Source organism: Notolepis coatsorum, assembly GCF_963971535.1.
Source record: "Notolepis coatsorum genome assembly, chromosome: 14".
NCBI classification, from domain to species: Eukaryota; Metazoa; Chordata; class Actinopteri; order Aulopiformes; family Paralepididae; genus Notolepis; species Notolepis coatsorum.
The window spans coordinates 78,195,738-78,339,916 of NC_140178.1; the positions used below are offsets into that span (position 1 = coordinate 78,195,738).

The following is a 144,179-nucleotide window of genomic DNA, read 5'->3' on the forward strand; positions in this document are numbered from 1 at the left end:
CGGTCAAGAACAAGAACCCTCTACCGTTGATTAACTCTGCTTTTGAACCCCTGCAAGGTGCCACCATTTTTACAAAGCTGGACCTCAGGAATGCCTATCACCTCGTCCATATCCGGGAGGGGGACGAATGGAAGACGGCCTTTAAAACGCCGCTTGGTCACTTCGAGTACAAGGTAATGCCCTTTGGGTTGACCAACGCCCCTGCTGTCTTCCAGGCCCTTGTCAATGACGTTCTCCGTGATGTCCTGAACCGCTCTTTTTTTGTGTATTTGGATGACATTCTGATTTTTTCCCCGCTCTATGGAAGAGCACGTCCAGCATGTCCGCTGGGTCCTCCAACGCCTGCTGGAGAACAAGTTGTTCGTCAAGGCGGAGAAGTGCGAGTTCCACGTCTCCTCCATCGGGTTCCTCGGCTACATAATCGAGGGCGGCCAGATCCGGGCGGACCCAGAGAAGATCAAGGGGGTGCTGGACTGGCCCAGGCCCACCAACGACTGGCGGTCAAGCTGGCCTTGGAAGAATGGAGACACTGGCTGGAGGGTTCCGAGATCCCCTTCCTTGTCTGGACGGACCATAAGAACCTCACCTACATCCAGACGGCCAAGCGCCTGAACTCCCGCCAGGCCCGTTGGGCGCTGTTCTTCGGTCGGTTCAACTTCACCTTGACCTACAGGCCCAGTTCCAAGAACGCTAAGCCAGACGCCCGAAGGGGTTCTCTCTCAACCAGACACCATCCTCCCCTCCTCCTGTTTGGTGGCTTCCGCCACCTGGGAGATCCAGTCCATCGTCAGGGAGGCCCAGCTCACCCAGCTTGATCCAGGTAACGGCCCACCTAACCGGCTTTTTGTCCCAGACCTTGTCCGCTCCCAGGTGCTCCAGTGAATCCACACCTCCCGGTTCGCCTGTCATCCTGGGGTCGACCGTACCCTGTCCCTGCTGAAGCGGCACTTCTGGTGGCCCTCCATGAGGGAAGACACCCGCGCCTTCGTCCTTGCCTGCTCCATCTGTGCTCGTGGGAAGGCCTCCCACCGACCGCCTGCCGGGCTCCTCCGTCCACTGCCTGTTCCTGGCCGGCCCTGGTCACACATCACCCTGGACTTCGTCACCGGTCTGCCTCCTTCACATGGTAACACTGTCATTCTAACCATTGTCGATCGGTTCTCGAAGGCTGTTCACTTTGTCGCTCTCCCCAAACTCCCCTCTGCTTCAGAGACTGCGGACCTGATGGTGCTTCACGTCTTCCGCTTCCACGGGATCCCGGTGGACATCATCTCCGACAGAGGGCCTCAGTTTATCTCCCAGGTCTGGAAGGCCTTCTGCTGAGCCCTGGGGGCCACGGTCAGCCTCTCCTCCGGGTACCACCCACAGACCAACGGTCAGTCGGAGCAGGCCAACCAAGACCTGGGGTCTGCCCTCCGCTGCGTCACGACCCGGGACCCCTCTGGCTAGAGCGCCTTCCTACCGTGGATCGAATACGCTCACAACTCCCTGTCCTCCGCTGCCACAGGTCAGTCCCCTTTCGAGTCCTCTCTGGGCTACCAGCCTCCACTGTTTCCTATTCAGGAAGAAGAGATCTCAGTCCCCTCGGTGCAGGCGCACCTTCGCCGCTGCAGGAGGATATGGAAGGACACCAGGGCCGCACTGCTCTGCTCCGCTGACCAGAATCGCCGCTTCGCCGACCGCCGCCGGACCCCGGCTCCTGACTATCAACCAGGTCAGATGGTTTGGCTCTCGTCCCGAGACCTTCCTCTAAAGTCAGTTTCCCGGAAGCTCACTTCCCGTTTCGTTGGTCCCTATGAGATTCTGTCTATTATCAACCCCTCAGTCGTCAGGCTCAAGCTTCCTTCCCATGTGCGCGTTCACCCCTCTTTTCATGTCTCACAGTTGAAGCCGGTGGCCTCCAGTCCTCTGTCCCCTCCAGCTCCGGAACCTCCTCCTCCGCTGATCATTGATGACCACCCCGCCTACACCGTCCGGCGGCCGCTGGACGTGCGCGGCCGCGGTTTCCAATACTTAGTGGACTGGGAGGGCTATGGTCCGGAGGAGCGCAGTTGGATCTCCCGCCAGCTGATCCTGGATCCTGCCCTCATCCGGGACTTCCATCGGGCCAACCCAGACAAGCCTGGAGGGTCGCCAGGAGGCGCCCGTAGAGGGGGGGGTCCTGTCACAATCACGGCGAGAGCCTCCATCTCTCCGCCTGCTTCCACACCCTTATATGGGCAGCTTCCGACTCCATCATCCCCACGCTATCATCTGGCAACAATCAGCCCAGCTGAGAGTCGTCAGCTCATCACCAGCCCGGATATCAACCCTACGGATCCTGCTCCTGATCGTTTCAGTGTTATCCTATCAAACCTAGGTACGAGGACGTACCCAACCTTGCTGCTCTGTCTGTATTGCCTGCCATGTCCTAAACTCTGTTCTCCCTGTGCCCAGGACCACCACTCTCGGCCGACGCTGTCTCCTGACGTAACACCCGCCTGGACGTTCCTGAGAACCTCAAGCAAGAGTCACTACTCGTCCAAAGTCGCACATTCTTGTATATTCTCTATTGCCTTGTCTGCTTGGTACCCAAAGGAATTAAAACCTACCTAAAACGCTCCATTCTCTCTCTCCCTGTGTTCTGCTATTGGGCTCTGCCACCACTGCCCTAACATGGTGGACTTCATAACTAAAGGTACCAGCATGTCAAAGGGGCGAACAACCTCACAAGATTACAGACTTGTAGCTTGTACCATTGATTTTCTAATAACTTTTCTACGATTTGACATTTCAGCCATTGATATAGTGCCACCATCAGGCCTATTAACCCCATATTACAGTGGACATAGTTTTGCATAGGAAGGCAGTTTGAAGAAGAAGAAGAAGAAAAAAATCTAATCTATGAATTCCAATCTGGCTTCAGAACATCCCACTCCACTAACACATGACGTCTCTATTTGAACGACCACATCAAACAAGAGGTGGACGCAGGCAAATACTGCGGCATGGTCATGCTGGACCTACAAAAGGCTTTCGACACTGTCAATCACTCCATTCTGATTGACAAGCTAAAAGCAATTGGTTTTGATAGTCTATCAGTGAGCTGGATGCAATCCTACCTGGAGGGGAGAGAACAGATGGTGGAGGTAAACGGTACCCTACCCCCCCCCCCCCTCCCAGTGAGCTGTGGTGTTCCACAAGAAAGCATACTAGGACCGCTACTGTTCCTAAGTTATGCAAATGAAATGTCGTCAGCTTGTGACTGCAACTTGTTCCTGTTCGCGGACGACTACAGGATCTCCTCTCTGGTAAACCAGAATACCCTGAAGACTCTGGCAGGAGCACTCATTCAAGGGTACTACGACTATGCTTGCACCTCATGGTACCAAAGCACCTCAAAGGCGCTAAAAACAAAATTACAAACATCACAAAACAAACTGGTCAGACCTTTGTTGTATATGGCTTGACCTTACTCCTAGAACCCACCTCACCCCTGCCAACTTTGACAACCTAGGATGGCTTAGAGTAGACGACAGAGTACAGCAACTTGCAATGGGCCTGGTCTACAAGATACACTACACGACTAAGGTACCCATGTACATGTCAAAATACTTCCCAAAGGTCAGTGAATACCACGACCACAACACCAGAGGGAGCTCCACAAATCATGTTAAACCCAGATTCGGCTCAAACAAGGGACTAAACACGTTTCGCAATTATGCCACATCAATGTGGAACGCCCTACCCACAGCTGTAAAGGAATGTGAATCACTACCCACTTTCAAAAAACTCTCAAAGAGCACCTATGGGAGACTGCAATTCGAAACTGGCCCCCTGTAAATGTCCTAACCCAACCCCTTCCAATGTACAGTCAATCAATCAATCAATCAATCAAACAGATTTGACCGTGGCAGCACAATAGCTGCATTGTGCCACTAGGGGGCTCCAGGGGGAAGAAAGTATTATGAGCCCAAAACATAACTAGGGGGAGGCAGGGGGCCTGTATCAGTTCCGCAACCGTTCCTATTTCCGGGGTAGGCCTGATTGGCCGCGACAGGCACGTGACCCGCCGCAACCACCCCCCGCGGCAGCCCCAGGACGCGGCAACGAGGCTGCTGTGTTTCACCGCCGCTTTCCGCCTTCAACGCCGCCCGCAGCAGCAAATTTGCGCGAGCGCAGGATTATTTCAGTGTGTATCATGCAATCATTTATCATTTGAAAGGTATACATTGTTGTATGAAATAATGTACTAATATACAATACGGCTCACTTTTCCCACTTCAATGACAGAGCCGCTATTTAATAATATTGTCGCGGCGGAGCTCCGTCGCGGCAGCATTATGTAGCAGTAATCTCCCCTTTTTTTACTATCGACAACTAGCTCAACTGGCAGCACTGCATTGCTGTGGATCCTCCGGTCTGTTGGTCACAAGTTCGATTCCCTTAAACTTTTTTTTTTTTTTTTTTTTTTTTTTAACGTGCATTCTTTCGCCGGTTAAGTTTAGGCATGTTAACTTTAAGCATTGTTTTGGAGTTGCAGTGCAAATGCTTCTTACTGTTGCGCTCCAGAGACTGTTACTGTACCATACAATATACAATGCAATGTACCAATATACAATACGCTATAGTGCAAAGCAGAAATGGGATGAGGTACAATTTACAGTAAGGTGTATGCGTTGAAGTGCAAATGCTTCTTACTGTTGCGCTCCAGAGACTGTTACTGTACCATACAATATACTATGCTTAAAGTTAACATGCCTAAACTTAACCGGCGAAAGAATGCATGTTAAAAAAAAAAAAAAATTTAAGGGAATCGAACTTGTGACCAACGGACCGGAGGATCCACAGCAAGGCAGCGCTGCCAGTTGAGCTAGTTGTCGATAGTAAAAAAGGGGGGATTACTGCTACATAATGCTGCCGCGACGGAGCTCCGCCGCGACAATATTATTAAACAGCGGCTCTGTCATTGAAGTGGGAAAAGTGAGCTATATTAGTACATTGCATAGTATCACCTTACTGTAAATTGTACCTCATCCCATTTCTGCTTTGCACTATAGCGTATTGTATATTGTATGGTAACTCAGTTACTTCTATTCTGCATCGAACGCTGTACATATGTCTCTATACTATTTTATTTCATACAACAATGTATGCCTTTCAAATGTTAAATGATAAATGATTGCATGATACACACTGAAAGGCATCCAGCCTCATGCTCCCCCATGAAGAAATGTAAAAATATTAATAAAAACAGTTCTGTAATACTAATTTCTATAGCCTTTTAAGGATATCTGACACAATTGGTGCCATTTAACCTTTAACACTGTACTTCAAATACAACCTGTACTTCAAATAAATGCTTGCTAATTGAAATTAGTGAGAGGGAGCAATTAATCTACACACAAAGTCTCTGGGACTTTGATGGTCATCAGGAAATTGGTACAGTGTTACCTTAAATTATGCCCATGCATCTTTTCTCTCTCTCTCTTTCAGCCTGCCCTGATCTCACCTGGTCGGGGATAGACCCTTAGTTTAATCTGGTTAGTTCAGTTAGGATGTCTGTTTATTTTATTTGTCTGTTTATTTTATTTGTCTGTTTATTTTATTTGAGATTCTCTAACCCCTGTCCCTGTCTCTCCACAATGGTGGAATGAACTACCCAACCCAGTTAGAACAGCCGAATCCCGTCCAATCTTTCGCCGTCGACTAAAGACGCACTTCTTCAACCATTATCTGAAATAATGAAAAAAATTAAAAATAAATAACCCTAACTAACCTTACTGTCATGCACTTGTCCTAATAAACTAACCTACACTGTAACACGCAACACTTTGATGAACATTGTTACTCAGCTGATAGAGTTGTACCCTTCCTGATGACTTGTCATACAGAACTTGTAAGTCGCTTTGGATAAAAGCGTCAGCTAAATGACTAAATGTAAATGTAAAATGTAAATGTATCAAGTGATACTTCAACTGGATCCGAGCAGTTCTCCTGCCCCCCTGGGGAATACGACTCTGATACTTTGAGCTCCGAGCCTTGACTTTTAGCCTTTATCTTGTTTTCATACCAGCGCTAATTTTCCTATGCTTTCTTGTTTTTAGCTCTATTTATTCAAATGTTCTTAAATACCTTAGTTACTATTGCTACCATGTATTATGTATGTATATGTGCTTAATTTCATGTGCTAGCTAGGTTTTAGTGAGTCGTTCCATATCTTCATTGGGGAAAGTCTGGGAGTGTTGCATATCTGGATTTTATGGTGGTTTTGTTTTTGTTCTTGGTCCGTTGATGTTTCTTCTTGACTGTGGAGCCCATGGGGGCAATGCCTTGTGATCTCGGGTTATATAATTACATTTTATTTTATTTTATTTTATCATGTGACTGAAATATCTTACTACAAGATCATAATTGTGCTTTGATTAATTATTATTACTGTAGTGATGAGTTGTCTCCAACAACCCATTAGTCAAGAAATTATTATAATGATACATTTCCGTTGCATACCTATACTATTACCTTGACGTATGCGATTGGAACAAGCTGCAACCTTTTTGCGATAGGTCACTCACCCATTGCCCCCCCCCCCCCCCCCCCCCCCCCCCATTTTTGCAAATTTGCATGAGCACACACACACACACTTGACCTCCATACCAAATGTTAGCCTCCTAGGGAGAAACCTGTGACCTCTAGAGTGGAGACAGTTTTGTGGACCGACCGACCAACCGACCAACCGACCAACCGACCAACCGACCCGACAGACTGCCAGTGACCTGCTGGTTGCAGCTAATAAACAAAAAATATATATAGCTGCTGGTACTTACAGGGTGATATTGTGTTTTGGTAGACGGCCTCCTCACTATTCAAGTCTTCAGGGAAGGAGAGAGAAGAGACAGTGTTTTCACAATGGTCCCGGACTGGGGTGTCAGGGCGGACTGGGGTGTCGGGAGCTGAGAGGGGGCGACCTCCCAGCGACCCTGTCACACTGTCGCCCTCTGAGATGCTGTATGTGCTTGAGTGTCCCCTCTCTCGCTGCTCACACACCTCCGGCTCCAACCTAAAAAGGAAAAAATAATATTAATAATAGAGGTTACCCAAACCATTGGTGAGAGTAGGAAGTGTGTTTAGTGTCCATGTGTATTCATTCTGCAAGCTTTGTGGGTGTTTGGTTATTTTCTTAACTGTGAAAAGGGGACCTTTAAGTAGTTGAGTAAAAGTACTTAAGTTACTTTCCACCCCTGGTTACTTCAAATGGAATAGTTAAATCCAGTCCTGATGAAGTACAACTGAGCTGTTGACTCACCATGTGTTGCTCAGGTTTGAGTCCACGTGGGTAGAGAGATGCATGGCCCTCCACAGATGAGCTATCCACTCTTTCCTCAGAGCAGCCGTAGCTGCAGCCTACACACACACACACACACACACACACGCACACGCACACGCACACACACACGCACACACACACACACATTATTTGTCATAATCTTACACCTTTTACTGAAAAATGCAATGGTAATTTTCTGCCGATTCACCACTGCTCTACCGGTAGGTGTTTAGTGTATCTGAACACCACATAAACCCATGAACGTCACCACATTTGACTAAAATGTCGCACTGACGTCTGACGTTATTTTCCTGAAAGGTTGCTGCATTATGCCTTAAGGCCTTAAAGAGGAGCCATTTCTCCTTAGATACTGTATCATATCATAATCGCAAAACATTTCATAAAACAAGTGGCACATAAGAGATTAGCATGGCATTTTAGTCAAATGTGGTTCAATGGGTTTGTTTAAGACACATTTTCAGATACATTCGAAGCCTGTGGCAGTGTTGAATCATTAATTTTTGTATCAAGGCAAGAAAGACTGGTCTTTTAAATGTAGGCACACGGCTCAGCAGTGCCTTTTGGGTTAGGGTTGACTATTAATACAGCTTTACAGGTGACAACACACACACACACACACACACACACACATGACTCACCAGCACTTTCCTCTTGCCATTGGTCATGATGATCTCAAACACAAAGTGTTTTACCTCGTCACTCGGGACCTCTCTCACTGACTGCACCTGGTAAAAGAAAAAGTCGTACTTGACATCAGTCTCCTGCGCAGTCTGTAGTGCCTGAAGTCATCATGTCCAGTGACGGCAGTAGAACCTCATCATGTCTGTCCAGTGCAGTGATACTCACTGTGTAGATGTAGTACAGGCTTCTCAGGTCCGGCTGTGGGCGGAGAGACATGTCTCTTAGACAACCTTCCATGCACAGGGTACTTTTTCAAAGTAGTGTATATTTGATTCTACTCTAGTAACTTATTGACTTACTTACGTTTTTACTTGAGTACATTTGAAGCATTCTTAGCCATAAGAGTAGTGAATACCATGAAATCCATTATTTTGGACGTTACCTTCAATAATTTGACACTTGCTTTACTGATATGTCCAGAAAGGGACCATCCTCAAACCCTGGACTGATAATGATCCATCGAAATATTTGCAAAGACCACACAAAATATTAATCATACATACATACAGATAGATAGATAGATAGATAGATAGATAGATAGATAGATAGATAGATAGATAGATAGATAGATAGATAGATAGATAGATAGATAGATAGATAGATAGATAGATAGATAGATAGATAGATAGATAGATAGATAGATAGATAGATATATTTATGTATATAGGTATGTGTGTATACATGATCCTGTATGGATGTCTTTCATGTAGATAATATGTTGTGGATGTATACTATTTATGTGTGGCAACAAATTTCTCTTGAAGGACAATAAAGAATATCTATCCATCATGTTAATATTATAGGGGGAGGGTTTTGGAGCAATGTGTTCTATGTACTTGAGTATTCTTTATATAGAGTTGTCCTTTTGCTTGAGTCGTTTTTCAGACAGGTAGCCAACTCTCCAGCTTAAGTTTCCCTGAAGTGAAGGTACCTCTACTCTAATATTTCCACCAGTAATATATTTCAGTGTCCGTTCCACCTGGGACGGCCCTGTATCGCTCCCCATAAGTCATCTGTCAAAATCACTGTGATCTTCCCTGCGTTGATATTGCTGATCCATGTACATAAAAACCAGCATCTTGACAGTACAGTAACCAATACAAATATGATTCAGAGCCCATTAGGTTCAATGTGAGAACAGGTGACCAGTGTCCAACACAGTCTACTCACAGCACTGCCATCTTTCTTAGTGTAGAAGAACAAGGTTGTGTTTTGGAGCCTGAACCAATATGTTGCCCACTTCATCTTCTGAAAAATAAATGATATAGTGAGAACCTGAAGAAGGTGCTAACAAGTTCAAGTTTCTTTAATAGTTGTCATACAGAAGTACAGAATACTTTTATACAAAATGCTTCTTACTGTTACGCTCCAGAGACTGTGCAAGACAAGATAAGTATGAAATAAAATAACATAGTATAGCATGTAAATTAGAAGTAAAAAAAAAAATGAGGTCACAGTGTTCAGTATAGACATATGTACAATGTTCGATGCAGAATAGACGTAACTGAGTTACCATATAATATACAATACTGTGCAGTGTACTAATATACAATACTATATAGTGCAAGGCAGAAATGGGATGAGGTGCAATTTAGGTACAATTTACAGTAGGTGTACGAGTTGTAGTGCAAATCCTTTATCAATAAATATAAAGTGTGTTTGTGTGATCTAAAGTGTGGAGAGTGGGTGCTGCAGTGTGTTGTTTGTTTAAGTGAGTGTGTGCGTGTGGGTGCTGTGTGCATTTGATGGTTGTTGCATAGTGTTTATTGTTCGTTTAGCAGCCTGATGGCCTGGGGATAGAAGCTTCTTCTGAGTCTTTCTGTGCTCGCCTTAAGACTCCGGCATCGCTTGCCTGACCGCAGCAGTTCAAAGAGGCAGTTGTTCGGGTGGCTCGAGTCCTTAATAATTCTCTTAGCCTTCCCCTTGCACCGCTTGTTGTAAATGTTCTGGAGGGTGGGAAGCCCCCCTCCAATTGTGCGTTCGGCTGAACGTGTCACTCTTTGTAGTCTGCTACGGTCTTGTGCAGTGCTATTCCCAAACCAGGAGGTGATGTTGCCAGTCAGGATGCTCTCTATTGTACATGAGTAGAAGTTCCTAAGGATCTTCTGACTGACTTGGAACTTCCTTAGGCGCCTGAGGAAGTAGAGGCGTTGTCGTGCCTTCTTCACAACACTGTCAATGTGTGTGGTCCATGTCAAATCCTCGGATATGTGGGCTCCGAGGTACTTGAAACTGTTCACTCTCTCAACCGGTGCCCCGTCGATGCTGAGGGGGCTGTAGTCCTTGACCCCCGACCTCCTGAAGTCCACAATCATCTCTTTTGTTTTGTTGACGTTCAGGGAGAGGCAGTTCTCCTGACACCACTGTGACAGGTTCTCTACCTCTTCCAGGTAGGCCCTTTCGTCGTTGGCAGAGATCAGGCCCACCACTACTGTGTCATCAGCAAATTTGATGATGGTGTTGTTGTTCCGCTGTGCTACGCAGTCATGTGTGTACAGGGAGTAGAGGAGGGGGCTCAGAACACAGCCCTGGGGGGCCCCTATGTTGAGCGTGATGGATGAGGAGGTGCAGTTGCCTGCTCTTACCACCTGGGGTCTGCCCGTCAGGAAGTCCAAGACCCACTGGCAGAGGTCATAGTTCAAGCCCAGGTCCCTGAGCTTGGCTATGAGTTTGGAGGGGACTATGGTATTGAATGCTGAGCTGTAGTCGATGAACAGCATTCTCACATAGTTCCCCTGCCTCTTGTCCAGGTGTGATGCTGCTGTGTGCAGCACATGGGCTATGGCGTCCTCCGTGGACCTGTTGGGGCGATATGCAAATTGCAGAGGGTCCAGGTTGATGGGGAGGGAGGAACAGATGTAGCCCTTCACTAGCTTCTCAAAGCACTTTATGGCTATGGAGGTGAGGGCTACAGGGCGGTAGTCGTTGAGGCAAGCGCGCGTAGATTTTTTGGGTACAGGGAAGATGGTGGACTTCTTCAGACAGGTGGGGATGACAGCCTGTTCCAAGGACAGGTTGAAGATGTCAGTGAATACCGGGGCCAGTTGGTCGGCACAGACTTTTAGGACGCGGCCGGGGATGCCGTCCGGTCCTGCTGCCTTCCTGATATTCACTTTTTTAAAGATCCGTCTCACCTCATGCTCTGTTACCCTGAACACTGAGTCTCCATCAGCAGACCCCCCCCCCCCCCCCCCCCCATTGCCGTGGTTTGTAGGCTGGTGTTTTTATTCACAGCCTCAAACCTCGCATAGAAGGAATTGAGATAATTTGCTAAGGAGATGTCACTGTTCAGTTTGAGGGAGGTGCCTTTGTAATCTGTCATTGTTCTGAGGCCCTGCCACATGCCTCTAGAGTCAGCCTGTTCAAACTGAAGTTCAACTTTATCCCTGTAACGCCGTTTTGCCTCTATTACTGCTCTCCTGACGTATCTTGCCATCTTGTGTTCTTCCATGTTGCCTGTCACCAGGCTGCAGAAACAAATTAGTGGGGGGGCATAAAATGTTCTCGGGGGGGCACAATGGTTTTTCAACACAGGTTCCCTTTTATACGTTTCAGCTGGGACAGCGGCGCTGTGGCTTGCTTGGCACTGCCCACGGTGCTGAACTAAACAGCAGAGAGGCAATTGAAAAATAAAATGTCTCTCTATTTTAAGAACATTCACTTATACAAAAACAGACTGAACGGATATATATAACAGACCTGCTGGGGCAGCGGACTGAGAGCAGGGGACACAAACAGGCTGGATAAGATGGTCAGGAAGGCCAGTAGCGTGGCTGGGGTGGAGCTGGACTCTAGCGAGGGTGGCGGAGAGGAGGAACCTTGCTAAGCAACCCCTCCCACCCACTATACACAGACTTGGCTGACAGGAGGAGCATGTTATAGGCTCACACTACTGTACCTAAATGCAGCACTGAACGGCACAGGAAGTCCTTCATTCCGACAGCCATCAGACTTTACAATGCATCACTGTGCCACACTGCATCACTGAGCACAGAGTGACAGTTACCATCTTCCTGGACTCTTACTTTTTAAACAGCACTGTGCAATATTACACCTACTGTAGACTTCAGTATATTTTTACTTCATTTATTTACTGTATCTTTTATTCTATTTTTATTCTATTTCATTTTATTCTATTCTTAGGCCATTTGTTTTGTTATTCTTATTCGTGACTTGTTCTGTCTAAATGTGTTGAGTGATTTGCAGTGTCAAATTTCCCTAAGGATAATACATTTCTATTCTATATCTTTGAAAAGTCTCCATTTATTCAACACTTCTGAATTCACTGAAAACTGAACTGAACTGACAAAAATAAGGTGCATAAAAAAGCAAACAAAATTCCTCCACAGGCTACTCACCATCATTAGTAGAGCGGCAAGCGGCGTTTGGGGACAGAGTGAAATCTTCTTAAAACACTGCCCCTCCACTCATTCCTGAACTTTTTTGTTAAGTCCTTCTCAAATGCCAACTGAATTAAATTGGCCTTGCGTCGATGAAGCATACTAAGGCGATGTTCTGTAAAGATGTTCTTGAGGGTAGAAAACTAATTCTCACAGAGTGCCGTGCTAGCTTCAGTAGTGTTGTTGTTGTGTTGACATCAGTGCCCACTAGGGCTGTCCCCGACTAAGGATTTGGATAGTTGACTTTGATTGATTGAAAAAAAAATTAAATAAAAATGTTACCAGGGTGGGCACAGCTGACTCTGTGGGCGGGCCCGGCCCCCTAATGCCCGCTCATGGCGCCGGGTCTGGTGCTTGGAATAGGCCACAATACAACTTGTTTATACATTTGTTTAAACCACTTCTAGAGGGCCGGACGCGTATATACTTTCGACAACAAATGTTTGTTGTCAACATGTACAGCAATCGTGGGACGGCAAGTTCGGCGCCTATTTCCGGGTCTAACAGCCTGCAAACTACCTAACGCCTAGTTTATCACTGGTTAAGCTTACATTTAGTCATTTAGCTGCTTAGGCGACTCTTTCGCAGTTGGTTAAGGTTAGAGTTTGGAATCAGGGCAGGCGTTCTATCGCCATGCTCTAACTCTAACCTTAACCAACTTCGAACGAACGCCTAAGCTTAACCAGTGTAGAAACTTGCGGTCCCACGATTGGCATACATGTCACATGACCTGGCCAATCAGAGACGCGAAAACAAACATTTGTTGTCTAAAGTATTCAGGCGTACCGCGTAAGTGCCACCACACACTACACCCTGGTACGTTTTCATTTACAAGTAAGTTGCAGATAATTTCTACACAGGTTTGAGAATCAAGACACATTGGAATTTTCATCAAACATTTTCTTACCATGGTATCTTTCCTCTTCTTCAGGAAGCCCTCGAACAGGAGTTGAGTTGCGCCTGTCGACATGCTGTTCGTGATGTGCTGCTTCAGTCCTGTGGCTATTTCTATCTACCTGCGTCTCTGCAGTGTGACTTCCTCCGTGACAGAGCTTGACAGAAAGAAATAGCAGCCCAACCACCTTCTCACTTCTCCATTCTGTTCCACAAAAGGCCCCACTTGTACTGAATGTCAACACGCATTACAGGATTTTGATGACCTACACTGTATGTAGTACACCCACACAAACTAGGTAGACCTATGCATCTACTGAGAAAGTTGTTTTTGTAGGATTACACTGCCTATCTTTACTTTTCTACTGTACTATAATTGTATTGCTTGTATTTATGTCTTCTACTATTATCCTGTTCCCATACCTGTACCTCCCCTCTCCCCTCCCACATGCTGCTATGGTGCCTCCAAGGTGATCAATAAAGGAATATTGATTCAAGTTACAGTGTTCTGGCTACTGAGTAGAATGTCTGCCAATACCCTGGTGCGTGCTTTTGTGGGGTGAATGCTCATCGGACCAAACGCAAGACCAAATATAGGACGTGAAAACTGACCCAATCAACTGTGCATCTTGAGTAGAAGGAAACAAAACAAACACTGCGGCGCGCACTGCAAAACAAGCACGCGTGGAACCTGTCTCGTGGACAGACGTGGGCGAATGAGGAGGTAAAAGCCCTGATAGAAATATGGTCAGACGAGCTAATTACACAGCTGCTTGTGGCCACTGTCGAGTTTGTAAACTTTGAAACCCCGATCGGTAATAAGATTTTAAAAAGAAGTAAAGAATGAAACACTTTTGAGGTAGTTTATTATAAAGAGTAAATGAACAAGGTATAAAAGTGAATAAGCAAAGTACTAGTTCTCGAACACAGAGTGGTTTGACCGGCCGGCCAAGTGGTCAAAAAAAAGTGAGGAGATCCTCCTCGTGTGTCTAAAAGTCCTTCTCCTGACATCCTCTTTTTATGGCACATCATTACTTGGTGTGCGTGTGTGTGTGTGGACTCAGGGTGGCGGCTTGGTGTGTGTGTGTGTGTTAAAGGGAGGGAGAGAGAGGGAGGGAGATTTATGTGTCTTATCGTTGGTACTTAACCTCTATCTGGCCCTGTTTTATAATCCAGGGATAATCCTAGGTGGTCATTATTTAGTCACTTGTGGCATTTCGTGTCAAATTAGTTGAGTTAAGGCTGTGTTCCGGAGCTGTTTAAATGTGTCTTGGGGGCAAATTAGGATATTACAGCGTGTGTGTGAGTTTTTATGGAGTAAAGAGAATGCACTGATAAGAATCTGTGAGTGGCCATCTGGCTAGCTAGATGTCCGTAGAGAGAGAGAGAATTTAAGGCAACTGGGGTTTGTGTAAGGGAGTGATGGGAGAATGTCTCTGCTATACATTTACGTGATATACGTGTCATATTTCAACACCACTCACAAAAAAAACGAGGTGTACAAGTTGTTTAGCGAGATAATGATGGCAATGAGCTTCAATCGACCAATGTCACATCAAAGTTAAAAAACTGCGTCAGCATTTCAGCAATATATGAGAATAATGTGTGTGCGCGCTGGGCTGTTCCGGGGAATAATGTGGTGTGTGTGTGCGCTGGGCTGCTTCGCAGAATAATGTGGTGTGTGTGTGCGCTGGGCTGCTTCGCAGAATAATGTGGTGTGTGTGTGCGCTGGGCTGCTTCGCAGAATAATGTGGTGTATGTGTGTGCGCTGGGTTGCTTCGCAGAATAATGTGGTGTATGTGTGTGCGCTGGGCTGCTTCGCAGAATAATGTGGTGTGTGTGCGCTGGGCTGCTTCGCAGAATAATGTGGTGTGTGTGTGCGCTGGGCTGCTTCGCAGAATAATGTGGTGTATGTGTGTGCGCTGGGCTGCTTCGCAGAATAATGTGGTGTATGTGTGTGCGCTGGGTTGCTTCGCAGAATAATGTGGTGTATGTGTGTGCGCTGGGTTGCTTCACAGAATAACGTGGTGTATGTGTGTGCGCTGGGCTGGGCTGCTTCGCAGAATAACGTGGTGTATGTGTGCGCTGGGCTGCTTCGCAGAATAATGTTGTGTGTGTATGTGCGCTGTAGAGCTGTCCCCGAAGCCTGTTTTGGGGATTCTATATATCCAATAGACGAGCACCCTTTTCCATCGTGTGACATTGTTTGGTGCACTTGACAAATTGCAGTGTGAAAGCAAACCGAACCAAATGAAGAATGCAACAATGTTGCAACTTCACCCACCCGAATCGCAGAGTCCACCAAACTATATGTGAAAGCGACCAGTCTGATAATGATAGTATGTGTATACTCATTCATGATGTGTGGATGTGTGTGTGTCTTATGACTTGTGTAATGGATGGGTGTTTATGGGATGCATTCAAGTGTGTTGAATGTTAAACTAAGTTTTGTGTATTCTACATTGCTGTAATGTGCTACCTGGAGAACAACCCTTCTCAAGCCCCTGGAGGGTTTCTAGGTTATTCTCCTTCACGTTCCCTTGCAAATAATATATTGTATCTTTTTAAAAACAAAAATGTATGTGTAAATAAAGAATGTCCTGAATTCATTTAATTGAAAAGGGAATTGGTCCCCACCAGCCCTGCTCTATAGAAGTGGATATGAAGGTAACACGCAACAAGCCCTGCTCTATAGAAGTGGATATGAAGGTAAAATAACACCCAACAAGCCCTGCTCTATAGAAGTGGATATGAAGGTAACACCCAACCAGCCCTGCTCTATAGAAGTGGATATGAAGGTAAAATAACACCCAACCAGCCCTGCTCTATAGAAGTGGATATGAAGGTAAAATAACACCCAACCAGCCCTGCTCTATAGAAGTGGATATGAAGGTAAAATAACACCCAACCAGCCCTGCTCTATAGAAGTGGATATGAAGGTAAAATAACACCCAACCAGCCCTGCTCTATAGAAGTGGATATGAAGGTAAAATAACACCCAACCAGCCCTGCTCTATAGAAGTGGATATGAAGGTAAAATAAGTTAATAACACAAGAGGCCATGCTGGATCACACAGTTCTTTATTGTAAATGCTGGAAAAGTCAATGAGCAGAAAACCTTTCCATGGTTTTTAAGGTGGGAGAGGTGCATTCGAATGGCTGTTGTTAATGGTAGCATAATCTCTAGCTCTGTAGTGTCTTTAACGTCATAAAAATAGAATATGAAGACAAAAGGCTCTATTGGGGGAGACCAGAAAAAGAATGTCCAACAGAAACGGAGTAATGATAAAACACGCGGTGATGACAGCTTTGATAACAGCTTTGATAATAACACTAAATACAAAAATACAAGACAAATATCAAGTCCCTTCGTCCATTTTGTGCGATGCTGAGCAAACCACTCAAAAACAGACCAAAAAACAAAAAAAATTAACAAGTTAATAAATTAATATGAAAAAGAAAGAAACAATACGTGCACAAAACCCTATGACCTTTCCGACATTAGAAATGGCTTTTGTTTTTTATTCCATGTAATACCTTTGATAGGCATAATGTGAAGAGCTGCACTCTAGTCGCTGTGGCAAAAGCTTTTGTTCTGGTTCTGTAATCTCACTGGGAAGTCAATCCTAAAATAGCAGAGGAAATATCTATATATACTGTATATACACATATCTATAAACAAAACGGATCCGTTTCAATCCCTTCTCTGTGTGTGTGTGCACGTTTGTCTTTGTGTGTATGTGTGTGTAAATGGTAAATGGACTGCATTTATTTAGCTTTTATCCAACGCGCTTTACAATTTGTTCCTCACATTTTACCCATTCACTCACACACCGACGGCAGAGGCGACCGTGCAAGGTGCCGACCTGCTCATCCGGAGCGGTTAGGAGTTAAGTGTCTTGCTCAAGGACACTTCGATGCCCTGCTAGAAGGAGCTGGAATCAAACCACGAACCTTTCAATTACCAGACGACCGCACAACCTCCTGAGCCACTGTCGCCCCAATGTGTGTGTGTGTGTGTGTGTGTTTGTGTGTGTGGTCACACTCTCCTTTCTAATAATACTGACCTGAGGGAAAGAGAAGGCCGGGTTACAACAATGTGTTAAAAAAAGAAAACACAACCAGCGACTACTACGGTCTGGCCGGGACACAGAGAGACCAATCGATCCCAGAATGCTTGCAGTTATAAAGATATGATTAATGGACACTTTGATATTTAAAAAAGAAAAGAAAAATGACACTCTTCTGTTTCAAATATATATATAAAATGCATCCAGGACTTTTCTCTCGTTCGTCCTTGTCCTCTTTGTGTGGGGAGGTTAGAGGGGGTTGGATCAGGGCAGGGTGTTGGACTGAGGCGATGGGCTTGGTTGGTTGGTGGTCTGTTTAGTCTTTCATGTGGGATGAACAGAGGAACTGGGAAGAGTTGAGGGGGGGGTCTCATGCTTTTGATCGGCCGATTTCATCGTTGTTTGAGAAGTGCTCTATACATGGCGAAGCCCAGCACAGCAAATACTGTGGCGCCAACACCCGCCCTCAGCCAGAATGTTGAGTTCTTCATGTCCGCCTGAGCCATGTGCCTGAGAAAGAGACGGAAAGACAGAGACAGACAGAGAGATAGACGGAGAGAAAGAGAGAGAGACACACACACACACGGAGAGAGACAGAGAGGGATGTGTTAAGATAAACCATGAGACAGATAGGCTTCGCAAATGACAAAACAAAGGGGAGTTCCCTCTCTCTCACACAGGTGGAAACTTCCTTAAACTGGCTTCACAGAAACAATGAGACACTCATAGCCGATGCCATTTCCTCAAAACCAAGAGCCTGGCAGGATAGCTGTCCCTGTGGCACTAGTGTGGGGTAAACCTCCTTCCTATAATGTTGTGGAAAAAAGTCTGCACACCGTCTATAGTGTTCCCAAGTTTTAATGTACTTGAACACAACGTTTCGGCCTGTGGCCTTTTTCAAGTGTCCAACAAGTGTGGACACTTGAAAAAGGCCACAGGCCGAAACGTTGTGTTCAAGTACAATAAAACTTGGGAACACTATAGACGGTGTGCAGACTTTTTTCCACAACATTACAGATCTATTTCGAGTCTAGCACCCGTGACTACACTTGGGATGTGCGTGAGTCTTTTCTACTACGTAAACCTCCTTCCTACCAGGTTCAACCACTAAAACATGAAAAACTAATATATGAAGTCCATATATTTGCAAAAATCATAAACGTCAATCCGTCGTCCACTGTATTTAGAAATACAAAACGGACCGTCTTGATACGAGAGGCTAACGTTTGCTAACTAGTAGGGCTCTCCCGACTAAGGATTTGGATGGTCGACTATGATTGGCCAAAATTTGCCGCAAGTCGACTATTGGTTGACAAAAAAATAATAATAAAAAAAATTAGTATAATATATTTTAAAGAAATTTTACATTTTAATTTTTTTTAATTTGTATCATTCCATTTGGGCTGTGGGGGGTGCTTAATGTCTGAAGGAGTCGACTGAAGGTTTCTTGTCCTCTGCAAAAGCATGCAATTGGTCCACTGATGGATACATCTTTATATTTGTCTAGTCTAGTGTGTTCATTAGATGGGTGAAATCCTCTTTCAGTGCCTCTGTGCCTGTTTTCGTAGGCAGTTAGCCTCTGGTATGCGTGCCATTAGCGTTAGCCACACTTCTAGGCCTCTTTTCTTTTGGAAAGAATGAATAAAAAATAAGAATAAATAAAAATTATAATTCTTTTTTATTCGACTAAGAGGTTGGCTAGTCCAGGGGTTCCCAAACTTTTCAGGCCGCGACCCAAAAATAACGGGGTCAGAGAGCCGCGACCCCCACTATTATAGGAGGTAAACATTTTATTTATTTATTTTTTGATAAATGGAAATGTATGGTTGAAACATGCACACGTTCAAACGCACACACACTAATAAGCATTGGAGGCTTTTAACCAGGGCCAGACTGGGGAAATCATTCAGGCCAGGAAATATAGTGCAAAATATAGCCCCAGTCAGGCCACTTTTTAAGCAGGGGGTCCCCCACCAGGAAATGTCTTGTTACAAAGACTTCATTTCCTGCATTCTGGTGCAGGCATTTTTTTTTATTTGTACCCTTTAAATGCCAGTGTTTGTGATGGCATCACAAATTATTGTTAAAAAACAGGCTAGCATATGTATGATTAGCAACAACTATGTGGGGCGGCTATGGCTCAGCGGTAGAGCGGAGCGTCCAATGATCGAAGGGTTGGTGGTTCGAATCCCGCTCAAGCCCATGTCCATCCCATTGCCGTTGTGTCCTTGGGCAAGACACTTAACCTACTTGCCTCGTATGAATGTGTATGCATGTGAATGAATGTTGGTGGTGGTCGGCGGGGCCGTAGGCGATGATTATTTGCCACGCTTCCGTGAGTCTGCCTCAGGGCAGCTCTGGCTGCAATTGTAGCTTACCACCACCGGTATGACTGTGTATGAACGAATAATGGACTCTGTGAAGCGCTCTGAGTCAGAGAAGAGCGCTATATAAATCCAATCTATTATTATTATTATTATTAACAACACTGATTTTGATTAATTCAGTTTTTTTGTAATGTCAGATTGAAAATACAATATTTTATTCAACTTCAGCCCTGATCATAACACCACATATTAATTTTATAATTCTAACCCTTTAAATGCCAGTGTGTGTGATGGCATATATTTGCAATATATCAAATGCAAAGTAGATTTTTCTGGGGGGGATTATTACAGGCTAGCATGTGTCAATGATTAGCAACAACAGTTTTTTGTAAGGGTCCCGCCTCCACCAATCACATGCGGCTCCTTTTGTGCGTGTGTGAGAGCAAGAGAGCGAGAGCGAGAGAGAGAGATAGTTCTCCAACTTCAGTGGCCTGACTGCAATTTTTATTTTTATTTTTTTAATCATCTGGCGAACCCCCAGATGAAATTGCCTCTACGAATGGAATGTAACACATTTCATTCACAAGTTTTGTGTGAATGTATCTGAGAACGTATTTGGACACACTTGACGACCTGAGCTATTGTAATGCAAAGTAGCCATGTGGGTACTTAGCGAGTTGGCGCATCAGTCGAGTGCAGCGCATTCCTCAGGTTTGGTGTGAACGATGGTCTGACTCAGGCAGAGCACCGTTCACACCAAACCTGTGAATGTGATTGCCATGAATTGTTACGCGTATGCGAGGTAGCCAGGTACACGTGACGAGTCGAGTGCACGCACACATCCGTGCATGTGCGTGCACGCGCTTCTGCTCACAAAAGCTGGTTGCCCGGCGTGCAACCCCGTCCCATGAGCAACGCACCTCTGCATACAACAGATTGACGTTACTGTGTTCAAATGCAAATATTAACTCTTTAACCCTTTCCCTACCACACTACAGATGGTTAACCTTCTGTAGTGTGGTAGTGAAAGGGTTAACCTTCTAGTGTGTGTTGTGAAAGGATTAACCCTTTGTTGTGCAGCAGTGAAAGGGTTAACCTTCTGTATTGTCGCAGTGAAAGGGTTATCCCTTTGGTAGTGTGGTAGTGAAAGGGTTAATATATTGTTAGCTCATCGCGTTAGTTTCTAAAAGGTAGGATGTGATCCACGTCGGCTTGGAGCTGGAACTGGTGGTTTCTTTCGTCATTTGGGGATTACACCACTAAACAATACATGAATCATGAAAACTAGGCTTTGCAGATGGCTGTGAAGTGATGGATGTGACAAGGGCTGAGGCAGGGGATGGAGGAGAGACCGTGAGAGGGAAAGACAGAGGGGGGAGAGGGAGAGACCGTGAGAGGGAAAGACACAGGGGGGAGAGAGAGCCTGTGAGAGGGAAAGACACATGGAGGAGAGAGAGACCGTGAGAGGGAAAGACAGAGGGGGGAGAGACCGTGAGAGGGAAAGACACAGGGGGGAGAGAGAGACTGTGAGAGGGAAAGACAGAGGGGGGAGAGGGAGAGAGAGACCATGAGAGGGAGAGACAGAGGGGGGAGAGGGAGAGACCGTGAGAGGGAAAGACAGAGGGGGGAGAGGGAGAGACCGTGAGAGGGAAAGACAGAGGGGGGAGAGGGAGAGACCGTGAGAGGGAAAGACAGAGGGGGGAGAGGGAGAGAGACCATGAGAGGGAAAGACAGAGGGAGGAGAAGGAGAGAGACCGTGAGAGGGAAAGACAGAGGGGGGAGAGGGAGAGAGACCGTGAGAGGGAAAGATACAGGGGGAGAGAGAGACCATGAGAGGGAAAGACAGAGGGGGGAGAGGGAGAGAGACCATGAGAGGGAGAGACAGAGGGGGGAGAGGGAGAGACCGTGAGAGGGAAAGACAGAGGAGGGAGGAGAGAGACCGTGAGAGGGAAAGAGAGAGGGGGGAAGAGAGACCATGAGAGGGAAAGACAAAGGAGGGAGAAGGAGAGACCGTGAGAGGGAAAGAGAGAGAGGGGAGAAGGAGAGATGGAAAGAGAGGGGGGAGAGAGACCATGAGAGGGAAAGACAGAGGGGCGAGAGGGAAAGACACCATGAGAAGGAGAGACAGAGGGGGGAGAGGGAGAGACCGTGAGAGGGAAAGACAGAGGAGGGAGAAGGAGAGAGACCGTGAGAGGGAAAGAGAGAGGGGGGAGAAGGAGAGAGAGATGGAAAGAGAGAGGGGGGAGAGAGAGAGAGGGAAAGACAGAGGGGGGAGAGGGAGAGAGAGAGGGGGGAGAGAGAGAGAGAAGGAAAGACAGAGGGGGGAGAAGGAGAGACTGTGAGAGGGAAAGAGAGAGGGGGAGAAGGAGAGAGAATGAGAGAGGGGGGAGAAAGAGAGAGAGGGAAAGACAGAGGGGGGAGAGGGAGAGAGACTGTGAGAGGGAACGAGACCGTGAGAGGGAGAGACAGAGGGGGGAGAGAGAGACCGTGAGAAGGAAAGAGAGAGGGGGGAGAGGGAGAGAGAGACCGTGAGAGGGAAAGAGAGGGGGGAGAGGGAGACAGAGGCCGTGAGAGGGAAAGAGAGAGGGGGGAGAGGGAGAGAGAGACCGTGAGAGGGAAAGAGAGAGGGGGGAGAGGGAGAGAGACCATGAGAGGGAAAGAGAGGGGGGAGAGAGAGAGAGAGAGAAGGACAACATTAATGTATTCTACTTTATACAGAGAGAACTTGGGCTTGGAAAACGTCCAACCCCTGCAGCTACAGTCACACAGCGTACACACTACACAGACAGACGAGGAGCCACAGCCCACTGCAGCTGAGCCCGAGACCTACAACACACACTCCTTGATGAGAGGAACAGTGAAAACAGAACCTCCACCTCCATCTGCCCAATTCCTTCTGATGCCTGGAGCGGAGAGAGATGGAGCTATAGACCTACTACCTCCAACAGGAGTCAGGACCCTACCCACCAACAGTAACTCCCTCCAGCCGCAGAGGCCACAATACACATTTTAAAAGACCAAGTTAATCGCAGGATTGTGAGCTAATGGATGTTAGTGGCACTTTTTTTCTGCAATAGAAATTAATAAGACTATGTTGCGCCACAATGAGGCACGCAAACCAATCCGCCCATATCAAAACCCACATGCACACAAAAACACGTGCACACTCATGCCCAAACAGGGTGGAACGGTTAAAAAAAACTCACTGTTCGGTTCATATCACGGTATAGTATTTGTTTTTTTAATACATACTTAGATATTATATACACATTATTATCAATAATTAGTTCATTGTGCTTTGCTTTTTCTCCCACACGGGTTCAGCAGGCAGTTACAGGTGAGCAGCTCTCCTCTGGACATCTGCCTCGTGTCTGCTTAAAGGAAAACTCCAACATTTTGGGAAATTAGCTTATTTAACATCTTCCCTGGAGTTAGACAAGAAGATACATACCTTTTTTGTCTCTGTGCGTGCATTTAGCTTTGGGAACAGTCGCTCCGTTAGCGTAGCTTAGCTTCATCACTGGAAGTGGGGGAGGACAGGAGCCTGACATTCCCTACAGCAGGGCTATTCAACTGGCGGCCCGCGGCATGATTCTGACCGGCCCGCCAAAGATTACATGATAATAAAATTAAAGTAAAAAAAATAAAAATATATTTTTTTTTAATTTTTTTTTTTAATTTTTTCTTTTCGTGTCAACGTTAACACGCACAATTGAGCCAAAAGTCACTCAATTAATGACAGATTTCATTGATAAATTGAGGGAAAACTTTGCAAGTCGATTTGATGAATTTGACATGTCCAGAGAATTGATGCATTTTGTGAGCAACCCATTTGCCAATGTAGCTGCTATTTCCACAAAAGGACAAGAGTTCCTTGCATCACTTCACATTGATGAAGGTCTCCTGCAACTTGAAATAATTGACATGCAAGCATCATCTGCTCTGAAGCAGGCACTTGAGAATGAATCCACCACAACATTTTGGATAAAGTGTATTCATGTCAAGACATTCCCCAAAATAAAAACGCTGGCAATATCTGTGCTAACAATGTTTGGCTCAACGTACACCTGTGAATCCAGTTTCTCTCACATGAATGCCATTAAAACAAGCAACCATGCCTCCTTGACAAATGAGCATTTGCATCACTGTTTGCGGGTAGCCCTCACTTCCTATGAACCCTCTTTCTCTGCCATTGCCCAGTCAAAGAAGTGCAATCACTCTCATTAGATGTGTGTATGTAGGCTAGGCCTGTCTGCCCCCCACCCCCCTGATGTTTGAGAGTTAAGAGTCGACAATAAGTGCTAATAAGATGCTGTGATTTGCTGTTGTTGCACAGACATGAAGCACTTTTTCATAAGCTCAGCTGCACTATAAATGTGTTTTTTTGTTCAAGTGTTGATGTTAGAATGTTCAGATGCACGACGGGGCGGAGCTGAGCGATCATGGAGTAGACGTGTTTCACGTGAGCTCCCTTCTACCGTGCTGAATATACGTTTCTCCCCATTAGTCTTTATTTTATTTTTATTTGTTTTTTATCTGTTTGCTAGGTCGTCGTGTTTAGTATACATTCATCAACTTTTTTCGACTTTCTACGATGGCGGGGGTGGAAACCAGAGCCATGAAAGAATTAGGCACGACACCGGCACCGCCGAGCATGGCCGCACCGTCTCCCGCTGTCGGGGAGTTAAGCGAAGCTGTGCTCTTGGTCATGACCAAGCTACACGCAGACTCTGAGACACGCATCGCTGAAGCACAGAAGAAAGTACACGCAGACTCTGAGGCACGCATCGCTGAAGCACAGAAGAAAGTGTTGGCGGATTTCTGTATCAGCCTCCGTCGTGAGATATCAGAAGAAATACGGCTGGCGGTAGTCCCGCTGACAGACAAGATGGAGACGATTCACGCTGCCTCATCGGCTAATGCTAACGAACTAGCCATGCTAACGACGGAGGTATCATCACAGTGTGAGAAGATGGCGGGTCTTGAATCCGCCCTGCTGGCTAGGCAGGCTGAAGTCAACAAACTACAGTCGGCGATGGAGGAGATGCAGTCCCGGGATAGACGCCACAACGTCAGGATTGTTGGAGTACCGGAGACCAGCGGTGAAGGCCGTCTCTCTGAGACCGTGCCCGAACTGCTGCAGAAGATACTAGGGACAGACGTCCTCCCTATGCCTCCTATCTGTGAGTCGGCCTACAGAGCGGGCAGGTTTTCTCCCGGCGTGAACAAAGAACCGAGGCCCATCATAGTCAAGCTGAACAGACTCCAACAGAGAGAAATCATCATGCGGTCGGCTCGTACCAGAAGGGGTACTCTGAGGCTTGGCGATCACAAAGTGGCCATTTTCGAGGACTTTACACCGGAGGTTCAAGCTCAGAGAGCCGAGTACAAGGTGGTCCTGACTAAGCTATGGAAACTAGGCCTGAGGCCTAGTCTGTGTTGGAGAAGGTCGGTGGTCAGCGTTTGTTTTGGTCATTGGCTAGAGCGAAGGAGTATCTCGCGGAGACACCCGAGTCTGTTGCTTGATATCTATGGAGGGTGAGTGACTTGGCGGTTTGGGCCTATATACATTGATTAGGTCGACTATTCACAAACACTTGCTGTCATGCCCAGACATGCTAACTGTCCTCTGCCCATCCAACTAGCGTGGGCTTCCCAATGACTTCTGTTACTTGCTAAAGCTGACCTCATGGTCGTACTTGTGTATCGCCTCTTTGGAAGCTAACGAGCTAGCTGAACAATGTACATAGTAGGCTAACGTGCTATCCGGATTCGTCACTAGCTTACGCGCTAGCCTCGGGCTAGCCAGCGGGCTTCGACTATGGTCTGCGCTGAGACATTCGAGACCCGTTAATGGTTACGTATTTTGGTTGCTGTTGCTGTTCAAAGGGACATTGGTTTGCACAGTTCAAGAGTGACCGAGTCCCTAACTAACTTCTGGTATGCTTTTTATTTTTATATCCAGGTTGTTTTGAGCTTTGGTGATCCAAAGTAGATGCCAAGGTCGGTTGAATATGCATATACAATATTTGATAACAGGTTGGGTCGGGTATGGCTTGCACTTCATGGCTATATGGTTATATGGCTTGCACTCTAGCCATTACCCACTTTTCCTTTATTTTTTCTTTCCTATTGTCGCTGTTTTTATGTCATCTATATGCGCGATTTAAATGTGATCCGGTTCTACCTTGGACTAACTGCTGACTCGCCTTAATTTTGTTTTGAATTTTCCGTGAGCCACTTATGCTATAACGTTGATACATTAATATGCAGACTCCAAGGTAGATGGTTACAGGTTGATGCTGAGTAATTATATAATAATTATTGTCGCTGTTTTAATGGCATTTGAATGAGCAATTTAACTGTGATCCGATCCTACCTTGGACTAACTGCTCCGACCGATATCTTTATTGAAACAATGTATTATATGGCTTGCACTATAGCCATTACCCTCTTTTCCTTCCCTTTTTTCTTTCTTACTGTCGCTGTTTTTATGTCATCCGTATACACGATTTAAATGTGATCCGATTCTACCTTGGACTAACTGCTAATCTGCCTTAAATGTGTTTTGAATTTTCCGTGATCCACTTATGCTATAACGTTGCGACATTAATATGCAGACTCCAAGCTAGTTGGTTACAGGGTTGATGCTGAATAATTATATAATAATTAGTGTCGCTGTTTTAATGGCATTTGAATGAGCAATTTAACTGTGATTCGATCCTACCTTGGACTAACTGCTCCGACCGATATCTTTATTGAAACAATGTATGATGACAGGTGGTGTCAGGTGTTGCCTATTACCATCCCCGGATTGATTAATGAATGATTGTGTTTAATTCTATTCTTACATAGGTTATGTCATTTCAGCCGTTGTGCCTGATCAGAGGGACGGCTAAAGGGGTGCACTTTGACCATAACCTTTTTTTTTCCCTTCCTCCTTTTTTTGTCATTGTTTAATTGACACTGTTCACACAATTTTGCACAATTAACCTGTGACCCGAACCTGCCTTAGACTATCGGCTGGGATGCTTTAATTTAATTTTGTTTTGAATTTCCCTATACCCTTTTGGGCTATAACAATGTGATGTTGAAGCGCAGATTCGGAAATAGAGGGCTGCAGGTTGATGCGGAGTTATTATTTAATAATGGCTATTTTTACCATTATGGTTGTCTCATGTTGGGGCCAGGGCTCAGGTGGGTTTCGACCGATATCTTTATTGAATTTAATTTTATTATTATTTGTGTTTATTGGACTAGTGGGGGTTTACTCAGGGGTTTATCTAGAGGGGGGTGGGAGTGGGGAGCGTCTTATTGATCCATGTCTCTAGTGGGAAGTGATAGGAAGATGACCATCCTCAGTGGATGGGGCATAGGGTGGGGATTGGAGAGTGGGTATAGGGGAACTTATAGTAGGACGGGTGGGTTAGGGTTTAGAGTAGAAGGAGGGGGGGTTGTAGCTGGGGTGGTATTTTTATGTGTTCTATGTACTGTTGTCTTATATATGTGTAAGTGTTCCTCCTCTGAACTCCTGGGATTGACCGTCCGGGCCCGCCGGGATCGGCACCTCTGTACTCAGCCTGGCTGCACGGGTATGTTCTCTACGCACTTATACAAGCTCGACCATGGCTAAATTGAATATTTTAATTTGGAACGCAGGAGGGCTTAACGCCCCACACAAGCGTGCCAGTGTCCTTTGGCTATTGAAGGAGAAATATTGACCTTGCTCTCCTTAGTGAGACGCATTTAATGGTAGGTGACGTGTCAAGACTGGCAAATCGGCAATATCACGTTATCTCCTCATCCTCAGCCGATGATAAGACGAAAGGAGTAGTCATAGTTACAAGACGTAACCTTGATATCAAAATCTTGGATGTATGGTCGGACACGGGGGGAAGGATTACTATAGCAAAAGTTGAATTCTTGCATAGGAAGATGGCTATAATAGCATTGTATGCTCCTAACACATTTGATTCAGCGTTCTATAATACAATCACGAAGAATATGTTGGAGCTTAATGGATACGCTCTCATTGTGGGTGGCGATTTTAATGCGTGCTGGGATGCGGAGATGGATAGGTCCGGGCCCTCTGAAACGAGCGACCAGAAACGGGCCTCTAAGGCCCTCAGGATGTGGGCCAAAGACACGGGGCTCACAGACCTCTGGCGCTTATGCAACCCCACCCTCAGAGATTACTCTCACCTGTCAGCCAGACACAAAAGCTTCTCTCGAATTGACTATGCATTCGCGTCCCCTAATATGTTTGATAGTTTCGATGTCTCATTGGTTCCCTTGGCTCTCTCAGACCACAAGGGGATTTTCCTTACGGCAACCTTTGGCAGGCTCTCCGCAAGAGCTCCCAGATGGCGTTTTAATTCGACCTTGCTAAAGAACGATGACTTCTGTTCTGAGTTCAGGAGTAAACTAGCTGAATTTTTGCAGATCAACGTTGGCACAGTAGAAGACCCTAGGGTCCTGTGGAACGCATTGAAAGGATTCATCAGGGGTCATGTCACACTATTTGCCTCCAATTTGCGAAAATCCCGGTCAAAAAAGCTAGAAGGACTGGAATCATTATATGCGGACCTATACGCATCCTTGCAAACTGACTATAATGAACGACTAAACACACAACGTAAGATAGTCAAAAAAGAAATAAACTCCATACTTAAACAACAGTCTGAGTTCTTGATACATAGGACAAGACAAAATTACTATTTTCACGGCTCCAGACCTAGCCATCTATTGGCAATGAAAATACGCTCAAATGATCATTTCTCGGATATCCCCTCGATTAGGACGAGCCAGGGTGCAGTCACTACTGATTCGAAAAAGATCAATGACACTTTTAAAGAGTTTTACTCACAGTTATATAGCTCAGAGGGTAATCTGGATGACTCTAGATTTGAATCGTTCATTGGCGGGCTTGAGATACCCCACATTTCTGAGGAAGAGGCCAAGGAACTGGGGAGACCGATTACTCTCGTAGAATTGAGGGAGACTATTGTTGAAATGCAGAGGGGTAAGGCGCCAGGCTGGGATGGTATTCCACCCGAAGTGTATTTAGCTTTCTGGGACCAACTGGGTCCATTGATGCTCGATATGATCAATTACGCTATCGAACAAGGGGAGTTCTCAAGAGATGTCAATATGGCGTTGATTTCTTTACTTCTCAAAAAGGACAAAGATCCCAATGATTGTGGTAGCTATAGACCCTTGAGTCTTCTCGGGGCCGATTTAAAGGTGTTTGCCAAGGTGCTGGCCCGTCGCCTGCAGAGATTTATGTCTGTATTGGTACACTGCGATCAAACTGGTTTTATCCCGGGGCGTCTGGCTGCAGATAATCTTAGGAGGCTGTTGCATGTAATCGATAACAGTAAAGACAATACAACTCCATCCACAGTTCTGTCTTTGGATGCCATGAAGGCGTTTGACAGACTTGAGTGGTCATACCTGTGGAAGGTACTTGAGGTCATGGGTCTTGGAAAGAGTTTTATTCATATGATTAAAGTCCTGTATGCCTCGCCGTCTGCGATGATACTGACAGGCAAAAACTGTTCCACACTCTTTCCAGTCTCCAGATCTTCTAGACAGGGTTGCCCTCTGAGCCCGGGACTGTTCGCGCTTTCCCTCGAACCTTTGGCCCAATTTATTAGGCAATCGGAGGACATCGTCCCCATAATGGTCAACAATACTCCACACAAAATTGCTCTCTATGCGGATGACCTGCTGATTTTCATGGACGACCCCTCCCGGTCGGCCACAAAATTATTGAGGATAATCGACGACTTTGGTAAATTGTCAGGTTTTAAGATTAACTGGAACAAATCAGCCTGCCTACCTCTTAATGAACTGGCCAAGGCGGTACGACTACCAGCTGATATCCCCATAGTAGAACATTTTAAATACTTGGGCATAGAGATATTCCCCACGCTGAACCAAACTACTAAGTACAACTTCACGGGTACTTATGATAAAATACGCCAGGATCTAGACAGGTGGTCGTCCCTTCCTAACTCCTTACAAGCCCGGGCTTCCATAATCAAAATGAACATCCTGCCTAGGATAAATTGTATTAGCTCAATGCTCCCCCTGCCCCCTCCAATAGACCACTGGCGCAAGGTACAATCGATGGTATCTAAGTTTGTCTGGAATAACAAACGCCCGAGAATCAAAAGGGCTACTACTCAACGTAGGAAACAAGATGGGGGCCTCGCAATCCCTGATTTTAAACTTTATTTCTGGTCCTTTTCACTGAGACCTCTGATGTGCTGGCTAGACCCTGTAGAGGCTGTATCGTGGCGCTCCTTAGAAGCGGCGGCGGTGTCTCCGCTAAGATTGCATGATGTAGTGTACTCCACTGTCTCTATTGCGAAATGCCGGCTGAGGTATGGACCGATCATAACTCACGTGATCCAAACGTGGCGTAATGTACAGAGGTCGTGTGGGGTTAAATGCCCTTGGCACCTGGACTCTCCAATTTTTAATAACCAGCAATTACTTGTTGGACACAAGCCGGTTAATATTCCTCAATGGCAAAGGAGGGGGAGTGCATACTCTGGAGGATATTTATGATAAGAACGGCCTCCGTGCGTTTCAGGACTTAAGAGAATTTTATGATCTTCCCGGCGAGTCCTTCTTTCTTTACCTTCAACTAAGGTCAGCACTGAGGGCGCATGGCGTACCGTGGGCTCAAGCCTTGCACCCACACCCCTTCCTCAGGCTCATAGTGGACAGGACGACATCCAGAGGGTTTGTCTCCGACTTTTATACGCTCTTAATTCAATCCACGTATAAAAATTTATCATTGGATACAATCTGGCGTGTGGATATCCCGGAGATGGACCCCGAGTTTGACTGGGATGATGTTTGGGCAAATGTGGCATTATCTTCCCGCAACCCCAATCACCAGCAAATTAATTTTAATTATATTCATAGGACCTATCTTACACCTAGGAAGCTATTTGCTATGGGACTGATAACCGACTCTCGGTGCACTTTGTGCTCTCAAAAGGCCACTGGCACTTATATGCATATGTATTGGGATTGCCCACCAGTGGCCCGCTTCTGGAGGTCAATAACGGACAAACTTTCAGATCTGTGTGGCTTAACTATCCCATTCACAGCTGTTACGCTACTCCTGAACGATATAACGACACTACCCGCGTCCGTACAACTGAAAAGGGTTGTCCTAGCGGGCGTCACAGCAGCGAAGAAGCTAATAGCAATGAGATGGAAGGAGCCTGAGAAGCTTACAATGATTAACTGGTCCCTAACTCTATTGGATGTGATTTATCTTGAGATATCCACAGCCCGGGTGATTGGGGTGGGGCAGGCTGGAATTGACCTGTGGTTCGCAGCAGCTGAGAAGGTAAAGACCGCAGTGTGCGGCTGAGCGGGGTTGGGGTGCGTGTTCGGGTGAGTCCGGCGGTCTCTTGGGAGGGGGAGGAGGAAATGTTTTTGTCTGTCTTGTCCCTTGTCTTGTCATCTTGAGTTTAGCTGGGGATATTATGGGGGGGCAGCTATTTAACTATTTCTTCACTGTTTGGCCACTTTTACACGGTCTCTGTGAGTCTATGGAACACCTCTACAGGTTTTTGTTTTTTCATGAAGGTTCATTGCTCTGTTTTCAGGTCGTGTTCCCCCAAAAAATGGTCCTTGTGGTGGGTTGGAGATGTACGTTTTATTAATATGGGGTCACACGGCCGGGAATCGGGGCTGAACACTGGGAAAGACCATTTATTAGATAGTACCCCGTGGAATTAATTTAGTAGGTTGAACTCTGGTTTCTTTTCTCTTGTCTGTATAATTGTTAGTCTGTATTATTATTATTGTTTTTGTTATTTTCTTGTGAAGTTCTATGTATTGTGATTGTGGTTAATGTGTTGTCTTGTTTCGTGAGAATGTCAATAAAAAAATTTGATCAAAAAAAAAAGAATGTTCAGATGCACATCATGCACTTGTTTGTTTTTTATTTTATTTTTATATTGAAATGTTGAAGAGGAGATGTTGCAGTTGTTGCACAGTCATAAATTAAGCACTTTTTGCAGGAGATGTTGCAGATGTGGCACATAAATTAAGCACTTTTTTTTAAAAGTATACTACTTTTGCAATGTAGTTAAAGGGGAACTATCTTATAAATGGCCTTTTTCAGTGTTTAGCATTGTTTCCTAGCTATGTGGACTTATATTAATATGATCTATGTCTCTAATTCTCATATTGGCGCATTCTTCCAATTCTCCTCTCACAATATTCACCCTCACTGAACTGAGGCCCCGTTTAGACGGAAACGCTAGCAGGTGAATCCGCAAAAATATTTTTTCGGATGTGCCTTTCGTTTATACGGAAACAGCGTTTTTACGGGGTGAAACCGCAAAAAAGTGAGACTACCTTCCAGGGTGGAATTCCTAGAAACGCTAAACCTTTGCGCTCTCATCTAAAGTGTCAAACCGCATAAAACGATGACGAAAGGGTTGTCACGGCTCTGGTCGCGCGTACTGCTTACATCACAGGCATGCGCCAGCGCCGCCAGTAGCCTAGAAGCGTAAACAAAGCATGTCTGATTCTATCCATGGCGATCACCTGAAGGCTACATTGGCAGTACTTTTAACCCTTTCACTGCCACACGACAGAAGGTTAACCCTTTACTATCACACAACCGGCTGTCGTGTGGCAGTGAAAGGGTTAAATACACAAGAATCTGTCCCGCGGCGTGACTGGACCCAATGTCTGTGAGTGACTCTGCTTTGGTCCAATCACATTCCCCATCCACAGTATGCGAATCAGAGGCAGAGTAGGGCGGGTCTTCACAGCACGTCATGTGACATATGCGCCAATCGTGTGACAGCGGGGCTCCGTCGTTACAGCCTCGTCTGCACGGAGAATTCCACCCCAAAACGCTCGTCTAAACGCAAAATTAAAAGTGAAACCGCAAGACGACTTTTGCGGTTTCTGTTCAGACTTCCATCCCAAAACGCTCGTCTAAACGTAGCCTGAGGCCCCGTTTAGACGGAAACGCTAGCAGGTGAATCCGCAAAAATATTTTTTCGGATGTGCCTTTCGTTTATACGGAAACAGCGTTTTTACGGGGTGAAACCGCAAAAAAGTGAGACTACCTTCCAGGGTGGAATTCCTAGAAACGCTAAACCTTTGCGCTCTCGTCTAAACTGTCAAAACCGCATAAAACGATGACTAAAGGGTTGTCACGGCTCTGGTCGCACGTACTGCTTACATCACAGGCATGCGCCAGCGCCGCCAGTAGCCTAGAAGCGTAAACAAAGCATGTCTGATTCTATCCATGGCGATCACCTGGAGGCTACATTGGTAGTACTTTTAACCCTTTCACTGCCACACGACAGAAGGTTAACCCTTTACTATCACACAACCGGCTGTCGTGTGGCAGTGAAAGGGTTAAATACACAAGAATCTGTCCCGCGGCGTGAGTGGACCCACTGTCTGTGAGTGACTCTGCTTTGGTCCAATCACATTCCCCATCCACAGTCTGCGAATCAGAGGCAGAGTAGGGCGGGTCTTCACAGCACGTCATGTGACATATGCGCCAATCGTGTGACAGCGGGGCTCCGTCGTTACAGCGTCGTCTGCACGCAGAATTCCACCCCAAAACGCTCGTCTAAACGCAAAATTAAAAGTGCAACCGCAAGACGACTTTTGCGGTTTCTGTTCAGACTTCCATCCCAAAACGCTTGTCTAAACGTAGCCTGAGTCATCTGAAAATGTGCTGATTTGTGATGTCAGAGAGACACCGCTGCATGATAATCAGCTGAGTTTCCACACAGTTCCCACTGTGGTTGGAGCCCAGGCTCAAAACGGCTTAAGATCTTAAGGTAGAAAAATGCTGTTTTTGAGTACTTGATTAGAAATACAAAACAATGAATTAAAAAAAAAAAAAAATTACAGAGGTGTTCCATAAACCCACAGGAATTGTGTAAAAGTGCCCAAATAGTGAAAGAAATAGTAAAATAGTTCCCCTTTAAATAAAAGTTGTGAAAATGTGGTTGCGTGTTGTGTCAAGTGTACATATATTCATAGCACGGGGAGGCGCCGTGGCAGTCCGGCCCCTGGCCCCTTGGGTTTCTGACAATGTGGCCCCCTGAACAATTTAGTTGAATAGCCCTGCCCTACAGGGTCTTACAGTCACCAAATACACTCCAAATACAACTCAAACGTTCCTTTCTCCACGTGGTGAATACACAGGTCACAACATGTTTACAGGAACGTTTGAGTTGTATTTGGAGTGTATTTGGTGACTGTAAGACCCTGTAGGGAACGTCAGGCTCCTGTCCTCCCCCACTTCCAGTGATGAAGCTAAGCTACGCTAACGGAGCGACTGTTCCCAAAGCTAAATGCACACACAGAGACAAAAAAGGTATGCATCTTCTTGTCTAACTCCAGGGAAGATGTTAAATAAGCAAATTTCCCAAAATGTTGGAGTTTTCCTTTAAGATTTGGAATGACCTTGTTGCAGAGGCGACAACGGCAGGAAACTTAACATTGTGACTCGACGTTATGCACCTAAATAACAAACCAAGCGAGATGGCGTTGGGCTGCATATAGTTCCAACTCTGTGATGGCTGTGTAGTTGCCTGTAATTAAACTACATGTTGCAGTAGCCTGCTAGTAGTTCAACTGAATTCAAATTGACAGTGATTTTAGTCGTTAAGTGTCAAAAGTAATTAAGTTTAAGTAATCTTTTTAATATTTTTTTCCAGGGACAGTGCACATTAACTCATTCATGGCCAGCCGTTTTATCCATCCTTGTACTCAATGGGCCACGGCTTTAAAATATAGGGATTTTCACTGTGCGTCACGGTGCTTGCAGGGCTATATCTATATGATTGATTGATAGATAGATAGATAGATAGATAGATAGATAGATAGATAGATAGATAGATAGATAGATAGATAGATAGATAGATAGATAGATAGATAGATAGATAGATAGATAGATAGATAGATAGATAGATAAGATACTTTATTAATCCCCTTGGGGAAATTCTTTATTATAGCCATGGAGACAATACTAACGCTTAGGGGTGGAACGGTTCGCATTCGAACCGTGCACCGTTCGATACGACCTCCACGGTTTGGGCCATGTGTGTATTGTTTGGTTTTAACGTTAGCCGCAAGCTAACCGCGGAAATGCTCACAGCGAAGTGACTCCACGACACAAGATCCATTAGTGGGGAAGGGGGGGTATATTGACAAGGCTTGACAACAGAGGTTTAAAGATAACTTCACGTTTATTAGCTGTTCGTTTATATTATATCATCAGGGCTTCTCCAGGTTTGATAGATTAGTTCATTGATGCCTGGTAATATCTTATATCTGCTTGTGTAGGCTGGACCCTGCTCTCTCTGTGTCTCCCTTTGTGCATGTGGCGTGACCTGATGACCTCTGGCTAGAGGCTCCTTCTACACAGGGCCCCCTGTACATCACACGCACACACATGCACGCGCACACACATGCACGTGCACACGCACACACACTCAAGTACACACGCGCACATCCAGCTGTCGCCCATGAGGAGTTATGGAGATGTTGTTCAAGAATAGGAGTCTTCTACATCTGGAACCAATTAGCCCCCCTTCTTCTGACCAAGTACACACACACACACACACACCCATACATACACACACAAACATATACACACATACACTCCTCCCCTCCTCTCTGTATAAAATGACATGTAATAAGGACATTCTGCCTTCTGCCTCCTTTTTCTACTGGTGATGTGCCCGCGCGGGGTAACTGTCTTCTTCTCTGATGAATAAAAGCTCCGTTTGAGAAATACTCTGTCTCCGCTTCGTCTTTCGGCCGACTGGTCCACTGGCAAATCAATTAAGAATTCACGAGGGATAGGAAATCCCTAACAGGTTCCAATGCTGTGTGTTACTGTTGCAAATGGAGGTTCCTAAGTGAGAATTGATGTGGGCCAGCCCCGAGGACGGAGGAATGGAGACGCGGAGGAGGAGAAGACGATGCAGAAGATCCAGACGTTCACTACCAGCTGTCTGCAGCGCGTCTGAACCAGGGGTGAGATACCAGCGGCCCCTCAGACGTCCGTGACCAGACCACCAGACGACCGGATGACAGGCAGGAGGAGACGAAGGACAGACGGGCCAGGATGAGAGGCGACCGGAGGAGATGGCAGCTGTGCGAGAGGCCGGAGAGGAACACCGCAGCCAGGCACCGCAGGCACCGCAGATCAATCACCGCTGATCGTCGTCTACGACACGCAGTTCATCCACGACGAGAACGGGGGAAGCGGCCGCAGGGGAGACACTGAGCTGAGTTGGAGTGATGGTGGGCCGGCCGGCGAGAGGTGGAGAGGACAGTCTGAGACACTGGGAAGGCGGCGGACCAGGGGAGACACGTTTGTCTAGGGCAGGGGTTCTCAACCTTTCTGCTGCCAAGGCACCCCTGTGTCCAAAAAAATATTCCAGGGCACCCCTACATACGGTAAAGACTTTTCCGGTGATGATGACAAAAGTGCTTGCTTTCAAAATAACGTTTATTTAACCCATTGAAACCGGGAAACACATTTGTGTGTATATGCAGGCTATATAATGCATTATTAGCAGGCGTTTCAGGTCTAAATGTATAAATAAATATAGCAATAGTGTGACCATTTCTCAAACATAAAATCATGTATTTTTTTTTAAATACAGAAAAGGATCACTAACGTGCTATCTGTTGCAGCTGCACTGTTTTCCATAAAAATAACATAGTGTGACCATTTCTCAAACAGAAAATCATGTATTTTTTTTTTAAATACAGAAAAATATCAATAAAGTGCTCTGTTGCAGCTGCACTGTTTTCCAAAAATAGTCTGACCATTTCTCAAAATGTCTCAAATTATAAATAAATACAGAAAATAAGCACTTGTGGACATTTCTAGCTCAGTGTGAGGTCTGCTGTAGCCCCTTCCGTGACTGTGATGCACCGAGTGAATCCACAGTCACTTGCTCCTCAATAGGAAACCAATGTATGTTGATCATGAAGGACTAGTTCTGGTCGAACCGCTCGTTATACATGTATCACAGAGACATGGCAAGGGTGCTCACAGTTGCACGAGGGGTTCGGACAGAGATACGGGGTGGTTTGAAAGTTTGGTGTTGCTAATAAACATTTTAAATAATTTTTATCAACTGCTCAAAACGGCATTATTTCCGGCGTTGGCTGCCTGGTTGTGATCACAGCGCATGCGCATCATGCACCCAACGCCGGAAATAATGCAGTGCTGACCAGCTTATAACAATTATTTACAATGTTTATTAGCAACGCAGAGCTTTCAAACCATCCCTTATCTCTGTCCGAAACCCTCTGTGAGTACCTTTGAAATGTCTCTGTGATTCTTGTATAACGAACGGTTCGGTTAGAACCAGTCCTTCAGGGTGAATCTAGGTTGGTTTCCTATTTAGGAGCAAGTGACTGTGGATTCACTCCGTGCATCACAGTCACGAAAGGGGCTAGGTCTGCTGCTGCTTCTGGCTAATGATACGGTCAATACGTGGGGAGATCGATGACAAGGCAACACGCATGTCATCCTCAAGGCTCAACTTGGCCCTATATTTGGTTTTCAGAGCTGTCATGGATGAAAATCCAGCTTCACACAAATATGTGGTGCTGAATGGTATCAACACCTTAAAGGGGAACTCCAACATTTTGGGAAATTAGCTTATTTAACATCTTCCCTGGAGTTAGACAAGAAGATACATACCTTTTTTGTCTCTGTGCGTGCATTTTAGCTTTGGGAATAGACGCTCCGTTAGCATAGCTTAGCTTCATCACTGGAAGTGAGGCAGGACAGTAGCCTTACAGTGCCTTACAGTGTATTGCAAGGTCTGACATTGACCAAATTTGATATGCATGACCTTGGTGGGCTCTAGGTCAACTCCTGAAAAGGGGGTCAATGTCAGACCTTGCAATCAAAAGTTAGGGGGCGCACTGAAATTATGGCAAGGGTTATTAGCCCCCTAACTTTTGATAATTCCCTGAGTCTAAGCACAATTTGATTATTTGAATTGTATTAAAATAGGCTAAAATTAAATAGCCTATGCGATGAACGAAACGATCATTACATTTGTTTCCTCGTTGCTTCTAATAATGACAACGACGTTGTCGGCGAGAGCTTAGTGCTGGGTGTGCGAACTTTTGTGAAGCTGCAGAGCCAGAGAGGCAACAGCACAATGCAGTATTCCAGCAGTACTCCAATTCAGCCATTTTCAGCCAATGTTGGGTGGGGGGCGCTGCTGTGCGGTTCCCAGAAAAGAGCCAATAACAGCTAAATCAGCTTCTCTGCAGCGCCATACTCTTTGCAAATAAGTCGTTGCGAGGTGGAGAGTCGTCACGCAAACCACGATAATGTTGCCGTCTCTCTGCTTTCTCAGTTCTTCGCTTGATATAATTAATACAAATGTCCAATATAACGGAATTCGTTAGCTCATAAAAATGTGATTATAACAGACTGCTGTTTAGTGTCGGACCGACTGCCCACATACGCAGTCTATTTTATTTCAAGTCAGCAGCAGCACGGAGTATCGAGGGACTTATTTTATTTGGAATATATTAATTAATGACTGTATACGCAAAAGTAGCCTAGTTTTAAGTAATAATATTATAAATCTACATGCCTTGAGGATGACATTCTTTATATAGCCTGCCTATCAATTGTTTTAAAGCTCAATAAACTATGACCGGAATTAATCTCATTTGTCCGGTAGATTGAAATCTTGCAGGTCACGGAGACCGGCAACAATTTTTTCTAACGGAAACCCTGGTAGGTGTGTGTGTGTGTGCGTGTGTGCGTGCGTGCCCGTACCAACTCTGGTCTTTGGAAAGTTTGATAGTATTTACTGATGGCCAGATAATGTTTATATTTAAACGTAAAAAATTATTATACAGAAAGAAGCTTCAGCAAGTACAAAACGCTGCTGACCAACAAAAGAGAATCCCTCACTGAGGAAAACACAAAGGCCTATCCATCATGTATCACAATGGTGATTTCAGCCAGATATGGGGAGAAGCATGAACCTTTAAAGGACATCTCTTTGAAATAAATGACATTTTACAGTTTTTTTCTGATTTCTTTTAAACAAATTATTATTTTGTATTATTTAATTATTTAATTAGTATTTAGTTATTGCACTGTTGAACAGTTGAACAGTGCAGTTGGCAGTTGAACTGCATTGAACTGAACTTAATTGAAAAAAAGAAACCTCATAACCTAACTGGCACTGAACATTGAACTACACTGGCACTGTTTGCAGATGTACTATTATTAAAGTTAGTTTAAAAACATAATTTTTTTTTTTTTGTTAAATCCAAAAGGAAAAAATATTAAATCAGATAAATCCAAAAACGGGAAAATTAAAAACAGAGAAATCCGAAAACAGGAAAATTCATATCCGAAAACAGGAAAAGATAAAAACGGATTTCATAGGACCCTAGTTAAGGTGAGTTAATAAATTCACTCTGAAAATCTAGTGAATCTAGTAGATTTTGTGTTTTGAGCACAAAGTTCATCATAGATCTGGCCTCTTTATTTTGCTCTCAAAGTGCACCAGATTGATGCATTTAACTTTAAAATATACAAAAAGAAAAAGAATTCCAGGGGAGCATGCCCCTGGACCCCCCTACAGGGTCAGAGGTTCACCCACCACAGTCTCATAAAATCCTGTGGGAAACACTGTCCCTGTATTGTAAATAGTTCATATGTGTGTTACTGTATGTAAAATTGTAAATAAGTTAATTTATGTGTTGTAAATAAATATTGTTAATATTTATTTACCTAATTTATGTGCAATCGTTTAATTTCAGCTCAGTGTAGAGAAATGCACTGATACTAACAACCACCTTACTGCGCGCGTCTATGACGACACTGTTGACCACGTATCCGTGACACGCGCGCCCCGCAACAACACTAGTAGTTTTGGGGGGCCTACCACCCCCCCTGAAAAAGATCCTAGGCGAAACACTGCTCGGGTATGGCGCTGAATGAGTTAATCAACATCTTCAGTTTCCACATCAATGTAAATCAATGCCAGAATTAGTTAATGAGCTAGTTTTCATCTGTCGTCCCTGCCTACCATGCATGTCTTTATGGTGTGGGAGCAAACCCACACGAACACGGGGAGAACATGTAAACTCCACACAGAAAGGCCCCCTGCTGGGGTTCGAACCCAGGACCTTCTTGCCGTGCCGCCCTTTGGAGGTGGAGTTAATTCTGGCAGGAGGCTAAAAGAAAGGACTTTTATTTTATTCACCACTGCTTCTCGTGTGTTGAGTGAAGCCCCTTTGGCCAGCCCTCCCCTCTCCCCTCTGTAGTACAAGATATTCTGCTCCCACAACTAAGCTGACAGGTGACCATTGTGATGGCAAAGCTGGCAAATGGTCTAAAAAGCAGCCAGTTGAAGATAAAGTTTTAAGTTACAATTTGACCATGACCTAGAAGACCATGCACTTACAGTAGGTTTCACTTTCAACTGAGACATATTTTTTGCAATATCTCTGCATTTTATGTTAGCCTGTATAATTTTGTATTGCACTGCAGATGTTATTACAAATAAGTATGAAGTAGTTTGAACTACTTTTTACAAGTAACTTTAGTTAATCAAACTATATATTTCTCTTGAGGGAAAGTTTGCTGTAGTAACTTTAGTTAATCAAACTATATTTCTCTTGAGGGTAGCTATGCTGTAGTAACTTTAGTTAATCAAACTATATTTCTCTTGAGGGTAGCTATGCTGTAGTAACTTTAGTTAATCAAACTATATTTGATTGAGATTACGGTTTGGGCTTGGGGGGAGTGGGGTGGAGCACACACCGCTGTGAAGGAAGGGTGCACTGCATTTACTACACAAGACAAAAACAAGAGCAACATGGCATGCGGTACGATAATAGTTTTATCTCGATTATCATTAGGGGTGGGACGATACATCGATCCAGATCGATACATCGATGTAATTATCAACGATCGAATCGGATCGATGCGATGTAATAAGATCGATTCATATCGATACTCTTATTTTGAAAATCCTGTGGCGAGTCTCATAACTGATTGTGTTAAATGGGCATATGATATCATCTCATATCGATCGCAGGCACCTGAATCTAATCGTATCGTATTGTATCGTGAGAGACTTTGTGATATCGGCAAATATCGTATCGTTGTCCAAAGAATCGATATCGTATTGTATCATGATGAAACTGGTGATTCCCACCCCTAATTATCATGATCGTGGGAAGCCAAGATAGTAATTGAAATTGAAACAGGATTAATCACCTAACACACACACACAAACACACACACACCTTTGTCTCTTTGGATGCAGGTTCTACCTTTACCTGTCCGGGGGCACTAGTGGTTGTTCAGAGGCCTCCATGTAGATGGACTCCTCTACGTTGGAGATGGATGAGACCTGCTGCATTAGGCTGTACTCCTCCTCAGCCAGCAGGTAAACCCCCACACCCTCCACCCAGCCCAGCAGCCTTATACACACACACACACACATACACACCATCCATGAGCACACATACAGTACATTACATCAACACACTTCAACCACCACCCCAAACCCAAAATACACAAACTCAAACCGTGACTGAACCCAACCTGGTAAAATAGCACTGCACACACAGCCAGGCAGCACACACAGCCAGGCAACACACACACACACAGCCAGGCAACACACACACAGCCAGGCAACACACACACACAGCCAGGCAACACACACAGCAGCCTGATCTGATGGCAAAGTTGCAATCATGTGTAAATCAAATAAAGATCAAATGTGAAGACTTTGTTGAGTAGCTTGAATATTGGTACAGAATAGGCTTTTGAATTATAAAGGCATGGCCTATCTATTGTAAAATATATAGGCACTAGGCAGGCATATGAAGCTTTTAGAAAACCTATACTTCCATTTGGGTCTAGTGTGCAGGGATGCACATCAATCTAGATTTTTTGCATACATGCCAAACAGTAGAGAGTTAGCAAGGAGGGCTTTTAAATCCATAGATCGACGACAGTGTTCGACGTCAAAAGTTAACAAATTCTTAATTTTGTTAAGTGATTTGGCATCAGTCGCAACAAACCCACTTTGTGGAAAGAGCCTCTGCACTCGGTGTGCGAGCCACTCCATTTAGCACGGCCGACGGTTTAAAAAGCACGAGCAAACGTGTTAGTTCACAACCCCATGCCTGGGTCCTTGAATGCCCACCCCAACGCCTTTTGTATTCCAACTATTGTCTGTCTAATCACTTGGCAGTACAGTAGGCCAATAGCAACAAACATACGGCACAAACACGCTGTTGTCAAAAGCACAATATAACATCATTCACAATTAGCTGCATAAACAGTGAGCCATTCAAACCCTGCGCTGATGTACAATAACCCCCCCGGCCTCCTAAAGCAGTACGTCTCAAACTCTTTTCATGTCTCATCCTAAATTGATGTGCATGAGGGCAACGGACCAACAGAATACATTTTTGGTCTTAATTGTGATTTAGTCCAGAATTCCGTAACCGAGAGACGAGATAACAAGCAGGAGAGAGAAACCTATGATCACAACAGTCATTCTTACACATCCTCTCCTTGTGCTTACTCCTAGCGACTGAGGCCATGTCCACACAAATACACTTTCCTTCTAAAACGCATAACCTACGTCCGCACTACCATGGCGTTTTCGAGCCCCTGAAATGGAAATTTTTGAAAACGCTGCCGACCCCGTTTTTTCGTTTTAGTGTGGACCGGCGGAAACGGAGACTTTTGAAAACGATGACGAGAACCTACTTTGCAGTAGGTGGCTGTAGTAGCAGTTATGCACTTTTGTTTACAATCCGCTAGTAACTTGAGAGAAGAAGAAGCAGCAGCAGCCTCGGCCATAGATATATATAAAAGACTAGATGGCGCAAGGCGGAGTCTCCCCCGTAGTTCACCGGTGGCCATCTTGTTATGGTCAACTATTGCTTCAAGGTGAGTGATCTGCACAAACAAAAATACTCTTAACTCGCTGAAATCTTGATGGATTTACAAGCGGTTTGGTTTATTACAAACGTTATTAACGTGGCTATGATTGGAAGCTTGGAAAAAAGTCATATGAAAGTCCATTATAAGTATGTATGCAGTATTATAACTACATCTGACGTTTTTAACAAACCAAACGGTTGAAAATTTTGCAAGCTAATAATACCTGCTCAGAGGTCATCAATCGGCAAAGCTATGGTTATTTCAATTAGTACATGCACTATAGACATTCATGTCGTGAGTGGGCGTGCTGCCTGTGGCAAGATGGCCGCCATGTGGCAACGGCAGTCTCCGTTGGCCAGCAGCGTGAGTGAGTCATCTAGTCTTTATATACATCTATGGCCCCGGCTACCAAGTCATCCATGTTAATTCAACAACAGCAACTTGACTGAACACACATGGAAGTAAAACAACCCCGAGCTGAATCCAGTTTGAATGTACAAGCGGTGTGTGTGACTACAAGTACCGTCTCACGGACGTTGTTGTCAAGCGGCCGGGTAGTGTGCACAACGCGCAGATTTGTCAACTGGAGATTGAGCAGTGACCTAAAAGATGGGACAATTCCCTCTTGCCCTAGAGAGTTGGTGTCTCTTCTGGGTGATCCAGCGTATCCGTACCTCATGAAGAAATACCCCAATGGCGGAATTACCCCACAGGAGCGGTATTATCACGGTCACTTTGCAAGGCACGTGCTGGTCTAATGTGTGTTGGGATGTCTGAAGGCGTGGTTTGCGGCCTCGAGGAGGGCGATGGACATCAGCACGGAGGACCTTCCTTTTGTTACCTATGCTGGTTTTTTTCTGCACGGATATTGGTGAAGTTCACAAAGAAAGTGTACAGGAACAAAGTATAAATGCTGCTCTCCAGCACGACCTCCAGCCGGCCAGCAGAGCTAACAATGTGAGAACAGAGTGAGCGAGACAGAGCTATAGTAACCCAGTAGCACCCTAGTGGTATTTGAGTATCTTTGTTGGTGGCTACTGTAAATAAAACCCCTTTTTTGTAACTACGTTAAAACTTTTTTTATTTGTGTGTGAGAAAGAAAGAAAGGTAGATCTTAGGTTGAATATCAAACAAGACCTTTTATTATAAAAAGTATGATAGGAGGCAAAAATAACCATATACTAGCAAACTTCTAAACATTGATGCATCAAAACAAATCCATTATTCAATTCACACACACACCATTTACTTTCTTACATTCACACAAAACTGATTTGGGCATAATTTTATTTCTCTAGAATGATGCACAAATCAGTGTGTGAATGTAAGAAAGTAAGCAATGTGTGTGTGCGTGCGTGTGAATAATGATTTGTTTTGATGCATCAGTGTTTAGTAGTGTGCTAGACTGCTAGTACATGACAGCTGTGGGGTGCCCAACAAAATGGAAGTAGTTCCACTTCACAGATGTTTTAGCGACTAGACGTCCGCAGCACCATGACAGAATGTATAAGAATGACTTGTGTTCTCTCCCCACGCACAGCACTGACAGCTATGGAATCCTGGACTAAATCACATCTAACAACGAATATCTTCTCCGATGCTCATTGGAACAAAATCGTATCAATCGCAGGTCCGTGGCCTATTATGTATCAATTTGGGGTCCTTGACACTAAAACCTTTTAGAACCACTGCCACGATGCTATTTGAGTGCTGATTGGGAATAGCCCCTCTGCCCCATAGGTGGTAATGTTGCACTAAGGACCAAGGCAAGCCTTTGGTTACCAAATATATGAGAGAGAGAGCGAGAGTGAGAGAGATAACGAGAGAGAGAGAGAGCGAGAGAGAGCGAGAGAGAGAGAGAGAGAGAGAGAGAGAGAGAAGGCATGCATGAGAGCAGATTAGCTGAAAGTAAACACGTGCAAGAGGAAGAGAAATAGAGGCAGCCAAACACGGGTATGTGAACACCTATAGGGTGGAAGGAAAAAACACAAGAACAGGAAACAACAGGGAAAGCAGGATGAAATTAAAGGGTGATTGACAGAAAAATCACTTTAAACATGAACGAACAACATTTCAGACATGGAACCATGAGCATTCAGTTAGGCTAGAGGATAATAGCATGCCCTCGGTTTGATGCCATTCAATCCAGGTGTAACTGGTGCTCAGTTAGCTACTAGGCTAGACCAAGGACATAAATAAAAATAGATAGTCAGCACAAAAAAGTACCAATATTTATATAAATTATTCATATATATATATTAATATAATATATTAATTATTAATATAATATCAGCAAACAAAATATTGCGATATATTGCTTTGTAGATTCCCCCCCCTACCCCAAGTATAATGTACACCCAATTCTACATTACAGCCACATTTAATTTTCAAACTAATTTGATTGTGATCGTCCCAATTTGGTAAAAACAAATACGTTTACTTTAAACGCAGAGCTGTTTAGCAGGCTGTGACGTACAGGTGTAGAGACAGCTCTACGTAGGAGAGATCAAGTGGATGTGGGGTTGAGCCATATATATATGTCACACATACATAAACAGTATGTACATATCCCTTAGCTCCTCTACTAGTTATGCTGCTGGCCAGTATGACTGTCTACGACCATACCGTCTTTATACCTGTATATATTATATACCAACTCTGTACATACCAGGGTTTTACTGTTTTTTTTTAAATATAAAGTTTGCCAATAGGGATCTATCAGTAGTATTGGCAGTGGTAGTAGTCGTAATAGTAATCCACTATATTTTTTTCTTTTCTAAAAAAAAAAAAAAACAGTTCAACACAGGTAACCACTTTTGCTTAATTTCTTTGATGGCTCAAATGTATGCTCTAGTCCAGTGGTTCCCACACCTCTCCTCGAGACACCCCAGCCGTTCCATGTATTTGTTAAATTCCACCACCAGCACACCTTGATTCAACTAATAAAGGGATAGTTAAGTTGAATCAGGTGTGCTGGTGGTGGAATTTAACAAATACATTGAACGGCTGGGGTGCTTCGAGGAGACGATTGGGAAGCACTAGTCTAGTCGATTTTGTGTTTTGAGCACAAAGTTCATCATAGATCTAGCCTCTTTATTTTGCTCTCAAAGTGCACCAGATTGATGCATTTAACTTTAAAATGTACAAAAAATTAAGTTTCGGGGGGCCGGAGGTTCACCCCCCATAGTCTCTGAAAATCCTGTGGGAAACACTGACATACATCCGATTAGCACTACACTCAGTAGTACTCATTTATATATTTTATACCCTGTTTAATCTCCTGTACATTGTATATTACTATTGCACTTTACTGTTACATTTGCACTCTGGTTGGATGTTGTACTGTACTTGCGCTGTATAATGACAATACATTTTAATCTAATCTAATCAGTGGGTTGACCAGGAGCACCAAACGACATCAAACACAGGGAGGACATCTTTAATACAGTTGTCCAGCACATCACATCTAAAGTCACAAGAGAACCAGTGAATTAATGTTGGCATCATTATAAACACTAAGGAAACAACGCAATGCTTCCTGAAAATTGAGATAAATGATTATGAGCAACGATGGCAAATATGTTTTAGAGAGAGCCATTATGACCATCAGAAACACTAAGATTCTCTTGCAACAATAGACTTGTGGTGTGAGAAATTGAATCACTTCAACATCAAAACAGACTGAAAACTTCAAAGAAATCATGCACTCATAGATGAACAAGTAATTAAAAGACAATGCGACGGAAAAGGAAACGCCAACAGCCAAACAAACACGAGGACTTCAATGAGGTTTTCAGTTTGAATGTGTTGAAACACAAACCAAGCTACCGCTATATGTTGCGTTTCTAATGTACTATGCAAACATTATGTTTATTAGTACACGTTTACAACTGGCATATCCACGTGACAGGAAGGAGCAAGCACCATTCTCGACAGGGCCAAGGTGACCTACATGCAGGCACTGGTACCATAGGCTATATTTAGCTTTTGAAAATGACACTTCGGAAATCCATACATTGGTTACTTGGATCACCCGTTATTTCTATAATGCGGTTCACATTATCTTACAACAAAAGAGGGAATATTAGCCTTCACAGATCAATTTAAAATGTAATGCTTTGATGGCATGCCTTTGTTAGTATATATTTGAAACAATACGGACCAAGCAATTCATAGAGACAAACATCTACCCACCCAACCCTTCGACCAACATTAATTGGACTGTCTTCTCCAAAGTCAGACAAGAAGATAGATACCAATTTCCTCTCTGTGCGTTCAGTAGAAATCCGTCTGCAAGCTAGCCTAGCACAGCACAAATGAATGGAAGCGGATAGAGACCAGCTAGCCCAGCTGCTGGTCTCTCCCGGAGTTTTAAGCTAGGCTAGCTGGTCCGTATCTGCTTTCATTCATTTGTGCCAAGCTAGGTTAGCTTGCGGCCGGGATAGCTTTCTACTGAACGCACACAGAGAGGAAATTGGTATCTTTTCAATCGACAAACATCTACCCCACCAACATTAACTGTTAAGACATGGTGCGTTGTTGTGGCTTAAGGCTGGTACCTCCCTGGGTGCTAGGAGGTGCAGCGTGGCAGAGACCGTGGTCAGGCTGCGTTGCATCAGGCTGGACAGAGCAGAGGAGGGCTTGGTGGAGCTGGAGTAGAGACCAAAGAGATTAAAGCTAGAGTGTGCAGACACCGTGCACTTCCTATCCACGCAATACAACCAGAGCACTCCCACAGCTACCGCACCGTTAACCGTGTGATAGTAAAGGGTTAACCTTCTGTAGTGTGGTAGTGAAAGGGCTAACCCTTTGTCGTATGGCAGTGAAATGGTTAACCTTCTGTATTGTCGCAGTGAAAGGGTTAACCGTTTCGTAGTGCGGCAGTGAAAGGGTTAAGACTTAAGCGGTTGAAAAGAGTGATGGGTTCTGTAACCTCATTATTACGGAATAAATTGGAAGCCTCTAGGTGGCGGTATCCATGTGAGAAGAGTAAATCACCCCTACACGTGTTGTAGAAGCAGATCCTCGGACTCTTGTGGCGTCGGGAAGCGGATGTTTCAGAAGAGCGCACTCTATGCATCTCTATGGTAGAGACCAAGACACATTGTCACAACCTAACCTAGCTGCTAGCTTATTTTAGGCTATCAGGAGAGGAAGTGGGCGGAGCCTCAGCCTGCATGTTTTGGCTGTGTCCGTCTCTGAAAAGATGTATAGTTAGTTACCGCAGCCCAACCAAGCAACCAAGTCCAGTTCAGTACTTCCTCCTCAGAGTCAATTTCAATAATTCCAATGCAGTAGAATTCAACGGGGGGGACACGCCGGCTTGGCCGACACAAGGCGTAAATTTCAAGCACATTGTGTCGTCGGATATTCCATTTCTGTGCGGTGGATATGCAATGTAAACCTGACTGACGGCTAGCGATGTGGGACGACAGAGCCTTTCCCACCACCAGGGTTAGAGGAGAGGCCGTCTCTCTGGAGCCCACACAGCGAAGGGATGTCCGGAGACAGGGACACAGGGACACAGAGAGACAGAGAGACAGGGAGACAGAGAGACAGAGAGACAGGAGGGCTATATTAAAACCACTACAGTGATCTACATTATTTGAGATCATAGACCTGTTGAAAAGTGCCCTGTGGACTTGGGCCTTAACACGGCGCAGTAGCTCCAACTTGAGGAGGTTGTGATACAGGCAATAGGTGCAGCTGTTGCAGGCACACATGCAGCGGAGGCGGGCGTGGCTGCAGAGAGAGAGACACACACACATGAGAATGCATGTACAGACACACGCGTGCACACACACACACACGCACACACACACACACACACACACTCTGACATGGAAGAGGTCAAAGCTACACCTGTTGGATGCCAGGTGAACTTCACCACAACTAAACTAGATCAAATTAATCTACTTCAAATCACCACTACTAAACTAGATCAAATTAATTTACTTCACCACAACTAAACCAGATCAAATGAATCTACTTCAAATCACCACAACTAAACTAGATCAAATTAATCTACTTCACCACAACTAAACTAGATCAAATTAATCTTTCAAGAAAAAGTCTCTGCTTTTCAGAGAAAGACTGTTGCCATTTGCCCCCTCCTCATCTCCAAACATAACTTTGATCAGATTAATATAAGGAGAGAGAAAAATGCACATATTCTGCTGACAGTCGAGCATAAGGAGAATAATAGGGAGGCTCGGATCGATCGGCTGCGTGAAACTTCCTGAGAACATCTATTCCTCACGACTCCACTCTCTCGCTCCAAGTGTGATTGACATTGTGGTCAACCTTGTGAGATGCCACTAGGGGGCAGATCGACTTCAGTGCGAGTAACAGAATCAGCGACTGAATGAGTGAGTGAGTGAGTGAGTGAGTGAGTGAGTGAGTGAGTGAGTGAGTGAGTGAGTGAGTGACATTGCCGGTCACAGAGATGCTTTGCATCTAAAAAGATACATTTGCAAGGTGTGTTCCAATTAAATCCCTCATGAACGAAACCAAATAACGTGATCAGTATCTGCTAATAGCTAATACTGCTTCCAGTGCTCTGTGATCAGCCCCAAACACCCAGAAGGGAGCATCCTTAGAGAATAACGAGTGGAAAGCCACAAGGAACAAGAGGCTAATAGAAAAGGCAAAAGCTGTGGGTAGCGCTCATTTAACTAGAAATCGCTTTAATTTCATAAAAGAAAATAGAATACCACTTAATTCATTACTTCATACGTGTTTTCCTGTCATCTACTTCTGTCCAATCAATACTGATGAACATAAACACATTTCCTAAATGATCAGTGAGATTTAAGAATATAGTTAAATAAATGAACCTGTAAGATTAATTATGATCTCTGTGGTAGAGTTAATAACATTGTGATGTGATAGTTAATAACATTTGGATGTGGTAGAGTTAATAACATTCTGGTGTGGTAGAGTTAATAACATTTTGATTTGGTAGAGTTAACATTTTGATGTGGTAGAGTTAATAACATTCTGATGTGGTAGAGTTAATAACATTCTGATGTGATAGTTAATAACATTCTGGTGTGATGGAGTTAATAACATTCTGATGTGGTAGAGTTAATAACATTCTGGTGTGGTAGAGTTAATAACATTTTGATGTGGTAGAGTTAATAACATTTAGATTTGGTAGAGTTAACATTTTGATGTGGTAGAGTTAATAACATTCTGATGTGGTAGAGTTAATAACATTCTGATGTGATAGAGTTAATAACATTCTGGTGTGATGGAGTTAATAACATTCTGATGTGGTAGAGTTAATAACATTCTGGTGTGATGGAGTTAATAACATTCTGATGTGGTAGAGTTAATAACATTCTGATGTGGTAGAGTTAACAACATTCTGATGTGGTAGAGTTAATAACATTCTGGTGTGTGTGTGGTAGAGTTAATAACATTCTGATGTGGTAGTTAATAACATTCTGGTGTGATGTAGTTAATAACATTCTGATGTGGTAGAGTTAATAACATTCTGGTGTGATGGAGTTAATAACATTCTGGTGTGGTAGAGTTAATAACATTCTGGTGTGGTAGAGTTAATAACATTCTGATGTGGTAGAGTTAATAACATTATGGTGTGGTAGAGTTAATAACATTCTGGTGTGGTAGCGTTAATAACATTCTGATGTGGTAGAGTTAATAACATTCTGATGTGGTAGTTAATAACATTCTGGTGTGATGGAGTTAATAACATTCTGGTGTGGTAGAGTTAATAACATTCTGGTGTGATGGAGTTAATAACATTCTGGTGTGGTAGAGTTAATAACATTCTGGTGTGGTAGAGTTAATAACATTCTGATGTGGTAGAGTTAATAACATTATGGTGTGGTAGAGTTAATAACATTCTGGTGTGGTAGCGTTAATAACATTCTGATGTGGTAGAGTTAATAACATTCTGATGTGGTAGAGTTAATAACATTCTGGTGTGATGGAGTTAATAACATTCTGATGTGGTAGAGTTAATAACATTCTGATGTGGTAGAGTTAACAACATTCTGATGTGGTAGAGTTAATAACATTCTGGTGTGTGTGTGGTAGAGTTAATAACATTCTGATGTGGTAGTTAATAACATTCTGGTGTGATGTAGTTAATAACATTCTGATGTGATGGAGTTAATAACATTCTGATGTGGTAGAGTTAATAACATTCTGATGTGGTAGAGTTAATAACATTCTGATGTGGTAGAGTTAATAACATTCTGGTGTGATGGAGTTAATAACATTCTGATGTGGTAGAGTTAATAACATTCTGATGTGGTAGAGTTAACAACATTCTGATGTGGTAGAGTTAATAACATTCTGGTGTGTGTGTGGTAGAGTTAATAACATTCTGATGTGGTAGTTAATAACATTCTGGTGTGATGTAGTTAATAACATTCTGATGTGGTAGAGTTAATAACATTCTGGTGTGATGGAGTTAATAACATTCTGGTGTGGTAGAGTTAATAACATTCTGGTGTGGTAGAGTTAATAACATTCTGATGTGGTAGAGTTAATAACATTATGGTGTGGTAGAGTTAATAACATTCTGGTGTGGTAGCGTTAATAACATTCTGATGTGGTAGAGTTAATAACATTCTGATGTGGTAGTTAATAACATTCTGGTGTGATGGAGTTAATAACATTCTGGTGTGGTAGAGTTAATAACATTATGATGTGGTAGAGTTAATAACATTCTGATGTGGTAGAGTTAATAACATTCTGGTGTGGTAGAGTTAATAACATTCTGATGTGGTAGTTAATAACATTCTGACGTGGTAGAGTTAATAACATTCTGGTGTGATAGAGTTAATAACATTAATTATTCTCTATGTTGTATATTCTCTTGCTGAGTTAATACCACTTTGATAACTATACTATTCACTGTGCAAACCCCTGGAAGTGTGCATTTGACACATTCTCACAAGGTTACAAAACACAAATGTGTATGAGGATTAAGACTCAAAAGTCGTTTTTCTACAGCAGAGAAATGTTGTGTAAACAATCTTTCCTATGCTGTCAAGTTGCCAACTCAAAAGAATATACAACTAAAATATTCAGATGGTATCTCAGGCAGTGGGAGGCCTGGTGTGGAATCAGTGATCAGATCACTCGCACAACTGAATCCTTCAGATGTGTTAATGCAAAACTGGCCCTGGATCAGCACTTCTGGACTGATCAGTCTCATTAGAAAGTAGCCCGAGGCAGCAGCATCTGTACAGAATTTACTGGGCACTTTTCTCCAGAATCACTGCTTAACATAAAGACCTCCAACTCCTCCTCCAAATCACAGCTGATCCACATGGATCAGGCTTCAGACGAGGGGATTTCTGGCTCTTTAAGCTGAGGTTTAACCAGCACGCTCAATTAGGCATCTACTCTGAAACCTAATCTGATTAGAAAGCCTCAAGGAGTAAAGAAACTCCACCTCCCTGTGCAGTCAATAACTGGCCTGGCATAAAGTCAATAGCTAGTGTATGTGTATATATACACACACACACACACACACACACACACACACACACACACACACACACACACACACACACACACACACACACACACACACACACACACACACACACACACACACACACACACACACACACACACACACACACACACACACACACACACACACACACACACACACACACACACACACACACACACACACACACACACACACACACACACACACACACACACACACACACACACACACACACCTGACATGGGGGCTTGTACCTTGAGGTTGAGAGACTCATGCTGCCGTGTAGATTTTTTTTAATCGCGGCTCGGAATATCGACGGATTTGAACTCAGAGCTTTAAGTGCCACAAAACGCCAGCTGCGATCTCTAACCTGAGAGGCCAAAAGCTCTCCAATCGAGCTGAAACATCAACATCTGAGGGCGAAAGGTGTCACTGCCGGATAGACCGAACGTTTGGAGGAGAGGAGCGATGGCTAGGAGGAGAAGAGAGCGGCGTGGAGAAAGTGGGATGTGGTGGAAACACCGTACAGGGAGGCGTCAAGACAGGGTGTATATACTCACGGGTACATGGCCATGGTGGTGAGTTTGGTGTAGATGTCTTTGCCGGGTGCGTCGGCCGTGTTGCAGGTGAACGGCTGCGGCGGGTGGAGCTTGTGCTTGCGGCAGAACTCCAGCGGCGTGAGGCTGTGGTGCTGACGCGCCTCGTGCAAGTCCGACTTGCCAGCTATCAACATGCAGGGCGTCTTGCTGTCCAGGAAGTATTGCTGTCACACACACACAGTCCACATAAATACAATGTCTAAAGGACACAAATATTATCAGTGCAATTGGACATTGTGGGTTATTCGGTTACATTCGTGCCCAAATTGGCAATGGCAACCAAAGTTACACACACACATAGGATGATGAGCCAGACAAGTAGAGAGAACCACTGGAATGTTGGCTACAGTAGAAACAGAATAAAACAAGATCTGAGAATAGTAGTGTAGTCCGACACCAACGGCCATGTATTAGATGTCATAAATCAAAGCAAAGTGACACGTCTGCCTTTTCCACACAGAATGATGTTTGGTCTCCATGCCATCGAGTGCCATTCTTCTGAGGCAAAGCATCAAGCATGCACGCACGCGCACACACACACCTTGTAGACCTTGGCGCAGTATTCAAAGGAGCGAGGGTTGTTGACATCATACACTAGGCAGACTACGTCGCACGCTAGGTCGGTGTCCGACAGGAAGTCAAAGTCTGGCATCACCTCGTGGAGCTGGGAGGGGGAGAGAGTCACATACAAAGACAGAGGGACATAGAGAAGAGCAGAGAGAGAGAGATACAAAGACAGGAATAGCAAAAGACAGAGACAGAGACAGAGACAGAGAGAGAGAGAGAGAGAGAGAGAGAGAGAGAGAGAGAGAGAAAGAGTTTTGAAAGACAGGAGACACACAAAGGTGTTGAACACAGGGCAGGATATGAAGAGGGAGAGAGAAAGAGACAGAGACAGAAGAAACAGATAGAGAGATTAACATTAGGGATACCGATATCAACCGATACCGATATACCGGTTTCCCCAGCAAAAAACACAACATTATGCATACTTTTCACAATAAATAAAATAAGAATTTGTTCTTACTTGCCTGGCAGGGGAGGAAACTAACTTTTTGGCTTACCAGCCAACTGGCGAGTAGCTGATTTTTTTTACCAGCCAAACAGATTTTTTACTAGCCAATTGTGATAATTACTTCTTTGTATGTCTTCGTCTAAATTGATTTTCAATCATAGTAATAATCACACCGTGTCTCTACTCTTTAAAATATTTATTAGCATAAAACATTAGTAACAGTGTCTCTACTCTTCACAATATTAGCATAAAACATATTAACATGAAAGAGGGATCTATTCTGGACTGGGTTGGGCTGAACTGGGCAGTGAAAGATGCTGGGTTGGACTGGGTTGGGCAGTGAAAAAAAAAAACCGAAGTATGTTGTGAAGTGTATAGATAGATGTGAAATGTATAGATGTAGCAGTACTGTCTATCTGTATGTCATGTATGTCATATGTTATGATGAATTGAAAATGGGGGACCCTGATGTAAACAAGACGAAAGTCTTTCTCTGGTCTGCATCCACATAACAATTGTGTGTATTGAGCCGTACTGTATTATACCCATTCTGCAATCTGTTAATAAAGTTTTCAATCAATCAATCAAGTTAACTTTGAACCTCGGTTGTCAATGTTGTGTATGCATCTGGGTAGGCATCACAACGGTGTTCACTGTGCCTTTAAGACAGCACCGTGGGCTGGACGACAGGGCTGTGAAATACCGTCAGTGTTGTGGTATCGTCAGTTCGGTTGGTGTGTTGTTGTGCACTGGTTGAGCATGCAATAAAACATATAACCTTACATCGTAGTCCGGTGCGTTTTTGGAAACATTATAGTCATAAGTAACAGATACACCTAGCTAACATGGGGCTGGCTGCTTTGAGCACACACACACACAGGGCTAACGTTAGCTAGCAAGCAGCTATATAGCTAAAACGCTAACTAGAAGCTAACTACTGTAGATGATAGATAGATACTTTATTAATCCCCTTAGGGAAATTCAGGGTATCTCGCAGCTCACACAGTATACAGACATTGACAGTTCTCATTCAGTTATTTCACGTTATGTCTGCATCATGAATTAAAAATAAGCACATGATCAAATTCAATTAAATCATATATACAGTTCCAATAGACTAACATACACCTCTGTGATTTAAATGTGTCCTTGCCTTAGACTCGAGGGTTGTACTAGGGTTGGATGCAGTTCCCCGTTGGTCAGTCTGTCTGTTTTCCATCTTCTGCTGTGTTTAACGTTATCCGTTTGCGAGTGCTCCCTTGACTGATGGCTAGTACCGCAGGACTTTTATTCAACATTATATATGTCCGCCGCGGGTTGGCCAGTACCGCGGGAACTTTTATTAAACATTATATATGTCTGCGGGTTGGCCAGTACTGCGGGAACTTTTATTAAACATTCTATATGTCCGCGGGTCTTGTGCAGTGCTCTCGTGGCACTGTCAACTAAAGCGAGCACTCAGAAGACGGGCACCGTTTGCCAGTGACCGTGTTTGCAGAATGTTTTTTTTGTTTTGTTTACTAGTCGCCAGACTGGCGAGTGGTCTTCATGAATCACTCGCCAAACCTAAAAAATACTCGCATTTGGCGAGTAAAGTGGCCTAATTTCCTCCCCTGTTGCCTGGGTAAATAAAGGTAAAATAAATGTAATGTACATTTTTATTATATATTTGAAAACCGATACCGATAATTTCCGATATTACATTTTAATGCCAATATCGGCCGATAATATCGGACATCCCTAATTAACATGCTATACTGATGCTACTACTAGACAAACACAATACCGTGCCACTGTGGACTTATGCAACTAGTGTTTTCTGATCCCCAGCCCTTACCAGCAGGTACTTCTCCTGGCCGTAGACGTAGGTGGTGCTGATGGCGTACATGGACTTGTGGTCTTCCCTGACCTTCCTCTGTCGCTGTGGAGGACGACAGAAGTTCAGCAACACACGCTACATAGAGACTAGCAATTAACCCTTCAGGTGTACAATCTCACATGAAATAGAATTTTGAGAACTGGGCATTGTAATGGTACGTTCAAATTGATTGATTGATTTTATTGTGGATTAGAGACATCATCACAGATCAACATAAAACAACATCATAAAACATTAAGATACAATATGCATATACAGTTGAGATAAAAGATAAAAGAATAATAAATAAATATGCTACCCTCTCTTTCCTATGCCGATAGCCATGATCATACATGCTTTTTGAAGCCAGTTAACCCGGGGGCCTGTTTAATGCTGCTGGGCAGGCTGTTCCACAGTACTGCAGCTGAGTAAAGAAAGGTCTGCTGGCCGTACAAAATGAGTTTGAATCTAACCGGAACTATGTGGAGCCACTGCTCCACACTGCGTGGAGCCACTGCTGATGACATTACAAAAAACAGGCCATTTCTCAATCTATCCTATTTAATATCTATAGGCTATAGACTGAGCATTCATACTGTAGCAACCATTTCATATTCATTGTTACGATATACCTATATATCTCGCCTGGTAAATTCCTCGCTCAAGTTTAGGTCTCTGCAATAGTTTCAGAGGTCTCTGCTATAGTTTCAGAGGTCTCTGCTATAGTTTCAGAGGTCTATGCTATAGTTTCAGAGGTCTATGCTATAGTTTCAGAGGTCTCTGCTATAGTTTCAGAGGTCTATGCTATAGTTTCAGAGGTCTCTGCTATAGTTTCAGAGGTCTCTGCTATAGTTTCAGAGGTCTATGCTATAGTTTCAGAGGTGTATGCTATAGTTTCAGAGGTCTCTGCTATAGTTTCAGAGGTCTCTGCTATAGTTTCAGATGTGTATGCTATAGTTTCAGAGGTCTCTGCTATAGTTTCAGAGGTCTCTGCTATAGTTTCAGAGGTCTATGCTATAGTTTCAGAGGTCTCTGCTATAGTTTCAGAGGTGTATGCTATAGTTTCAGAGGTCTCTGCTATAGTTTCAGAGGTGTATGCTATAGTTTCAGAGGTCTCTGCTATAGTTTCAGAGGTCTCTGCTATAGTTTCAGAGGTGTATGCTATAGTTTCAGAGGTCTCTGCTATAGTTTCAGAGGTCTATGCTATAGCTTCAGAGGTCTCTGCTATAGTTTCAGAGGTCTCTGCTATAGCTTCAGAGGTCTATGCTATAGTTTCAGAGGTCTCTGCTATAGTTTCAGAGGTCTCTGCTATAGTTTCAGAGGTCTCTGCTATAGTTTCAGAGGTCTCTGCTATAGTTTCAGAGGTCTCTGCTATAGCTTCAGAGGTCTCTGCTATAGTTTCAGAGGTCTCTGCTATAGTTTCAGAGGTCTATGCTATAGTTTCAGAGGTCTCTGCTATAGTTTCAGAGGTGTATGCTATAGTTTCAGAGGTGTATGCTATAGTTTCAGAGGTGTATGCTATAGTTTCAGAGGTCTCTGCTATAGTTTCAGAGGTCTCTGCTATAGTTTCAGATGTGTATGCTATAGTTTCAGAGGTCTCTGCTATAGTTTCAGAGGTCTCTGCTATAGTTTCAGAGGTGTATGCTATAGTTTCAGAGGTCTCTGCTATAGTTTCAGAGGTCTCTGCTATAGTTTCAGATGTGTATGCTATAGTTTCAGAGGTCTCTGCTATAGTTTCAGAGGTCTCTGCTATAGTTTCAGAGGTCTCTGCTATAGTTTCAGAGGTCTCTGCTATAGTTTCAGAGGTGTATGCTATAGTTTCAGAGGTCTCTGCTATAGTTTCAGAGGTCTCTGCTATAGTTTCAGAGGTCTCTGCTATAGTTTCAGAGGTGTATGCTATAGTTTCAGAGGTCTCTGCTATAGTTTCAGAGGTCTCTGCTATAGTTTCAGAGGTCTATGCTATAGCTTCAGAGGTCTCTGCTATAGTTTCAGAGGTCTATGCTATAGCTTCAGAGGTCTCTGCTGACCTCCAGGTTTCTGCCCAGGAAGGCTTGGAGGAAGGCGCTCTTGCCGCTGCCGCGCGCTCCCATGATGTTACAGCGGAAAACACTGCGCTGGGTCTGTTTCTTCTGCAGGTCGATGCGCTTGTTACGAGTCACTGAGGAGGAACGGGACACAGAAGACACGTTACAGATTGTTACGTATAGACCCTCCACAATGAAGATGCATTACTATGGGTGTAACGATGCGACCTCACAACGATTAATTTCGATTACGATTATTCAGGCAACGATTCAATGCATCATGAAATCTGAACAAAACAGAGAATATGGAGAGGGCTTCAGCGTTCTTATTTTGTTTCAGGTAGGTGCTCTTTGGATTAAATCCGGGGTAGGATTCGCTTATAAAAGAAAGGTTGAGATCCAAGGCAGCTCTACAATTTTTTTCGAGTGTAACACCCTGAAGAAGGCCATGTAGGCCGAAACATGTCGGATTTAAAAAAAAGATTTTTCTAAATAATGTAAGCCACTAAATAAAGGCTTTTTAAAAAATTGTAGAGCTGCCTTGGATCTCAACCTTTCTTTTACATCATGAAATCTCTTCATTTGACCACGATTCGATTCTATTAGATACATTTTCGATAAATTATCAGTTAATTCCCCAAACATTTTTGAATACACAAATGTGGCTGGGGGAACTGATTCACTCAGCATGAATGGACTATAGATCAATAAAAACAATACACAAAAAAAAAAAAAAAAAAAAAAAAAAAAAACATTTTTTTTTATTAATTTCGATTATAATCTATTCTAAGTTTCTAACATATTCAAATCGCATCGTTACACCCCTACGTGTTACATATAGAACCTCCACAATAAAGACATGTTACAGAGTTACATATAGACCCCCCACAATAAAGACACATTACAGAGCGTTACACTCTTCTAATACACTCCGCTGTACTGTAGCACTATTTTACTACGGGTGGGGGGGATCGATACGTAGTAGTAGTTCTGCAATAAAAATTATTGAAGTGAGATGTGAGACTGAACTTTATTTTATTAGATAAAACATGTTGACAAAGTTTTACTTTGCAGTTGAAAAAAGGTAATAAATTAAATGTGATCACAAAAGAAAAAAAGAAAAAAATCCGCAATACTCAGCGTATCGCGATATATTTAGTATCGCGATACTATCGTATCATGACGCAAGTATCGCGATAGTATCGTATCGTGAGGTCCCTGGCGATTCCCACCCCTATATTTTACTCTGTCCATTCTATTGCATAACTATTTATTCTATTCTACTATTCTATTATTGCACTGTTGTAGTGGCTACTGGGACATAATTCACGGCATCCTAGCCTTAGGTGGTGTTTACTACATCTCCCGTGATCCTTAGCGGGGGATGACGTAGTTAAAGTGAGACGAGTGAAAGAGGAATGGCAGTGTTGTTGTGCGACAGTAGAGTGCGTATTAAAATAGTACTTTTTGCATCGGAACACGACTCCGTTTTCACTATTATTACCTGCATTCCTACATTGGTGACCCTGACGTTTCTCTTGGACGTATTTCGGAGATTACATTGAACATGCCTGATGAACAACAGAACGCAGATCGCAGCACTTTGAACGCTGTTTCACTCAAGCTGCCGGAGTTTTGGGAGCGGAGCGCCAACGCTTGGTTTGCACAGGCTGAAGCCCAATTCGCTCTCAGGGACATTACCGCGGACGCCACAAAGTACTACTATGTGGTAGCAGCCCTGACGAACTCAACTGCGGCGAGAGTGGTGAGTTTGCTGGAAAACCCACCTACACATGACAAATATGTGGCTATAAAAACACACCTGAAGGAGGCTTTCGGTCTGTCTGAATCTGACCGTGCTCGCCAGCTTCTCTCTCTACCTGGATTGGGTGACTCAAAGCCCTCTGAACTGATGGATCACATGTTAGCTCTGCTGGGTGACCATGGGCCATGTTTTCTATTTAAGGAGCTTTTCTTGCAACAGCTGCCAGACTATGTGCGTTTACCTATGGCTAATTCCATCAAAACTGACTTTCGCCAGCTAGCTAGGGAAGCAGATGTATTTTTCTCAGCTGGGAAGAGGTGTGTGGCAGCATCAGCCTACACCGTTGATGAGCAGGGGTTCCAGCCACTCTCTATCTCTGCCGCGGCTATGCCCCGCCGGGTGAGGCCATCGGGGTTGTGTTTTTACCACACAAAGTTTGGGAACAAAGCTAAAAAGTGTTTGCCACCTTGTAACTACGGGGGGTCGGGAAACGCACTGGCTGCCACTCATTAGCAGCCGTGAGTGTTGGCCATCCTGTAGGCTTGCTGTACGTCACCGACTCACTCTCCGGCCGCCGTTTTTTATGTGACACAAGTGCCCAGGTGAGCGTGTTGCCGGCGTCCACTCAGGATTTTCACTCAGCGAGACGGGGCCCTGCCCTTGAAGCTGCCAATGGCAGTGCGATCCCTACATTTGGCAAACGCACCGTGGCATTGTGTTTTGCTGACCAGCGTTTCAGCTGGGATTTTGTGTTGGCCAAGGTGTCTACTCCCCTCCTAGGCGCTGACTTTCTCTGCGCCAACAGTCTCTTGGTAGACGTGGGGAATCGCCGGCTCGTCAATGCTGAGACTTTTGGCTCCTTAGCATGTGAGCGCAGTGACACGGCCACAATGACACTGTCCAGCGCCGTCGCGCCCACTGATGATTTCTCCCGCCTCCTGTTGGAGTTCTCGGACATCACAACACCCACCTTCTCGTCCGCGGCCACTAAGCATGGAGTCGTGCATTACATCTCCACGGAGGGCCCGCCAGTACATGCTAGGGCTCGTCGTCTCAACCCACACAAGCTCACCATCGCTAGGAATGAGTTTGCCTCCATGGAGGCACTGGGCATCGTTCGTCGGTCCGACAGTCCTTGGGCCTCGCCTCTCCATCTCGTTCCAAAGGCCAACGGCGGCTGGCGTCCGTGTGGCGACTACCGGCGCCTTATTGACGCCACTACACCTGATCGTTACCCGGTTCCACACATACAAGATTTTTCAGCCCACCTGGCTGGAGCGTCTGTTTTTTCAAAGGTGGATCTGGTGAGAGGATACCACCAGGTGCCGGTTAGCCCTCAGGACATCCCCAAGACGGCAGTTATAACCCCATTCGGGCACTTTGAATTTTTGAGGATGCCTTTTGGCCTCAAAAATGCGGCTCAGACCTTTCAGAGGTTAATGGACGCCATGCTGCGCAACCTGTCTTTCGTGTTCGTCTACCTAGACGATATCCTGGTAGCCAGCACGTCCAAGGCGGAACACCTAACACACCTCCGACTCCTCTTCAGTCGCCTCAGAGAGCATGGATTAATCATCAACCCAGCAAAGTGTCAGTTTGGTCTGCCTGCCATGGACTTCCTTGGCCACCACATCACTACTGCTGGAGCGGTCCCATTACCAGTAAAGGTGGAAGCGGTGCTGCGGCTCCCACGCCCTACCACGGTTAGGGCCTTGCAGGAGTTCCTGGGGATGGTGAATTTCTATCATCGGTTCATCCCTCAGGCTGCCCACCTAATGCACCCCCTGTATGGGGCTCTCAAGGGCAAGACTCCCAAGCATGCCATCGCCTGGTCCGACGACATGTCAAAGGCGTTCTCGGATACCAAGGAGGCCCTTGCGAGTGCAACCATGCTGACGCACCCCGTGCCTGAGGCTCCCGTGGCATTGACAACTGATGCCTCGGATTATGCCGTTGGAGGCGTATATAAATAGTTGGTCGAGGGCATTTGGCAACCCCTGGCGTTCTTCAGCCGACAACTCCGTTCCAGCGAACAGAAGTACAGCACCTTTGACCGTGAGCCCCTCGCCCTGTACTTGGCGGTCAGACATTTCCGTTTCCTGCTGGAGGCTCGCCCTTTCACTGTTTTTGTAGACCACAAACCATTAATTTTTGCTATGGCGAAGGTGTCCGAACCATGGTCTGCCAGGCAACAGCGCCATCTGGCTTTCATCTCCGAGTTCACCACTGACATCCAGCATGTGGCGGGGAAGGACAACCCCGTGGCTGACTGCCTCTCGCGGGCCGCCATTGGTGCTGTCCACCTGGGAATTGATTACGCCCGTATGGCTGCGGATCAGGTTTCAGACATCCAGGCATGCAGGACGGCGGTTACTGGCCTCCAGTTGGCGGACGTCCCCTTCTTTGATGATGGCACGACGCTGCTATGTGATATATCTATGGCGCAGCCAAGGCCAGTTGTTCCACGGGCATGGAGACGACAAGTTTTCGACGCTATCCATGGCCTCTCGCACCCGGGCAGGAAACCATCACAGCGCCTAATGGCAGCAAAATTCGTCTGGCCCAGGATGAAGGTTGACATTGGAGGTTGGGTCAAGACCTGCATGGCATGCCAACGCGCGAAGGTCCATCGACATGTTAAAGCCCCGTTGGAGCGGTTTGATGTGCCTGAGAGGCGTTTTGACCACATCAACGTGGATCTGGTGGGACCCCTTCCTCCCTCCAGGGGGTACACTCACCTTCTGACGATGGTGGACAGGACCACCCGTTGGCCGGAGGCTGTCCCACTCACTGCGACTACTACAGCTGACGTGGCTCGTGCGTTCATCGGTACCTGGGTCGCCCGGTTCGGTGTTCCCTCTGATCTGTCCTCTGACCGAGGGGCCCAATTCACTTCCGCGTTATGGACTTCCATTACCCAGCAGTTGGGTGTCTCCCTCCACCGCACTACGGCTTACCATCCACAGGCCAATGGCCTGTGTGAACGTTTTCACCGGTCGATGAAAGCTGCTCTCAAGGCCGATCTCCGAGGCGACACCTGGGTCGACAGACTTCCTTGGGTGATGCTGGGGCTCCGTACTGCACCTAAGGAGGACCTTCTTTCATCTTCAGCTGAGCTGGTATACGGCCAACCCCTCCGTGTCCCAGGGGATTTTCTTCCCTGTGTTACGGCCTCCTGGTCAGCACTGGAACAGCGGGATGCTCTGCTGGACAAGGCCAAGGCTTTCTTGCCCATCCCCACCTCGTGCCACGGCGTTCCAAGGGTGCGTGTCCCGCCTGATCTGCAAGCAGCGGAGTACGTGTTTATCCGCTACGACGCCCATCGAGGCCCCCTACAGCCACCCTACGATGGTCCTTACCGGGTTGTGAAGGCAGGCGATAAGACCTTCGTCGTTGACATGGGGGGGAGGGAAGAACGGATCTCGGTGGATCGCCTGAAGCCTGCTCACCTGGATTTGGACCGCCCCATTGAGTTGGCCCAACCGCCCCGCCGCGGTCGGCCCCCTGGTAGGGCAGTCCCGACGCCTACTCTAGCTACGGCGGACCCCCGGACCTGCCGTCCGAGGCCTGTTCAGGGCCAGCCTACTGCTTTACCACTGCCTCGGTTTCCTGTGCCTGCCCAGGGGTACCGGAGTCGTTTTGGGCGGGTCGTCAGAGCCCCTGGACGTTTTTTGGGGCCAGTTCTTGTGAATTCTGGGGGGACGTGTGTAGTGGCTACTGGGACATAATTCACGGCATCCTAGCCTTAGGTGGTGTTTACTACATCTCCCGTGATCCTTAGCGGGGGATGACGTAGTTAAAGTGAGACGAGTGAAAGAGGAATGGCAGTGTTGTTGTGCGACAGTAGAGTGCGTATTAAAATAGTATTTTTGCATCGGAACACGACTCCGTTTTCACTATTATTACCTGCATTCCTACACTGTATTATTTTACTCTGTCTATTGCTTTTTATTACAGGTTCAAAACTGTCGGGTATTGAACTGTGTGTGTATCGAGCAGAAGAGACTGTCATGAGCAGGAGACTACTGTCTGATACGGCTTGCCTTAAAATGTGCATTTGTGGTGTCAGGCAACAGGAGACTGTCATGAGCAGGGGAGACTGTCAGCTTTAATACTGTCTGATATGGCTTGCCTTAAAATGTGCATTGTGGTGTCAGGCAGAAGAGAAGACTGTCATGTTTTGAACTATGGATACCGAACAAATGTTTGGGACAGCTTTGAACTGTTGAAACAGTAATTCAGAACAGTTTTACCATTGTACGACTTTGAACGGTTGAACAGTAATCCAGAACTATTTTATTGCACTGTAAAATATATATATATTTTTTTATCTATTCTATTCTACAATTTTATTGCACTGCACTATTGCACTATTTTACTCTGTCTATTTTATCTTGCTCCTTTTATTATTGTCTATTTAAAACTGAATCAAACCATAAACTAGGTGGCCTGTTGGGATGTTAGATCCTAATGTGAAAAACTGATTTTATATGACTGCACTTTATGTGCTCATTTTATGCCTGTCTTTTTTCTGTTGTGAAGCACTTTGAGCTGCAGTTTCTGTATGAAAGGTGCTATACAAATAAAGTGTATTATTATATAGACCTTCCACAATGAAGACGCGTTACATATAGACCCTCCACAATGAAGACACGTTACAGAGCGTTACATATAGACCCTCCACAATAAAGACACGTTACAGTGCTCCATATAGACCCTCCACAATAAAGACACGTTACAGTGCTCCATATAGACCCTCCACAATAAAGACACGTTACAGTGCTCCATATAGACCCTCCACAATAAAGACACGTTACAGTGCTCCATATAGACCCTCCACAATAAAGACACGTTACAGTGCTCCATATAGACCCTCCACAATAAAGACACGTTACAGAGCTCCATATAGACCCTCCACAATAAAGACATGTTACAGAGCTCCATATAGACCCTCCACAATAAAGACACGTTACAGAGCTCCATAGACCCTCCACAATAAAGACACGTTACAGTGCTCCATATAGACCCTCCACAATGAAGACACGTTACAGAGCGTTACATATAGACCCTCCACAATAAAGACACGTTACAGTGCTCCATATAGACCCTCCACAATGAAGACACGTTACAGAGCTCCATATAGACCCTCCACAATAAAGACACGTTACAGAGCTCCATATAGACCCTCCACAATAAAGACATGTTACAGTGCTCCATATAGACCCTCCACAATAAAGACACGTTACAGTGCTCCATATAGACCCTCCACAATAAAGACACGTTACAGAGCGTTACATATAGACCCTCCACAATAAAGACACGTTACAGAGCTCCATATAGACCCTCCACAATAAAGACACGTTACAGAGCTCCATATAGACCCTCCACAATAAAGACACGTTACAGAGCTCCATATAGACCCTCCACAATAAAGACACGTTACAGAGCTCCATATAGACCCTCCACAATAAAGACACGTTACAGAGCTCCATATAGACCCTCCACAATAAAGACACGTTACAGAGCTCCATATAGACCCTCCACAATGAAGACACGTTACAGAGCTCCATATAGACCCTCCACAATAAAGACACGTTACAGAGCTCCATATAGACCCTCCACAATAAAGACACGTTACAGTGCTCCCAGGGGAGGAAACTAACTTTTTGGCTTACCAGCCAACTGGCGAGTATCTGATTTTTTTTACCAGACAAACTGATTTTTTACCAGCCCAAAAAAATCGCTAATTGTGATAATTACTTCTTTGTATGTCTTTGTCTAAATTGATTTTCAATCATAGTAAAAATCACACCGTGTCTCTACTCTTTAAAATATTTATTAGCATAAAACATTAATAACAGTCTCTACTCTTCACAATATTAGCATACAACATGTATTAATCACACTGTCTCTACTCTTCAAAATATTAGGATATCACATATTAACATGAAAGAGGGAACTATTCTGGACTGGGTTGGGCTGAACTAGGCAGTGAAAGATGCTGGGCTGGACTGGACTAGGTTGGACTGGTCTAGGTTGGACTGAGTTGGGCAGTGAAAGAACCAAGCATTTCACTGTAATGTAATAGCTAAATAAAACAACTTGACTTGTTACATTTGCACTCTGGTTGTATGCCAAATGTATTCTGGTTGTACTGTACTTGTGCTGTAAGATGACAATACATTGGAACCGAATCGACAACGCTAGGGGTTCAGCAGGTGTATTCTGAATGCCAAGTATGACAACATCACCGTTGTGAAGGGCATATGGGCGAGTGGTGATATGGGGGGAAACCCGGTAATAATAAAATGTCACTCGGCTGCATTTAAGCAAAGCCGCTCAGTATAGTCCACTATGTTGAACGCGCGTTATGGTAGCTTGTTACATGCTAGGTAGCTAGCCGGCTAATGCTGGTGCCTGGTTGACTTGTCATTCTCATCCGACTCGAAGGAGACGCGTCGCATGCTATTGTTCGCCCCCATGTCAGACCGCACTGATATCCGAAAGCGACGACACTACATGCAATTATTTTCATCCACTGATGTGTTTTTGTCTAAGTTTGTCTACGTTGTCAAGCCGGTGGCAGGAGTCTGTAGGTCCGCGCGCAGTGATCTGTCCACTTCCCCTAGATGGGTGGCATCTTCTAGAAAATGAGTGTTCATTGGAGGAGCTTAGAGCGCATCTGTACAACGATGATGTTCATTGGTTATGGTTGGATTGAGGCGCAAATGGGAGGAATCAAGGGGGGAGTCAGAGTTCGGCTTGTGCCAGTGAGCGAATCAGCAGATTGCAGAATGATTTTTTTGTTTGTTTTGTAATTACAAGTACTCGCCAGACTGGCGAGTGCTCTTCATGAATTACTCGCCAAACGTAAAAAATACTCGCATTTGGCGAGTAAAGTGGCCTAATTTCCTCCCCTGAGTGCTCCATATAGACCCTCCACAATAAAGACGCGTTACAGTGCTCCATATAGACCCTCCACAATAAAGACACGTTACAGTGCTCCATATAGACCCTCCACAATAAAGACACGTTACAGTGCTCCATATAGACCCTCCACAATGAAGACACGTTACAGAGCTCCATATAGACCCTCCACAATGAAGACACGTTACAGAGCTCCATATAGACCCTCCACAATAAAGACACGTTACAGAGCTCCATATAGACCCTCCACAATAAAGACACGTTACAGTGCTCCATATAGACCCTCCACAATAAAGACACGTTACAGAGCTCCATATAGACCCTCCACAATAAAGACACGTTACAGAGCTCGATATAGACCCTCCACAATAAAGACACGTTACAGAGCTCCATATAGACCCTCCACAATAAAGACACGTTACAGAGCTCCATATAGACCCTCCACAATGAAGACACGTTACAGTGCTCCATATAGACCCTCCACAATAAAGACACGTTACAGAGCTCCATATAGACCCTCCACAATAAAGACACGTTACAGAGCTCCATATAGACCCTCCACAATGAAGACACGTTACAGTGCTCCATATAGACCCTCCACAATGAAGACACGTTACAGAGCTCCATATAGACCCTCCACAATGAAGACACGTTACAGAGCTCCATATAGACCCTCCACAATAAAGACACGTTACAGAGCTCCATATAGACCCTCCACAATGAAGACACGTTACAGTGCTCCATATAGACCCTCCACAATAAAGACACGTTACAGTGCTCCATATAGACCCTCCACAATAAAGACACGTTACAGTGCTCCATATAGACCCTCCACAATGAAGACACGTTACAAAGCTCCATATAGACCCTCCACAATAAAGACACGTTACAGAGCTCCATATAGACCCTCCACAATAAAGACACGTTACAGAGCTCCATATAGACCCTCCACAATGAAGACACGTTACAGAGCTCCATATAGACCCTCCACAATGAAGACACGTTACAGAGCTCCATATAGACCCTCCACAATGAAGACACGTTACAGAGCTCCATATAGACCCTCCACAATAAAGACACGTTACAGAGCTCCATATAGACCCTCCACAATAAAGACACGTTACAGAGCTCCATATAGACCCTCCACAATGAAGACACGTTACAGAGCTCCATATAGACCCTCCACAATAAAGACGCGTTACAGAGCTCCATATAGACCCTCCACAATAAAGACACGTTACAGAGCTCCATATAGACCCTCCACAATAAAGACACGTTACAGAGCTCCATATAGACCCTCCACAATAAAGACACGTTACAGAGCTCCATATAGACCCTCCACAATAAAGACACGTTACAGAGCTCCATATAGACCCTCCACAATGAAGACACGTTACAGAGCTCCATATAGAACCTCCACAATAAAGACACGTTACAGAGCTCCATATAGACCCTCCACAATAAAGACATGTTACAGTGCTCCATATAGACCCTCCACAATAAAGACACGTTACAGTGCTCCATATAGACCCTCCACAATAAAGACACGTTACAGAGCGTTACATATAGACCCTCCACAATAAAGACACGTTACAGAGCTCCATATAGACCCTCCACAATAAAGACACGTTACAGAGCTCCATATAGACCCTCCACAATAAAGACACGTTACAGAGCTCCATATAGACCCTCCACAATAAAGACACGTTACAGAGCTCCATATAGACCCTCCACAATAAAGACACGTTACAGAGCTCCATATAGACCCTCCACAATAAAGACACGTTACAGTGCTCCATATAGACCCTCCACAATGAAGACACGTTACAGAGCTCCATATAGACCCTCCACAATAAAGACACGTTACAGAGCTCCATATAGACCCTCCACAATAAAGACACGTTACAGTGCTCCATATAGACCCTCCACAATAAAGACACGTTACAGTGCTCCATATAGACCCTCCACAATAAAGACACGTTACAGAGCTCCATATAGACCCTCCACAATAAAGACGCGTTACAGTGCTCCATATAGACCCTCCACAATAAAGACACGTTACAGAGCTCCATATAGACCCTCCACAATAAAGACACGTTACAGAGCTCCATATAGACCCTCCACAATAAAGACACGTTACAGTGCTCCATATAGACCCTCCACAATGAAGACACGTTACAGAGCTCCATATAGACCCTCCACAATAAAGACACGTTACAGAGCTCCATATAGACCCTCCACAATAAAGACACGTTACAGTGCTCCATATAGACCCTCCACAATAAAGACACGTTACAGTGCTCCATATAGACCCTCCACAATAAAGACACGTTACAGAGCTCCATATAGACCCTCCACAATAAAGACGCGTTACAGTGCTCCATATAGACCCTCCACAATAAAGACACGTTACAGAGCTCCATATAGACCCTCCACAATAAAGACACGTTACAGAGCTCCATATAGACCCTCCACAATAAAGACACGTTACAGTGCTCCATATAGACCCTCCACAATAAAGACACGTTACAGAGCTCCATATAGACCCTCCACAATAAAGACACGTTACAGAGCTCCATATAGACCCTCCACAATAAAGACACGTTACAGAGCTCCATATAGACCCTCCACAATAAAGACACGTTACAGTGCTCCATATAGACCCTCCACAATAAAGACACGTTACAGTGCTCCATATAGACCCTCCACAATAAAGACATGTTACAGAGCTCCATATAGACCCTCCACAATAAAGACACGTTACAGTGCTCCATATAGACCCTCCACAATGAAGACACGTTACAGAGCTCCATATAGACCCTCCACAATGAAGACACGTTACAGAGCTCCATATAGACCCTCCACAATAAAGACACGTTACAGAGCTCCATATAGACCCTCCACAATAAAGACACGTTACAGAGCTCCATATAGACCCTCCACAATAAAGACACGTTACAGAGCTCCATATAGACCCTCCACAATGAAGACACGTTACAGAGCTCCATATAGACCCTCCACAATAAAGACACGTTACAGAGCTCCATATAGACCCTCCACAATGAAGACACGTTACAGAGCTCCATATAGACCCTCCACAATAAAGACACGTTACAGAGCTCCATATAGACCCTCCACAATAAAGACACGTTACAGTGCTCCATATAGACCCTCCACAATAAAGACACGTTACAGAGCTCCATATAGACCCTCCACAATAAAGACACGTTACAGAGCTCCATATAGACCCTCCACAATAAAGACACGTTACAGAGCTCCATATAGACCCTCCACAATAAAGACACGTTACAGAGCTCCATATAGACCCTCCACAATGAAGACACGTTACAGTGCTCCATATAGACCCTCCACAATGAAGACACGTTACAGAGCTCCATATAGACCCTCCACAATGAAGACACGTTACAGAGCTCCATATAGACCCTCCACAATAAAGACACGTTACAGTGCTCCATATAGACCCTCCACAATGAAGACACGTTACAGAGCTCCATATAGACCCTCCACAATATCAGACTGCAAATAAATTCACTAGACTGATAGAGATACACATTTACAGCATGTCTTCTCTCAAACACACAGAGTCACTCGAAATAACTTGGGAACCTGTGTGAGACTTGTCTCGTCTAAATACTAGAAGTTTGTATGAATGATTAATAGGTTCTAGGTTATTAAGGTAGCAGCAATGCGTGCGAGGCAGCCTGGGTTCTTAATGGTTAAGCTAAGTGGGAACAACACAGACCACTAACAGCACCAGCTCAGCCTCCGGTCATATCATGACTCAGCTCTCCATCTTATTTCTGAGAAATCATTTGAAAGGAAAGTAAGCAGGACAGTGCCCACCCCATTTGAAGAAAGCAGTGAATAATAACATGCCTACACTTACCCGTTATGGCTGCTGCTTGGGACTCCTGTTCGTAGATGATGGAGTAGCCCAGGTAGCCTAGGTACTCCAAACTACGCTGTACGTCCAGGTATGTTGTTAACCTGAGACAGGAGAGACGGAACGAGCCATGGTTCTGTAAATTGTGCATGTACGTGTGTGTGTGTGTGTGTGTGTATGGGGGTGGGGGTGTACATGTAAAGCAGCAGCACAGGCCACACAGTATATCTGGTTGTGTGTGTGTGTGTGTGTGTGTGTGTGGGTAGAATCAGTACTGGTCCCAGTAACTCACGTCCACTGGGAGAGGTATCCCTGGTAGGTGATCCAGCCCTGCTCGTTGGTTCCCACAGTGTTGTTGACATCTGGACCCCAGGGCATGTAGGGAAACACCTTGAACAGGTCCTTCACCTCCTCAGGAGACAGTGCACAGTCTCTGTCCTGGAGCGCACACACACACACACATCAATAAAACTATGATTAGGGTGGCTGGGTAGCGCAGCGGACTAAGCGTCTGTCTACCACCGCAGATCGAATCCAGCTGCCGCGGTACCTCCGGCTTGGTCGGCCATCCATACTGACACAATTGGCAGTATCAGCGGGTGGGAAAGCCGGTGGGGTGTGTAAGATCCTGATCATAATCAGCCACTTATCACCTCTTCATCGGTTGGCTCGTGTAGTTTCTGCGTTGTGTTTATTTCTCTCTCCAACGTCTTCTCACACTGGCTGTACAATCTTTTGTGTAGCCTGTAACTTGGAATACCTTTTGCGACGCTGAATTCACTATGCAGTAAAGGAATATATCATCAGCCAATGGACATATCGATCTACCAGATGGCGATCGATAACTGGGAAATCCTTTTGGGGATCCAACCGGCCCACGGTAAGATCTTTTTCACGTAAATTACATGCTGATCGGGCCTTGCTTTGATAGCCAACCAGGTGATCAGCAAATGTGGCTACTGAGGCTAACGCGGTTATTGGTAATCAATCATTATTACCAATAATCAAAACGACGTCCCCCGCCCCCCCCCTTTCATGCATTCATGGTGGACCATGAATACCGACAATATGCATTTTGCGTTTTAGCTCTAGCTTCTGTAGTGCCGAAACGCTGTTCGATTTAATGTTATTAGCTTAGCGCCCTGTATCTCGCCTTCCAGGAAATATACTAGTCCAAATCCCATATAACGCTTATATTCACGAGGCTATAAAATGAGAATGTATTGATGAAAAAATGATTTCTTTAAGCGATTTTGAAGGGACGGTTTATGGTCTCAATTGACAATGAGAATGGACAGATAGCAATACTATAAAGTATAGATTTAGCTCTACAAACAGCCTCACGCACAATGCAAGTCTGTTTTGAAATGCTGGCCGTTTTGCGTGAGATTAGACGGCCCCCAATGGCCCCGAATGTGTTAATGAAATCCGTAATCATAATAATTCAGCACCGTCAGACGTGTTACCTTTCTTGGGAAACGTTGTTTATTACATAAACAAAACCTCGTACAAGATGAAAACCGTGCTGAATTGTCCTTGAAAGTCTTTGAAAGAAACTAAATTCATTATTCTAATGATCTCTCCTTTCACCCCGCTCGGTGGTCATCGTGGCCTGGTGGTTATTCCAAAAGCCTGTCGTCGTGGCACTCTCCATTGCACTCTCCATTGCTGCCCCCCCCCCCTTTTTTGCGAGGGGAGGAGGGAGCCGTCTCAAAGTCTCTGATCAACGCTTCTCCTCTGTGTGTCGTGGTTGTAAACAGCGACTCCTACAGTTCGGTCGGGGCGCCTGCACAGCGAGGGAAGGATCTGGGGGAGGTAGTGTGACCCTTCCACACGTTACACTCCCCCAGTGAGAGTCCGTGCTGCCAGGTGAAAAGAAGCGGTGGGCTGGCTGCACATGTGTCGGAGGAAGCATGTGATAGTCTCCGCCCTCCCAGACCGATGGTAGGGGGGCGTCTATGCCTTCTACAACGCTGTTCGGTTTCCTGGTTCCTCTGATTGGCCACTAAGCCCACGTGACCCTACGCTAGCACGCCCCCCTTATCGTTTACGCCGCGCATGCGCATGAGCCGCGCCAAGCTCCTCAGCCTCCTCATATTTGCGAATGCATAAACTATATCTTAAATTATGGCTATGTGTCTAATATGGCCGTCGCTTATCAATGACTTGTTTTGTTTACATCAGGGTGAACGCTGTTGCATTCGCAAATATGAGAGCTCTGTCAATTGATAAGCGACGGCCATATTAGACACAGCCATAATTTAAGATATAGTTTATGCATTCGCAAATATGAGAGCTCTGTCATTGAAGTGGGTGGTGGCAGCGTAACAGCGTTCACCCTGATGTAAAGTAGCGATTTTTTATTAGTTTGTCATGACAAACCAATTACATAATCCAACATATGTGTAAAGAAACAACATATTCCAGTTAAAGGTATATTTTTTTAATGATTCATTACGGTATAAATTAGGTTAACTGGAGCTGCGTATTGCTGGCTCTCATATTTGCGAATACAACAGCGTTCACCCTGATGTAAACAAAACAAGTCATTGATAAGCGACGGCCATATTAGACACATAGCCATAATTTAAGATATAGTTTATGCATTCGCAAATATGAGAGCTCTGTCATTCGCAACAGCGTTCACCCTGATGTAAACAAAACAAGTCATTGATAAGCGATGGCCATATTAGACACATAGCCATAATTTAAGATATAGTTTATGCATTCGCAAATATGAGGAGGCTGAGGAGCTTGGCGCGGCTCATGCGCAGACCCTAATCAGTCAGGCTTCAGGACTGGTCACTCCACAGAGACAGCCCTCATTGCGGTCACAGAGGCACTTCACTTAGCAAAAGCGAAAGGCCTCTCCTCTGTCCTGATTCTCCTAGATCTATCTGCAGCCTTCGACACAGTCAACCACCAGATCCTCCTTGCGGCCCTCGCAGGAATGGGAGTGGCTGGCTCTGCGCTGACATGGCTGTCATCATACCTCAATGACCGCTCCTACCAAGTGTCATGGAGAGGGACCCTGTCGGCCACCCGCCCCCTGCGGACGGGTGTCCCCCAGGGCTCGGTTTTAGGACCCCTTCTCTTCTCCCTCTACACTAAATCACTGGGTAACATTATCACGTCTCATGGCTTCTCCTACCATTGTTATGCCGACGATACTCAACTCTTCCTCTCCTTCCCTCCCTCAGATATCCACGTCTCTGTGCGGATCTCGGCCTGTCTGTCCGACATCTCAGCCTGGATGACGTCCAACCACCTCAAACTGAACCTAAGCAAAACAGAATTGCTCCACCTGCCGGCCAAATCCTCCCCCCTAACCGACCTTTCAATCACAGTCGAGAATGCAGCTGTGACTGCGTCCCCGACCGCCAAGAACCTTGGTGTTGTCCTCGACGACCAGTTGAACTTCTCTGCTCACATCGCAGCGACGACCAGAACCTGCCGATTCCTCCTGAGCAACGTCAGAAGGATACGCCCCTTCCTGACAAAAGAAGCCACCCAACTCCTCGTCCAATCAACAGTCATCTCCCGCCTCGACTACTGCAATGCACTGCTCGCTGGCCTCCCGGCCACTGCCACTAAGCCTCTTCAACTCATTCAGAACGCAGCGGCCCGCCTGATCTCAAACCTACCGAAGTCGGCCCATGTCACCCCACTTCTTAGGGACCTGCACTGGCTCCCCATTGCTGCACGAATCCGCTTCAAGGCCCTCGACCTAGCATACCGTGCGGCAAAGGGAACCGCTCCTGCCTACCTCCGGTCAATGGTCTCTAACTACACACCCTCAAGACCCCTACGCTCTGCATCTTCTGGCCGCCTCAGACCTACTCCTATCCAAGCTCCGGGAGGGTCATCAAAGAGAAGTCGCCTATTCTCAGTCCTTGCCCCACAATGGTGGAATGAACTACCCACCCCAGTTAGGACAGCCGAATCACGTCCAATCTTTCGCCGTCGACTAAAGACGCACTTCTTCAACCATTATCTGAATTAAAAAAAAAAAAAAAAAAAAAAAAAAAAAATCTAACCCTAACTAACCGTACTGTCATGCACTTGTCCTAATAAACTAACCTACACTGTAGCACTCAACACTTTGATGAACATTGTTGCTCAGCTGATAGAGTTGTGCCCTTCCTGATGGCTTGTCGTACAGAACTTGTAAGTCGCTTTGGATAAAAGCGTCAGCTAAATGACTAAATGTAAATGTAACTGGCGGCGATAAGGGGGGCGTGCTAGCGCAGGGTCACGTGGGCTTAGTGGCCAATCAGAGGAACCCGGAAACCGAACAGCGTTGTAGAAGGCATAGACGCGGTAGGGGGGGGTAAGTGCGCAACGACCAGGAAGGGGGCTGGGAATTGGCATAACGACTAACATTGGGATGGGAGAAAAAACGGAAAAGGAGGGGGAAAAAGATAATAAAAAAAAAATATATATATACATGATTTTCCCTTTTTTTATTATTATTTTTAGCATTTTTACAGCTTTTCAGGTCACGCAGGACCGATAGAGGAGAGGGCGAACGGGAGATGTGGGGAAGACATGCGACAAATATCACCGGGAGCGGGAGGCGAACCCGGGACGGTGCGAGGCACTATGCGGTGCGCCACGAGGGCGCCCCTGATTTTGAACATTAAACACCAAAACTATGTAAAGATATAATGGAGTGATGGTGTTCCGAGCAGAGAATGATGTCACACTCCGTGTGTGTGTGTTGTCCCCACGTTTAGAAAGATTAAGACAATAGGCGGACCTTGACTTGTGTGTAGTTTTTCAAGATGGCGGCTTGCTTGTAAACTTTCTTTTTCCACCTAAAATATGTTTCTGATAACATTTTAGGCGAGAACCAGGATATGCAATTGCTAGACCTTAATTTGATGCGAATTCCGTGAACCAGGTGCGCACCAGTCCGAAGTGCTCAGCACAACATGGTGGCTTGCTCATAAACTCTATTTCCACCTAAAATGTCCTCTGATTGACACATTTTAGTAAATGACGAACAACATATACAATTGCTAGATCTTAATTCATATTTGAGGTGTGAGGAACAAGGTGCGAGGTGTGAGGAAGAGGCCAAAGCGCCCCTTTGTTGTAGTCTGATGCAGGTGCGATAGAGTGACATCTAGTGGATGAAACATTGTATATTGCTCCTTTAAGACTCGATTTTTACGGAATGCCTATAATTTATGCATCTGGAATGACGAGATTATCCTGCATATACAGAGTTAATGGTAATATTTCAATTTGTATTCTTGTAAATAAGAAGATGACTCAGGTTAGTTAAAAATGGTCTGAATCAAAACTGAAATTGATACTTTTGCTGTGGTTTTGGTTATGTTTCATATTGCCAATTGACAAACTGGGCAAATAGGGCTGGGTTAAAAATAAATAGATTTTCCCTGATTCAAATCAATCTTCATTTGAATAATCCAATATTGCTTAATAAAATCCCAAACTGATGCTATATGTGTTGACTGCTGGTTAACATGTTGGTCATGTTAATTAAAAAGTACATTCATGCAACTGCTTTGTGGTCAACTCTTAATGTAAACATTTATATTTTTCGATTAACTGGGAAAGTGTAGAGAAGAGGAAGATTAGCTGGAAGGACCTGTGGCGTATGGAGGAAAATCATATACAATTCCTAATAGGAGCTACTTCGGATGTGCTGCCATCACCGCAGAACCTAAAACAGTGGGTAGATGGGGACCCGTCGTGATGGGGACCCGGCAACGTTGAGACATATTATGTCAGGCAGTAAGGCTAGTCTTTCTCAAGGTCAGTATACATGGAGACATTGTCCGTGAGGGAGAGAAATGTAGAGGAGGTAGGTTTTTAGGCAGGCATGAGTCAGGCCACCTAAATGAAGCTAATGATTGGGAGATGCATGTCGATTTTGGAGGAACACCTGTTGTTCCACGAGAGATAGTTAGCACTAACTTGAGGCCTGACCTAGTATCATGGTCTGCTAGTCAGCCGCGGTTCATTTATTTTATAGAATTGGCCGTGCCTTGGGAGGATTCAGTGGAAGAGGCGTACGAAAGGAAAAAGCTTAGATATGCAGACTTGGCAGGAGAAAACTGAACATCGAGGATGGAAAGTTGGGGACGCTGGAAGTGGGCCTAATTTGACGAAACACCAGTGAAGGGAGGTGCCCACATATTCTTGTGTATAATCCTTTAGTGTACATCAAGCCTCACTCCCATGTCAAAGCCTCAATATTAGAACCGGGACATGTAATGACCCTACTCACTTTGTCATGCTTGTCGAAGACACTCTGGAGGAAGAGGTAAGCGTTGTGGTTTAGCTCTGTGGTACAGTCGAGGGGGATCTTCAGCCTAACACACACACACACAAAGAGAGACAACCCTCCAGATTAATTCAGCAGAAAGCTCTAAGGCCCAGCGGACACAGACTGTGGGACTGGAAAGCCTGGCAAGTCAAAACTGGTAGTGCAAGAAAAAAGGGGAACGCGACACGACTGAATCACTTTTGGATCATAAAGCAGATAGTGGGAAATTAACTCCATTATTAACACATCCGACTCAACACATTATATATTATGTTTAATGGTAATCACCCTGGCTGATCAATACCACTCTGCTCCCATCTCCTATGCTTCATCAGTTCAGGTGTGTGTGTATATGTGTGTGTGTGTGTGTGTGTGTGCGTGTGTGCGTGTCAAGGCATCTGGGCCTTGTTAGTCGTTAGTCACCGAGCCGTGCGACAGAGACTGTGATTCATGTAGCCACAAGTCTCCATAGGCATTTTTGGACCAAAGCGTTGTGGGGCGTCCCTAAGAGGAACTACCCCCTGGGGAGCTCCCCGAGGACGCCATGCCTTCAGGACAGTGGCTGGGGAGCTCCCCGAGGACGCCATGCCTTCAGGACAGTGGCTGGGGAGCTCCCCGAGGACGCCATGCCTTCAGGACAGTGGCTGGGGAGCTCCCCGAGGACGCCATGCCTTCAGGACAGTGGCTGGGGAGCTCCCCGAGGACGCCATGCCTTCAGGACAGTGGCTGGGGAGCTCCCAGAGGACGCCATGCCTTCAGGACAGTGGCTGGGGAGCTCCCCGAGGACGCCATGCCTTCAGGACAGTGGCTGGGGAGCTCCCCGAGGACGCCATGCCTTCAGGACAGTGGCTGGGGAGCTCCCAGAGGACGCCATGCCTTCAGGACAGTGGCTGGGGAGCTCCCAGAGGACGCCATGCCTTCAGGACAGTGGCTGGAGAGCTCCCCGAGGACGCCATGCCTTCAGGACAGTGGCTGGGGAGCTCCCAGAGGACGCCATGCCTTCAGGACAGTGGCTGGGGAGCTCCCAGAGGACGCCATGCCTTCAGGACAGTGGCTGGGCCGTGCATAGATCACACTAAATTGATCAACTTACAACTAAGCATTTCCTGGTTGATAACAAGATGAGTGCTAAAATGGCCAATAGCAAACTTTAAATACCTAACCTACAAACATGAGACTTATCAATATCAATATTGATGAAACATGAGACTTATCAATATCAATATTGATGAAACATGAGACTTATCAAAATCAATATTGATGAAACTAAAGAGATACGTTGGGGAAAGTTTTTTTTAATGCAGGTATTTCAAATACAAGGTAGACTCTGGCATGTCTGTCTCAGCAGAGCACAGCTGAGCACACTAGGTCTGATATGTCAACTTGACGTCTGGACCAATCACATACACTTTGCAGCGCTGCCCTGAGATGGGAGCTAAAGAAATCCCCCAAAACACTGGGTTCGGGAAGTGTCTGTGTGCGTGTGTGTGTATACATGTGTGTGTGTATATACGTGTGTGTGTGTGTCTCACACAGTGGGTACAGGTAGTATTGTGTGTGTATATCTCACAGTGGGTACAGGTAGTATTGTGTGTGTATATCTCACAGTGGGTACAGGCAGGGGCGTAGCTGTAGATTCTGGGCCCCATGAAAGAATGTATTAGCGCGGAGCAAATTTTTTTTTGCCATTTATTTATTGATGAAAACGCATAATATGGTTTTTACCTATACATTCGGATCAGCAGTTCAGCACCTGCACTGTTGGTGGGTGAGCCTAGTAAAGGATGTCGCATTGTGTTCATCTTCAATGAATGGACCAATGCAATAGTCTACCAAAGAACCTTGAGTCGCACTAGGCTGGGAACAACCCTGGGTCAAGTGATAGTAAACTGGACTGGACGAACAACATCGAGGCCCTACAGGAAGGGACAGGGCAGACTGTTCTTCCTGAGAAGGCTCAGGTCTTTTAATGTCTGCAGCAAACTGCTGCAGATGTTCTACCAGTCTGTGGTTGCTGGTGCCCTCTTCTTCGCTGTGGTATGCTGGGGGGGCAACACCAACACACACAAAATAAACAAACTGGTCAAAAAAGCAAGCTCTGTGGTGGGAGCGGACCTGGACAGTTTGAATCGCTTTTCGCTTTTTTTTTCTACCTTAAACAGATCTTTTTCAAGTTCCAAGTTTTAATACTCTTATCAACATGTGAGTCAACAAATGCTTGCTTTATGCAGCCATTTAACACAAAAGGATGACCCTCATGCATTGCAAATTTGCATCAAATTCAAAACAGAGTGATGCACAAAATAACTTAAAAGAAAATAATAATTTAAAACAATGAATAAAGTGTGCATGAAATAATAGGGGAAAGAAAACGTTAGGAACTTGTTACATTCACCCACACAAGGGCTGGGTAATCAACCCCCCCCCCCCCTCTCTCTCTCACACACACTCTGCCAGCTCTCTTTCTCTCTTGCCCCTTCCTCATCTCTCTCACCCCCCCTCTCTCTATATATCTCTCACACACACACACACACACACACTTCAGAAACAAACATAGTATCAATGAGAGCATCAATCATACACCTGCGTGATGTCTAGTTAAAAAAAAAAAAAAAAAAAAAAAAAAAAAAAAAATGTTGGGCCCCCCCAGTGCTGGGCCCTTGGAATCATCCTAAGCTACCCCCCCCCAGCTACGCCCCTGGGTACAGGTAGTATTGTGTGTGTATATCTCACAGTGGGTACAGGTAGTATTGTGTGTGTGTGTGCGTGCGTGCGTGCGTGCGTGCGTGCGTGCGTGCTATGCGTGCGTGTCTCTTACAGTGGGTACAGGTAGTCTTGTGTGTGTATATCTCACAGTGGGTACAGGTAGTATTGTGTGTGTATATCTCACAGTGGGTACAGGTAGTATTGTGTGTGTGTGTGCGTGCGTGCGTGCGTGCTATGCGTGCGTGTCTCTTACAGTGGGTACAGGTAGTCTTGTGTGTGTATATCTCACAGTGGGTACAGGTAGTATTGTGTGTGTATATCTCACAGTGGGTACAGGTAGTATTGTGTGTGTGTGTGTGCTATGCGTGCGTGTCTCTTACAGTGGGTACAGGTAGTCTTGTGTGAGCTCCAGGTCGTCATCGTAGCCGAACCTCCTCAGTACCGTCCAGGTTGTCTCGTGGCGTCCTCTCTGGATGAACAGGGTGTGCAGGAACAGGAAGCCTGTAGCGGGGGAACCAATCAGAAAAGAGAAGAGATGGGGGGTCAGAGGTGAGTCGCACAGCAATCTCAAGTAGCCACTACTCAAGTCAGGTGTGAATGTCACTTCTATTGGAGCTCTCGGGAGAAAATCACCATTAACCCTTTCACTGCCGCACTACCAAAACGGTTAACCCTTTCACTGCGGCGACACACAGAAGGTTAACCCTTTCACTGCCACACGACAGCCGGTTAACCCTTTCACGACTGTCGGTTGTGTGATAGTAAAGGGTTAACCTTCTGTCGTGTGGCAGTGAAAGGGTTAAAACCTTGAATTATTGGTCTGGTGATTGGCCCGGGAGGAGGTGTGGCTTAGCAGTGGATACATCATGATGTGTAGCACATATATAGTGTTATATTGTATCAAATCATTTCAGGACAGGTGGGAAGGATAGTAGCAAGTTTAGCGAATGCATCAACAATTAATATGGAAAACTATATTTAATTTGACACATTTTAAACTGCAATACCCGAGTCTTCTTCTGTGAACTCGCCACGTTCCTAATGCTGACTAATGCTAATGTCTGAAACTATTAGGAACATTATTACCCTGAGCACCACACCAATTAGCCCCCCCCCCCTCCTCCTCCTCCTGGTACCATGTGCTTTTTATCTGCACAACCAAACAGCACCTTCACAGGAAGAAAAGACTGTAGAGTCACACAGATAGAGCTAAAGAGGAAGTGGTGACTGTCTGTTCATTGGTTGGTCATGGATGAAAAGAAGAGGGGAGAGAGAGTGAGGAAGAGAGGAGGTTGGATAAGTGATGGAGAGAGATAGAGAGAAAGAGGGGAGAGAGAGAGAGTCTGACCTTTGAGTGTGAGTCCATTGTTCTTGACTCCGTCATTCATGTTCCTCCGCACCACATTCTTCACATCTTCTAAGGCCTGAGGGGCCAGCGGTGTGTTGAAACACGTTCTCTACATCATGCAGACACAACATGTTACACATATACTGTTTCTACAGTAAGATAAGATAAGATATTCCTTTATTGATCCCCTTGGGGAAATTTAGGCATCATAGCAGCAAGGGGGAGGGGGGTGGTACAGGTAGTAAAAACAACACAGGCAGTGTAAACAATTTGGTCAATTAGGTCAATATAATTTACTATCTAACTAGCTGAAAAAGAAAAAGAATTCACATTATTCACAGTGTCACATAAGGTGCAGTATGCATAATGTAGTGTTATAATTTACTATCTACTGAGTATACATTATTCACAGTATCCACTGAAATATACATTATTACAGTACAAGAGAACCCAACACATCACCTCAAAAAAAGAAAACACAGTTGACCCTGAGACCACAAGTGTATCCCAGAAAAAGCTACCTTGCATACTGAAACTGCAATGTTTTGTCATATAAAAAAACAGAATGCAGCGAGCTTATCTGAATTAAAAAGAAAAAATTAAAAGGAGGTTTTCGGGTCTAAACCTGCCGAGCAAACCCCAAAATACTTTCCCCGTCGAGTAACAAAACACTGCTCAATGAAGCACGTAGCTGATCAGGTCCATCAAGTCGTGCTGCTGGCTCAAGCTCCCCAATACAGCGAGCCCCTTTCGTGACTGTGATGCACGCCAACAAGGTTTGGCCGAGTGAATCCACAGTCCCTTGCTCCTCAATGGCAAACCAACCTAGATTTACCCTAAAGAACTGGTTCTAACCAAACCGTTCGTTATACAAGTATCGCAGAAAAAGAAAGGTACTCACAGTTGCACGAGGGTTTTCGAACAGACAAATGTTAGGGTTTTGTAAGCTTGGCGTTGCTAATAAACATTTAAAATATTTTTATAAACTGGTCAACACTGGTCAAAGTGGCTTTCGCTGCCTGATGCGCCTGCGCTGTGATCACAGTGCATGTGCATCAGGCACCCAATGCTGGAAATAAAGCGGTGTTGACCAGTTTATAAAAAAAAAATTAAATGTTTATTAGCAACGCCAAGCTTTCAAACCCTAACGTTTGTCTGTTCGAAACCCTCGTGCAACTGCGAGTACCTTTCTTTCTCTGTGATACTTGTATAACGAACGGTTCGGTTAGAACCAGTTCTTCAGGGTAAATCTAGGTTTGTTTGCCATTGAGGAGCAAGGGACTGTGGATTCACTCGGCCAAACCTTGTTGGCGTGCATCACAGTCACGAAAGGGGCTATAATACAGCCAAACCCCACTAAATAAACACAACTAGTCATAGTGGAAGACTTTACCTGGAAGAAGTTGAGTTCATTGTCGTTGAGGATGCCGTCATTGTCCAGGTCAGACACTTTGAAGATGCGTGTTAGGGCCTTAATGCAAGCCGACTTCATCTGTAACAAAGTATATCATATTTATGTGAGTTACACGATTATGCAACTGAAATAAACTAGCAGATGACCTTGCAAACTTTTTTTTTTATATTAAAAGGACAATGTTCAGACAACATTAGAATGTGCTTCATAGGCCTTGTGCTATCCAATTGCGTGCTTCAAGTATGTGCGGACCTCTGCAGAGTCCGTTCCGCCCGACTATGTGGAAGCCTTTAGTTGCCACTGTGTTACCATGAGACATGAATCTACTCACTCTTTTCGTTTAGAAAACCACGGTTTGTTTTGGTCACCGGACCAAATGAATAGAACTTAGAATAGATTATACAATGGCATGCAAATTTCTCGATTCTGATTGGCTGAAACAGTCATTTTACACGTCTTTATTGGCAACAATTCCACGCTGCTGGCCCAGGACCCGCCCACAACCGAACCACATCACATCACTCCGCCGGATCACAAGAAGGTGGACAATAATCTTTACAAATGGATATGTTGATAGCAACTAAACGACTAAATATCAAGCGATTCTGTCACAGCGAATGTCTTAGTCGTTTAAACAATGTTGGATGATGTAATTGATGGGTCTTGAATCATTCTGTAACAAAAGAAAAATCGCGGATTGATTGATTGATTTTCAATTTTTTTTTCAATTTCTTTTTTTTCCTTTCGACTGTCAGCGCTCGCTCTAGTCTCCACCCACCGCCACCCCCCCCCCCAACCCCCCCCCCCCCCCCCCCCCCCACACACGCACACACGCACACACACACACTCTGCCTGCAACGCGGGGGATAGTCAGAGAGCTGGGTGCTGCGCTGTTCTAAGTGAGCATGGCCTATTGAGTTGATTGATTGATTGATTGATTGCTAATTTTATTACTGTACGCTTGGTTTCCAACTGGTTAAGTTTAGGCCCTCTACAGTAGGTTTAAAAAAATAAATAAAAGAATAGGGCGAAGAAAACGTTTTTTTCCTATAGGGCAAAGAAAACTTTTTAATTTGTTTTACCTACTTTATATAGAAGCATCTAAGAATGAAGTTCTATGGAAAGTAGGTCTGCATTCCATTAACAATTGTGTGTATTGAGCCGTACTGTATTGTACCCATTCTGCATCTGGTAATAAAATTTTCAATCAATCATTCCAATAATACACAGTTGGATGTGTTAGTTGGTTGGATGCACTTCAAGCTGCTTCCACATGAGGCAACTTCTCTCAATCATTCCAATAATACACAGTTGGATGTGTTAGTTTGGTTGGATGCACTTCAAGCTGCTTCCACATGGAGGCAACTTGTCTTTTTTGTAGTTGTGGGAACTACTTTTTCTGGCGGATGGTTTTTTCAATAAATCTTCGATTAATGTGTGTTTATTGTATAGAAATAAGGTTGGATGAATCTGGCGGTTGTATAAAAGCTTTACATCACTTGCAGTCGTGATTTGTGAACAATAAACCATGCCTAGGGGGGTCTAACGACCACCCCTAGGCATGGTTTATTGTTCACAAACCACTCCTGCGCGTGATGTAATGCTTAAATAAAGTATTGAAACTTGAAATAACTACCGGATCAACGGCCACCAAATCCTGCCGCTCAAGGGAGCATCAGAGAGAGCAGGTGCCAAGACTGTGATCTTGTGTAGTGATTTGGTAAGCTAACCCTACTGTCAGTTTTCCTCATCTTTTCCTCATTACTAGACTTCAGGTTAGGGCTAGAGCTTGGATCATCAAACTAAATATAAACCCTAGACTTTTCTAGTTTGTTACAATGATAAGTTTCTCAATACTAAAGTGAATAGTGAAATTATGAACTGTACTAATAAACAGCATGCCAGACAATGTTAAAATGGGGCTTGGGTTTAGAAAAATAAAAATGTCCTTTAATTCAAAATATGACCTTGCTCTCCACACAGCTGGCTTCGATTAGCAGTGATGCCATTGCAAACTATGGACCAGCTGAGGTAGTATGTATCTGGTCTCACCTCCTTCTCCTCTGGGCAGTAGAGAGGTCCTGTTGGGTGGAGAACAGCCTTCTGGGCGTAGTAGAACAGTTCAGAGATGTTCTTCAGGTTTTTGGCAGAGCACTGGGGGAACAGAAGACACGTTGGTTAGAAAGCAGCAATCTGCTCATAAGGTGGTTTCAATTTGACTGGTTTCTACCAGCCGACTTTAACATTGATAGAAGGACGCTGGTTATTACATTATGTTGAAATGGCCAGATTCATCAAGTAAGAGATGTCACAATATCTAAAAATGTCAAAGCTCAAATCTCTGTGGCTTTTCCTAAGTGTTGTTCAGCGGGGCTTTCCATGTATACAGTACAGGACCTGGATGCTACAAGGAGACAAAGAATGAACCAAGTCTGGGAGGATGCACTTCTACTCTGTCACAGTGCCTACAAGTAACCCTAGCCCTGCTAGAATACTGCTGCCTCCTAGAAGACAGTCTGGAGGATGTTTCTTTTACACGTCTGTCACAAGGCACGTCTCTCTACCCCATGTGTGTGTGTGTGTGTGTGTGTGTGTGTGTGTGTGTGTGTGTGTGTGTGTGTGTGTGTGTGTGTGTGTGTGTGTGTGTGTGTGTGAGCACCTGTCTATGTGCATGCCTGTATTCCTTCACGTAGTCCTCGCCCCCCTCCTTTCAGCTCGGTAACTAATCCGGCCGGGGGGGCCATGACTGAGCCGTCACATGAGACACTGAGACTGGTGTCATGGTGGTGACGCCTACTTTCTCCATGACACACGTGCGGCTTGACACACTCTGTCAGTCAGTAGGCCATGACCTCAGAGCATGGGGTTCAGTAACATTAGTCATTTAGTGAACAGAGGGGTAAATGGAGTCAGAGGAGCTGGCCTGCAACCCAAGGAGAAACCACAGGGCCTATCGTTCCTCCGCGCAACCTTACAGGGGCCAGTGCATCCGTCGGCTTTACAGTGGGAGTCAAGTTTCATCTGCAGGTCCTGTCGCTCTCAGGTCCCATCAGAAAGTGTGGTTTAGAACAACTTGACATACTCATAAGTAATACTAATAAGATTTTGCAACCATTATGTCGGATTTGATAATAAACTCATGGAATGTCAAAGGCTTGGGTAATCCCATTATAAGGGCAAACAAATTATCTGTTCTAAAAGATAAGATGGTACATATAGCCTTCCTGCAAGAAACATTCTTATCAGAAATTGAACATTTAAAGCTACAAAAGGATTGGGTGGGACAAGTGTATTTTTCTTCATACAAAAGTCACAGTAGGGGAACAGCTATTCTAATCAATAGAAACACGCCATTTAAATTAGAGAAAAAAATCACTGACCCAAATGGGCGATATGTTTTGATTTCAGGTTCTATTAATGGAATATCTACCACTTTCCTTAATATCTACGCTCCTAACACAGATGACCCTGCATTTATGTCAGATATGGTATTGCTTTTCAACGAAAACTGCAAAGGATTTGGGGTCATAGGCGGAGACTTTAACTGTGCACTGAATCAGAAGATGGACAAGACCACACAGTCTAAAAGTAACAAACCAAAGTCCATAAAAGTACTCAAAGGTTTATGCAAAGAAAGTGGCCTAGTTGATGTGTGGCGGGAACTAAATCCAAAGGTTAAAGACTACACTTACTATTCAAACGCCAATGTCTCATATTCTAGGATTGATTACTTTTTGATCTACTCAAGACATCTTCACATGGTAAAAAACTGTTGTATCAATCCAATCACACTATCAGACCATGCGAGAATTGACTTGACCGTTCGTCTGGATGGAGAAAAGTTCACTCGTAGGCAATGGAGATTCAATACCTCATTGCTGAGGGATGAAACATTTAGATTAAAAATGAAGGTATGGATTAAAAATTACATAGATGAAAACAATGATCCTAGCATGGACCCAAACATAATCTGGGAAGCTGCAAAAGCCACTTTAAGAGGACATATTATCTCATACACATCATTTAGTAAAAGGGAAGAAATCGCACACACAAAAGAACTAGAAAAAGAAATTGAAAGATGCGAAGCCCTCCATAAAGTTGCAGCAACAGAAGACAACTGGAAACATTTAGTAACTGCCAGAGCCAAATTAAATAACAAGACTACAAATATAATCATGCAACAAATGAATCAGGTTAGACAAAAACACTATGAATTTGGCAACAAACCCAGTAAACTATTAGCCCATCAACTAAAAAAAGAACAAGCCGAAAGAACTATAAAAGCAATTCGGTTCAAGGGCAACATCACACATCATCCAAAAGAAATCAATCAGGCATTCCAGGAGTATTACAATATACTATACAAATCTCAAAGTAATTACACACAGGAGGAACTGGATAGATTCTTAGAAGGTATCAAAATGCCAAAGCTCTCAGAATCAGATCAAGAGAGTCTTAATGCACCCTTTACCGAACAAGAAATACTAGCAACAATTAATTCAATGCCTATAGACAAAAGTCCAGGACCAGATGGCTTCCCGGCACAGCTATATAAGGAGTACTGGAATGACTTGAAACCCATTTTTATGGGAATGATTAACAACTTTGGACGCAACAAGGCACTTCCTCAAACAATGAGCTTGGCAAACATCACAGTACTGCATAAAAGTGGTAAGGATCCACTAGACTGTTCATCATACAGACCTATAAGTCTTTTAGATCATGATTATAAGACTATCACCAAAGCATTAGCGAAAAGACTTGAAACCATCACGCCGAAATTGGTAAACCCAGATCAGGCTGGATTTGTTAAGGGAAGATATGCTACCGATAACATCAGACGGTTATTAAATATAACCAATCATTTGAATCTAAAACAGAGGCCCTCTCTACTCCTATCTCTGGATGCAGAGAAGGCTTTTGACAGAGTCGAGTGGAACTTTCTATTTAACGTATTGCAAAAACTTAATATAGGGTCAAATTTTATCCAGTGGATTAAAGCAATTTATCAAACTCCAAAAGCAGCAGTTATTACTAATGGCAATACATCTGATCCGTTTCTCTTAATGAGAGGAACAAGACAGGGGTGCCCAATGTCAAGCTCATTATTCGCAATAATAATAGAAATTTTGGCTGCATCTGTACGAGACAACATTAACATAAAAGGAGTGTATATCGATAAGGTTGAACACAAAATATCTTTATATGCTGACGACATTGTTCTATACATTGAGCAACCAGAAAACTCCTTATTACATCTATATAACACAATCGAACAATTTGGAAAGTACTCAGGATACAAGATAAATTATAATAAATCTAATGCATGTCTCCTACATATGAAACCAACAAAAGAAATGCAGAAATCCTACCCATTTCGATGGTCACCAGGAGGCTTCAAATACTTGGGAGTACACTTTACACCGCAATTAAATGATTTATTTGAAAAAAATTACACTCCTCTTACAATTGAAATTAACACAGATCTAGGTAGATGGGACAAACTACCCCTATCCCTTCTAGGAAGGATAAACGTCATCAGGATGAATATCCTTCCGAGATTGAACTTTCTCTTTCAAAATGTACCCTGCTACCTATCTATAACATATTTTAACATATTGAATAAACGTATCTCAAAATTTATTTGGTCCAATAAAAAACCAAGGATTAAATTACTGACTCTTATGAAACCTGAGTCCATGGGTGGTCTAGGTCTTCCCAATCTCCAACACTACTACTGGTCAGCCCAACTTCGAAATATAGTATCATGGTCATTGGGAGGACCAGACTCACACTGGATACAGATAGAAGCGGGACAGGTTGATCCCTTACCTCTAAACTCTCTTCTTTTTATAAAGAATTTTGACAAAATAGAAAATATAAAGCAATATTTCACGGTTGTGAATACCCTATCTGCATGGAAAGATTGCTCGAAAAAGTTTGGCATAACTAAATGCATCTCTGTTTATTCACCTATTCATCAAAACCCTGACCTAAAAAAATATTTTCATTCAACTGATATAAACAAGTGGAGACACTTGGGGGTAACTCAACTTAAAGACCTTTTTCATAAAAACAGGAAATTAAAAGCATTTCAGGAGCTAAGAGAAGAATACAACATTCCTAACTCAGACTTCTTAAAATATATGCAAATTCAAAGCACTTTAAGTTCACTTACTAAAGAAAACAAGTTAAGCTTTGAAATGACAGAATTGGAAGAAAAACTAACTACCTCATCCACAATTAAAGGTAAAATCAGTGAACTATATGAAATTCTAACTAATGAATGCCAAACAGTCTTCCCAGCTCTATTAAGATGCTGGGAGACGGACCTGGCAACGAAATTTGAAGAAAACAATTGGCAAGATATCTGTGATCGAACTTTCTTTCCCTTTACAAGCAATAAGATCAAAGAAAGTAATTTCAAATTTATTCATAAATTCTACCTTACTCCTGTAAAAATGCACAAAATCTCAAAAGAAAACTCACCAAATTGCCCAAGATGTAAAATTAAAGAAGGAACATTTCTGCATATGTTCTGGCAATGTAGCAAATTGAAGCATTTCTGGAACAAGATCCACTTATTTACTAAATCTGTCATGGAGTTGGAATTTGAGTTATCACCATGTGTCTATCTATTAAATAATATAACAAACTGCCACTTAGACCAAAAGAAATGCAGACTGTTGGTATACATAACATATTTTGCAAAGAAATGTATACTTCTTCTATGGAAAAATGAAATCGCACCAACATTCAATATGTTCATAGAACAAATATCTCAGTTTCTTCCCTTAGAAAAGATAACGCTTGAAAAGCACAACCAGGGTCACTTATTTCAAGAACTCTGGAATCCACTCTATACTCAACTGGAAACTCATAATGTAGTCCTATAAATGTGTCATATCTAAATAACAGACGTGGAGTTTTAGCAGATTAGATTATCTGATCTGTTGAGGCTCTTTGTCTGCGTATAAGTGCCTGGTTGCCTGCGCATGGCTGTCGAACCCTGCCCCCACGGGGTCGGGTCTGGGAAAGGGAGCTGAACACGCAGCCGCCCGGACCCTTCTCTGTCGGAGTAGCTATCGACAGGCAGGTGTGAGCAACTGGGTGCTATAAAATGTCACTGTTTACAATACCGACATTTGCACTTTTATTCCTTATTCCTTAATTACTTATGATTTACCTACTGTCCCTTTACTTTATTTTATTTTATTTTACTTTATTTTTATTATTATTATTTTCTTTTTTTTGTTGTCTAATTGTTTATTTGTGTGTATGTGGGCAAGTGTATGTGTGTATGTGTGTGTGTGTGTGTGAATGCCTGTATGCGCGTGTGTGCGCGTGTACGTGTGTGTATGTCCCAGTGTGTGAGTGTGAGTGAGAGATGGGAGAATGGATTGAGTGGGGAGCACAAGGAAAATTGTTAAAAATTGTTCATGAGAGTGACACTGAACATTCTGTAGATCTGTCGATTGAATGTGAAACCTCATGAAAAATAAAAAGATTTAAAACAGAAAGTGTGGTTTATTGCGCCACCCTGCATCCAGAGTCAATACATTTTTGCAGACTGGGGTCTGTCGTTGTATGTGTATATGCGTGTGTGCGTGCGTGCGTGTGTACATACCTCTACGCAGGTCTCAATGTCCTGATACTGGTTCATGATGGGCAGGATGGTTTCCATGCTGCTGTGTTCCACCAAGTCAGACTTGTTCCCCACCAGGATCAGAGGTACTCTGCAACATCACATGTAAATACATCACTGTCTGATCACAACATCACATGTACCCTGCAACATCACATGTAAATACATCACTACTGTCTGATCACAACATCACATGTAAATACATCACTGTCTGATCACATGTACCCTGCAACATCACATGAAAATACACCACTGTCAGTGATCACAACATCACATGTAAATACATCACTACTGTCTGATCACAACATCACATGTTACATCACTGTCTGATCACAACATCACATGTTAATACATCACATGTTAATACATCACTGTCTGATCACAACATCACATGTACCCTGCAACATCACATGAAAATACACCACTGTCAGTGATCACAACATCACATGAAAATACACCACTGTCAGTGATCACAACATCACATGTTAATACATCACTGTCTGATCACAACATCACATGTGAATTGAATATGCCACTGTCTGATCACAACATCACATGTTAATGCATCACTGTTTTTATCACAGCATTAGCTTAGATTTGGTTATCGTAATAATCACTCTAGCTGAACTGGTTTAGCTTAATGAAGCTCATCAATGACGTGGTCTGACATATAAAGCATTGAGGCTTGTGTAACAGTGTGTGACACAATCTGTATGGTAGAAAAGGTTTATTACTCTTTAATTATCAGCCGTCCTAGAAGACAGCGGTTGTAAAAATCCACCGTCAGTTGCAGTGAGCTTGTCAGTGGACATATAGCCATCTAAAAATACTGCCATTCAGGTTGCCATGATACAGCACAATAGAATAATAGCTTTAACAGTTCTGCTATTCATATATAATTTACAGCCAAAAAGTGTCAACAACCCATTTCCTCTTGGGGGGGGGGGGGGGGGGGGGGCATAACACAATATCCAATGCATCAGCAAAACACTGTCCTGACATTATGGTTAGGCCAGTGCATAGCTGACATACATATTAAGCCAGTGCATATCTGATATACAGATTAGGCCAGTGCATATCTGATATACATATTAGGCCAGTGCATATCTGATATACAGATTAGGCCAGTGCATATCTGATATACATATTAGGCCAGTGCATATCTGATATACATATTAGGCCAGTGCATATCTGATATACAGATTAGGCCAGTGCATATCTGATATACATATTAGGCCAGTGCATAGCTGATATACAGATCAGGCCAGTTCATATCTGATATACAGATTAGCCCAGTTCATAACTAATAGTGATGCACCGATGTGAAAATTGTGGCCGATACCCATAACCGATATTAATATTGCTGTTCTGGCCGATACCGATATTTACCGATGTCGATATCTCTGTATAGAAAACACTTTATGATAATCAAATAATGAGCTATTTTCCAAAACGCATATTTTTTTTACTTTTGTAACTTATTTTCAGAAATGACAGATATTTTGAAACTATTTAAGGCCAAAACGTGTAAAAAATAAAAAAAAGATTAAAAAAAATAAAAATAAAATAAAAAGATTTAATATCGGCCCTATCTTGATATCGGACCGATACCGATGTGTAAAAAAACGGCCATATCGGCCGATATTATACCGGCGGCCGATATATCGTGCATCACTAATAACTGATATACAGATTAGGCCAGTTCATAATTGATATGGCGCAGATTAGAACAGTTCATATCTGATATACAGATTAGGCCAGTTCAAAACTGATATACAGATTAGGCCAGTTCAAAACTGATATACAGATTAGGCCAGTTCAAAACTGATATACAGATTAGGCCAGTTCATAATTGATATACAGATTAGGCCAGTTCAAAACTGATATACAGATTAGGCCAGTGCATAGCTGATATGGCGCAGATTAGAACAGTGCATAGCTGATATACATATTAGGCCAGTGCATAGCTGATATACAGATTAGGCCAGTGCATACCTGATATACAGATTAGGCCAGTGCATATCTGATATACAGATTAGGCCAGTGCATATCTGATATACAGATTAGGCCAGTGCATAGCTGATATACATATTAGCCCAGTGCATAGCTGATATACAGATTAGACCAGTTCATAATTAATATGGCGCAGATTAGAACAGTGCATAGCTGATATACATATTAGGATAGTTCATAGCTGATATACAGGGCAGAATGGGTCATTAAGGAGTATATAGGGGCAAATGCCATAAGCAGATACAGTATATTAAATTTGCCTTCAGTCAAATGCTACTCTTGTAAACCCTGCTACTACAGTCACATGCTAGAAACACACATGGCAGCTGGCTACAGAGCAATGTTTGTTATTGGGGCAGCAGTCCTCCAGGAGTTGGTCAAAACCAGGTCAGTGTCTGCCTTAGCAAGACATTCTGTACCATGGAAACATGAAGATAGATGTACAGTACCACCACCCCAGCTGTCCCTGGCCCAAGGGCAAGGGGAAACACACACACACTCTCCAAAGTGACATAAACACACCTGCTATCCTTGTCTGTCCTGTCATTTATGAGGGGAATCCAATGGCTTGTCACCTGTGGGGAGTGAGAAAATACTCATCAAACACTGTAGCCACACACAAACACTGTAGCCACACACACACACACACACACACACACACACACACACACACGCTAAACAGTAATGATGTGGGACCAGGATTACTGGCTAAACAGTAGTGATATAGGCAGTGTTAGGAAAGTTCACTTTCTACATGAGCTAGTTCAGTTCACAGTTCACAAATTTTAAAATTAACTAGTTCAGTTCATAGTTCAAAATAAAAAATGTTGAACTAAAGTTCATGGTTTCAAAAATGAACTCATTTATAGTTTATAGTTCTTTTTTCAATACGTTGCTGCGAGCTATTATTTTTCAAATGTATTGCCACAACCCATAATAGAACCACAGAATACTGACATTTCCATAACGCTTTGCTGCCGTACATTCAGTCCACACTAGTAGCAGCTGCAGCTTTCATCTCTACAGTATATTTTCAAAAACATGAGGAAAAACGTGCTTCTTGAATGGTCTTTATTAAGTATAATAATCTAAATATACTTAAAGTACCAAAAATGAAAGTAGTCATTGTGCAAACATATAACATATAAACATGTATAGATTATAGCTAGTTTGAATATAATGATCTGGAATACTGGGGGAATAAATAATCAACATAAACGCAAAAGCGTGCTCACACTGATGAAAAACAAACAGGTTGATGTGGCTCTTTTAAGCGAAACGCACATTTTAGTGGAAGACAAAGCTACGCTAGCGGACAACATATATCATAACATTAGTCACTCTTCCTTTGGAACGAGATCCCGTGGAGTTGCTATAGTCGTGAAACGGAAGTTGAATATTGAATTCAAGGAAGTATGGTCTGATACAGATGGTCGGATAACCATAGCTAAAATTGTATACAGGAATAGGAAAATAGCGTTGGTAGCGGCATAATGCCCCAAATCTGTACGAGGCTAACTTCTACACTACACTTACCAGAACAATGTTAAACCTTCTTGAATACTCATTTATAATTGGCGCAGATTTTAATGCCATTTTGGATCCCGGGATGGATGAATCTTATCCCACCTTTTCCAACAACCAGAAAAATTCATCTAATGCGTTAAAGGATTGGTCTAAGAATACAGGTGTAAATGACCTATGGCGATCACTCAACCCTACGACCCGAAAGTACTCTTGTCGATCTGCAAGACATAACACACTTTCCAGAATAGATTATGTTTTTGCATCCCCTAGACTATTTGATAACTATGACGTGGAAATGGTACCCAATGCACTATCAGATCACTGTTATTTACTCCTAAAAGGATCATTTGGTATACTGTCATCCCGAGCCCCAAGATGGCGATTTAACTCGATATTGCTGAAAAACAAGGAATTCATTACACAATTCAAAGAAGCTCTCTCTGTATTCCTACTGGAGAATGCGAAATCGATACAGGACCCCAGAATATTATGGATGTCGGTAAAGGGATTGATCAAGGATTTTACCGGGAACTTTTCCTCCAAAATACACAAGAATCGTTGTTCAAAACTGGCAGAGCTGGAAACGCTTTACTCTACGTTATTTTCCTCTTTACAATACAACTACTCGGTTCGACTGGAAACTCAAATTAATGTGTTAAAAAAATAGATTAATGACATTTATAAACAACAATCTGAAGTTCAAATACATAGCACAAGACAACAGCATTACTTTCATGGCTCTAAACCAAGTCACCTACTAGCTATGCAGTTAAGAGCCAACGCATAATTTTCAGATATAACTACCATTAAGGCACAGCAAGGACTTGTTACAGACCCTAAAAAAATCAACGAGACATTCAAAGAGTTCTACTCCAACTTGTACAAATCAGAAATGGCCTTCGATCAAAACAAAATGGACATATATCCTAATCAAATTAACCTTCCTAAACTATCAGAGGATGACGCTAAACAGTTAGAAACACCCATCACACTAGATGAACTTAGGGAGGCCATATCTGAAATGCAAAGAGGTAGGGCTCCTGGAAGAGACGGTATCCCACCAGAAATGTACCTCTCATGTTGGGATGTAATTGGACCCCTATTACTTAATATGATTCTATATTCAATCAAGGAGGGGAACTTCCATAAGAACGACAATATTGCACTCATAACAGTCCTCCTTAAAAAAGACAAAGACCCCACCGATTGCGGTAGTTATAGACCCTTAAGCCTCCTCGGAACCGATATCAAGCTGTACTCCAAGGTATTAGCCATCAGACTTCAAAAGCATATGACGTCTTTAGTTCATCCTGACCAGACTGGCTTCATAAGAGGCCGCTTGATCACGGATAATATAAGACGGTTACTACATGTGCTAGATGCCAGCAAGGATGACACCACACCTAAGGCGATGCTGTCCCTGGATGCGATGAAAGCCTTTGATAGGTTGGAATGGTCTTATCTATGGGCAGTATTAGAAAGGATGGGGTTAGGAAAAGGATTCATTGATATGATTAAAGTATTATACAAAGACCCATCGGCCATGATTACAACAGGTATAATCACCTCCAAAATCTTTACGGCATTGCGCTCTTCCAGACAGGGTTGCCCTCTTAGTCCCGGACTATTCACTTTATCATTAGAGCCTTTAGCACAATATATAAGACAATCCCAATCCATAGAACCAATCGCAATTAAGGGCACACAACATCACATTAGTTTATATGCGGACGACGTAATATTGTTCATGCAAAACCCAAACACCTCAATGCCTCATCTTCTTAAGTTGATTGATGACTTTGGCAAACTATCGGGATTTAGGATAAATTGGCCAAAGTCGGCTTTCCTTCCACTTAATGCCCCTGCAAAGAATATACTCCTTCCAGAAGAAATACCAATGGTTAAACACTTCAGATGTTTAGGAATTGAGGTATTCCCTACTATAAGCCAAACGGTGAAGTACAATTACACAAAAATCCAAGATAAGATCAAATATGACTTTGACAGGTGGTCCAAACTTAAAAACTCAGTACAGGCACGAGTATCAATAGTTAAGATGGATGTTTTACCTAGAATCAACTTAATTAGCTCAATGTTACCGTTACCCCCTCCTGATGGTTACTGGAAAAAATTACATTCCACCGCATATAAATTTATTTGGAATAACAAACCTCCACGAATAAAAAGATCGACCACACAGAGAAACAAAGCCGACGGAGGTTTGGCATTTCCAGACTTTTACCACTATTTTAAAGCGTACTCTTTAAGACCACTGACAACCTGGTTTGACTCCCAAGCATCTGTATCCTGGAGAAACTTAGAAGAAAATATAGTAGCACCACATAGACTGCAGGACATAGTATACACCATATTATCAATTAAGCAATGCGAATTGAAATTTGGCCCCCTTATTACACATGTGATCCGGATATGGCGTGAAACACAAAATAAATATTCTAACCAACATAAATGGCATAGCCATACTCCCCTATTCAATAACAATGCACTCCTTATTGGAAAACAACCTATAAGATACCCCAAATGGGAAAAGCAGGGCATACACACATTGGGAGATGTTTTCAACAAACAGGGTTTTTGTAGCTATCAAGATATAAATAAAAAATGTAACCTCACCAGTTCCACATATTATTTTTACGCACAGTTATTGGATTGTTTGAAGGCTCATGGAGTCCCATTAAGGATACCAATTGAGCACCACAGATATCACAAATTCTTCTATGAAAGAGAGACATCGAGAGGATTCGTATCTGATTTTTATCATCACTTACTGACGTCTTCATATGGAATCCTCCCCCTAGACTCAGTCTGGAGGGAGGATATACCAGACTTGGAAATAGATTTTGATTGGCAAGAAGTCTGGGCAAATGTTCGAATTGCGTCACGTAACCCGGACCATCAACAAATTAATCTTAATTATATTCATAGGACATACCTGACTCCTATAAGATTGAACAGAATGGGACTTAAACAAGACTCCCTATGTTCCTTATGTACAAATGGGGATGACGGTACATTCATGCACATGTATTGGGATTGCCCACTGGTTAAGATATTTTGGAAAGAAGTGACCCAGCAATTATCAGTATTCTTATCTCTGAACATACCTGTACATCCCTCTGTATTGCTGTTGAATGATGCTTTTCAGTATGGAGCCCCTATACAGCTAAAGAGACTAGTTTTATCCGGTCTCACAGCTGCTAAAAAGCTGATAGCATCACGATGGATTCAACCGGAAAAAATGTGTCAGAAGGTATGGGTTCTTACCTATCTCGATGTGATTTATCTAGAATCTATCTATCTACAGCAAGAATTTTAGATGTCAGTGAAACCAACATTGCAATCTGGTTAGAAGTGGTGGAGAGAATAAAAGCTAGCATATGAAGTGTAGTGCCTGGTTAGAAACTAAAGAACATGGATGGATTATCCAAGTGGGGGTCCGGGGGGGGTGAGCGAGCGAGAGCATGTATGTAGGGTATTAGATAGCAAGTATTAGGTATATATCTCGTAAACTACATTTATAATGATTCAAATGGTGATTTCATTGGATGTTTACTGTTAATGCTTGTGTGTCTAATTTGTTGTTACGTTTATGTTTAAAAAAAAATATATATATATATATATAAAAAGAAAAAACATATAAACATGTGCCGACCATAACTCTGTACTAACACAACACGAGGTAGGAACCAGGCTGAGGTATGAAACTAAGGTTGTACCTCAAAGTTCAATATTCAAAGTGCAAAACATTTACTGACTTTAACTAAAACTATTTTTTTTTTTTTGGTCTTTTTCCCCCTCCATTTTCCTCCGATTTTCTCCCATCCCAATGTTAGTCGTATGCCGATTCCCAGTCCCTTCCTGGTCGCTGCGCACTTACCCCCCACAGTCAGATCATCTGGGAGAGTGGAGGCTACCACGTGCTTCCTCCGACACACGTCCAGCCAATCACCGCTTCTTTTCACCTGGCAGCACGGATTCTCATTGAGAGGGCGTAGCGTGTGGGAGGACCACACTATCCCCCTCAAGTCCAATCCGCGCTTAGCAGGCGCCCCGACTGAACTGTAGGAGTCGCTGTTTTACAACGACCCGGACCCACCCCGCCAGCTTCTCCCACCCTCTAATACAGCCAATTGTATTAGTGCAGACGGCCAGCCAAGCTGGTGACAACCCCGGAGCTGTGAGCTGGATTCGAACGAGCGAATCCAGCTCACAGCTCCGGGGCTGGTGACGAACGCAATCTCCGCTCGGCCACCTAACCGCCCTTAACTAAAACTCTTTTAAATGCTCATACGCCGACGTCGTAGAGTCTGACTCTGAGCGAGTGCAGCACCTTCTAAAAGTGCGAGTGCTGCTGCTCTACTACCAGACTCCCCGAAGCTCCGCCCAGAGCGATTGCCAGATTGTGTGGTTTTCAGCATTATTTTAAAGCCTGTTTACAGTGTGTTTTAACAGGGTTTTCGGCTGAAAGGCATATGAAATCTGACACACTTTTGAACGCCGTTATAATATAGTGCTGAGAATGAACGCACTTTTGAACGCCGTTATACAGCGCTGAGAATGAACACGTTCTCAATTACTTTCATTTAGGGGGGGAAACATCCGTTCAGTTCACGTTCACCCCAAAATACGAACGCGTTCACGAACTGGATATAGAACCAGGATTACTGGCTAAACAGTAATGATATAGGACCAGCAGGCTAAACAGTAATGATATAGGACCAGCTGGCTAAACAGTAATGATATAGGACCAGCAGGCTAAACAGTAATGATATAGGACCAGCTGGCTAAACAGTAATGATATAGGACCAGCTGGCTAAACAGTAATGATATAGGACCAGGATTACTGGCTAAACAGTAATGATATAGGACCAGCCCAGGATTACTGGCTAAACAGTAATGATATAGGACCAGCTGGCTAAACAGTAATGATATAGGACCAGCAGGCTAAACAGTAGTGATATAGGACCAGCCGGCTAAACAGTAGTGATATAGGACCAGCAGGCTAAACAGTAGTGATATAGGACCAGCAGGCTAAACAGTAATGATATAGGACCAGCAGGCTAAACAGTAATGATATAGGACCAGGATTACTGGCTAAACAGTAATGATATAGGACCAGCAGGCTAAACAGTAGTGATATAGGACCAGCTGGCTAAACAGTAATGATATAGGACCAGCTGGCTAAACAGTAATGATCAGGGGAGGAAACTAACTTTTTGGCTTACCAGCCAACTGGCGAGTATCTGATTTTTTTTACCAGCCAAACAGATTTTTTACCAGACAAAAAAAATCGCTAATTGTGATAATTACTTCTTTGTATGTCAAGCCGTGTCAATGTTGTGTATGCATCTGGGTAGGCACACTGTGCCTTTAAGACGGCACGGTGGTCTTACGACAGTGCTGTGAAGTACCGTCAAGTGTTGTGGTAACGTCAGTTGGGTTGGTGTGCTGTTGTGCACAGTGCACTGGTTGAGCTAGCCCCTTTCGTGACTGCGATGTGCAAGCCAGGGGCTTTTGAGCATGAAATAAAACGTCTAACCTTACGTCGTAGTCCGGTGCTTTTTTGGAAACATTATAGTCATAACAGATACACCTAGCTGGCTGCTTTGAGCACACGGGGCTAACGTTAGCTAGCAAGCAGCTATAGCTAAAACGCTAACTAGAAGCTAACCACTGTATACAGTTCCAGTAGACTAACATTACACCTCTGTGATTTAAATGTGTCCTTAGTAACTTATACTCGAGGGTTGTACTAGGGTTGGATGCAGTTCCCCGTTGGTCAGTCTGTCTGTTTTCCATCTTCTGCTGTGTTTAACGTTATCTGTTTGCGAGTGCTCCTGATGGCTAGCCTAGTACCGCGGGACTTTTATTATTATATGTCCGCGGGTTGGCCAGTACTGCGCAAACGTTTATTAAACATTATATGTCCGCAGGTGGTCTTGTGCAGTGCTCTCGTGGCACTGTCAACTAAAGCGAACACTCAGAAGACGCGCACCGTTTGCCAGTGCATTGATTGCAGAATGTTTTATTTTTTTGTATACTCGCCAGCAGGGGAGGAAACTAACTTTTTGGCTTACCAGCCAACTGGCGGGTATCTGATTTTTTTTACCAGCCAAACGTAAAAAATACTAGCATTTGGCCAGTAAAGTGGCCTAATTTCCTCCCCTGGTAATGATATAGGACCAGCAGGCTAAACAGTAATGATATAGGACCAGCAGGCTAAACAGTAATGATATAGGACCAGCTGGCTAAACAGTAATGATATAGGACCAGCTGGCTAAACAGTAATGATATAGGACCAGCTGGCTAAACAGTAATGATATAGGACCAGCAGGCTAAACAGTAATGATATATGACCAGCTGGCTAAACAGTAATGATATAGGACCAGCAGGCTAAACAGTAATGATATAGGACCAGGATTACTGGCTAAACAGTAATGATATAGGACCAGCTGGCTAAACAGTAATTATATAGGACCTGGATTACTGGCTAAACAGTAGCAATCAACAGTACAGGCAAAACCACACTAACCTTTTCAATAGACTTCTTGTTGTTTACTGAATACACTATGCAGATGACATTTGCCTGTGGAAAAATAAGAAAAACAGCAATGTTATCCCATACATCCATAATAGAATAGCGAATAAAGGATCAAAACAGGATACTCATAAATCCAACCTACCTTGGATATTTCTTGATAGAGTTGCTCGTCTGACTGTTCTGCCTCTGTGGGGTCAAGAGGACACAGTGCATCAGTGAACTGTTTTACATTTCATCCATCTTGTTATCACTTCCAAAATAGAACACTTCATTAAACAGGGTTCCTGCAGGTTTCAACAAGTTAAATGTAAGACATTTTAAGACCACCTTGAATAGAATGTAATACCCATTTCACGGCCGTACTGGCAAAAGAGACCAATACGAGTCGAGGATTTACTCTTATCATCCCACAACTGTTCCAAATGAAAAAAAAAATCTATCTACTTTTTCACCCATTTTTCTATTTTTTCTCCCATCCCAATTTCGTATCGTCCAATTCTACCCTCCCCTGTCTCGAACGCTGTTAGGCCATGCCTCCCACTGGTCGGCTGCAATGTGGACTAAGCCTTGCATCACGTGTCCCCTCCGGTACTCGAGGAAGCAGCAGTCGCATCTTTTCACCTGCACAGCGCAATCTCTCAGCGTCAGGGATCCCGTCGCTTCCTGATTCTGTTGCGCAGGCGCACCAACCGACCTGTAGGAGTCGCTGTCCACAACGTCCGATCCCCACCCACCAGCTTCCCACCCCCTAATACTGCCAATTGTATTAGTATGAACGACCAGTCAAGCTGATAGCAATGCGGAGAGCTGGGCTCGAACCCAGCGTCTCCTGCATTGGTGGTGAGCGCCTTGCCCACTGCACCACCTAGCCGCCCTTCCAAATGACAAATCTGAGGGTCCCAAATAAATTCTTTCATGGCTCCGACTTCCATACAGGACTTGTGTTGTACCGACTGAAACAGGAAAAGATTCTCCAGGACTCCAAACATCAGCAGCACCAACAGGGGTGTTGGTTGTTATTACCTGAGTAGTCCACTATGTGTGATCAGCAGCACCAACAGGGGTGTTGGTTGTTATTACCTGAGTAGTCCACTATGTGTGATCAGCAGCACCAGCAGGGGTTTTGGTTGTTATTACCTGAGTAGTCCACTATGTGTGATCAGCAGCACCAGCAGGGGTGTTGGTTGTTATTACCTGAGTAGTCCACTATGTGTGATCAGCAGCACCAGCAGGGGTTTTGGTTGTTATTACCTGAGTAGTCTACTATGTGTGTGGGGACCCTCTCTGGGGTGACGTCTGCCGGAATGGTGATCTCCTCAGCTCGGAGAGGAACCTGGAATATGCCAGACAGTGAGTAGCATATACATGATGCACAACAATATCCTCCTGATCTTATTATGGATAATAAATAATAACAAATTATGTAAATACACTGTGCTGTTACTATCAAGGATGCAGAGGCAAATATACACCTTTTACACCCTCACCGTTAGTCTTTGTTGAATGCATTTCCAAGGTAATAATATGTTGGTGTTTTTCTTCTGGGTATACTATTTGTGATCAGGATATGAAGATGCATATTAGCAATGTGTCTCATAAATGGCCATAACAGGGATATATGAGCTATTAACCAGCATACTTCTAGCATGAGGGAGATGAGAATAACTTGACAACGCTAGCAAGGCTGAATATACTGGTTGTTGTAAATATAATACAGTGAGGTGCTGAAATGTAAAGTCAATATATGAGTCAGTTCAGCCGTACCTCGTCAGGAAACTCCTCGCTGACCAGCGACATTATCAGAGATGTCTTCCCCACCTTGGCTATATGGACAGGACACACACAAACAGCGACAGAATCAGGGCATCATTTTCATAAATAGGGGTGACACTGATCTTTTACAGAGAATGGGGGGCATTGGACCTCTTTTTATCACCTCTCGAGTCTCGGCATTCTGAATGATGTGTTTGAGTGATGCGGCACGGACAAGGGCAGCTGGAGAGTGTCATTAGCTGTCACAGAGTGTCAAGAGTGCTGGAGAGAGGAACTTGGTGAATGCCAGCACTCCACAGAGGCCACAACAGAAGAAGTGGGCCAGGGCTGATATAAAGCCAGTGGTAGGTAGAGGAGGTCAAACAATTGTTTTCTAATGCGAGAGGGGCCTTTATTGAAGACTTCTGACATCTATACATAAAAGTATGTACATTTACTGCTACAACCTGAAGTAAACTAAATTGGATCGAAAATATATAGACGTGGATAGAATACAAAACAAATACACAAACAGTCATCGTTGTTGTGGGGAAATTCAAAAGGAAGACATGGCATAATGCAGCTATGATGATATGGACTGCCATGATGTGCATAATCCACATGGATCCACAGGTTGCATGCAGGAGCCCAACTCCTAGTCGTACAGATTTTATTGCACTACACTACCTAAGACACGTAACGTTTTGACTACCCCTCTGTAGCTATGTAGGCCAGGCTGCACCATCATACAACTGATATATAAATAGTACTCCATATCATAACAGAACAAAGGAGGAACGAGATTAACTAAACTAATGATCATGTCATACGGATGCTGCCATTATGCACAGTAGCCCAATGCAATACATTTCTGGTTCATATGGCACGTGATTCATTCATGTCACCAGTCGCAGTGGGGGAAAGCTAGATCGCCTGACCCATCAGACGAAATTAGAAACACTTTCTTTAACGTTAGCATGTCACCTTTAAACCCCAACAAGTGTATGTTTATTGTTGCGGCAAACCCTGGGAGATCAACACCAATCCATGTAACTTAATAACAGCCATTACAGTTGTTCCATTTCGATAACGTTGCGTGATGAACAAACACCACATGGCTCTTTTTGCTCACCGAATGCTCATCATTATCGATCCATTGATTGCCTCTGCCAAAAACCCAATAGAGCTATAATGTTAGCATCCTTGCTAGCGGGCTAGCTAAGAAAAAAAAAAGATCGAGGAACCGTTAACTTACGTTCACCGACGAGTAATATCCGCACGTCCTTTCTCATGTTTGAGCGTTGCTTCTTTACTGTACAGATGATGAATACAGTCTCTATTCTCTCATGTGTTCTCCCGTCCTCCCGCAGGTTAACGCCAGGCCTGTGTCGCTGTCTCACTCCCGGTGCCGTTTGTAGGACAAAACGGACGGAGAAGTGCCCGCGTCCCTTGGTTGGTTTTGTTCTCGTTTCTGTTCTACTTCTGAGTTCCCTGGTCAGCGGCGATGCGATTTAAAAAGTCGGCCGTGAGACCTGTCGCTCGAATATCACGTTAATCCGGTTCTTTTCGGCACTTTCATGGTATTATTTCGCTGCAGTGGATGATTCAAGCAGCGCACGCCTGACCTCCAGTACCCGGCGACTACAGCGAGCCGTGGAGGACAAACTGGGCCTCGACAATAGAAAGACGCATCACGATGCTCTCTAGCGTCGAAATAAAAAACTGTCTCAATGGTTATGACATTTTAAAGCAGACTAGCAGAGTCAAAAGAACCAACTTCTATTGGTTCTTCTACATTGAACCAAATATCTGAATATTAGTATTTGTCTGCATATTATGTATACTGTAATAAATACGTGAGTTATACCAGTAGCAGGAGAAACTGCTATGTAGCAGGGAAACTGCTATTTGTCCAAATGCCCTGAAATAACCAACTGCACAACCGGGGTACAAGTGTAGCCGGTGTGATCTTGTTGCGTTGTGTTTAGTCGATTCGACCCCTGTTAAGGGATCGCCCTGAGTGGGAGTTGAACCCCGATTGATTGATTGATTGATTGATTGAAAACTTTATTAACAGATTGCAGAATGGGTACAATACAGTACAGCTCAATACACACAATTGTTAAGGGGATGCAGACCAGAGAAAGACTTTCGTCTTGTTTACATCAGGGTCCCCCATTTTCAATTCATCAGGACATATATGACATACATGACATACAGATAGTCAGTACTGCTACATCTATACATTTATGACATACCAGATTTGCAAATACAGTACTGTTTGTGATACAGAAGGAGTCAAGAAAAGGGAGTATATACATTTGACGTAGAAACTGTACATTGGAGGAGGTTGGGTGGGGGGGGTTGGGTACATTGGGATATTGACAACCATACTGGGTAATTTACATTGGAGGTGGTTGGGGGGGGGGGGGGCACACTGTATAAACAAGTAAAACTGTACATTGAGGGGGGGGGGGGGGAGACACTGTACAAACAAACAAAATTGTACATTGAACTATTGACAAAACCATACTAGGTAAATGACTGTACATTGGAGGGGGTTGGGTTAGGATATTTACAGGGGCCAGTGTTGAATTGCAGTCTCCCGTAGGTGTCCCTTGAGAGAGGTTTTGAAAGTGGGTAGTGATCCACATTCCTTTACAGCTTTGGGTAGGGCGTTCCACATTGATGTGGCATAATTGCAAAACGTGTTTAGTCCCTTATTTGAGCCGAATCTGGGTTTAACATGATTTGTGGAGCTCCCTCTGGTGTTGTGATCGTGGTATTCACTGACCTTTGGGAAGTATTTTGACATGTACATGGGTACCTTGGTCGTGTAGTGTATCTTGTAGACCAGGCCCATTGCAAGTTGTTGTACTCTGTCGTCTACTCTAAGCCATCCTAGGTTGTCAAAGTGGGCAGGGGTGAGGTGGGTTCTAGGAGTAAGGTCAAGCAGTAGTCTGACCAGTTTGTTTTGAGATGTTTGTAATTTTGTTTTTAGCGCCTTTGAGGTGCTTTGGTACCATGAGGTGCAAGCATAGTCGTAGTACCCCTGAATGAGTGCTCCTGCCAGAGTCTTCAGGGTGTTCTTGTTTACCAGAGAGGAGATCCGGTACAAGAATCGAGTTCGTTGGTTGACTTTTTTTATTACATTGGATGCCATTTTGTCACAGGAGAGATTAGCCTCTAGGATGGAACCCAGGTAGGTAATTTCATCTTTCCTTGTGACAATATTGTCACCCACTGTAACTGAGAAGCCGTCGGTCTTGCTGAGTTTGTTATTTGAACCGAAGAGAATGGACTCTGTTTTGCCCATGTGTAATGATAGTTTGTTATCAGCGAGCCATATGCAGATTCTGCCTAGTTCCGAGCTGAGGGTTTTTTCAACCTGTAACTTGTTCTTGTCAGAGACCAGCAGGGCTGAGTCGTCCGCAAACAGGAACAAGTTGCAGTCACAAGCTGACGACATGTCATTTGCATAAATTAGGAACAGTAGCGGTCCTAGTATGCTTCCTTGTGGAACACCACAGCTCACTGTGAGGGGGGGGGGATAGGGTACCGTTTACCTCCACCATCTGTTCCCTCCCCTCAAGGTAGGATTGCATCCAGCTCACTGATAGACTATCAAAACCAATTGCTTTTAGCTTGTCAATCAGAATGGAGTGATTGACCGTGTCAAAGGCCTTTTGTAGGTCCAGCATGACCATGCCGCAGTATTTGCCTGCGTCCACCTCTTGTTTGATGTGGTCATTCAAATAGAGAAGGCATGTGTCAGTGGAGTGGGATGTTCTGAAGCCAGATTGGAATTCGTAGATTAGATTTTTTTCCGCTAGGTACTTTTCGACCTGTTCGTAGACTATTTTTTCCATGACTTTCGAGATGGAGGTGAGAATAGAAACAGGGCGGTAGTTGCCTGGGTCTAATTTGCTGCCCTTTTTGTGCAGAGGGGTCACCCTCGCAATTTTGAACGATCTCCCGCGTCGTGGGCGGCATCACAGACCACTATACCAAGAAGTGAATTCACTTCTTGCTTCCGGGTCTGGATGCCTCTGGGGAGTGAGTTTACTTGCAGTACCGCTTACCATCCACAGCCACTGAACTACTTGTACCATCGTGACTGTGGATATACTGCGGTACCTCCGTTACACTCACCCCCCTAAACTCACTCCACCCAGGGCATCCGGGTCTAGCGGCACCACGTGTAGCCGGTGTGATCTTGTTGCGTTGTGTTTAGTCGATTCGACCCCTGTTAAGGGATCGCCCTGAGTGGGAGTTGAACCCCGATCTCCCGCGTCGCGGGCGGCATCACAGACCACTATACCAAGAAGTGAATTGGGTCTGGATGCCTCTGGGGAGTGAGTTTACTTGCAGTACCGCTTACCATCCACAGCCACTGAACTACTTGTACCATCGTGACTGTGGATATACTGCGGTACCTCCGTTACACAAGGAATAACAACTTTATTTCATAAAGGTACCTATGCTAAACAATTATACAGAGGACACAGGATCTATTAAAGGGGCTATGTATTGCTATTCCTAGCACTATTTGGGCAACTTTACACAATTCCTGTGAGTCTATGTAACACATCTGTAAGGTTTATTCCAAAAATAATCATTGTTTTATATTTCTAATCAAGTACTCAAAACCAGCATTTTTCTGTTTTAGGATTTCAAGCTGTTATTGGCTTGGCTCCACCCATACTAGCAGAATGCTTTGAGTGACAGCCACCCACCAAATAGCTCCGCCCATCTCCCCGTCCTTCCCTCTCAGGTCTCAGGTGAAGGGTTTTTATTTCGACACGCAAAACATATACCGATTTTACTAACTAATACAACATGGCTGTACATTATGTTTGGGATCCAGAGAGCGACCCACAGTATGATTCAGAAGAAGAAGTCGAGTTGCAACAGCGAGGCTTGCAAATAGTTTCCGATTGGTAAGTTTTTTACACCATTAGTATAATGGCTTGCCGAAAAGAGCGAGTAACGTTACTTACTTGATCGATCAGCCAGCTTTTGCTTCGATAGCTTGCTATAAGTAACGTTACCTTGTTTACCTCTGACTAGTTGTGTTTGTATTGAGCAGTTTTTAATTATGACTAGCTTGCTTCAATAGTTTGCTATAACGTTACTTTATAAAGAGCAGCAGTTATATACAGTGTACTTCTGTCGCGTCCCGTCGAACACACACACACTAACGTTAGATTGTACTCACCCCCCAAACAATGGTTCCCCACACACACGTGAACGACATATCTACTTACTACTTCTGTCGGGTCCCGAATAGTAGGCACAACACCTTTCTTTAGAAGAATCCAGGATGTCACCCCAGCATCAAAAAGACCTTGATTGACAACGTCTTCGGCGGAAAAATGTGCAGTACAAACCCGAGTATGAGACGTTGCGACAGAACTAGGAGGGTCCCCAAAAACAAACTTTGTCCATTGCTGGCGAAGTTCGGCATCCACGGGAAAAGCGTGCAAAGACGTATTAGTAGTACTAGCTTTACAGCCAGGAACAGAACATGTCCTGTAAGGCCTGCGGGGTTTGCTGGGTTTGCTCATCGTGGAAGATATGAAGATATGAAGATGCAAGTGACCGCACTCCGTTTTCTCGGCACCTCTGTATTCTCGATAGAATGGGGGCGGGCGTTAGGGGGCGGGCATTAGCTCCAACCACAGAGCCAATCGCATCACTGTGCACTACCCAGCGGCTGTGTGACGCGTATTGGCCGTTCAAAAAAAATATGACCTGATTTACTAGCCCAGGAAAGGGGCTGGGCTGAATCTCAGCAATCCGCCAATATGGTATTTAGACCCTAAAACACATTGATACGAACTCCTATTACTATAATACAATGCTAGAGACTGAAAAATGACATTTATAATACATAGCCCCTTTAATTAAAACCTATGAGACATGAAGCCGATACGAATTTCCCCTCCGAGACATGACAGGGTTTAGTAGAACCAGAGAATGCAGCAGGTATAGCCAGGCGTCCCTTAGGTAAATTATATCACCTCTAAGTTAAGCACACTATAAATTACAGCACTATATAGGTAAACCCTTCACCTCTAGGTAGAGCACATATCACAGCACAATTTTATATAGGCAACAACCCTTAGTTTGAATGAGGTACGGTACATACACAATGCACTTACAATAGTCACACACACACTCTATCCGACCAACTGGTCCATGTGAATATTTAGGGAATCACCTCCCGCTACCACTCAACTCTCTCTCTCGCTGTAAATCCTCCGCCACCATCCCCCTAGGTACATCAGTACTCAGGCCTCATGCACAATATGGCACTTTATTACACAACATAAGTAATTCATGCAGGGGACTAGGGGTCTCTAATTGGGGGGAATAATCGGGTACCGTAAAGGTCTTCTGCAGACGTAACTCAGTCACCCTCCATATGAGGCACGGCAAATGTGAACACGGTATGTCCTATCACACATGTTAAACACCCTCCTTAAGAGGCACTGCGCTTTATACAAAGTATATGCCTAATCACACGCACGGCCCGCTAATCACCCTCTCAAATAGGCACTCATAGACAATAGATCAACTGTACACTAATTACGGAAGACTCCCCAGGTCCTAATTACCCCTCCCTCTTGCTTCCCCTGTTCCCCTTCAACTGGCCACACGATATATAAAACATACCAGCCTGGGCTATATAATAAATAGGGCATATGAAGGACTAGCCAATATGCAGGTTAATTAAGAGGCACGATATAATATAGATAATATAACTAGAAGATACACAAGATACCATATACAATATATATACAGTAGGCCTATACAGTTATAAAAATAGATCATAATACAAAATCCTATACTAAGTGCAATGTGGGTAACAGTGGACTTAACTCGCCGCACGGCGCGACCCCCCCGGGGGTCTGTGCTTGGACCCCGTCCAACTCTCTGGGAGAATGCTCCGGCGAACGGTGGTCCACCAGGTTGTAGTTGACTTGTAACCTAGCAATCGTACCCGGTGTCCGCGAGGACGTTCCGAGTATAATGTCTTTAGGAGCGAGGTAACTCAGTACCCTCTATATCCCGTCCCTATCTGTCTCCAGGAGGGTAAGCCTCCCCTCCTCGCGCTACTGGAACCTGTGGACGGCTGGCTAAATTGTCTTCGTCGCCGGTGGATAACTCCACGATCGACCCCACCCCCCGGGCCCTAACAGAGTCTGGTTACCGCTTGTAGCGAGGTGCTCCAACCCCGATATCTGAGTCCCACTGGCTTATCAATAGTCTCAGCGTCTCATCCCCGCGCACAATCAGCAACACCTGAGTTCAATAATGACAGCCACTTGAGTCCCCGCTCCTGACGTCATTACCCGGCCCATTCACATCACACTTCCCCCCCCCCCCCCTTAAAGAAAGGACTCGTCCTCGAGTCCTACGGCGACATGTGGTAGTCTAGAGACCAACGGGTCGCCCTCCGCTGGCGTACTGGACGTCCCTCCTCGACAGACCCTGAAGGCCGACACTCCTGCAGCCCTGGACTGGACACAACCATTTCCGACTGGGGCGCAGCTTCCGTCGCAGCGGGAGCCCCCTGTGTTCCCTCTGCCTCCTCCGGCCCACGATCACCGGCGGTCTGGAATCCTGGGGCCTCCTGTGCTCCTTCTGCGTCCTCCGGTCCACCCTCTGCGTCCTCCGGCCCACGATCACCGCCGATCCGGTCCACTGGGGCCTCCTGTGCTCCTTCTGCGTCCTCCGGCCCACGATCACCGCCCATCTGGTCCTCCGGTGGAGCCATCCCGGCTGGAAGGTCGATGGCCGACCCAACTGGCACCAACCGGGGACCCAGAGGACTGACGCCGGCCAGACAGGTTTGGCCCACTCCTCGGATTAGCTCTCCTAGATGCTGGCGCTGGATTTAACGGGGCTGTCAAATAAGAAGTGAAAGGTTTAAGTCGGTTGAAGTGAACCACACTCTCTGGCCCTCCCTCCCTCCACTAGCACTAGCCTATAAAGCACATCTGTCACCCTCTCCACCACTCTAAAGGGACCTTTGTACCGCCTCTGGAGCTTGGGACACACCCCACGCTTCCTGGCCTTATTCTGAACCCAAACCAATTCCCCCTCAGAATAGTATTGAAAATTGGCCCTAAAGTCATAGGACTTTTTCTGCTGTTCCGAGGCCCTGGCCTGGTGCCTTTTAACTGCTTCCACCACTGTGGACAATGTATCCCGCAACCTAGACACATAATTGTCCACCGAGTCACAGGACTCCTGATTGCCCACCTTCAGCATAATATCCACCGGCAGAACAATTTCCTGTCCAAACAGTACTTTATATGGGTTGAAGGAGGTGCTAGCATGCACACTACTACAATAGGCCAACATAACATAAGCAGTGTTGGGCAAGTTACTTTTAAAAAGTAACTAGTTACAGTTACTAGTTACTTCTTCCAAAAAGTAACTAAATTACTTACTCAGTTACAAATTATAAAAGTAACTAGTTACTTCAGAAAGTAACTATTGCGTTACTTTCAATATTTTTTTTTACATAAACAACATACACAAATCTAAACTATTTTAATGTTGCTGTGGGACAAAGTGAGACTAGCCTCCAATCAAATGCCATGTATGTAGATATTATAATTACTATGTTTATATAGTGGATCATACAAATACAATAGATGTTTTGGAACTTTTGATATGTATTGCCCCTCAACAGGCCACAACTGGGCAACATTAAATTATGCTTGTTAAGCACTATACCAAAAATAAATAACAAATATATACTTATTGATTGAACATTTTAATTAACAGATTGCAGAATGGGTACAGCAGTACGGCTCAATACACACAATTGTTAAGGGGCATTCTCAGTGGACTCATCCACAGCTATGGAAATGCATGTGCATTTTTTTAACAATAATTATGCTTGCAGCTTGATATGATTTCATTCCATTTATTTTTGTGGTTCTTAGCACTGAATTCTGAGGAAAGGCTGCATCAAAATAACTGTGTTTTGTTTCATAGTGGCGTTTCATATTGCCACTCTTCACAAGAGCTACCGTTTCTTGGTGCTGGGAGGATGCATGCACGCATATTTTTTAGTCCATGCAGCTTTGAATTGCAGCGATTTTCACTGTCGACTTTTCTTTTACTTTCTTTGAACATGCCACATTTTTCTACTAACATTTACATTTACATTTACATTTAGTCATTTAGCTGACGCTTTTATCCAAAGCGACTTACAAGTTCTGTGCGACAAGACAGCAAGAAGGGTATAACTCTATCAGCTGAGTAACAATGTTCATCAAAGTGTTGCGTGTTACAGTGTAGGTTAGTTTATTAGGACAAGTGCATGACATTAAGGTTAGTCGGGGTTAGATTTTTTTTTTTTTTTTTTTTTTTTTTTATCATTTCAGATAATGGTTGAAGAAGTGAGTCTTTAGTCGACGGCGAAAGATTGGACGGGATTCGGCTGTCCTAACTGGGATGGGTAGTTCATTCCACCATTGTGGGGCAAGGACTGAGAATAGGCGGCTTCTCTTTGATGACCCTCCGGGAGCTTGGATAGGAGTAGATCTGAGGCGGCCAGAAGACGCAGAGCGTAGGGGTCTTGAGGGTGTGTAGTTAGAGACCATTGACCGGAGGTAGGCGGGAGCGGTTCCCTTTGCCGCACGGTATGCTAGGTCGAGGGCCTTGAAGCGGATACGTGCAGCAATGGGGAGCCAGTGCAGGTCCCTAAGAAGTGGGGTGACATGGGCTGACTTCGGTAGGTTTGAGATCAGGCGGGCCGCTGCATTTTGAATGAGTTGAAGAGGCTTGGTGGCAGTGGCCGGGAGGCCAGCTAGCAGTGCGTTGCAGTAGTCGAGGCGGGAGATGACTGTTGATTGGACGAGGAGTTGGGTGGCTTCTTTTGTCAGGAAGGGGCGTATCCTTCTGACGTTGCTCAGGAGGAATCTGCAGGTTCTGGTTGTCGCTGCGATGTGAGCAGAGAAGTTCAACTGGTCGTCGAGGACAACACCAAGGTTCTTGGCGGTCGGCGACGCGGTCACAGCTGCATTCTCGACTGTGATGGAGAGGTCGGTCAGGGGGGAGGATTTGGCCGGCAGGTGGAGCAATTCTGTTTTGCTTAGGTTCAGTTTGAGGTGGTTGGTCGTCATCCAGGCGGAGATGTCGGACAGACAGGCCGAGATCCGCTCAGAGACGTGGATATCTGAGGGAGGGAAGGAGAGGAAGAGTTGAGTACTAACTGCCTGCTGGCGAAACTAGGCTACTAGCTACATTTATCTCACAGGGATACAACTGGGAATGAGGTTACTAGCTACAGTACACGCAGATTAGACTACCTGTCGATGCACTGTCAACTCGCTCTGACTCGCCCCGCTGAAAGACAACATGCATTCCGTGAAGACCCGCCCTACTCTGCTCTGATTCGCAGACTGTGGGTGGGGGGGAGACACGCTGACGAGACGCTGAATGTGATTGGACCAGAGTAGACAGACACACACAGTGGAGCAGTGCTTGCAGAGGAGATGAGTGGAGAATTTGCGCACTAAACAAGGAAGAACATATTGCTTGCCCCTCAGCGCAGATATCTGTCTGATGAAAGAAACAGGTTCATTCATAGTAACGCGCCGCATTTATTTGCAGTAACGGTAATGGCGTTATTGAGATTGGAAGAGTAATCCGTTAGATTACTAGTTACTGAAAAAACGAATGCCATTAGTAACGTCATTACTTATAGCGCCGTTATTCCCATCACTGAACATAAGGCAACAGTGTGTCCCAGTTTAACTGATTGTCCTCCACAAAGAGAGACAACATGGACAAAAGGGTTCGATTAAAGCGCTCCACCAGCCCATCTGACTGGGGGTGGTAGGGGGATGTCCTTGTTTTCTGCATGTGCAGAAGCCTACATAATTCTCTGAATAGATTCGACTCAAAGTTACGACCTTGGTCGGAGTGGATACTCCTTGGTGCCCCAAAACGACACACCCACTCCTCGGTCAAGACTTTGGCAATTGTCCGTGCTTCCTGGTTAGGCAATGGAAAAGACTCTGTCCACTTGGAAAAATAGTCCCCCACAACCAAAATATACTTATTTTTCCCAGGGGTCTCGGGGAGGGGGCCAAGAATGTCGAATGCCACCCGTTCAAAAGGCCTAGATACCCTGGATGTCTGTAGGGGTGCACATGGCCGCTTCCCCTGACTCTTCCTTGAACCACAATCGACACATTCTCTAACCCATCTCTTGACATCGCCAAACCAGCCTGGCCAATAGAACCGGTCTTTAACTTTCCCTTGCAGCTTCTGCATCCCCAAGTGCCCCCCGGTGGAGACATTGTGCAGCTGCGCTAAAACCCCAGGCACCATTGACTGAGGGAGCACCACCTGTACCCGAGAGGCTGCATCGGAATTTGCAGGAGGAATCCGCACCAGCCTATCCCCCTGCACCTGGAGCTGACTCCACACAGTAGCATAATTCTGCAGGCCAGCGTCTACCGGTATTGAACCGGAACCAACCTGATTTTTAAAGTTAATTATTTGTCTTAACTCACTATCGGCCATCTGTGCATCGGATAACTCATCAGTCTCTTTTTCCCCACTGGACACTACAGAAGGCAGAGCTTCCTGTACTGCGCACATCCTTACGGCAGCCCTGTCTGTTATTGCCTGAGAGGCCTTCTGGTCAGATATTTCTTTTCCCAAAAAAGCCGGCAGCCTAGAAAGGGCATCAGCATTGCTGTGTAGCTTGCCTGGACGATGCACAATCTTATACTGGAAATTGGCCAATTGTTCAAGCCAACGAGCCAACTGCCCCTCCAAGTCCTGAAAGTTATGAAGCCAACGGAGAGAATTGTGGTCAGTTCGCAACACAAACTCCCTACCCAACAAATAGTGCTTGAAGTATTTGGTAAACGCTACCATACTCAAAAGTTCTTTCTTAGTGGTGGCATATTTACGTTCTTGTTTTGTAAGAGCCCTGCTAGCATATGCTATTACTCTCTCGAGTCCTCCCGCCTCCTGAGACAATACTGCCCCAATCCCCACGTCACTTGCATCCGTATCCAGGATAAATGGTTTGCTGGGGTCGGGATAAGCCAAAACAGGGGTGGTAATCAGACTACACTTGAGCTGCTCAAAGGCTCCCTTGACAGTCCTCACTCCAGCGAAAGTGCCTCCCCTTTTCTGTCAACTGGTGCAGAGGCCGGGCAATGTCAGCAAACCCTTTCACAAAGCGCCTATAATATGAGGCTAGTCCCAGAAAACTCTTAACCTCAGTCTGGCTGGTAGGAACAGGCCACTCTCTGACTGCCTCCACTTTAGCAGAATCTGGCATCACTCCCTCACTAGAGATTACATGTCCGAGGTACTGGACTCTCGTTGAAAACAAGTCACACTTGGATGGTTTAACCTTAAGGTTTGCCTGCTGAAGTTTCTCCAGCACACCACCCAGGCGTGTTAGATGTTCATGGAAAGTGCGCCCAAATACAATTATATCATCCAAATACACTAAGCAGGTAGTCCACTGCAGATCAGCCAGAATTAGGTCCATCAACCTCTGAAAAGTGCTGGGTGCATTGCAAAGCCCAAAACTCAGCACATTGAACTCAAATAGCCCCTGACGGGTGGTAAATGCAGTTTTATGGCGGTCTTTCGGGTCTACTTCCACCTGCCAATAGCCACTCGTTAAATCCAGGGTGGAAAACCAACAAGCATGACAAAGGCTATTGAGTTTCCTATAATCAACACAGAACCGGAGCCCACCCCCTTTCTTTTTTACCAGTACAATGGGAGACGCCCATGGACTACAAGATGGCCGAACTATCCCACTATCAAGCATTTGCTTCAAGTGGCTCGTCACCTCTTGCTGTAAATGGAGGGGGACCCTTCTGGGGTGCATCTTTATTGGCTTTGCATCCCCCGTATCAATCTCATGCAGGGTCAGATGAGCCCTGCCTAAGTCAGTCCTTCCCTGACTAAACACAGTGAGGTTCTTATGCAGTAACTCCCTGACTGCCTTTAACTCATCAGGGGCAAGACCCCTCTCCCCCACGCCAAACTGACGCATGAGTGTATCAACTGTCCAAGGCTGCAAGGTTTTCCCCCCCTCCCTCTCGTCATGCAGCTCCGCCCCCCCTTCCTCTATTTCAATATCAGTGAATAGGGTGCCTACTTTCATGCCACGCTTTAGCATAATATCCTCATTAGTGACATTAATAACCCTCACCGGTAATATGCCCTGCTGGACTCTACATACTACCCAAGCTACCAAAACATCACACTGTTTGGAAATGAAAGTGGAGGGTTCCAGCATTGCTGCTGCATAATCTCCCCATCTGCTCTGGACCTGACCCAAAATAATAATTTCACTGCGTGGGGGCACCAGGGTGTCAGACAGCACTACGACAGCCTGAGGCTCTAATGATGGGTTAGGGTCAACCAGGGGAAATTTCCTGCCCATTATCTGACATTGTTTCTTTCCCAAATCGACCACTGCACCATATGTTGAAAGAAAATCAAATCCAAGCAAGATCTCATCAGAGGGAATGTCAGCAACCAAAAATGTTGCTACCAGCGCGAGTGACTCCAGTTGACATACCGTCTGCCAGCACCCCAGAATGCCCATCCCCCCACCATTAGCTGCTGTAGCCTGCCCAACATAATCTACCAGATCACATCCCCCTTTTGTAGCAGAGAGCCACAGTTGTTTAGGAATGACAGAGCTAGAAGCTCCAGTATCTACAAGTACATGACAGTCTAACCCATCTATTTTAGCTTGAAGTTATCCCGAACCACCCTTCAAGCTGTCAGGGGCCACAGTAGACTCAGGAATGGGGGCGGGCATTGGACCCTCTGTGCACACCCCCTCTAGTTTTCCTGTAAATAAGGGCAGTTGCGTCGGAAGTGACGATTACACCCACATTCCCAGCAACCCCTCTCTCTTTCTCCCTCACGTCTAGTCGGGGGAATGGGGGCACTAACAGAGTATGGAAGGGGAGCAGACACTGTAGGTGTAGGTTTAGGAACAGATTGGCTTGGATTGGCTATAGTCTGTACAGTGATTTTCAGAGACTTAACTTCCTGCCGCAGGCCCTCTACAACCCCAAGCAGCGTATCCATTTGTTTGTCACGCCCAGATTGCTCAGTGACTCCACGCACCTGTGCATCAGAGGCCAATTTACTACCCTCCAACTCCCTAATCAGCTCCAATTCTGCAGCAAGATTAATGGCAGCCTCTAAGGTTGTAGGTTTGGCACTGCGAAGACTAACTCGCAATTCCGCATTCCCAACATTGGAAATAAAATGGTCCTTAGCCAACAAATCTTGGGTGTGGGCGTCCGCTGAGGGGTACGCTTTAACAACCAGCCTCCGAAGCGCAATACCAAATTCTCGGATATTCTCCTTATGTAGCCTCTTACGAGAAGAGAAGGTAGCCCTGCTCCAATCATCACTATCACATGGTTCTAAGCATCTACCCATTGCTTCTTTCAATAAGACATAATTAGCTTTAGCTGCCGCAGATAACCCACCATATACCTTGCGGGCTCGACCTGACAAGAGAAGACTCATACATTTTAGTCTCAATGATTCGCTCCAATTATTAACACCAGCGGCCATTTCAAACTGTTCAGCCCAATCAGACCATTCCCGGCCGGCACCAGTGAAAGTCTCAGGCATACAAATGGGTCGGGACATAGCCAGATTACTACTAGGGGAAGGAGACGCGTCTGATCGACTTGTGCTTGCCTCAGCCGGCGGTTGGTTATCTCCAGGCATATTTATTCTATATCCCACCGCTGTCACCAATGTAATAAATACGTGAGTTATACCAGTAGCAGGAGAAACTGCTATGTAGCAGGGAAACTGCTATTTGTCCAAATGCCCTGAAATAACCAACTGCACAACCGGGGTACAAGGAATAACAACTTTATTCCATAAAGGTACCTATGCTAAACAATTATACAGAGGACACAGGATCTATTAATTAAAACCTATGAGACATGAAGCCGATACGAATTTCCCCTCCGAGACATGACAGGGTTTAGTAGAACCAGAGAATGCAGCAGGTATAGCCAGGCGTCCCTTAGGTAAATTATATCACCTCTAAGTTAAGCACACTATAAATTACAGCACTTATATATAGGTAAACCCTTCACCTCTAGGTAGAGCACATATCACAGCACAATTTTATATAGGCAACAACCCTTAGTTTGAATGAGGTACGGTACATACACAATGCACTTACAATAGTCACACACACACACTCTATCCGACCAACTGGTCCACGTGAATATTTAGGGAATCACCTCCCGCTACCAGTCAACTCTCTCTCGCTGTAAATCCTCCGCCACCATTCCCCTAGGTACATCAGTACTCAGGCCTCATGCACAATATGGCACTTTATTACACAACATAAGTAATTCATGCAGGGGACTAGGGGTCTCTAATTGGGGGGAATAATCGGGTACCGTAAAGGTCTTCTGTATAAGTATATTTATGTATATGTATGGCATATACTTTATATACTTTATGTATATAAAGTATATGCCTAATCACACACACGGCCCGCTAATCACCTTCTCAAATAGGCACTCATAGACAATAGATCAACTGTACACTAATTACGGAAGACTCCCCAGGTCCTAATTACCCCTCCCTCTTGCTTCCCCTGTTCCCCTTCAACTGGTCACACGATATATAAAACATACCAGCCTGGGCTATATAATAAATAGGGCATATGAAGGACTAACCAATATGCAGGTTAATTAAGAGGGACGATATAATATAGATAATATAACTAGAAGATACACAAGATACCATATACAATATATATATATATACAGTAGGCCTATACAGTTATAAAAATAGATCATAATACAAAATCCTATACTAAGTGCAATGTGGGTAACAGTGGACTTAACTCGCTGCACGGCGCGACCCCCCCGGGGGTCTGTGCTTGGACCCCGTCCAACTCTCCGGGAGAATGCTCCGGCGAACGGTGGTCCACCAGGTTGTAGTTGACTTGTAACCTAGCAATCGTACCCGGTGTCCGCGAGGACGTTCCGAGTATAATGTCTTTAGGAGCGAGGTAACTCAGTACCCTCTATATCCCGTCCCTATCTGTCTCCAGGAGGGTAAGCCTCCCCTCCTCGCGCTACTGGAACCTGTGGACGGCTGACTAAATTGTCTTCGTCGCCGGTGGATAACTCTCCACGATCGACCCCACCCCCTGGGCCCTAACAGAGTCTGGTTACCGCTTGTAGCGAGGTGCTCCAACCCCGATATCTGAGTCCCACTGGCTTATCAATAGTCTCAGCGTCTCATCCCCGCGCACAATCAGCAACACCTGAGTTCAATAATGACAGCCACTTGAGTCCCCGCTCCTGACGTCATTACCCGGCCCATTCACATCACACTACCTTTGCACTGGGTGTCTGACTATCGAGCGGTTCCACGTGTAACAAGCAAAACCCCATTGTTTTTCCTTAATAAGCTTATTTATTTGTTTACTTTTCTATCTTTTATTGTATTTGAATCCTTCTCTCAAATGTATTTATGCTGTGTCCTGGGGGGGATGTGTGTGTGTGTGTGTGTGTGTGTGTGTGTGTGTGTGTGTGTGTGTGTGTGTGTGTGTGTGTGTGTGTGTGTGTGTGTGTGTGTGTGTGTGTGTGTGTGTGTGTGTGTGTGTGTGTGTGTGTGTGTGTGTGTGTGTGTGTGTGTGTGTGTGTGTGTGTGTGTGTGTGTGTGAAAAATGAATAATGAGTTGGGGGCCGCAGATTTCACTTGCTTGTTAAATTACGATGATTCATATTGTGACGAGCCTTGTGGTGTTCAGGCTCGACACGGACCAAAACAAACAATTCCAATGTCCACACAAGCACAATTTCAATAAACAAGAATATTTATTGATCAACAGTACAGGTCCGATGGGCAAGAGAGTAGTCAAATTACAGTCCAGGGTCAAAACACGTTCCAGGCTCTCGCACAAAAAGGGAATGTTCAATACTCAGGGTTTGTCATCCGGTCCAGGGTCAGTTTCACAACGGGGTATCTCAGCCAGTCCAGTAACACGAACACCTTCTCGCTCTAACCTCTCCTTAAAACTACCTCTCACCTCACAAACTCAGTATCTCACACTCTCTCCACAAACTCTGCTCCTTCCTCACCTCCACTCAACTCTTCTCTGTCTCTCCTAGGGCTTTATGCTATGTGTGTCTTGCCATGTGTGCCTCTGGCAGGGGGTCGGTAGAAGCCTGGGGGTCCACCTCGTGTAACCTGCACATCCGGGTCCTTCGTGCCCGGGCTCTGGTCGGTGTGGTGGTGGTCACTGTTCTGGGGGGGGTGACGTGGTTCGGCTGCCAAACTTTCCCTCTCCTAGGGCTTTATGCTATGTGTGTCTTGTGTGTGTGTGGGATGTGGGTGACCACGTGGTGCACAGGTGTATTCCATCAGTCCTAATCAACTCCTCAATTAACCCTCCTCTGCCTGTGACAATAGTATCTCCCTTGCACGTAACCAAGTGATGAGGGATGGTATCTGCCACATACCCCCCCCCCCCGGCAAACTTTCCCATAGCGGCCGGAACAATGCACAGTCGGTACCGATCAACACTGATACCGGTAGGTTCTCTACTATGCCTACTGTCGTTGTACATTTTCCCCGGGTCGATGTCAGTTCGATGGTGGCGGTCGATAGTCGGTCTAGTCTCACCGAGTCTAACAGCGCGGTCGCGTTGTGGTGATTAGCTCTTACTGGTGTGAGAGTGGAAACGTTTGTTTCATCCACCCAACAGGCGGTTGCAAGTGCACACGGTCGGGGCTGGTGTGGTTCCGACGCTGAGGGCATTAACACATCATTTTTATATGGACAGTCTCGGGAAATATGACCCTCCTCGCCACAATTGAAACATTGTCTCTGTTCATTATACACTACAGGTTGTCGGGTGTATGAGGGGGGGGTTGAGGTAGCGGGGTGTTTCGGGACTCTTAGCCTTCTCTTTCAGTCGGTTGGGGGGCCCGGTTTTCTGGCTGCTACTCCTCCGGTATAGCAATTCGGACCCTTGATAAACCTCCATTCCTTCTACGACCTTGTCAAAACATTTAGGTTTTGTTTGGCTAATGGTTTTACGTGCTTCGGCTGGTAGGGCACGTAAATACCTATCCATTGCCATTCGTTCGATTGGTGAAATGTTCTGGGGCTCCGCTAATAGCCAGTTGTTCGCTAGTCATGTTGTTGTTCTCAGGGGGACAGGGTCCCATCATATGCCCAATCATGATACCGCTGAGAGCGAGTGAGGAACGTAATCCCTGAACGTTGCAGTATTTCTTTTTTTAGAGAATCATACGTTGTGTCCTCCAGCGGGCCGGTGTCATGATACGCTGTCTGGGCTAGCCCTGATAAGAATGGGGCCAACAACTAACCCACTGTTCTACTGGCCAGTGTTCACGTTCAGCAGTGTGTTCAAACGCAGATAAATAACTTTCAATGTCATCATCACTATTCAATTTGACCAGGAAACGGCCGGGGTTGATATTGCCCGTCTGCCTTTCAGCTCTGTGGGCCTCTGCACGGTGTAGTGAATCGAGCGCTTCTAACCTCCATTTCTCCGCGGTCTCACAGGTCTCATTCAGAATTGTGTCATGACGTGCCTGGGTCTCACACATCGCTTCCTCATGACGTTGCTGATTCAATTTCTGCTGGGTTTCGCTGTAGCGTGCCCATTCTTGAAACAAAGCCTTGACATCGACTGGTGTTGCCATTGCTCTTGTGTTTTTGAAAAAGTTTGTGTTGTAGATTTAATAAGTAGAAATAGCTGGTTCTGGTCCATGGGAAGAAAGTAGGCTTGGACAACAAGGTCAGAGTAAATGTCTCTTGGGTTGGTTGTTGATTTATTTAGAGCAGAAGCAAGCAGCAGGTTCATAGCACAGCAGAAAATAAGTCCAGCCTCGGCTAGACTGTGTGTCTTATGTTAAGTGGTTTAAATCCAATCTCCAATACACAAGTGAGTCTGGCCCTTCCCTGCGATTGGCCTTATTAGTTGGCAAACTGGTTTGGTGTGTCTGTGTGTGGTTCGTGTGGGTGTCACCAGATATCTGTCTGTCTCTCTGTGTGTGTGTGTGTGTGTGTGTGTGTGTGTGTGTGTGTGTGTGTGTGTGTGTGTGTGTGTGTGTGTGTGTGTGTGTGGGTGTGTGTGTGTGTATGTGTGTGTGTGTGTGCGTGCGTGGGTGTGTGTGTGTGAGTGAGTCTCCATGTGTGAGTGTGTTTGTGGGGGTTTCTGTCAACTGGTGTGACCTGGCTGATGAAATCAGGTCCGTTCGTGGTCAGCCTGTCATGGTTTTTGCCTTTGTAATGGGAAATATTAAAGGACTAAACGATGAGCCGTTTACAAATCATTCAGAGTCATTATTTATAATAAGAAGAAAGTTTATTAACAATAAGAAGAAAGTTTATTTCACCGTGGCCACGTATGAAAGGACAGTCTATAGTCAGAGACAATATGTTAACCCACTAGCGTCTGGCCATAGACTGACCCAGATTGCTGTTTCAGACATATGTTAAATACTCAGTTGTCAGTCATAACATAATATCAGATATGATGATGAAGGTAAACAAAAATGGTTCTCAGTCACTGGGAGCAACAACAACTTTGTTATGACTGGTGGGATGTCAGAGTGTTCTTAAAGAGACATACACACATTAACCAGTCAAGCTGGTCATACTGAGAGTCAAGCTGTATAACATGATATCTCAACACAGATCTATAAGAACATGATAATATATTTCCACAACACCTTATTTCACCTTTCTGTGAGGGACAGCTGTCTATTTTTGCTTTATTTCACCTCTCTGTGAGGGATAGCTGTCAATCCCTGTTCCCTGTGGTTAATTGCCTCATGGGTCGGCAGGTGTGTGGGCTTGATTGCACCTGATGCAGTCCAGCTGTGCTTATGGCCATGTGGAGTCTATTTAAGTTTGGAGATCGCAGTGTCAACTGCTTTTTCATTTCCTAGTGTTGGTTGTCCTTTTGGTCACGCTCATTATATTGAAGTGTAGTCTGATCTCTGATTCAGAATTGAGCTTTATGGTAGTCATTCTTATTTTAGGCTACTCACGTGATTCTACACATAAACTCCCTTAGTGGAGGTTTATTGTTTTACTTTTTCAAATATAAACTCCTTTATTAGGAGGTATCCTTGTGGCTTATTTACTTTTATACTATACCTCTTTATTTAGAGTAGTCTTGTTTTTTGGGACTTGATTTATTTTCTTAATTACTCACTTTGAGATTTCCACCTGTTCTGTTGTTTAATTTTTCCCCTCTCCTAAAATATCTGCGTAAGCAGTCTAGTGGTTGTCCGTGTCACGGATAACTTTAAGAGTCCCTGTTATCTGCTCATGACCCACACACACACACACACAGCCCTCACACAGCCAGTATTGATTGGTGTGAGAGCTCCCCGTCGTTGTGACATCTGAGCTCTTGCAATCGACATCTTTGTCTGGTAAATTTGGCCATATTGCTTTCTAATAACAATTTGTGCTGTCACTGTCTAATAACATTCAAAAATATACTTGTTGAAGCTAGAGACTCTGTGTGGGATTGTTAGTAAATGTCTAACTGCAACTGTACACACTAGTGTCTGTCTACCTGCATGTATATCTGTGTCCACTGGAGGGCGTTCTAGGCGGAGATACTCCGGAGTACTACCAAATGACGAGTATAAGTATCTGTCTCCTCCCCCTTCTTTCTCTCCCCCAGTCTCTCAGTAAGAGAGGACTCATGTGTAAATGCTCCCACCATGTGAATAAACACATCAAGCCAGTTAAAGGCCAAAGACTGGAAACCATGCCTCTTGACCACATTATTGTCGCCCTATAGCCGGATTCTGTTAACAATACTTCATTTGTTTTAGTCCAAAGAACGCTCCCCGCATTCTCCACCATGTGTGATGAGTAGGGATGTCTGATATTATCAGCCGATATTGGCATTAAAATGTAATATCGGTATCGGTTTGCAAAAAAAAATAAAACATTTATTTTTACATTTATTTAATCTTTATTTACCCAGGCAAGCAAGTAAGAACAAATTCTTATTTTATTTATTGTGAAATGTATGCATAATGTTGTGTTAATTCCACGACAAGAGATATGTAATATTAATTACCTGAAATTATTCCGTTTTTTGGGGGGGGGGGGGGGGGGGGGGACCCCCCGCATATATCGGTATCGGTTGATATCGGTATCGGAAATTAAGAGTTGGACAATATCGGTATATCGGTAAAAAAGACAATATCGAACATCCCTAGTGACGAGCCTTGTGTTCAGGCTCGACACGGACCAAAACAAACAATTCCAATGTCCACACAAGCACAATTTCAATAAACAAGAATATTTATTGATCAACAGTACAGTTCCGATGGGCAAGAGAGTAGTCAAATGACAGTCCAGGGTCAAAATACGTTCCAGGCTCTTGCACAAAAAGGGAATGTTCAATACTCTGTGTTTGTCGTCCGGTCCAGGGTCAGTTTCACAAGGGGGTATCTCAGCCAGTCCAGGGTCCAGTAACACGAACACCTTCTCGCTCTAACCTCTCCTTCAAACTACCTCTCACCTCACAAACTCAGTATCTCACACTCTCTCTCTCTCCACAAACTCTGCTCCTTCCTCACCTCCACTCAACTCTTCTGTCTCCCCTAGGGCTTTATGCTATGTGTGTCTTGTGTGTGTGTGGGGTGTGGGTGATCACGTTGTGCACAGGTGTATTCCATCAGTCCTAATCAACTCAATTAACCCTCCTCTGCCTGTGACAATAGTATCTCCCTTCCTCCACGTAACCAAGTGACGAGGGATATCTGCCACAATATTTAGAGTGAAATGTGCTTGTTTTCATAATTTACGTATGTAATACAAACATGGATGGAATGTTTATTGTGCATTCTCTCCCCATCCCTCTTGCAATGTCCTGTCCTGTGTGTATGACACATGTCAACCAATCTCCACCCTGCATACCACCGGTTCTTCCCGACTCCACAGACAGGGCAGGTTGACAGCCAGCAATGTTGGTGTTGGTCTTCTCGTTCTCCACTCCATGTCCGTCATATTTACGCTGTTTTATTTAATGTAATACACTTTAAACTTCAATGAATGTTGGAAACACAAATATTAGTTGTAGACTCTGACTTTAGGACCCCACTGTATTGTTACTAAACTGTCTGCATTGATAAATGACTTAAGTTAATGAAACACAACTTCATGTCATACAATAAATATAATTTATTTGTAATTACATACAAATGAAGAGCATTGATTAGCGAGCTGGACACGCAGGAACAGGCTATGCTGATAGAGCTGGGAAGAGAGAAGAATAAAGAAAACATTAGATCAACTTTATTACCGGATAATAACTATTTAAATTTCAAAACAGTTGTCTAGTGTGTAACGATAATTTCACATGACTTGTGCAAAATGGCACACTCGTTTGTCTGTATGTGGGGTGCGGTTTTGTGGTACATTGTGCCTTTGAAGTATGAAGTCAAATACGTAACTTTACAGTGGTAATCAGGTTTCCAGAGCTGGTCAGTCCAGTGTGCAAGTTCCTCAAGTCTCAGCAGAGTTACAGGTAAGATAAAAAATAAGAAAATAAAAAACAAAAAGGTCACTAACTACTTTCAAACTTTTATAATTCCTCCCTCGCAGACTCGTTCACGCTCAGTGATTATCAAACTACAATCTTGCCAAACACTGACTCACCCTTCACCATAATGGAAGACGTTGTCCAGAAGAATGTCATGCAAGGCTGACATCCTCCCTTCACCTGCCTGATCTTTAATGTTAACTTCACACACAAAAAATATATAACTTTTCACCTGGACCTTTTCATTCAGCCTTTATGGCGTCAATATCAGTTAGAATCCATTAACGTACAATGTTACAGTGTATTCTAGAATGATTACCAGAGTTGGGATCAAGTTATTGTTTTGCAAGTCCCAAGTAAGTCTCAAGTCTCAAAGTCAAGTAAAGTCAAGACTGGCAAGTCACAAGTCTGAAACTTTGGGTTTCGAGTCCTAAACAAGTCCTAATGTGTTCTTTAAGAATGTAATGCCATTCCATTCTCTGCTTGCCCAACTTGATTGGCAGCTGACAGAATGATCCGAAGTGGAACTGCACTGCAATCAGGGATATTAAGTTGATTTGCTTATCAACTTTATCAAGTCCGAGTGAAGTCACAAGTCATTGGTGTGAAAGTCAAAGTCGAGTTGCAAGTCTTTTATGATTTTGTCGAGTCGAGTCTGAAGTCATCAAATTTGTGGCTGGAGTCATGTGGCTCTTGTCTGTTTTGAACATGACATCTATCCGTGTCTATCTTCCATTTTTTCGCTGCCTTAGTGTCTGCCTCATGTCTCTGATCTTGTTTTGAGTTTATTTTCTAGACCATGTTTACATGTATTTCGTATATGATTATGGACATTGATGGGATGGGAGTGGAACTTTGTACAAGCCCTTTGGGCTTCGTTCCCTCCTAGCACTGTTTTTTTTTTTTATAATGTGCTAAATAAATAAACTAAACTAAACTAAAGTCATGTGACTGGAGTCCACACCTCTGCTTTTAACTATATTTCACTGCATTTCTTAGGTATAATGCCATGGTATCAGTCAGCCAACCGCAGGGATTAAAGCAAAAAAAATCTCCTGACTGAACTTTTTTTCAGGCCAAGTCATATTCTTATTTTAACCTCCACTGTATATTTTTTTTAATAGCGTTAGCGTTTTAAGGGAGCCTACTTGTAGAGCCTACTGTCCTGACTGTGACTGTGACTATAGACCCTACTGTTGTGGTTGTCGCGCCAGGCAGGGAGGCTGTGTGCTGGAGAGCGTGAATGCAAGTCTTGTGGCTAGCTTCTGATTGATGGCGAGCTAGCACCCTTTTCCCATTACTGCCATTTTTTCCTGTGGCATACGTTGCAAAAACACACCCCTGGCTTTTTTTTTTTTTTTTTTTATAATTTTTTTTTTTTTTCAACATGAAACAAAACATATCACAATACAATAATAATAATACATAAAAAGACTTCCCAAGACAATAACTTAACACCACATGACAAGACAATAACTGATAAACTGTACAGTGATAATCCTACATGGACACTCGCTCGTTCTCAATAATAGATAAGTTGGTGTATACTATATCCTGTAGTCTATGTGGTGCCACTATATTCTCCTCTAATGGTCTCCAGGATACAGCTGTTTGAGAGTCAAACCAGGTGATCAGTGGTCTTAAAGAGAACGCTTTAAAATAGTAGTAGAAGTCTGGAAATGCTAAACCACCGTCGGCTTTATTTCTATGTGCTGTGGATCTTTTTATTCGTGGAGGTTTGTTTATATGCAACGGAGTGTAATTTTTTCCGGTAACCAACAGGGAGGGGGGGTAACGGCAACATTGAACTGAAGAAGTTGATTCTTGGTAAGACATCCATCTTAACTATTGACGCTCGGGCCTGTACTGAGTTTTTTAGTTTTGACCATCTGTCGAAATCATTTGTGATTCTATCTAGGATTCCGGTATAATTATACTTCACCGTTTGGCATATAGTGGGGAATATTTCAACTCCAAGACATCTAAAGTGTTCTACCATTAGTATATTTTCTGGGAGGGAGGTAGCCTTCGCAGTGACATTAAGTGGAAGGAATGCCGATTTTGGCCAGTTTATCTTAAATCCAGATAGATTGCCAAAATCATCTATTAGTTTGAGCAGATGAGGCATTGAGGTGGTAGGGTTTTGTATGAATAATATTACTTCGTCCGCATATAAACCAATATGATGCTTTGTGCCCCTAATTGAGATCGGCTCTATGGATTGGGATTGTCTTATATATTGTGCCAAAGGCTCTAGGGATAGAGCAAATAGTCCGGGACTAAGAGGACAACCCTGTCTGGACGAATGCGATACAGGGAAGTGTGGGGAGGTGAATTTACCTGTTATAATCATGGCCGAAGGATCTTTGTATAGTACTTTGATCATATTAATGAATCCATCTCCTAACCCCATCCTTCCAAGTACTGCCCATAAATAAGACCATTCTAATCTATCAAAGGCCTTCATCGCATCCAAGGATAATACAGCTATAGGAGGTACGTTATCCTTACTGGCGTCTATCACATGCAGTATCCGTCTAATATTATCCGTGATCAGACGGCCTCTTATGAAGCCTGTCTGATCAGGATGAACTAAAGATGTCATATGCTTTTGAAGTCTGATGGCTAGTACCTTAGCATACAGCTTGAGAACGGTTCCGAGGAGGCTTAAGGGTCTATAGCTACCGCATTCGTTGGGGTCTTTGTCCTTTTTAAGGAGGACAGATATGAGTGCCATATTGACGTCCCTGGGGAAGTTCCCCTCTTTAATTGAGTATAAAATCATATCAAGTAATAGGGGTCCAATTACATCCCAACATGAGAGGTACAGTTCTGGTGGAATACCATCCCATCCAGGAGCCTTACCACTTTGTAATTCAGATATAGCCTCCCTAAGTTCCTCTATTGTAATAGGTGCATCTAACTGTTTAGTGTCTTCCTCTGAAAGTTTAGGTAGGTTAATTTGTGAATCCTATTCCCTACCCACATTTAAACCACTCTCAAAGAGCACCTACGGGAGGCTGCAATTCAAAACTGGGACCGTGATGTAAACAAGACAAACGTATTTATCTGGTCTGCATCACCTTAACAATTGTGTGTATTGAGCCATACTGTATTGTACCCATTCTGCAATCTGTTAAATAAAGTTTTCATTAATTCATTCATTCAAGTTTCCCCGCTCATATGGGCTCCGATGAGTAATGTGCCAAGTGAAATGAAATGTAATTAAGTGAGTAAAGGATCTTTATTATTCATAAGCATGGTTATTACATAATTATAATACAATATTTTCTGAAGTGTCTTTCATGACAATTCATGAAAATGTGAATATTCTTCTCTTTGGTACACCAGCTTTGCTGTCATACACATGTCGGCAATGGGAAACCTCAGAGATACCACCATTATACCCCAGTGCCAATCCTTATTTAGCATCAGATCCAGAGTCAGTTGATGGCAGTCTGGCCATACAGAGGAAGCTGCTCAGTAGTGAGGAACTAAGCATTCATGCCAGAGATAATGAAGAGGCGGCCACACTGATCAGTCGTGTCTGTCCGTCTACATCTGTTTTAAACTATTTTTTAATGAGGAGTGTCCGTTTATTGGACAGGGCTGATGATGTGTCTATCTCCGCCAGATTTGTGTCCATTTTGACGGATAGAAAAGTTTGGAGAGGACAAACTTTTTCAGAACCGGCGGGACACATAATCGTCCGTTAGCAAAGCTGTTGGTTCTGCAAACGCACAGTTACGTTAAGTCAGGTCCTAATGCACAAACCAGCGGACAGAAATACTGCTTTCCTTCCGTTTTGTGCCTGAGGAGTGTGACCACTTCCTTACTTGTCTGTTCTGTAGTAGCAGAACTGTCATCGTTGGTCAAACCTCTTGCCTGATGTCACGCCTCCTGTGCAGTTCATTTTTTAGCTCGAGTGTTGGCTTCAGCTGGAATGAGAATCAAGTGTTAGTAGAACAGTGACCATTATAGTGAATAGGACAGACATACAATCTGTTCACTTATTGTAGTTTCTTTAACCCTCTGAGACGAACATCTCTTTTGAGGTGGTTGTGCAGGGTGAGGACAGGGGATCCTGAGATTACGTAAATGCAACATTATGTAGTGTCAGAAAACTGGGACCATGAACATTTATTTGAGTCAATTGTTATTCATAAATATGTAATAACATTTTGCCTTTTCAAATGTTGAAGGTTAAGGGTTTGGGACATTGTTAGGGAAACCTATTACAATTTGCAATTACAATTTAGTAATTTAGCCGACGCTTTTATCCAAAGTGACTTACAGATTGTGAACAACATGTCACCAGCAGGGGTACATCTCTGGCAGCTAAGGGTCAGTGCCAATGCCATTGTTTGTCAAATAGAATCAAGCTGCATAGTAGTATAGACATATTATCAAGATAGGTAGTAGTATAAGAATAGTAGCATAGTATTAGGGTTTGTTTTTATTTAGTTTTTTCTCTTCTTTTTTTCAGATATTATTTCAGATATTGTTTGAAGAAGTGTGTTTTTAGTCAATGGCGGAAAATTGGCCGGGTTTCAGCTGTCCTGACCATGATGGGGAGTTTGTTCCACCATTGTGGAGTGACGACTGAGAATAGCCTGCTTCTCTTTGATTACCTCCCAGGAGCTCAGATATTATGGCAATTGTCATGCTAGATTATGTGTAATAAGTTGCTGCACCAGTTTTGGGTTGATTTGGCCAGTTTTGACCACATGGGAATTGAAGAAGAAGAAAACAAGGTAAGGAATGTGTCTAAAAGGCCTGAAAAGGTGTGGCAATATGTCTAAAAGGCTTGAACAGGCGTGGCAATGTGTCTAAGAGGCCGGAACAGGCATGGCAATGTGTCTAAAAGTCTTGAACAGGTGTGGCAAGGTGTCCAAAAGGCCTGAACAGGCGTGGCAATGTGTCTTACTGGTGTAGTCCTGCGGTACGAGTATGTACAGTATGAATATGAATACTAGGTGTACCATCGCCTAGCCGCTCTTACTGGTGTAGTCCTGCGGTACGAGTATGTACAGTATGAACATTATGTTGATGTATGTCCTGTTTTTTAATAACAGGGACCATGATGGAAGTGTGGAAATAAGTGCTTGCATTTTATCATGTTTTTATCCCTTGGATGATGTCTCTAATCCACAATAAAATCAATCAATCAATCAAAACTGGTGTAGTCCTGCGGTACGAGTATGTACAGTATGAATTAGGGCTGCACGATTTTGGGAAATAATCTAATTGCGATTTTTCTGACAGATATTGCGATTATAATAAAAAAATATATAAGCAGCCCCACAGAGGTTTAATGTAAAATGCGGCTTGCATCTGGCCTACGCGGTGGGTCTTTTCGGGACACCAAGCCTGAAAATGTTTATTTTTACCTGGGAATCGATACCGCCAGGGCCGGACTGGGGAAATAATTCATACCGGGAGATATAGCGCGAAATATAGCCCCAATCAGGCCACTTTTTAAGCGGGGGGTCTGGGAGTCCCCCACCAAGAAATTTTTTGTTACAAAGACTTAATTTCCTGCATTCTGGTGAATTTTAGTGCATGTGAATCACAAACTAATGAGCCAACAATTGCTTAGTACAATGTACTGTTATGAACCTCAAATAAAACTGTTGTGGCACTAGCAATGCTACTCTCTCCACCTTCAAAAAGAAAAAAGCAAGAGCACAACATATTTTTCTATTTACTATTATAATACAGTTAACCACTCTCTCCTGTAAGGGCTTTTCTATTTCTTTGTTTTATCCCTCTCTCCTCCACCCTTTCTCTTTCTTCCACTGTCCATCTTGACATCAACGTTAATTGACTTTCGCTCTACTGTATCTCTCCCGAGTCCCTCACTACCTGGCTCATTGCCTGGCTGTTATTCTGCATCTGAGTGCCATCTGCCATTCCATTCGCCGCCGCTGTCAATCAGTTGTATCGCCTGGTCCCGCCTCCACCAATCACAAGCGGTAGCACGGCTCCATTGTGTGTGTGATCCTCGTGAGGGAGCGAGTCAGATAGTTCTCCAACTCTGTCGCAGACAGTGAAATCCTGGTTGTTCCCCACCCACCTAAGTTATCTAACTATCGCGCCGCGCCGCCGCCACACCTAGAAACAATGGCCTGGCAAAAAATAAATAAAAATGAGAATAAAAAAAAGAATTTAATATATATATATATTTTTTATATAATTTCTTTTTTTAATTATCTGTGCAGTACAGGCTACCGGGAAAACTCCCGGTGCTCCCGATGGCCAGTCCGGGCCTGGATACCGGTACCCAACGGTACCTTTTTTTCCTGTACTTTACTCTCCCTCTCTGAAGTCTAAACTTCACAACACACAATCTAAAACCCCTTACCTCCCTCTCCCAAACCGATCTTGTATCTCAATGGGACTTCCTGGTTAAAAAATAAAATAAATGAAATTAAATTAAAAATAAAATGCGATTTTTTATTTTTTGCGATTTGATAATTGCATCATTCCAAATCGCGATTTTGATAAAAAAATCGATTAATCATGCAGCCCTAGTATGAATACTAGGTGTACCATCGCCTAGCTGCTCTTACTGGTGTAGTCCTGTGGTGCCATGGGTCTGGAGAGGACCTTTCTGAGGGCCTCCAGCCACTCTCTCTGCTCCCGCTCCTGCTCACACGTGAAGACAAACTGCCGGTCCGGGGTCTCCAGTGAGACGCCACACTTCCACTTGTTTCCCTGAGCGTTCTTGGGAACGCATTCATTCACCGAGTAGCCGTTGCTCTCTGTGCCTATGAACACCGTCCCCAACTCCTCAGCGTCCTGCGTTGAGAGGTACGAACTCAGGATCGGGTGTCGGAAATGTTTGTCAGCAACAAAGCACCACAATCCAACAACAATACACCAACAACTGTACAGCTGCAGTATGTAACAATTGACAACGATGATCAAGATAAGCATGGAAATAATATAAATATTGCACATATCGGCACATGCCAGTGTGCACAAATGCACACACACAATGGTTACAGGAAAGCAACTCTGCAAAACGACATGCATCTAATTCATATCCTACGGCAGTGTTTTTGAACAGTACAACAGATATGGAAAGGAGCCAACAGAGGGAGCCATTCCTCAGCTATTGAAGTTTTCAAAAATACTGCTCGTCACTGCTGTCTGCTACTGCTGTTCACTTTTGACATCCTGAAATCCAGACGACGGAAACTGGACATAATCCAAGCAGTGTTTCCATTTCCAATCAGCAACACTAACACTAAAACTATCGCCTTAAGGCTTAATTAAACTAGATCAATGTTGTTTTGTGGTGTTGCCTATAACAGTACATATTACCCGATTCCCATTTGGTATTTACAGTATAATTACTCGATTGAGCATCTGAATGGCAGACATTAGTGTGGTAGTTCTTACCAGCTGGCCTTTGAAATAAAGCAATTTCCTATCCTGGGAGTCCAAGATGAACCATCTCTTTTTAAATGGCTCCCTTTGCTGTGGAAAATATGATGTACATCAACATGTATGATTCTCACTGTACATGTTAATTAAAGTAAATTAAAGATTGTGGGGTATATTCACATCCATATTTGGGCTCTTTTTTTTTAATGTTTTCAGTCATCATCAATCAGAATGTACCTGTAGGTCTGTTTAATTTGTGCTTACAAACTTCACCAATGTAAACCAACAAAAAACATACATACAAAACCGTATACAGACCCCCAAATACAGCAAAGACTATTTAGGAACTTATATTTAACTGTTATCTTCGTATTAGTTGTCTTAGCGTTATTCAAGAACTTAATCAACTCAAGAATGAAAATGTCCATTGCTGTTCTTTTACATTTGGTGGTAGGGCTACCCACATTAGTTTACATTTGGATTACGGATGGGCCCTTTAAAATCACACCACATGCCAGATGAGCAGGTTCAGTAATCCTCACAGCTTACCTCCTGCTACCTCGAGTACAACACTCTGCTGCACCACTAGACACTCACTGCACCTTCCTCCACTGCCAACACCTAACTATATTAATAATATTATACTCATCACTGGTATACTGTACATATGGATATTGATATGTGTAGTCTACTGTCTATTGCTTGTCATGCTCTCCCTGCACACTGAGGCCATGTTGTCATTGCACCATGTGTCTGTCGAATTGTGGAACTTTGAAAGCCGCATGTGGATATTTCTCTATGCCGTTGTTACTTTGACAAATCCCTGTCCATTCATTGTGTCTCTCTCTGGGACTGAATGTGTCTTATGAGACAATTCATATCTACCCACTATTAGACCAGTCTTTTCTAATGAGATAATTCATATCTAAAGCCAGACCAGTCTTTTCTAATGAGATAATTCATATCTAAAGCCAGACCAGTCTTTTCTAATGAGATAATTCATATCTAAAATCAGACCAGTCTTTTATAATGAGATCATTCATATCTAAAATCAGACCAGTCTTTTCTAATTAGATAATTCATATCTACCATTGGGCCAGTCTTTTCCATGAATCCCTCCTTGAGGTAGTTTCTGGTTATCTTTGGTATCAGCTGACAGAGAGGACAATAAAGAAGACACATTTATGTACAAAAAAAGAAAATGTTTAAGAGATGTTCTTCTGACACCATATCAAGGAGCTCTCATAGTTGTGCAAATTATACTTTTGATTAATCGTACTGACTATCTGCCATCGATTATAGTTGCCTGCCTGAGCTGGGAATATCCTCAAATGTTATCGACTCTTTTAAACAGTAGCCTGCACATTATATGGCATACTACATTTTAAACCACACATCTAAACTGAAAATAACAAACCAATAGTTACTGCAAGACCATTGTGGTAAACTCTTACCACTTCCCCAATATAATAACAGCAAATGTCAAGTCACAGTATTTGCTTCAGAAAGGTATGGATGGTTTCAGTGGAATGCGTTGCTAGGGAACAGTTTGGATTGTTTTCCTGTCAGCTATTGATATTAGCAAATACTGTAACTTGGGTCCATTTGGAATGTTTATGTTTTCAAGTTGAAACCATCTCACAGTGAATAAAGTCTATGAAAATAACTTGCAAAAGACAATTGACAATGTTCAATGCCAAATTAATTCATGTCCAATCAAAATGATTAAACCCCTCCGGTGCATAACAAGTGCCCTTATGGAACATTAATAAGATTAATGTTTTTTTTAATAATTTGGTCCAATTTCCTTCAAAAATACAAACTAGTCCTGTAGTTTAGCATAAGCCTATTCATCTTAATAAAGTATCCATATTAAGAAAAATTTGAAGGCTATAAAATAAAGACTAGAAGCAAAACTAGAACAGACATGTAACCAAAACCAACCAAAAAATTGCATTAGGGGGGAAATACTAAGATATTGTTGAAGACTTACTTCCTGGTCACTCCCCATGGGGTAGGCGGTCTTCAGGTAGGCATAGCGAGCAGCTCGAATAGCATTGTACCATGTGACTACCTCCTGGGGTATGAGAGATACAGAGTGAGTTCCACCACGACAAAGACTTAGGCAATGATTTCATCTGTGTGACATATTGTAGGCATCACCTCAGGGCTCTTGTGGTAAACAAAGATGTTCCTCGTGCGGTTGTCCTGGAGGTAGGTGAGCTGCATGCCGTGGGGGTGGCCAACCTTCTCAGGCTGGAAGGTAGCGTTCAGGTCCTTGATGGAGATCACCGCTTTAGGCCCTTTGGACTCCTGTGGGAACGAGGTGGGAGATCAATTATACATGGTCAAGTTAGGGCTGGGCGATTAATTGGGTTTCAATTTCAATTAGGATTTGGGCCTCCCATCATCATGAAAACAAGATAATCATCCCATCATCATGAAAACAAGATAATCATCCTATCATCATGAAAACAAGATAATCATCCCATCATCATGAAAACAAGTTATATAGTCGTACTGGCGAATCACGTCCTGCTCTTCGCCATCGAGACGTACCTCATCTCCAGTACCTACTGTACTTCATTAACGAAAAAACAAATGCACCCAGCATCTGACCAGGCCCCGCCCCAGTGCCGTACTATAAGGCAGCAGGCGTGGTTACCACTCGCCCTTCCTCTATTTCGTTTCCATCATGGCGGATGCTTGCACCCTGTGAACTAGCGTTATGTAAAGTATAGAGAAATTGCGCAATGTTGAGTATTCGCCGGAGATTTGCCAACCCCTGGAATCTTCTCGGCATGTTCCAACGGCACGTCGGGTCTGTCCTGGTGTTTCCTCGTCTTGTGGCAGTAGATCGAGGGACAGCGTGCGAGGTTTGGCTATCGAGCTGACTCGCACACAGGTAGGCTCTGTGTCATCAGGCATTAACGCTGGTGTTAGTAATGCTGCGTGTTGTTTTGTTAGACAACCGAGTTGTGTGTCGGTGCCAGGGGCGGGATGTCTGGGTGAACGTCCCTCTGAGTTGGACGTTTTCCAGGCGATCTTGGAGCGCGCTGCTAACACTAATGCTATAATGCTGGGTCACTGTTTTAATGTTCCCCGCCGTGGGATGTCACCGCTTTTCCCTCCTCTTAACCGGTTCATTGATGAAGGTCAGTCGGTAGCTAATGTGGGGGGTTTTGCTGAGACTTATTTACCCTTTTTACGGGTGAACGGTGTCCCACCCGGAAGCCGACGCTTGAGAGCAGGTCGGCCCGGCAGGTGGCAGTATGGACTGATGAGAGTTATACTGCCACAGGATGGAATTTAGCTGCGGCCAGTGTTGTGGCTCAGCTGACTGTTTTTCTGTCCACATTAGCGTCGGGTAGTGGGGCTACAGGACCAGCCGACGCTGAAAACATTTTGCATGTTTTTGGTGTTATAGAGATCTTGAATCAGTCGCAAGCTATAACTGCGGGGAGGATTAGGATGCTATCAACACTTGTTAATAGGCATTTCTGGTTGGAGCAGTCTCCTCTTGGGGAGGAAGAAAGGTTTCTTCTCCTCACGGCTCCTCTTTCCGCGGAAGGACTCTTTGGTCGTTCTGCGGAGACGCGGGCGGTTGTTGACCTAGGTCCCACACCGCCTCACGCTATGCAGCCGGAGGTTGGAGCACGGCCTCGTCAGCGACTATGGCGAGGCCCTCGACAGGCGGTCATGTTTCCCCCGCCCGTGGTACCCTGGGCGTTGAGTCAACAGGTGTCCACAAGGCCGACAGCCTTGGCGGCCGAGGGATCGGCCATGTTGGATGAGCTCGGCTTGGAATATACAAGCCGTCGCCGTCCTGCCGCGAGCAGCCCGCTCCCCGATCACTCCCTCCCCCAACACCAGCGGAAAAGGGGCTCTGATCCGTTTCCTTTGGCTGCGGGCCGCGAGCCTTCGTTTAAGCGCATGCGGCCCCACGTTTCGCTTCTCATGGGGACAGGGGCTGACACCCAGTTGATGGCTGAGCCTGGGTCTGTCCGTGAGAATGTTGTGCTGTCATGTGGCTCCCTCGCCACGCGTTGGGTGAGCCTGGTGTTACGGCTGCCACTGTCGACAGTGGTCAGCAAGGGGACTCGAGGCCTCTTCGAAAGAATGCTCAGCGCGGGTTACCCCGACCTCGCCTTCGCCAGGCGGGGTATCACGTTGATGCCTCCCACTCCCGCAAGATCGGCAGTGGTCTGGCAGGCGCGCGTGATTTGGGTGGTAGTAATATCACTGCAGGGCTACGGTGTGTAGGAACCCATGGGGTCCTCACGCCTTGCATGTCAGGCTGCAGAACAACTCCTCAGCATGTTCTGGAGGGGTGTTCAGTGGGGGAGCTTTTGTCACCTAGTTTGATGTCAGCTTCTCCCGTATCAAACCGGCCCTTTCTGTCGGGGTCCCCCCTTGGGTGCGATTGCCTCGTGGGTTGTATCAGGGACCGTTGTCCCGATTCCACGTAACCCCCTTGCCCGCACGGTTGGCGGTTTCAGAGGCTACGCACAGCGGGAGGGACCGGGCCGCCTATCTACAGTTCCTTGCGGCCCAGCGCCAGTTGGCGGCGGGTGCGCTCTGGGATTATTATCACATATGGCTACAACAGTGCCATATGTCGAGGTGGATGGAGAGAACGTTGAGGCGGGGGCTTGTCTTGCAGTTCACACAACCCCACCCTCCGTTTTCAGGTTTGGTGCAGACCCTATTGTCAGGGTCAGCAGCAGTGACAGCTCTGGCCGACGAGATCCAATCTCTGTTGGCGAAGCAGGCCGTAGTCGTGGTCCCGAGAGAGGATGCGATGTCAGGCGTCTACTCCCGTTATTTTCTGGTGCCCAAAAAAACGGGAGGTGTCAGACCTATACTGGATCTGTCCGCGTTCAATCGTCTGATTGTGGCGAGACCGTTCAGAATGTTGACCGTCAAACACCTGCTACTCGCTGTCAGGGTGGGAGACTGGTTCACCTCCATAGACCTGAAGGATGCGTATTTTCACATCCCGATTTTCCCTCCTCACAGGAAGTTCCTACGGTTCCTTTTTCAGGGCGTAGCGTACAAATACCAGAGGTTGCCGTTCGGCTACTCTCTGGCCCCCCGCACATTCACCAAGTGACGGGATGGGGGGGGACGTGTCGGACCAACGCAGTAGGGGGCAGCTGGACAATCCATGCTGCCCGGTCTGCCCTGCACATCAATGTGTTGGAATTGAAGGCGGTCCTCCTGGTCCTCAGACGGCTCGCCCACTTGGTGGTAGGCGAGCACGTTTTGGTCAGGACGGACAGTATGACAGCAGCGGCGTATATCAACAGACAGGGTGGAGTACGCTCCACCAGTCTGCACCGGGCGGCGGTCGAGCTCTGGCTATGGGCGTCTTACAATCTGCGAGGTCTGAGGGCGCTCCACATCCCTTGCAAGGAGAATGTGGGCGCGGATGTGATGTCGCGGGGCGGTCCTCATCACGACGAGTGGGAACTGCGTCAAGACGTAGTCAGGCAGATCTGGGATCACTTCGGGGAAGCTTCAGTGGATCTGTTTGCGAGCAGACGATCTCACAAGTGCCCCTTGTGGTTCTCGGTCAGTCGGGAGGACGATCCTCCCTTGGGGATGGATGCCTTCTCGGTGTATCCATGGCCGCCCGGGCTTCTGTACGCCTTCCCCCCCTCACACCTGATAGGTCAGTTGTTGGAGCGGGTACGGTGGGAGCACAGGACCTTGATCCTGGTTGCGCCGGACCGGGGCACAGCTGTGTGGTTCCCGGTCCTGATCCAGCTATTGGTAGCCCCGCCGTGGCCTGTTCCTTGGTCATCGCGGGCCCTCTCTCAAGCGGCCGGGTCGCTGTGGCAGCCCCCTATGCTGGGCCAGCCCCCTGTGCTGGGCCAGCCTCTGATGGTTTGGCTGGTGAGAGGGTGAGTCTGGAGAGGATGGACCCTTCTGTGGTTGACACCATCCGGAATGCGCGTGCTCCCTCCACTATCGCGCTTTACGCGGGTAGGTGGCGTATGTTCCAAGAGTGGTGTAACTGAGGGGTACAATTCCCTGACTGTATTAATCAAGTATGGTATCATTAAACCACTACCGTCTTATGTACATTATACTGGCCATACCGTACACGAGTATATGATGAGAACACTTCCCCACAATGAATCGGTTCTACACAAAGTTGTCTTTAAGTATTTATTAGCAGCAAGAATACATAATATACTTTAATTGAATGCACTTGTAAGGCAAAGGAATGTGCGTAGGCAAATCAATAATGAATGTCCATTCTCATATTACGCATGAGATAATAATACAACTTGAATATTAGGAATTATATCTAGGGGATACTGGTAGGGGGGTTCCTACCGGTTGTAAGCCAGCAGGGGGAGCAAATGCTCTAATGCAAAGTCTGGTTCAACGGGGACTCAATAAGCTCCTGCTCGGGGAGGCGGTATTACTCCCTGGATCAGCGGACGAAAGGCAGCCGCTGTAATCCCAGTATGTGTGCAGCACAGGTGGAAGCCGGTCAGCCTCTCCAATAGAGACGGGCTCGAATGATGTTCCTCGCGGTAGATCCCACAGCAGTGGGTGTAGACGACTCTTATCCGATCCAACAGCCTGGTTCAAAGCAATAAGAATAATAATCCAGCCGGAGAGGGGCTCTGCATTCACCGGTGTAGATCCTCCGGTGCGCGGCACTTCACATTAACTCAGTTGAACTTGACGTTATTCAACCAAGCTCTGATCCTTTACTATCCTATTCGCACGCGGCTATAAGTGCTCTATTTAGACGCACGGTTGCTCCCTTCACTTGGTCGTTGACTCGTGATGAAGGCTTTACTAGTAAGGAGCGAACGATACGTTGAACAAACGTATTAGGATAAAACAAGACTCTATTTTGGGGCAATACGGGCCCACTTCACAGCACGTTGTATCGTAGTGTGAGGCTTCAACTTGTTACTAAGACTCGAACTGAACTGAACTACTTCTGTATTCACCTGCGCCATATTTATATGTACGGGGAATAAACTAGTGCCAACCTTATTTCTGTCTCGTAGTCCTGGGCAGAACCGGGCATGTACAGACATGTCTTGACGGTAGCTTTGAACTCGACTCTGGGGGTAAGACACTGGCGCTGGTGGCACGCCATCCAATAAGAGAACGAAATATTATGGTCTGTAGTAGGCTAAAGGGATATTCCGTGTATATGTACAAAGAATACACAAGGGATATCAAACGATATACAAATATTATGCAATATATATCAATCAATAAATACATATATTCGGTTTAATCTGACCCTTTGTAACAGCCGCCTCCTAATTAGTCCCACCTAATTAGCTAAGCAGAGACAGATTAACCGCACTGTCCACTACTCAATGTCCGTTGTGAGGGTAGGCAGTTCACAAAGTCAGTGGGTCATGGTCGTCATTAAGCGAGTCGGGGAGCCTTGGCGACTCTATCAGCCTCGCCACGGGTCGGTTGTAGGTCCGCCCTTGGACGAGCAATTCTGCCGCTCTGACCTTTCCGTCGGCACCAGTGGTCACTTTGCTTACGCGGCCGGCCTGCCACGCAGCTCGGGGTAGTGACTGGTCTATGGTCATGACGACTGGACGGGATGAAGGGGGGCTTAGGAGGAAGCGGGCCTGAGACTGCTTTGATCTGTGCTTGGCTGTGCCTCCTCCTCCTCCGTCTGTTTCTCTTGTTTGCTCTGTACCCCGTCTGAGGAGGGGCCGGTTCCGGCCGCCCCGTCAAGGAGTCGCTTGGGGTGCTGGGTTCGAGGTCAGCTACGTCTGAAGCGCAGCTGAGGGGGGTGGAGTTCCGAACTCCCTCTGGTGCCCACGGTTCTCTCACGGGCCTCTCGCTTAATGTCAATAGCCTCTGCTGTACGAGGGAGTGGCCGGTGTCGCTCGCCTTTGTGTGTAGGCAGCGTGTAGACGTGGGTTGACTGTCAAGTCCGTAGAGGGGGCCCTGGAGCGTCCATCCCAGTCGGGTCTGAACCGCGACTGGGCATCCTTTGGGTCCGATGTGGGCCGCCTCAATTGGGAGAATGAGGTCCGCGTGGTCGGAGCTGATGAGCAGGGTCGGTGTGGCGCCGTCGATAAGCGGTATAGGTAGTTGACGTAGGTGCACATACTTAGCCATCAGCTGTGGGATGGGGTAGGTGTACTGAGACAGGCCTATGTCGTGGCTGGTGAAGACGTTGGTTATACTATACTGCTTCTCGGGCTGGTCCACCGCTGCTATCTTGACCTTTGATCATGAAGACCTTTTCACCTTTTATGGTCTTCTGGTCCCTTCTGATGGTGCGTATGGTCATGGTATCTTTGACACCCCGCAGGCCCAACTGGGCTGCTGCGGAAGCGAGGAGGAGAGTCTTTTCAGACCCATCGTCCAGGACGGCGTAAGTGTCCAGGACCTTGTCCTCGTAGCTCAGGAGCACTCTGACCACTTTGAGGAGCACTCGGGGGGTCCCGCTCTGCTTGGGGTCTATGTGGAGCACTCCTGTCTCGGGGGGGTTGTCACCTGTCTGTGGTGACACAGAATCTATATGGTGCGAGTCGCACCGTGACTCCCAGTGTCTGCTGTAGCAGTCGGGACACCAGGGAGCGGTCTGGTGGAACTTTGGTGCTGGTGCCACCGCCTCGGCATGGTACATTACCGCGACGGGCCCACTCTGTTGTCCTGGCTGACGCCTGTTGATGTCATGCAGGACCTCCAAGTGGGTGCCACCGCACCTGCTGCACTTCTTCTTCAAGCGGCACTCAGCTGCTAGGTGGCTGCGCGCGCAGCGGAAGCAGCGGCGGTGGTCCTTGATCCACTGACTCACCTCGTCCGTGGTCAGCTTCCCGAAAGTGTCGCATTGGTACAGCCGATGTTCTCCCTCACAGTACTGGCACTCAATCTTCCACTGGTCCTCTTTCGTCGAGGGGGTGTTGTGGTTCTTGTGCTGCGGTACTGATTTGGCTTGGTGCATAACGGTCACCAACCGGCGGTTATCTGTTGATCCCCGAGGTCCGAGTCTTGGGCTTGGTCCACTCCATACGAACGTGTCGAGTCGTAGGCTACTGACCTCCCTGGCGAGGAATTCAGATAGGTCTAGGAGGGATGCCTCTGGACCGTTGGGGTCGCGGTGGTCTCTCTGCCGCCGAAAGCGCTCTTGTCGGGCGGGAGGGAGCTTCTCTAGTATCCTCTCTACATTAGAGTTAGCGTACAGTTCATAGATCCCCTTTTCCTTTTGGGACCCCAGCATCCCTACCAGGGACTGTACCTTGATAGCGAGGTCATCTAATGCTCTGTTGTCTCTGGCTGGGGGGAGACGGTCAATGTCTCTTATCTCCTGTATCACGTAGTCCCATATGCGTCCATAACGTTGGTCGAGGGCTACTAGAGCCGCGGTGTATGGGGTAGTAGAGCTGGAATATGCCAGCGCTATATTGTGCGCTCTGGGCACCTTCAGGTGCTTGAGTAGGATAGCATACTTGTACGGTTCATCTGGTACGTCGGACAGCATAGTCTCTAAGCACATTCGTAGCTCTGTGTACTGTGCTCTGTTCTCGTGTGTGAAGTCCGGGAACGTCGGTGTGCCAAGGTACGATGCCATGGATGACTGGCACATCGGTGAGCGTTGGGGGAGAGGCCTCCTAGGCGAGTCTCCTCTTACGTGTTGTCTTGGGCTGGTACTTGGTGGGTACCAAGGGCCGGGTACCCAGGTGCTGTTCCTCGGGGCTGGCGGTGCGTCAAACTCACCCGTGAGTTGAGTCGGGGGTTTGTAGCGCAGGGCCTCGGGGCTGACTTCTGGGCTGTACTGGGCCTTCTGGTCCAGAGTACGTTGCTGCTGGTCGGGGCTGTACTGGGCCTCCTGGTCCAGCGTACGTTGCTGCTGGTCGGCTTGACATTCCTCCTCTTCCTCCTCCTCTCCCTCTGCTAGGACCTGGAGTCTTCTGTTCAGTCTCTCGGCGTGGTCCGGTTCTTCCCGGTTGCTGGGTCTCGTATGGACCGGCCGGGGAGGGGGTTCGGAGACGTGGGCAGGATCCTCCTGTTGGCGGGGTCCCGGGTCGCTTGGTCGGGTAGGGGAATGTGTCCTAGACCCTTGTCGTGACGATCTCCGGGAGCTCCGTGCGGAGTGACGCCATGGTAATCAATTTGTCCATCAGCTGCGCCTGCAGCCGGTCGCGCTCTGTCTCGCGCTGGGCATGGGCGGCGTCGCGCGCTGCTTCGCGCTGGGCATTGGCAGCGTCGCGCTGCGCATTGGCTGCGGCGTGCTGCGCATCGGCGCGGCTTCTCTCAATGTTCTCTTCTGTCTGGAGGCGTCTGGTCTCCAGTCTTATGCGGTCGTCTTCACTCCTTTGTTGCGCCTGGAAGCGCTCTCGCTCGGCTGCAAAATGTTCGCGCTCGCGCGTCTGTTGCGCTTGAAGTCGATCGCATTTGGTGGAGGCTGCCAGGGTGGCGATGAGTGCCTGCGCCAGCATCTTGTCCGCCTCGCTGGGGGAAGACGCCGGTCGAGGTGATCGGCTTCCGGCAGTGCTCGTTGGAGATCTGTTCTCCGGGCGCGCCCCGAGGTCCGTCTCCTGGGCGCGCTTCTCTTCTGGTAGTGGGTCGGGTTCCGTCCCTGGAGCGCTTTCTTTATCCTGGAGCTCTCCGGGGGCTGTCCCGTTGGCGTTGTCTGGGGGTAAAGTCATGTCATGTCCCTCCTGGTCCCCCCCGTGAGCTTGGTCAGTTACGTTAGAACCCACTAGGGTCTCTACTGCCTGGTCGGTAGGGTTAGACATAATTTTACTATCCGCTTTAGTTACTTTATCCGTATTTAACTTCCTTTTAAAGCTAGGTATTGGACTGACAGTGTATGCCTCTAGATAGGGAGGTGGCTGCCGTCTGCGCTGCGGGCGTTCTAGCTCGGGAGAACCGTTTGTGGAGTGTTCATCATCGGCCATGTTAATATTAATATTATATTAATATTACGCTAATTCTTATCCGGGGCTCGAAGGACCAATTGTAACTGAGGGGTACAATTCCCTGACTGTATTAATCAAGTATGGTATCATTAAACCACTACCGTCTTATGTACATTATACTGGCCATACCGTACACGAGTATATGATGAGAACACTTCCCCACAATGAATCGGTTCTACACAAAGTTGTCTTTAAGTATTTATTAGCAGCAAGAATACATAATATACTTTAATTGAATGCACTTGTAAGGCAAAGGAATGTGCGTAGGCAAATCAATAATGAATGTCCATTCTCATATTACGCATGAGATAATAATACAACTTGAATATTAGGAATTATATCTAGGGGATACTGGTAGGGGGTTCCTACCGGTTGTAAGCCAGCAGGGGGAGCAAATGCTCTAATGCAAAGTCTGGTTCAACGGGGACTCAATAAGCTCCTGCTCGGGGAGGCGGTATTACTCCCTGGATCAGCGGACGAAAGGCAGCCGCTGTAATCCCAGTATGCGTGCAGCACAGGTGGAAGCCGGTCAGCCTCTCCAATAGAGACGGGCTCGAATGATGTTCCTTGCGGTAGATCCCACAGCAGTGGGTGTAGACGACTCTTATCCGATCCAACAGCCTGGTTCAAAGCAATAAGAATAATAATCCAGCCGGAGAGGGGCTCTGCATTCACCGGTGTAGATCCTCCGGTGCGCGGCACTTCACATTAACTCAGTTGAACTTGACGTTATTCAACCAAGCTCTGATCCTTTACTATCCTATTCGCACGCGGCTATAAGTGCTCTATTTAGACGCACGGTTGCTCCCTTCACTTGGTCGTTGACTCGTGATGAAGGCTTTACTAGTAAGGAGCGAACGATACGTTGAACAAACGTATTAGGATAAAACAAGACTCTATTTTGGGGCAATACGGGCCCACTTCACAGCACGTTGTATCGTAGTGTGAGGCTTCAACTTGTTACTAAGACTCGAACTGAACTGAACTACTTCTGTATTCACCTGCGCCATATTTATATGTACGGGGAATAAACTAGTGCCAACCTTATTTCTGTCTCGTAGTCCTGGGCAGAACCGGGCATGTACAGACATGTCTTGACGGTAGCTTTGAACTCGACTCTGGGGGTAAGACACTGGCGCTGGTGGCACGCCATCCAATAAGAGAACGAAATATTATGGTCTGTAGTAGGCTAAAGGGATATTCCGTGTATATGTACAAAGAATACACAAGGGATATCAAACGATATACAAATATTATGCAATATATATCAATCAATAAATACATATATTCGGTTTAATCTGACCCTTTGTAACAAGTGGTGTAAGGTAATCATCCCACGATCATGAAAACAAGATAATCATCCCATCATCATGAAAACAAGATAATCATCCCATCATCATGAAAACAAGATAATCATCCCATCATCAAGAAAACAAGATAATCATCCCATCATCATGAAAACAAGATAAGCCTCCCACGATCATGAAAACAAGATAATCATCCCATCATCATGAAAACAAGATAATCATCCCATCATCATGAAAACAAGATAATCATCCCATCATCATGAAAACAAGATAAGCCTCCCACGATCATGAAAACAAGATAATCATCACACGATCATGAAAACAAGATAAGCCTCCCACGATCATGAAAACAAGATAATAAAGATAAAACGATT

General features: G+C 44.8%; 3 protein-coding genes across 4 annotated transcripts in view; all 3 read right to left on the bottom strand.

Annotated features, from left to right (window-relative positions):
* Positions 1-6,845: 6,845 nt before the first annotated feature.
* LOC311240576 (uncharacterized protein) lies at positions 6,846-13,411 on the bottom strand (the record flags this gene model as incomplete). Its single annotated transcript, XM_084329151.1, has 7 exons — positions 13,316-13,411; positions 9,179-9,256; positions 8,174-8,206; positions 7,966-8,052; positions 7,286-7,383; positions 6,901-7,039; positions 6,846-6,851 (listed from the first exon to the last, which is right to left on the bottom strand). Exons 1-7 carry the CDS (start codon positions 13,376-13,378, stop codon positions 6,846-6,848), a joined length of 504 nt encoding a protein of 167 aa, XP_084185277.1. The 5' UTR covers positions 13,379-13,411.
* Positions 13,412-16,373: 2,962 nt separating this feature from the next.
* rhot1a (ras homolog family member T1a) lies at positions 16,374-103,170 on the bottom strand. 2 transcript variants are annotated; one of them, XM_084329608.1, is made up of 20 exons: positions 102,801-103,170; positions 101,558-101,616; positions 101,045-101,126; positions 99,936-99,979; positions 99,785-99,838; positions 92,227-92,279; positions 89,674-89,782; positions 84,099-84,200; positions 82,026-82,124; positions 80,633-80,741; positions 79,665-79,785; positions 76,540-76,624; positions 70,573-70,718; positions 70,284-70,384; positions 57,688-57,818; positions 55,640-55,723; positions 53,329-53,451; positions 52,749-52,951; positions 47,249-47,339; positions 16,374-17,882 (listed from the first exon to the last, which is right to left on the bottom strand). In XM_084329608.1, the coding sequence occupies exons 1-20, from the start codon at positions 102,835-102,837 to the stop codon at positions 17,787-17,789; spliced, it is 1,929 nt and encodes a 642-aa protein (XP_084185734.1). In that variant the 5' UTR covers positions 102,838-103,170; the 3' UTR covers positions 16,374-17,786. The 2 variants fall into 2 exon arrangements, with proteins under 2 accessions (XP_084185734.1, XP_084185735.1); XM_084329609.1 differs by lacking the exon at positions 47,249-47,339.
* Positions 103,171-128,008: 24,838 nt separating this feature from the next.
* adap2 (ArfGAP with dual PH domains 2) overlaps positions 128,009-144,179 on the bottom strand; it is a gene marked incomplete at its 5' end in the record, with an annotated part of 19,871 nt that continues 3,700 nt past the window's right edge. Inside the window, 6 exons of the mRNA XM_084329336.1 lie at positions 128,009-128,110; positions 130,745-130,973; positions 131,580-131,657; positions 132,654-132,716; positions 133,558-133,641; positions 133,728-133,877. Of these exons, the coding sequence (XP_084185462.1) occupies positions 128,082-128,110; positions 130,745-130,973; positions 131,580-131,657; positions 132,654-132,716; positions 133,558-133,641; positions 133,728-133,877 (633 nt within the window). The 3' untranslated portion in view covers positions 128,009-128,081. The remainder of the gene's footprint in view (positions 128,111-130,744; positions 130,974-131,579; positions 131,658-132,653; positions 132,717-133,557; positions 133,642-133,727; positions 133,878-144,179) is intronic.

Bases quoted from the DNA above. Each gene is read 5' to 3' on its own strand.
- rhot1a (XM_084329608.1), bottom strand. From the start codon at position 102,837: ATGAGAAAGGACGTGCGGATATTACTCGTCGGTGAAC. The intron at 82,125-84,098 runs GTGAGACCAGAT...ACTTTGTTACAG, and splicing joins ACTGCCCAGAGGAGAAGGAG to ATGAAGTCGGCTTGCATTAA. The intron at 55,724-57,687 runs GTCAGCAGAGAC...CGTCCTCCACAG, and splicing joins TCCTGGGCAGAAACCTGGAG to CGACAGAGGAAGGTCAGGGA.